Here is a 144,179-nt window from a genome sequence, read left to right as displayed (position 1 = left end):
ACTCTACTTTGTCAAGTAAAAACTAGGCTTCTCTACTAGTCGAAACTAGTACAAATGAGGCTTAACTGATCCATAGTGTTTTCTGCAGAACCTACTACTGGCAAGAGTTTCACTTTCAATCACTAAGAAAACAGATTTCATTGGTCTTAAAATTCCTTACAAGCATTTGTCAAAAGAATTATTTTTTTTTAAATTTCCTAAATTACTCAGGATAATACTCTACTCTGAGTAAATAATTTGTAATTCCAAAGTAGCATCTTCTAATTTGACTTTAAAAGATGCATTAAGTGCAAGGAGGTTTTTTGCCAAAATGAGTTTTATCTACATAAGTGCAAGAAACCCCTGTTAACTCTGTACCCTTGAGAACAACGTCCTTCTCCAGACTGAGATCTACACAGCAATTAAGCAAAAAACTGTCTGCAGATTCTGCCTTACATAGATTCTGATAATGTAATAATTTTTAAACCATCCCCTGCCTTATCAGTTGTATATTCAGAAATAAACTCATACATATCAACAAAAGTCAAATGGAACTAGACTGTGCCAGAGCAATGCCAACACCCTCCACAGTTCCTACAAATAATACTCCCCCAAAACAAAACCATTAAAATCTATAGGTCCCACACATGTTCAGCCCAATCTGTGGTGTACTTCATTTGATGGACCAAATGCCCTTGTGAACTCAACATGGGTGCAATTAAATGAGTGCTGTGTGCTAGAATGAGCTAGCTCAAGCAATTTGTAAAGGATAGAAACAGCCACTTAACAGTAGGAGTACATTTTTCACTCTGTTTCTGACTGCTCAGTCCTTATCCACTAAGGAGTCCTATAGAGCACCTTCAAAAGGTGAGCCTGCAGACTAGAATTCATAACTCTACTTGCTACTAAAAATAAAGGGCTCAATAAAGACACTGGTTTAATGGCCTATACAGTTTTCCAGCTAACCTGTTCCTCTAATACCGATGCTAAAACCCCTTTTCTGCCTCTATTCCTCATGAGCTAACAGCTTCTCACCTGTTTTTGTTCACTGGATGCTAACTAATGTTTTCTCTCAAGTGATCTAATCAATTAACGTAATTTCATTTTACTCAGAGCAATTATATCTATCTTCTAGTTACCCTGTTTTTGTCACTTTTCACATCTCTGAGGCACTCGAGTCCAAAAGCTTGTTTTTCTGCTTCCCTCTATGTTCATTGTCCCAACAGAAGATACTTATTTTTCCCACAAATCCTTTCATGCTAAAGAGTAAGTATTTGTTAATGAAATAGGCAAGTACCAGCCAAAAATAACTGAGGGGCCCTATTATTCAGGGCTCAGACTGAACGTTTGGCTACAGCTTGTCTGAAAAAAAAAAAAAAAAAAAAGAAAAAGAAGCTCGTTCTTGAGAGTAGGTTTATTTTGCTGTGATTTCTTGCTTACTTGACCTAATCAGAATGCCTAGTGGCAAACAGTGTCTGCTGAAGCAGTAAGTTAAACAGCTGAAACCTTCACTGTCTGACAGTATTGTATCCTCGGTCAGGGCTTCTAGTTTTACAGGCCTGGAGGGTAAGTTCCAGCACTTCAAAAACAGTTCAATAGAATCTCTGGAGCCAACAAGTTAATGACCAAAGATCTTAATTGTCTACAACAATTGATGAGTGTAAATTTGAGCTGCAAGGGGCTTATCTGAAAGAAGCTGATGAAAAGGTACTATGTGAAGGTAGCTCTTCCAAAGATAAAGTCCATTAGGCATAGCACTATTTTTGAACTTGAAGAGGAGAGCAAGACTGTAAAATCAGAGACAGTGTTCCTCAGGATGCAGCCAAGAATAAGCAATATTTATAGACTGCTTAGGTAGCTTTAGATCAGATGAAGCTGAAGTGCATTTTTCAAACGGTTGCTGGAGATGAGTTTGTCCCAGTGGAAATTCCAGATGAGCAATGTTAATCATTTTTGTGGGTCCCAGCTGCAGCGTTCTTTCTGATAAGGTACTGAAAGATGGTGATGAATCTATGAGTTACAATGTCTGGACTTTATTACATTACTGTCAATAGAATAAAAAGAGAATCTTAAGTTTGTTAGTATGTGTCTCTTGCTAAAACTGTCATCAAACAGTTAACCCAGGTTGTGGTAACTAGCCTAACTCAGCAGGTCCAGCTTCCTCTACATATTCCTTTTGCAAATTATGTTTAGTCCCATATTTAAATCTCCTGCTTTGAACTGTAGAGTGTAAAATAAGGCCGTCCTTTCAACAGCATTCCTAATTTTCATTGGTTTAGCTGTACCGGCTCTTTATATGGCAATATTGTTTACCAGGGAAAATTATGACAGTCTTTGAGATGTTATTGTACAGAGGGCCTTTTTTTCCCTTTCTGTGAAAAAGTTGCAGTGGACTGAATGTGTTACTGTTGGTGTTCATGTTGGACACTTTTTTTTTCTTAAAGACACCAGCATGAAGGTACACAAAAGAGAGAGGGGAAAAAGTAAAGGCAGAAAATTATGCTTCTTTCTTCCTGTTGTTGAACAATACTTGCAGCCTTCCTGCTGCAGATTTACAATCTCACGTCCTGTTCTTTGCCATGATGGCAAGATCAAACCCAGCATGAACCTGTTAAAGACGTTATTTTCAGCTGCCTCTCTCATCACAATCTCACAAGAGTGCTGGAAAATACAGTTTTGGATGTCTAAACCAGATAATTGTTGAAAAAGGAGAAATGTCAAGGAGGAGATGTAAGAGAATGAAATGACTTTCATTGCACTTGGCACTTGTAGATAGGTAAAGTTACCTGGATAATTTTCTCTTGTTGGCTTTTTTTTTATTTTTAAAATTTTTTTTTAGTTCATCTCTGAGAATTAGAACAATAATAAGCTAATGTCACAATGGATTTGAAGAGATAGCAGTCATAGTTGTCATGAAAATAAAGCTTCTTTAGGGCCAGTTATCCTCTGGTATAACTATAAATGAAGGTCTCCAGGAAAGTGTTTGAAGGGAATATTCCCATTCTGTTTATTTTTCCCTAGGATTATTTTGTTTTCATTTTAAACAGGACTTTAAAAGGGACTAAAGCGGTTTGGTAATCTCTGTGCCCATTTATTTCACTTTTTAGGTGTGATTAAAACATGGTTGTTGGAAAAAATAAGGAAACATTTTGGACTAGTCCAGCATCTCTGTCTATAATTGCCACTGTCTTTCATAAACAACTTCCATGGCAGCTTAAACTGATCAGCTTTGCATATTTGTAAATAAAATTTTTTTGAGCATGAGTGATCCCAATTCACTGTCATCCATTCGTTTTTTTCCAGGTGAAACTATTTGCAAATTCAAATTTCTTCCCTGGTAACATTGTAGCATCCATAGAACAGAAGAGAGTAATGGCAGTCTACTGGAAACAGTTGCTCAGCACAGCTTCTGGAAAGGGAAATCCCACCACACTGACCTGCTGGAGTCCTGTAAAGGTGTCTCTAAGCACAGGGAGAAAGGACATCTAGTAGGGATAATATGTTTTTATTTTCCTGAAAATTATGAAGAATGGATAAAGTGAATGAAGAACTGTTATTCATGAAATCCCTCAATAACAGATCTGTTGGGAGCCAGAGACACTTTTTGAAACAATGAGAGATCAGTCTTGACTAAATAAAATGAATGCCATGTTACATAAAAACATACAGTAGAATCAGGCTTGCTTATTTCCTTAATTGTTAGTAGTGCTGGGTTTGTGGGTTTTTTCCTCTCCTCCCTGTAAAAAGAATTTGCAGGTCTAGGCAAGTCTACTTGGCAGCAAGTGTTCAATCATGCTTGTAATGATAGCTCTAATCAAAATTCATAACATATCATGTATTCAGGTATCGTTCATGCAACAAGGAAATAGATTGAAAAGAAGTAAAAATAAGTTAAACCGAGTCTGATATGTTAAAGGCTGAAGAAAAGGATAGACTTGGGGTCATTTCCCTTGTGTTCACAACGGAGTTATTAGAGGACACCCATGTGCAGATTTGGGAGAAACCCCATCTAGGAGGAACAGAGGAACAGAAACAGCTGAAGCAGGGACCTTTGTTGTTATAGAACAGATTTTTCTGTATTCTTACTGTCTGTTTATGCCAACTCTAATTCTTCCTCCTGCAGATGGACACTTTCTTAGGTATTAATAAGCAAGGAGTTAACTTAATGGTTGTGGACATTGCACTGCTTGTGTACCATACTTCTTTCACCTTTCTGTCAAGTGTTTTCTAGACTATAGAATCATAGAATCTTTGGGTTGGAAGGGACCTTTAAAGGCCATCCCTGCAGTGAGCAGGGACATCTTCAACTAGATCAGGTTGCTCAGAGCCCCGTCCAACCTGACCTGGAATGTTTCCAGGGATGGGGCATCTACCACCTCTCTGGGCAACCTGTGCCAGTGTTTCACCACCCTCATTGGGAAAAAATTTCTTCCTTATATCTAGTCTAAATCTGCCCTCTTTTAGTTTAAAACCATTACCTCTTGTCCTGTTACAACAGGCCCTGCTAAAAAGTCTGTCCCCATCTCTCTTAGAAGCCCTTTAAAGTACTGAGAAGCTGCAATAAGGTCTCCCTGGAGCCTTCTCTTCTCCAGGCTGAACAATCCAAACTCTCTCAGCCTGTCCTCACAGGAGACGTGTTCCATCCCTCTGAGCATTTTGATGGCCCTCCTCTGGATCCGGTCCAACAGGTCCCTGTCTTTCCTGTGCTGAGGGCTCCAGAGCTGGACTCAGGACTCCAGGTTAGTTATTGACAACTATTTGAAGTCAGAAGTGTTAACTGTGTTTAGTGTTCAGTAGGTGTGCTCTTATTCCTGTCTGGTCTATAGGTAATAAGTATGGTGGATTGTTAAAAATTCATAGGCTTCTTCAATAGTTCCTAAAAATTATACACTTTGAAAGACTACAGTAGTGGTCACTGAACATCAGATACATAATGCAAATTCCTGAGCTTACTAAACGCACAAGCATACGTGTTCTTGAGGAACATATGATTGACTTCCTCTCTGTCTGAGACAATAACTTCGTGTATTGTGCTGGAGCTATTTCTATTTCCCATTGCTAGTACTGTAGCAAGGTACAGATGGGAAGCTCAAAAGTGACATATACACAGGGGTGGAAATACATTTTAATGCCTGCAGAATCTTCCTTCTGTTCCTCATTCTGTACTGACGAGAGGGGCAATTTTGGTTTAGTTCCAGTCTTGCAGAGCCTCCCTTGTGCTATATACTTTTCCTGATGGAGTTCCTTTAGGCCTTTTAAATAGTGTTCTTACAAGCACACAGAAGAAATTTTAAGAGTGACTTGAGGATTAGAGTATTCCAAACCTGGCAAAAATTTTAGCTTTTTAGTTAGTTTAGTTAGTACAATGCTGTTAGAAAGATCTGTGCCTTCTCAAGTTTGATATGTTTAATAATTTTCTTATCTTGAATAATATATTTCACTGACTTTCTAAATCATGAAATGACAATTGTTTTAGGACTTATTTTCTTTCTTCCAAGAAGAGGACGGTGCTGTTAATTTTTCGTCAGGGTACTTGGCATTTCCTTTTTTCTTTTTTCTTTAATAAAAACCTATATATTAATAATAATAATAATCTTTAAAATGTTTGAGAGGGTCACATGTACTAATGTAATTATTTTTCTAAATTACAACAAAGCAAGATACTTCTATACAATAATGTGTTTTGGTTGGAGAATACAATCCTTGTGATGATAGTACTTAGATTTCCAGAAATATATCAAAGTCATTTAAAAGTAATACATCTGTACTTGCTTGATATAAAATGTTATCTTCTAAATAACATGAAATTAGTCAGGGAAATATTTCCCTAATCACTATAAAACCAGTGAATTAGATAATATTTTCTTGACTATAATAAGATTATGAAAGTGAAATGTGAAACAATAAATTTATTTCACAAAATACAGAAAGGTCAGGGATGTGCACAATTATTGAGCTGTTAATTAAAGGACATTTCAAAAATAAAGCAAAGTCCCGCCAGCTTCCCTCTTCACTTGTCTAATTTACTTCACCAAAAACAGCAAAAATAGACAAACTTATTGCTGGTACATTTATACTAAATCTTAATACATTAGAAGTACAATGTGTTCTTTCTAAATCTTCAAACACAAAAAGGTATCTTGGGATGTCTAAAAATTTTTAAGTGTTTTTCTCTTGCTGTATTTATGTGTAACTGTTTATCACTAAAACTTTTTCAGAGCGAAAACCTTTCCAACACTTCAGAGCATTCCAAAGTATTGTTTTTAACTAACAGGTTTGGGGTACTCTATAAAGAACAGTTTAACACCTACTTTCCTGGATTTCTATATGGACTAGTATTCATCATCTGGGTAAGCTCTGTTAGACCATAGACTGTTCTCTGAAAAAGAATTGTAGAAATTTCCATGTTTGAATTCAGAGTGGATATATATAGGTACTGTGGTATGATAGAGAAACCTTATGAGTAAAATGACTTAATTTAAAAAAAAATAAATAGAGATGGCATGTATGACTGGAGGATTTTTCCTGGCACAGGACAAAAAGCTAAAACAATTATGATTTTTATGAGAAAAAATATTTATTTGCTGTAGAACTGAAATTCTCTAAGAAGAATCACCAGAAATGTCCTTTGAGGCTTATAAGCAAACTATACTTTGTCAAGAGATTGACAAGCTATTCTGTGGCAGCCTACTTAGCTTTCATTGAACTATGAAGATGAGAAGGCTGTCTCAAAACTAGACAGGTGTCTGTCAGAAACTTAGTCTCCATCAAATTATGCTAGCAGGCACCTCAAAAATAAAATTCTAGTGGTCTTGGGGGTTAGAAATAAGTGAACATAATTGCCCTGTAATATCTTTTACTGTCTTCTAGCCAGAAGGGCTAAATTTATCCCATTATCCTAAATTTATCCTGTTGCCTGTTCCGAACGCAATGAATGAAGACCCAAATCTGCCAAAACTCCCTTGGGGTCTCTGAAGAAAGATAGCCATCTTTTACAGACTGAATCACATCTTAACTGCACTGAGCTTTGGCGGTGTTTTTTGGGGTTTTCTTTTGGAAGTGCCTGTCACTTCCAGATGAATTACAGAGGGACCCACGGTTTATCTGGATTCAAAAGTAGGGTGAGGGTCTTTCTCCCCACATATCCAGCACTGCTTTCAATAGAGCACCACTTCCCTCCAAGTTTCCCTTCAGTATCGCTTTAGCACGGTGGAGGAGGACCCCTGGCTTCCTGGGAGAAGTGCTGCGACCCCGCTGATGGCAATCTGCTTCAGGAGAATTTCTTTATGTCCCAGGATGTGAACCTGGCAAGTGGTGGTCTGACCTCAGCTGAAACAGGGGAGTACTAACTGTGGTTTGGCCTTTTAACTATCCACCAGTGACTATGAAGGAAGCAAGACTAGATCATGCATATTCAACAGATTTTAAGATTCACTGGAGGGAGTTATAGTTCTGAAGTATTGTATCAATTGATCCAATGTATGCCGACTTAATAAATAGTACCTGGAGAGCAATCTATCCCTCTGGCCTGAAGATGCGAGGGGCATTGCCTAATCGGCGTTGTCTGGTGACAGTGGAGATACATACCTTACAGTATCCTGGCTGCCGCTAGTCCAGACCTGGGGGCCCAGGTGTCCCTTTGGTCCTGTGTCTTATCTGCTGATTCCTATGTCTTGTATACCATAAAGCGCCTCAGATATGACGACACGCCATTGCTTACAATTAAGTAATGCAATTCTGCCCAAGTGGCTGGTCTGCTGAATCACTCACCATTGATTATATTGACTAGATCGCTTTTTACTACAATGAAAGCTTAGACACCTATCTCACCTGTGGTCACCTATATCTCTAGCTGAATGCTGAGTCCAATCCTTTTTACTAGATAACAGGAAAAATAATTCAGTGTAAGCTAATTAAGAGCAATGTTAGTGTGTTGGTAAACAATTTGTTGCCAGACAGCTAGTGCAAACTGAATCTTCAGTCCACCTGGCCTGCTTGAATAGATGCAAAGGCATACCCTTTTCTGATTAAAAGTTTGGAAGGAAAGGATGGGACTGATACTACAGCAAGATTTTAAAAAGATCTGGAAGACTCAATACGCTTATGCATTTATATTGTAAAAAACTTTATATTAGATAAAGTCAACAGGAATGATAAGATTTTTTTCTTTTTTTTTTAATTGCTAAAAATAAGAAAAAGGGTCTTCATGAAAGTACAGTTGGACTATAATGTTGAAATCTATATTTAAGGCACTTGCATACAGCATATTTTATTTAAAAGACTTCATGGACAATATTAGCTGTATTTTAACAATGAGGTAACAACTGTATTTTACCAATATTTGTAAAGACATTAATACTGCAGCTTTTCTTTTCTTCCTCAGTATACTTGCAGAAATGTTTAAGTGACTTTCACTCCTCAGTTTCATTCTAGGAGGGGAGGAGGGGGAACAACAAACCCCAAAATCTCACTTTTTCTGGTCTAATTTATTTTTTCATTAATTCAAATGATGTGTGAAATAGAATACAGTCTGTCTTGAAACAGTGAAGTTGCACCCAAATTTGTGAACTATGAACATGCAAACAGAAAAAGCAACCAGCTTCCAAAGAATTTTCAGGGAACTATCTGAAATGTCAGTTTGGTTACCTGTATATCTTTGCAAATTCAGGACTGGACTTTGAATAGGTTGAGATTTGTAGATTCCTAGAAATGATGGGAATAAGGAAAAATTAATGACCTTAACGGCCTTAACTTCAGTTTACATCATAACTATTCAAAACTTCTCTGCTGTTAGTCATCCTTAGTCCTTTAAACTGCTTTTCATAGAAGCGTCCCTCTATAAATGAACTGGAATCCATGTAGATGATGGGATCTGCCTTCATGGAAGAGTTCACAAGCCAGGGTCACTGATGTTTATGAAAGTTTACTGGAACACTGCTATTAACAAAATCAATATTCACTCTTCATTAATACAATGTGCACCTCTACAGCAATTGTTTGCCTGTGGGAGTATTGATTTGTGCCTAATCTACCCGTCATCTTTTCAGCTTTTCCCTATGATAGGAATAATTATGCTTCTCATTTAGTCCATTGCTTTGTAGTTAGAAAAGCATAAATACAGTGAGAGATGGTTTGGTGAGTACAAGACACATGCTATCACCTTCTTCCATTCAGTCAGGAGTACCCTGTAATACCGCTGGTTATAAACATGAATCTCAGTCCTTCTGAAAATCACTGCTGAAAACACTTCAACGATTTTTTAATTCAAATATATTACATCAGAGGATAAAACAATTAGCATTTTATATTGTTGATGAAACTGTCATACTTGGATTGTTGCAAACATCCATTACTGAGGAGAATGGGCAAGTTATATGTGTTCTGTTTAGTTACAGGTATCATGTGCTCTCTCCTCCACTTACCTTTTTTTTTCCTCAATGCATTAAGTTAATTCAAACCAGGCTCTATGTCTGTGTATGTATTTGTGCAAGAGAGAGAGAACAGTGAAAGAAAGAATGAATGGACCATAATGGTGGTGTCAAAGATTTATCAAGGGTTTCATGGGAAGAAAAGAAAAAACCACCCATGCTTCCATAGGAGTGTAATCTTTGTGCGGTCTCAATATCCTGTCAAGATTTATACTTCCAAAGCTAGCTGTAAAAAGAAAGAAAAATATTTTTTTTTTTTTTAAGCTATACTACCTTCTGCCAATATATATATGCTAACAAATGCTAGCTATGGAGGAATGGTTGGGGGTGAATGGATTATGGGCTCTCTATTAGGCAGAGAGATCCACTTATAGAAAGCAACACAGAACAGCCTGTCTCTTCCAGCCAAAACAGGTTCAACTGAGCTGGATGTAACTGCCAAAAACTGTCAAAGAGTAAGTTGTAAGGAAGGGAAATGTGCCTGTTGGGCCTCAGTTGCAGCTTCCTTTAGCTCTGTGTGATATATCATTTTTGACAAGTCTCTTTGGAAAGGGCTGGGTTTGGACATGTTCTCAGGGAGAAGGCAGATTTACAGGTGCCCCTCAGAGGGAGCACAACATGGGCCCACTTGGAAAAAAGTGAAGGCAGGCAGCTAGGCCTCTTACCTGAGGGATGCATTCAGGATGGATGTACAGAGCCTAAAGTGGAGCTCGCTCTGAGGCTCGCTTTTGCAAGCACAAATATTTAGTGCAGACATAAACAATGTCATGTGAAAAATAGGACAGCCAGTGATTATGAATATTTGTGGTTTGCTTGTTGTCTTTACCATTGCATTATTTAGTCTTTGGGTGTTTTTTTGGTTTTGGGTTGGTTTTTTTTGGCTGCTTACTTTTGAACTGTCCTAGGATGTATATTGCCTCCCTCTCTCTTTTTTATCTGAACAATATGGTTGACATGCCCTGGGAGACAAGTTTTGAGTCAGTTTATTGAAAGAGGATGAGAAGGATGACCTTAATGTGCAACAATAGAAACTGATGACGTTCCTCTTATTTTCAAAGTGGCATATACTGCTGAAGAATGGGGACTTTATGAAGTTGCTTGCCTTACACCTCTGTGCTTTAAATATTGAAAATGTATTGGAAACATATAATCCTATTTCTTCTAAGCTTGGAGAGTTCTGGTATGCTTTTGCTTTCTCTGAAATGAATTTGACTCCTCCTGTGGCTTTTTATATATCATGGCAGATATATTTATTATATTTATTATATCATGACAGATGTAATCTTTCCTGATGGTAAAGGTCTTAAGAATGTTTTAAAGGGGAACAAAGCATTTTACAGCTAAAGTGGTTTTATACTGAAGAATAAATCAGTCTGGGAGCTGTGTGTCTATGGGAGAAATATTCTGGGTTTTTGCATTAAAAACACTTCTCATAACAGTTTTGTTATCACTGCAGACATGCTGAAGATTCTTTTGGAAGTTCCAATCTTCTAAAGTTCTTTCCTTAAGTAACACAAGATATGTTTATAAAAAAGGTTATTCACTTTTTAACATTTTTGGTAAAGCTAGAAGTGCAATAGAAAAAGAAATGTTTATTACCCAAAAAAGTTAAAGCGGACTTTCCCTTTGATTGAAGCTAAGAAACAACACTTGGAGAAATAAACCAGCAGTCTCTATCACATGCAATTGTTTGCCAAAGGTAGGTTGTCCTCCTTAAACTGGAGTATAATCGCTCTAAAGAGAAGGTCTAAGCACCTTTAAAAACTCTCTCAGAGGTAAATAACTTCAGCATATTGGTGAAAAGAGATCAGTTATACGGCTCCCATCGCAAGTTACTTGGAAAACTTACTCTGTAAAACTGAAATATTTTGGGTTGTCTAACAATAAGAACTACTCACCAAGGAATTCTGCAAACATAGTAATTGGAACACTAATTTACTTCTCTCCTTGAACAGATAAATTGTTTCCTATTTGCACATACTATGATTTGCTATACGCTCATTCTTTCACTGAATCCTATTCTCTGAATTATTAAGCATTTATCTTCCAACATTCAAATCCCCAATTATAACATTAAACTGATTTAAAGAACTTTTATACTTCTATTTATTTCTGTTTAAAGCTCCCTGTTGGAAACCAAAACAAACATTTTACTGTAGTCCCAGAAAAAGGTTAATGGCAAAAAGCCCTAAGGTTTATTTCTACAAAGTGCTGAGTTTCCAAGAAAGCTTCCTGCTGACCTTCCTTTGCAGATTTTTTTGCTTACACTTTGCTAAGCAGTTGCCAAATAGAAATGAATGTATAATGTTCACTGTTCGGAAGAATGCTAAATGCTCATCATCTCACTACTTTACACCCATGAAGTCAAGATTTTTCAGTGGATACCTGGTTATCTCTCTATTTGTTTACAACTCACCAGAAGCTGAAGTACTGTATTGGAAAACTATTCCAAGTCCAGTAAAAGGACTATTACACTTTAAATTCCAAAAATACCAGTAAATTAAACATTTTTGTTTTGGTTTTTAGTGTCTTGCATGTAAAATCTCTCATTTTGCAGTTTATCAAACCTTCAATCGGTTGAAGAGTTTGTATTAATCTGCTTATCTTTGTATTCACAGATTTAATACTATGTGGTTTTCTTTGTTAACTCATTGAATAATACAAATTCTAACAGTTAATTTACTATGTATTTTTGTGAATATGGAGCAAAGTATTTTATTATCTATTTTGTCAGAGGCAGACTGATGACATCAATACAGTTTAGTTTCGACTAAATTATGCTGCCAGGTGAATTCAGTTAGTTTGAGCCCGGAGCTTCTAATGGACAAAAATGTCCTGATAAGAGTGGTTTAAGGTCCAGCTGTAACCATGTAGTTTGATACCTGCTCTAACACAGCCAGGTAATCAAATATTGTCAGCTGCTTGCTGTAGAATAAGACTCTTCAAGAAGTTGTTTAAGGAATTCCATGCACAAATAGATCCTTATTTTAATAACAGACTTTTTTTTTTTTCCAAATGATGTCAGGCCCCTCCTCCTGGTGAACCAGCGGGACATCTCCAAGCATCTTTGAGAATCTGGGTCCAGTTTAGCTGATCAAATAGAGAGTTTGCAAACCAACTAGAGTTCCATTAATTCTCTGTCTGCAACATTTGTCTTATTTTGATTTTCAAGCAAAAACTCACCCCAAAATTGTTTCTGAGGCTTGTAGAAAAAAATTTTACGGCTTTTCTGTTGATACCATTTTTTCTTGGGCGAGTATGCCTGTTCAGGAAGCAAATAACAATTGCTAGTGTGATGATGCCAGGAACTTGCTGTCTTAGCTGAGATCTATTTGTTAAAATAACCCCAAAAACTTCTGTTGCAGTTGTGCCTGCTGGCCTAGTTTCATCACAAAGGGTAAATTAACGGCTTTAACAGTCTTTAATTGAAAATATATTCCTTAGCAAAAATGAAAGAACCTGGAGACCAGCAGCGCAACGTTGTTTGGAAAAGAAAGGATTTTACTTAAGTAGAACCGGAATAATTACACTTTCTATTAATTTTTTTTTTTTAATCAAGTCAGCATGCTGTTTCAGCCATTAATGAATGACACTTCAATTTAAAAATATGTAACAGAATGAAGTCTCCTAAGCTATGATTATGTGAATAGTACTGTGTCTGATAAACTGAACCTACTGTTTGATTAACTTTAGTTTCCACATTGACAGACCTTTTCAGGGTTTATTAATCATAAACTTTTTCCAAAATATTAATGGACTTCATTATAGCTTAGCTTCTTATTATAGCCTGTCGAAAGGGGCCTTTCAGTGATGAAAAATAATGAAAATGTTTCACCGATGAAGAGAGAATGTTGACAGAAAACAAGTATATAATCCTTTAAATTTTGTTTTAACTTCATGAAAATATAGTTGATATGCACTTTTATAGTAACAGATGGGTTTTAATTTCCATCTTCTTTAAACAGATTTGTATACCTTTTAAACATACAATTTTTATATTAATTTTGTTCCTTATTACTGAAATTGTGGTTCTTCTTTTACACAGTAATGAAAATTACTTTCAAATTAACAGAAATACTGAGCCACTGAAACCTGGGAGTTTTCTAAAGACAAAAATGAATTTAGCAGTGAATTACCTAACTGAATAATTTGAATGTATGAAGAAACAGTATCTATGGCATTCACTGTGCAGGGATGTAGCTTTGAAGTAAAAAAAAAAAGATGGTGCATTTTGAGGTTTTTTTAAAGGTTTTTATGAGCTTTGGAAAATTGAGACAGGATCCTTTGAATAAATTAAAACAAACTTCAGAAACCATTGCATCCTTTATTACTGTAACACCATATGTTGTGCGTATGATGCACAAATAGAATAACGAAAAGAGAAACTCTACATGCCAGTTAAGCCCCTGCAAGCTGCAACTTCATCCAGGAAAGACTGGTTGATGGGGAAGAGGGGAGAAAAATGTAGCTTTAAACAATCTTTTTGCATTTCTTCAGTCTTTTAAACTGCTGAAGATTAGCTTATTTCTCATCATAACATGTAATATGATCAAATCTGTATTAGATAGCTTATGGGGACTTTTTGTGGTCCTGCACTCGATACACTAACATTACATGATACACTGTAGCATTTGAGATTTCCTCCTGATAGGAGGTCCTCTCCAGTAATTTGGAACATTTGCCAAGTTTAAAATTTTAAGCTAGATGGACTTAGAGCTTTTCAAATATGCAAACCAGGGTTATGCTGTGGCTTGAGCAATGTCCTTTTGTTCTATGTACTCATTGTTGGCATGTCCCTGACAGAGTGCTGACCAGCTCTAGCTACAGCTTTCTCCAGAAACACATGGTTAGGAGGTCTTGAGGGCCAACGACCTTTGTGTGTACAGAGACCTTGTTTGGGTAAGTCAGAGAATTTAGCTGTACAAATACTTGCTGATCACATGCCATTTGCCTCAGAGCCTGCAAATTAGGTGTCTAACTCATTTTATTTACTAGGACAGAGACAGATAGAAGGTCAGAGAGAAATAAGGTGATCTACAGTTTCGGAATATTACCATTTTTGTACAATATTTTCCCTGAAAGAAAAATATTGCCAAGAACTCGGCTTGTGAAACAGTGTTAAATTTGCATGTGGTAATTGTACTATCAAAAAACATAGAAACAGGGATCACAAGGGCTTCAAGAGGTTATCTACTTTGGGCAAGATCAGCTATACCATACCTTACAGCTGTCTACTTGACTGTCTGTGAAATCTTTCTAATGACTTTACAAGCTCTCGAGGCTACACATTCTAGTATTCTACCGTTGTAACACTTAAAACTGTTTCCTAACATCTAAAGTGAATTTCTGCAGCTTAGGTTCATTATCTATCTATCTATCTGCCATCTATCTAGCTATCTAATATAATCACATATTCCTTCAGTCTTTCCTTCTCTAAATTAAACAACACTCTTTTGGCCATTCCTAACAGGTAAATTTTTCAAGATCATTCTTGTTGTTACATGCTGGTTTTGCCCAGCTATTTTACATCTTTCCTTTAAATACTGTGTAAACTTGTCCAGTTTTCTAGCTCAGGGATTACATGTGTTGAAGGCTGCTGTCAAGTCTCATAGATGATGTTGCAACCATAATACAGTGTTTGCTAATGATCAGGTTGCCGTTTACTGTAACCCTAAATCATTCATGTTACAGTCTAGACAGTTGTTCCTTGTCTTACATTTGTGTATTTGACTGATGCTGGGCTCCATTCATGTAGTATTAGCCATCTAAACATATAAATTCTTAGCTTTTTCTTTTGTCAACCACAGAACCATTTTTACTGTTTCCCTGTAGTGATGTGTTAAGAAGCTGCTATTATCCAGAACCCACCAATGCATACTCAGAAGGCAAATATCTGTTTATCTGCATTTTTTTTTCTTTTGACTTAAACATCAAAACTGCCTTTTGCCTTGTGCTTTATTTCCTGACGATACCATTTCAGAGAATTCTGTGAATATTTTATTAATGCAGTATACTGCACAAGATATATGTTGTGATTGTTACCCTGTTACTGGAGAAATTACAAGTAAATATTCTTACTGTGTGTCCATATCATACCTCGAGTATTGTGCCCTACATTGCCGTTGCAGTCATGGTTTTCAGATAGATTTAGGAACACAAAATGCATATACAAGTTGCTTACTCTCAGCTCAATGAATAAGATAAATACTTTTAACATCTTTACTGTTTTCATAACGATAACCTGTGAATGTTGCTAAATGCGTGGATTGCTGCTGTCCTCATATAAGGAATGTTTGGTGCTCGTAGCATTTATTGGCAAGGACAAAGTGTTTTGGCTGCTTTTTTGCTGAATATAACCTAAACTATAAGCATTAATGGCTCTTTTAATCATATACCTCTATTTCTAGTTGGCCTGCAACTCAGTGCTCAAGTACGCAGTGCAAGTACTGTAACTATGGAATTCAAGCAAAATTATATGTTTTGGCTTAAATATTATGTACATTTAGGTATGAAGATTGAATTCCAAAGAGAATTGTTACAGTCTGTTGCTTCAAACATATATAATTACTATACAAAGAGATTACTTTGCATCTTTTTACACAGTTTCAGTATTCTTCCTGCTGTGAATGAGACATTAACTCCACTTACATTTGAGGACATGCTACATAGACTGAAACAGTAGGTCTGCTTATTGTTAACAAGACCATGACAAGTGGTTTATAAATTGGTCTACAGATCTGTATCACTTTTTTAGTTGTCACTTGAAAAGTTTAACCGTAAAGGTACATGGTGATTCACAAAAAAACCCTTTGAAAAACTACTGTGGTCCAGAAGTAATATGCATGTAATCCACCCATCTACCTTGGTTCATGTTTTCATCTCTTGTCCCGACAAAGGCAATGGTAAAACTCTTGGCATACTTTATAAAGTTCAGATCCTAGTAATTGTACTTCATATATGCTGGAGAATTTTGTTAAATTAGTATTAATAGGTATGTTAAGTCAATACCTAGAGACTCCACCTAAGGTCTGAACTTGTTTATGTTAACTATGTAACAATGAATTTAAATACATGGGCTCTGCCCCTCCAGAATCTTGGTAAAATGCTTCATTCTCATCATTTCAAGAGCCGCTGATAATTAAATTTACACAATTAATGCAGTTTACTTTTAATAGTGCTTATACTGAACACTGAGTGCCAAAGACTGAATGACGGTACACTAAATGACATAAGAAAATTAATATATTTCTGATTCATTCATCTAATGGGGAAAAATTGTGTAGAGGGCTGCTGAATGTCCTCCCAGCACATACTAGTCAAAACATATGTGAATTGTCATATGCAGTTGCTAGCTGAAGTATACTTCATAAGGAAGTGTTTGACATTTGCATCTTGGAAACATGTTATTTAAATGTGATTAGGCTCTGTTTGCTTCTTAATTTTTCAACATGAGCTGAACAATTATGGTTTTGAAAACAATCTGAAAAGTTGCTTCCTTGCTTTGTATTGTTTAGTAAGAAGAATAGTTGGTGTTTATACCAGCTGTTCACTGTACGCTTTTAATTTGACTGTGCCAAAACCAGACAGAATGGGAGCATTACAAAATGGCTTTGATTCCCATGTCATCTTTGAGACCAGCTAGATTCATGGGTAAGTTACAAGTCTAGCTCTTTGACTGCATAAACACTGTGATAATTTTTCATCTGAAATAGTTTTAGATATGCTTTGTGTGGGATACTGTAACATAATCTTTTTCTTGTTTTACAAACTAAGATGATAAAATTTTATATTCAGCTTTGGCATAGTGAACTATGACACACAACTTTTTAAAAATCTTATGCATTTCTGGATCTAACTTAAGACTCTGAACCCCCCCCCCAAAAAACACTAGTAGTGACAAAATCAAGCAAATAATTTGTTTATGCCTGAAATGGGATTTCCTTTAAGTGGTGCAATGATCTCAGCTGACTTCTGACTTTAGCACAGCAGATATCTCCATTTGATCTAGACTCCCTTATACAGCTAACAGAGAAATAAACACTTTTAATATGTTCAAATTCCTGAAGCACCACAACTGACTGTGAAGGGATGCTGGCTGAGTCCTGTGTGAGATCAAGTAATTGCCTACATTAGCCCCATAGATGAAGGTAATTCCACTCTGGGTGGCTCTCAGGAAAAAAACAATCATGACTTTGGGGAACTTTTCTTAATTTAATCCATTGCCAATTAAAACAAAGTTTTGATTAGTGATTTGGGTATTGAGAGAGAAAAAAGAACACACAAAAACCACCAAGAAGAAAGAAAAGATTTATGGAAACACCATTCCTTCCCTTCCTCATGCTCAGCTTAGGCCACAAGTTCCTTTTGCAGTGGCTCATCACTGCCTGAGCAGAAGATCCACAGGCTCCCCCATCTGCAGTAGTTTTGTGGCGTGGCCCACAGTTTGCTTTGCTGTCATCTTTGGCTGGAACCAGCTGTGCCTGGCACAGGCAGGTCATGGACACCTCCCACACAGGGCACCCCAGAGGCCCCCCCTCCTCAAACCCGACAGTTGTGCCTGATGTAGTGCCTACTTTCTTTTGATCTTTAGAAAACATTGCAAAAGTTTCACCTCGTGCTTCATAAGAATTTGGACAACCTAAATTCCTCTGCTTTTGGTGGCTATGGGCATACCTTCGCGTTATGTAGTTGTATTGGTTTTGCGTGGCAAAGTTTTGGTAGCGGTGGGGGTTGCAGGGGTGGCTTCTGTGTGAAGTTACTAGAAGTTTTCCTGTATCCGGTAGAGCCAGTGCCAGTCCATTCCAAGACGGACCCGTCGCTGGCCAAGGCCGAGCCAGTCAATGACAGTGGAAGCACCTCTGGGATGACATAGTTAAGAAGGGGGAAAAAACCCAGCACATGGCATTTGCAGCCAGAGAGAGGAGTGAGAACATGTGAGAGCAACAACTCTGCAGACCCCAAGGTCTGTGCAGAAGGAGGGGCAGGAGGTGCTCCAGGCACTGCAGCAGAGCTTCCCCTGCAGCACACAGGGAAGACCATGGTGGGGCCGGCTGTGCCGCTGCAGCCCATGGAGCTCCGCACTGGAGCAGATCTCCACCTGCAGCCCATTGAGGACCCCACGCGGGAGCAGATGGATTTGCCCAAAGGACACTGTGACCCTGTGGGAAGCCCACGCTGGAGCAGGCTGCTGGCAGGACCTGTAGCCCCATGGGGAGCGGAGCCCAGGCTGGAGCAGAGTTGCTGGCGGGACTGGTGACCCCATGGGGAACCCAGGCTGGAGCAGTCTGTTCCTGAAGGACAGCACCCTGTGGAGAGGACACACGCTGGAACAGTTCATGAAGAACTGCAGCCTATGGGAAGGACTCATGTTGGAGAAGTTCGTGGAGGACTGTCTCCTGTGGGAGGGACCCCACGTTGGAACAGAAGAAGGGTGTGAGTCCTCCCCATGAGGAGGAAGGAGCAGAAGAAACAACGTGTGATGGTTTGACCACAACCCCCATTCCCCGTTCCCCTGAGCTGCTTGGGGGGTAAGAGGTAGAGAAATCAGGAGAAAAGTTGAGCCTGGGAAGAGGGGAAGAGTGTGAGGGAGGTGTTTCAAGATTTGGTTTTATTCCTCATTATCCTACTCTGATTTTGATTGGCAATTAATTAAACTAATTTCCTGAAGTCGAGTCTGTTTTACCCGTGACAGTAATTGCTGACTGATCTCTCCCTGTCCTTGTCTCGACCCTACAACCTTCTCATTATATTTTCTGTCCTCTGTCCAGCTGAGGAGGGGGAGTGATAGAGCGGCGTTGGTGGACACCTAGTGTTCAGCCAAGGTTATCCCACCATAGTAAGTTATGTTTATAAACGGGAATGAAGCAGCCTGGAGACCATTATTTAGGAGGAGAGGAGATTTTTACCATGTTGGTGTGCTTTCTCCCATGCTAACTGGTAGTAGGCCCAGAGAATGACTTGGAGGACCTCAAGTGCCCCTACAGTTCACTATGGTCCAGGCTATCACCTTGGCTCTGAATAGATTTAGAAGGGGCAGATAGGCAGAAATTTTGGCTCAGCATGGAGCAAAGTTTACTCAAGCTAATCCTTGGGATAGACTTTCCATGGTGGTACACAGCATATTCTTGGTGGAGAAAAAGGAGGGGAACTCTACGTGTCAACATTTTCCTAAACAAAATCAATTATAGGTTTACCAGCATGTTCCGTCTCTTAATTTTCACTGTATCAGGCAAACTGGCCCTGCTGCCTGGGAGGAGAAATCTTTGGTATTATCTAGCCTCAGAAACATGGTCTTTATTTTTCAGGGAATGGTTGTTTCCTACTCTAACCCATGAACAGTGTGTTCACTGCTTCTGGGACTTGACCCTAAATTTCTTACTGCCTGTCCAGAGGAAACCTGAATACATGATTTTCTAAATAGGCATGGAGGGTTGTGGGATGAACGGACTTCATTGCAGTGTCAAAAAAGATGTGCAAAGTAGAATCACAGAATCGTAGAATAGTTTGGGTTGGAAGGGACCTTTAAAGGTCATTTAGTCCAACCCCCTTGCAATGAGCAGGGACTTCTTTAACTAGACCAGGTTGCTCAGAGCACTGTCCAATCTGACCTTGTAAGTAGTAAGAACCCTTTAAATTTTAAGTGTTTGCTATTCATGTTTGTTAAAGTTCAGTGAAGTAAAGGCTTGCCTCTGCTATGCTACTGATGTTTTGTATTTATTTCATTTCCTAAGCAGGTGCTTTGCCTGAAGAAAGCCAACTGGTGAAATTATAAGCACAGCATCTAGTCAAGAAATTAAATAAACATGCTATCACCATCTGAACATGTGAGTCAAGATCTTTCACTTACTTTTGACTTCCATCAGCAACCTGCAGCCTTTAAAATGGAATGTTAATTTGCAAAGCCAGTTCTTTTAATGGATTGCTTATCCTGGCAAGCACTGCACTCCAAACATTATATCCAATATTAAATTGTAATGACTTTAAACTGGATGTGAGGTATGTTTTTATCATACATAAAACCCCTTTCATAAGTTTTTATTGCCTGTGGCTGAATACTCTTCTATCTTACATTTTCTGACAGGATACAGTAAAACAGTAGTGGCTAAACTTTCTGGATGGTGGGCCTGAATTCTGCAATGAAAGGCAAAATTATTTCTTTATTTACAGTTGCAAACCAACTCCAGTGCATTGCAAACCTTTCAGAAAGGAGGTTTAACTGTACAGAAATAGGTGAACATCTAAATGAGAACTTTAAATGTCTATGAAATATCCTCCACATGTATTTTGCTGTGCAATTTCCTTGCTGCTCTGAAGGTGATGACAAGTGTTAACAAGGAAAGGCAACTGTGGGAACCTGTGTGATGGTTTTCACCCACAGTTAAGTTTCTGTGAGGATGTTGTGAGACAGTGTATGTTATATGCAGCTGAAGCAGACATATAGGTGCCGGGATTGGTGCAGCCTGGTGTTTTGAAGTGCAGCTTGTACTTGCTTTGATCATATACATTTGTCAGTGCTGCCAGGTACCACTTTACAATGAAGCATTGCAATGCCCAACGGAAGTCCAAAATCAAACCATCAATGGGTCATATTTTCACCTGCTTTAAGTTACCTAAAATTGAATAAACTTGATCCTAGATAGCTAGATTTCCTTTACAATTGAAGAGAATAGGTATCTTCACAAAGTAATTTGTCTCATCTGTTTTTGATCCTGTCTTTGAACAAGGTGAAGTGTCCACAGCTGGTAACTATTTCTTCCTATTTACTATAAATAGTGTTACTACAAAGTAAAAAACTTGCTATGGTCTCCTATTAACTGAAATTATGTTAATTTCTATTGATGAAAAGAGAATTGAAATCACTTTAGCTTGAGAGTTACTTTCCTGCATACAGGTTCTATGTTGGAGAGGACAAATGTAGAATCTACAATCTCAAAGTGAGCTGAGCATGTAAGGATTTAGGCACTCTTTTCTTAAAGTTGGCTAGAAACCTGGACTTGAAAACAACTTTTCCAGTAAAGCACAGCAGGCATCAGGGTTATATCTTCTGCTCAAGTCTGGCAGAAGAATTGAATAAGTTTGATCACCTGTAATACACAATGGGACAGCCACCTGGGATATGAGTGTTATCCCCCTCCACTATGGGTTTTGTGCAGCCCTCATTTTGTAGTGTGTGAACTGAAAGTGGTTTTGCAGGGAAGATAAGGAAAGAAATGCTTCACATAATTAACTATGAGTTAGGGAATGAAAAGCCTAGCCTTGTCAGGACTCATGTAGTTGTCATTGATTATAACTATTGCAGTTTAAGTAATTTTTTTTTGTTGTTTGTTTTTTTTTTTTACTGGTAGGTACACAGATGCCTGAGGAATCTTTATGCATTGTAGGTTTAAAAGCTGCTGTATTTTAGCTCTGAAAGTTATCATTATGCATTCAGTTATCCTAATTTCGACTTAGGAAATTGTGGGTCTATGTTTCTTTGTGATTGTGACCAATGCTGGTGACTAATATTGCTACCTAGATTTAGTACTGTAAAAAAAGAAACCTAAAAAAGCCAACCATTTCTGAAATGGCTATCAACATTTCTTGCCTTGCAGTGGTGTTAACAAAAGCTTAGTTTCAGAAAAAATAATTATGCTTATTTCTCTACGGTATGTGAATTCTTTGCATGTTTTTGGGGCCCATTTGCAGAAATGAAGAAAATACTGGATGTTTCTCTGTACTGCTTTAGTCCCAATTTATAAAGCTTAAGGTATGTCTATATTTCAAACGAGATTCTTAGCCATATTATAGATGTTTAAATGAGTTCTACTTCAAATAAAAGTGAAGAATGAGCATAGGTAGTGTGGTAGATTGACCCTGGCTGGATTCCAGGTGCCCACCAAAGCTGCTCTATCACTCCCTACCTCAGCAAAACAGTGGAGAGAAAAAAAATGAGGAAAGGCCCGTGGGTCAAGATAGGGACAGGGGTTCATTCACTAATTACTGTCACAGGCAAAATGGACTCAACTTGGGGAAATTAGTTTAATTTATTGCAAATCAAATCAGAGTAGGACAATGAGAAATAAAACCAAATCTTAAAAACACCTTCCCCTTACCCCTCCCTTCTTCCTGGCCTTAATTTTACTCCTGATTTCTCACTACCTCCTACCCGTCTGAGCAGCACTGGGCAATGGGGGCTGTGCATCACACGTCGTTTCTTCTGCTCCTTCCTCCTCCGGGGGAGGACTCACACTCTTCCCCTGTTCCAACGTGGGGTCCCTCCCACAGGAGACAGTTTTCCGTGAACTTCTCCAACGTGAGTCCTTCCCATGGGCTGCAGTTCTTCACGAACTGCTCCAGCCTGGGTCCCTTCCCTGGGGTGCCGTCCTTCAGGAACAGACTGCTCCAGCCTGGGTCCCCCGTGGGGTCACAAGTCCTGCCAGCAACCCTGCTCCAGCCGGGGCTCCTCTCCCCATGGGGCTACAGGTCCTGCCAGCAGCCAGGGCAGCTCCCGTGTGGGGTCCTCAATGGGCTGCAGGTGGAGATTGCTCCAGTGCGGAGCTCCATGGGCTGCAGCGGCACAGCCAGCCCCACCATGGTCTTCCCCATGGGCTGCAGGGGAACCTCTGCTCCGGCGCCTGGAGCCCCTCCTGCCCCTCCTTCTGCACGGACCTTGGGGTTTGCAGCGTTGTTGGTCTCACATAGTCTCACTCCTCTCTCCGGCTGCAAATTCCACGTGCCTGGTTTTTTCCCCTTCTTAAGTATGTCATCCCAGAGGTGCTTCCAGTGTCGCTGATGGGCTTGGCCTTGGCCAGGAGTGGGCTGGCACTGGTTTTATCAGACACAGGGGAAGCTTCTAGCAACTTCTCACAGAAACCACCCCTGCAGCCCACTCACTACCAAAACCTTGCCATGCAAACCCAATATGGGTGGTTATGAATTAGAAATCAACACATACAAATAATGTTTAGTGTGAAATAAGATTGTAGAGACACACTGTATTTAACAGTCCTATAATTTATAATAATGGTATAGATTAATGAAGAGTAATAATGGTTGGATTTATTTTTCTTCCTTTGCAGTGGAACTGCTTGTCTAATCTCTCTTGTTCCTGTTAGATACTGGAAGGTAGGATAGACTTCATGAAACCTGAGGTAGTAAAATTGAACAGTATTTCACAAACACATTATTTTAAAATAAAGTGCCTTTGAGGGACTTCCATTTGGCATTGTAGAGGTTGAGGACAGGGTCAGCAGTAACTCCTAAAAATGCCCAGGTGTGTAGCCATAACACTGTTTCTCAGGAAAGTGGAATTTTTTTCCTGTGTTCACCTCTCATGTTTAGGTGAACATGGTTTAGTGGCATAAGCTTAGTGCAATTCCAGCATCCATTTGGGTGCAGGACAGCAGTGTTTCTCAGCTCTTCCTGGTAATGACAGCAAGAGAGTCTTGTCTTCTCCCAAAGTGACACTAATGAACAGAAAAGTCTGCTCTCTGCATAGAATAATGAAGACTGGTACCATGTTAGGCTGTGAATTGTTGTCTCTGCTTATTATCACAAATAATAGTTATTGAGGAGCAAAGGAGACAGAGAGTCTTACGATAAGAACATCTCTCCTCTTCAAAGTAGCCCGAGACCACAACTCCACTGGCCAATTGGCATTGCAAGGGAAAACAACCAAAACAGTTCTCACTGCCAGCTCTGCACTTTAGTTACAACTCATACACTGAATGAGATCATGGTATGTATTTGGAGGGAGGAAGGACCTTTTATTGTTTTTAATTTTATATCTTCCCCCCGCCCCCTTTGGTTTTGTTTGCAAAAAACACAGAAGGCACAAAGACACTTTAAACAAATAAATGCAATGTCATTCAACTGGGTTAATTATGATAGATGTTAGATTCTATTATTTTTTCTTCATCTTGTACTTCTATTTAAAGACTTAAGAATTAATAGAGTTGCAGAAATTATTCCTTTCTCATTGTGTTAGAACAGGAACACCAAAATAATTTTGTATGAACAAGGATATCAAATATAAATTTTCTTTTCCTGTTGACAGTATGATAAGATGCTGTGGTTTAAAGCTCGTATTAAAAATCAGATGTATTTTCTCCCGGTGGAGTGTGATACATGACTGTGCTACTTCTGAGTGTGATAGGAATGTACTGAAGTTTTAAGTTTTCTCAGAAAATCCTTTATTCCAGCTATTTTAAAATTATTTTTATTAATGAATGTGGGCTGGAATTTCCAAAGGAAAATCCAGAACATCAAAACTGAACTACTGTAGAAAATGTATATAATTTATATGTTTTGATGCCATTTGTTTATAATAACATACTTTAACTTTTAATATTTTTAAACTTCTTACTGCAAACCACTCAAAATAATACAAGAAATATGGAATGAAACCACTGGTTTGAATTTGAAAACCTTGTTTCAAAAAACTGAAATATTATTTTCCAACTGCCTGTAGAAGAATGTTCTTCAAACAGACATTATTTCCAAAATATCTACTTTGATGAAACACTATCTTTGTAACAGGCAAATACTCCACCTTCAATACTTACGTCTAAGTGTAGTGTCAGCAAGAATGTAGCAGAGCTAGGAGTGAGTCAGATGGCTGTTCTTGTGCTGTCTGTGGAAAAAAAGTGCTAGAAATGGAATTAAAATGTGAGAAAAGTGTAGAGATTAATTTGGGTTTCTCATTCTTTGTGCTGAACAAGTATAAACCCTCTTCACATTTTAAAATTGAGAAAACAAATAGATTTTCATCAGTCACAGAAAGTCTGAACAACCCCTAAAGTTTCAGGCAGCATTCTAAGAGATGAACAAAAGCAAAGCATACATGTGTTATAAAGTTATATTTACCTTTGCACATATGAGATATTTTTATAAGAGACAGCCCATTTATAACAATTAAATTCCTCATCCGGACTGCTGACACAACAGGGACAATGTGATTTTTACATACTTTACCCCTTCCAGTTTAATGAAGAGGAATTGCAAGATGGCTGCATCCCTGAAGTAATTCTTCAGCAGGGGTAAGGCTGAAATAGCCAGCAACCCTAATGAGGAAAAATGAAAGGGCATCACCACTTAATTCATCTCATTATTGGCTCTTAAAATAGAGATAAATGAGAAGGGAGGTGAAAAAAGGAGCGAGAGACACAGGCATGCATTTAATTTCTGAGTGGTTATCATGTGGAAGCAGGAAGCATGTCTGAGTTGGGCTGTGAGCGTGAATTCTGGAGCACCATTACCAGCTGGCAGAGACACCGGCACAGCAGTCGCGCTGACTGCAGACGGGCACTGCCAGGAATGCGATTGCTTTAATTGTACCCTGCCTGGTCTCACTTAAAATAATTTCAGATATTCTACCAAAAATTAAAGTTCAGTTGCAAGATCTGCTGTTCCAAGTTGCATGCCAAGGGCCTCTCCTTAAATAGCAGCAACATGTGGGCAAGTTCTGCGTGAACCATTTTGTGCAGAACTGAAATCTCTGTGCCCAAACCAGGCAAAACTACCCCACTCCTACACACACACACACAGACCTCGTCTACTGTGTTTTACTGAAAGAGGGAACCTTCACAGCATTGCCCAAGTGACAGTGGTCATCCTCTCTTTGTGTATTCCTCTAACTATAAACTAGTCAGAACAAATCTATTGACCAATAAATTTTACACTAAAAAAATATAGTAATTGCATTGCATTCTTGGAGTATAGATATGGGGGTGGTTTTCAGGAGGAGATGCAGAGACATTGACTCCCATGTTTATTGGTCATTTGCACTTGTATCCTATGAAATGATGTGGAACGCCTTCCTTTCTCAGCTCACCTACTATGTTCCACCCGCAGGTGATAAAAGGCATGAGGTGTCATTTCTGACCTTAAGGATACACTTGTGCTTTGACAGGTATTGGCCCTTAGTTAAATTAATTTAGAAAACAAACCCCAAAATGTTCTGTGCCGAAAAAAGCATTTAAATGCCGAATTGAGTTTTGAGTTGCTTTTATTCAAGTAACGTTAACAATGCCCTTAATCAGGTCAGGAGTTTCTCATAGCCATAGATTGCCGAAGCCCCTTGCAGAGATAGCTGTTCCTATTTTCAACATTACTGAAGTCAGGTGCAAGTCCATGGTGGTCCAGCACCAGAAATAGAGTAATTTTTGGAAGAATAATGTATGAAAGAAATGTAATATAAAAAGAACAATGTAAGCAGGCAGAACCCTTGATCATCAATCAGTATTTCATTTTAATGTCACTTCTGCAAAGGAATAATGTAATTACATATAGTAGACAGTGATTTCACATGTGCACGTCTAAATTTAGTAAAAAAAAAAGAGTAGAAATTCCAAAATAAATCTGTATGATGTACCTCAAACCTCCTCCTTTCTTATTCATCACTTGGAAGAGCAAGTGGCCACATAGCAGCATAAAAAGTCCTTTACTGAGAATGTATTTTCCTCATTCCTTTGCCCATGGTCACTCTTTCTTGAGCTTAGTTTCTTTTTTCTCTTTGATCAACTACCACCAGTAAAATTTCTCATTGAAGAGTCATGTTTTCTGGGTACTCCAAGTAAACTTTTGGTATTTTGAAGACCTGCCTGTACGATCTTTTCATTTTGATTTTGCCAAATGAACTCTTAAGTATGCTTGTACTGATTCATTTCACCACATCTTTACAAAATCCCCTTATTTCTGAATGGGGGTTTTGAACTGATCATTAGTCATCACATGAATCAGCAGCAACTGAAAAATCTTATCGCTTAAAAAAAATTGAGTCTTCCTGGAAAAAAAAATTGACATTGTGGTGACTTTTCCGAGTTGAAACATAGTAGATGTGAGGAGGAAGAAAAAGTTCTTTTGAGCCATATGTAAATTTTTTCCCTCTGTCCCTCCACTTTTCTTCTCTCTTTGCACTCCCTTTCTCAGTGCAAGAGAATAAACATTTGCCGTTTGCTTTCATTTCCATTGTTATTTCTGCCTCAATCTTATTTTGCACAGTCTCAGTTTATTTCTACACTTCTTGAACCAAAAGAGTGTGGAAATTCCTCTGATGATCAGTTAGGATTCTGTTTGATTTTCTTGTTGGTCGCCTGTATGTATCTCATATCTTTCTTTAAGAGTCTATTTAGTCACTCTACTGTGGAGCTCTTCTCCATCTGATTTTTCTTCTTGAAGATATTTTTATTCTAGAATTTCTAAATCATCAGCCTTGAAGAAAATTGAGACTTCCTACTCCTGAAGTCTTTTGTTTCTCTCTTGAAATCAAGAATTTCAGTTACAGAATTTAATCAGGTCATTAGTCATAAGCGGTTGCTTGCTGAGTGTTATCCCTGGGAATACATGTGAAGGAGCAGAAACCAAGACAATAGTTGAATGCTTTTTAGATTTAATAAACTTTAAGAATGCTCAGATCCTAGATGAGGTCTAAGCAAATATGTTGATTGTAAAAAGCTATTTCAGTTTCTTCCACTATCATAGTTCTTCTCATACAAATTGCTTTTGTTTATCAGTGGTGCAACTGAAAATGGACTCATTGGAAATAATGATTTATGGAATTGTATCTTCCAGGAAATCAGTAAATATTCATGACAGGTGAAAAATTATTATGTCATTCCTTAAGGATAGACTTTGGTGTTATGAAGACATAAGACAAAATTCTGCACTTATAAGAATAAATATGTTCCCTTTATGCCAATAGAGACATGCCCATTTACTTCAAGACTGATTTCTGGACCACTGTGTATGGTTGCTGCCCCAGATGTTCCTGTAGATTTATGGATTCTGCCACCAGTACTTTTTAAGATTAAAAAAGTGAAAAGACTTGAGATATTAATTTATTGAACAGCACATTTTTCATATTCTTTCATCAAGTAATATGACAAGAAGCTTCTTATCCTTGAGAAGTTGCCATTTAGTGAGGGTACTGTCAGAATTTTACTATTTGGATGCTTTCAGTACCTGACATTTATTTTATTTTGTATTGTAACACTGCACAAAATTTTATATTTCTTAAAGAAAAATGGTCTTGATAATAAACATCTTTCAGATGGAAACCAAGTGTCAATTTTTAAACAACTGTAAAAGATCATATCATAGTCATTATGAACTTAAGAGGTCTTATGTTGAATTCTATTGAAGGTATCTTTCTTTACTGTGAAGTAATAGAATTAGCATTCTTATGATAATCACATTCAATTTCCAAAATATATGAGCTCAAATAATTCAGTTCCATATACTCTTCATAGTTTTCTGTTTGTAAAATCAACACTCTAAATCTGAAGGATGCAAGAGCACATCGTACAGATTTCGTGGTTTAACCCCAGCCAGCAACTAAGCACCATGCAGCCGCTTGCTTACTGCTCCCCAGTGAGATGGGGGAGAGAATGTGTGTGATATTAAGTTACAGTATTTCCATGTACGTTTTTATGCAGATTTAAGGCAAAAGTGAAAACAGAGTAACACTGCATGGAACAAAAATGTTTGAAGACCTATATATTTGGAAATTGTCTGCATTTGCCAGAGCTGTTGTTATGCCTGATGAGAATTTTAATTCTGGGTCCTTAATGTCTCATACTACAGACTAAATTGTATTTCCCATGGTGCATTTTTTTATTACGCTTAAAATTCTGAGACACTATATATTCAGTAGGAAATGGTGATAACAAGTCTATGAAACATAATCTTCCTCAAAAATTCTACAACAACAAAGTAAAGTGATAGATATTGCAGCAACTGTTTTCAGTTTGAAAATAATTATTTTGATTCAGGTTGAAGTGAAAGATTTCTTTTCCATTTTCTTCATGTACAATTTTTTCAAAAAATTAAACCTATTAACTGTAGACATGAGTAAGTAAAATGGGAGATGATTATTTGGGCCAGTCAGAACTCATTGGAGAGTGAAAAAAAAATCACATATTTTATGGGAACTTTGGAAAATTCGCATAGAAGGGATACTTGAATTTTTAAAAATCTAATTTAAAAAAAAATATGTACGACATGTATATCTCTTTGAAAAAGCTTTATTGGACTGCAAAGGTTGCAAAAGTTTTTTTGATTACCTCTTGGTCATCAACATGTCCTCTTCACCTATGACATTTACTTGTAAACATGAGCTGGACATGAGTTGGCAATGTACGCTTGCAGCCCAGAAAGCCAACTGTATTCTGAGCCGCATCAAAAGCAGTGTGGCCAGCAGGCTGAGGGAGGTGATTCTGCCCCTCTACTCTGCTCTGATGGGACACCACCTCGAGTACTGCAACCAGCTCTGGGGTCCCCAGTACAAGAAAGACATGGACCTGTTGGAGCGGGTCCAGAAGAGGGCCACAAAAATGCTCAGAGGGATGGAACACCTCTCCTCCACCTGTGAGGACAGGCTGAGAGAGTTGAGGTTGTTCAGCCTTGCAGAAAAGAAGGCTCCAGGGAGAACTTCTTGCAGCCTTCCAGTACTTCAAGGGAAGATGGGGACAGACTTTTTAGCAGGGCCTGCAGTGATAGCGCAAGGGGTAATGGTTTTAAACTAAAAGAGGGCAGATTTAGACTAGATATAAGGAAGAAATGTTTCACAATGAGGGTGGTGAACCACTGGCACAGGTTGTCCAGAGAGGCAGTAGCTGCCCCAACCCTGGAAACATTCCAGGTCAGGTTGGATGGGGCTCTGAGCAACCTGATCTAGTTGAAGATGTCCCTGCTCATTGCCAGGGGCTTGGACTAGATGACCTTTAAAGGTCCCTTCCAACCCAAACCACTCTATGAAACCATGATTCTACTGGTATCTTTAACCCCAAATAACATTTACTAATTCACTGATGTCTTCACACGCTAACAGGGCTTTGTCTTCTCAGATCATAATCCTACTGACTTTTTAGTACTTTCAGAATACCTTTAAATAATGTAAATTTCAGAGCACCCTTACATTTTATCATTGAAGGTACCATTTAGATGAAAATACAAGCCAAATACAGTTTATTCCAAGATGTTCGAGACAATCCCAGCCTAAAAAAATTATTTAAAGCTATGTTCTCCCACATTTTTTCTAACTTTACCATAGAAAAAATTTTAAGTATCTATCTGACTACTTGTTATTTCTAATGCTTTGAAATAAAACCATGAAAAGAACTGCCAAATATGTCTAGCATGGAATATTTGTAAAGCTATTTATCGACTGCAAAACAACAAACAGGCAACTTAAACAGAAATTGGTAAAATACATCAACACATTAAGGATATATTAATAATTTTCAAAAAAGAGTATATAAAACAATTGTTGAAGGGCACTCATTTTTGTCACAGTGAATTTTGATTTTTTTGGAAGCACTTCTTTTCCTAATGCCGGCTAAGAGGAGATTCTTAAGCAACACCAGAAAATGAACTGAAAATAACTCCTCATTTTGAAGAGAGAGATGCATTTCTGCTCTGATGTGATTTTTTTATTGCTGAAAATATTTGGTTGCCATAAAACCTGCTTTTTGTGGTGTTACTGTTTGCTTGCTTTATTGAACACTAAAAAAGTCTAATGTGTAAGTTAAGTCAAAACACGATTTTTAAATGGTTTAATTTAATCTTCATAGCCACATATTATAACCATGCTTGCAAAATATTTCACAAATATTTCTGTAACTTTCATGAAGCTAATTTTCTGTCACCATGCACAAATATCTATTTTTCACTTACGTGTGTTTATTTTTCATCGACCACTCCTTTCTGTGACTAAAATTTTGCATGCAAGGTGTTTAATTATTTCATATTAGCAACTATGCATTTCAACTGTATGAAATACAGTTGCTGTTTTACAGGAAGGCTGACAAACTCCTGCTTCTGTTTTAACTTTTAATCTACTTACATTGGGTTTTGTGTATAGTCAGCATCTCTGAATGTACTTAAAACTACTATAGAGAACTTGGTTGCGCTTGTTGTTGCAAAACCTAACTTGTGGACTCCTTGTTGTGTTACAGAGGCTGCTTCCCAGAGTGAGGTGCACCTACTCTTACATCGTTCGTAAGAGAAGACACTACCTGAGAACTGGGGTTCACAGAAAGTGACAACCTCAAAATGGGAGATAGCTAATAGTTGATATACAGTGCTGGATCCAAACAGATATGAATGCTCTGAGTGAGCTGGGTTCATACCAGGTGATCCTGGTACACTGAGCCTAAGATACTTTTGTTTGTACTTCTCTGTGTAGATACAGCTAAAATATACCAGTATGAAATATCCGGGACAGGAATAACTAACAGCCTAATGATAGCATTCACTATAGTTTACACTCCAAAACCTTAACCTGCCTGGCTCTGCAGGGAAGATATAATCCCATTTTTTTTCCACATGCCTAAAACATCAGATTAGTGGATTCTCACATTGCATTTTTCTCCTGTTGAGTTTCTATACTAGCTACATAATTAATCAGGTTAAAAGGAAGTCAAAAGAGAACTTCGGATGTAGTTTGCCTGGCATTTGTAATATCCAGCTGCTTAAGTATTTCTCCTGGAATTAAGGAGAATAAAGTGCAATTCCTGGCCCATATGACTACATTCATACTAAGAAATCAAATGTGCTTATGACTGTTCTGTCTCTGCATGTAGTTCTCACCTGTTAGGATTACAGCCTGGGCATCAGCCTTTGGGAAAAATTTGCTAAAGGCCATTCTAAAAAATGCAAGTGCTGTCAAATGACTTGCAGTGCTCAGGAATGTTCCCTGGAACTTGTTTACAAGTACAGGTGCAGCCAGATCATCTTCCGACTGGTGGGATGCAGATGGCCAATCCATCCAGAACAGACTTTTCTGCAGCAGTTTGTTGAGCATGCTGAGAATAACTCTGAACAGAGTTAAGCAGACAAGGGAAATGATCTGAGAACTGAGAGCTTGGGATATTTTGTACATACCTGCTAGGAGAAATGTGAACGTTTACAGGGCTGAGGAGAGGCCAGGCTGACAGTAATAATGAGAGTGGAAGTAAGTTTGTAAAGATATATTGTGATCTTGTTGTGGTTTCAACTTGTGCATGCCCAAATTAGGAATTTGGATATCATACTTAGTGTATTATGCTGGTTTTGGCTGGGATAGAGTTAATTTTCTTCATAGTAGATAGTATGGGGTTATGTTTTCGATTTGTGCTGAAAACATTATTGATAATATAGAGACGTGTTTTGTTACTGCTGAGCAGCACTTACACAGAGTTGAGGTCTTTTCTGCTTCTCACACTAGCCCACCAGTGAGTAGGCTGGGGGTGCACAAGAAGTTGAGAGGGGACACAGCCAGGACAGCTGACCCCAACTGACCAAAGGGATATTCCATATCATATGATGTCATGCTCAGAATGTAAAGCTGGGACGAAAAAGAAGGAAAGAGGGGGGACACCTTTGGAGTGATGACGTTTGTCTTCCCAAGTAACCGTTACACGTGATGGAGCCCTGCTTTGCTTGAGATGGCTGAAAACCTGTCTGCCCATGGGGAGTGGTGAGTGAAATCCTTATTTTGCTTCACTTGCGTGCGCAGCTCTTCCTTTATCTATTGAACTGCCTTTATCTCAACCCATGTTTTTTTTTACTTTTACCCTTCCAATTCTCTCACCCATCCTACTAGGGGGGAGTGAGAGAGCAGCTGCGTGGGGCTTAGTTGCTGGCTGGGGTTAAACCACAACGTGTCTATTTTACTTATCTGTTTCCTGGTTTACCCAAGCTGAGAGGCCTTTTGAGTATCTTCTAAGCTGTTGCATGAAAAAGACATAAATCTGTGCCAGCTTCTCTGCCAACAGAGAAGTTGTAGAAAACATCGTACTGAGGCAGTGCTTATCAGTTGCAAACTGGACACTGTTGTATAAATTACGATTCCAGTTATTAAAATATGAAAACAATTACATAATTGTATTGATAATTGCTGTTTTAATATATTGTCGAGGTAGATCATTATTAAACAAACAGAACCTCATAAATGTTTAACTCTGATGTTATCTAGAACTGCTTTTTGCCAGTTTTAATTCAAAGGCAGAAATTTGGGTTCCAATTGTCCTTTACTACAGATTTTCTGCTGGTTCTTTTTCTGGTTTTGAATGTTAATGAATAGAAGTTCCAGTTATTCATTAATATTCAAGAGGTGAAAATCTACTTGTTATCTCTTTGATTAATCTCTCTGGCCTATTGTGCCTTATAGCATCAATCACAAAACATTCCAGAGGGTAATGAATTACTCTGTGACTGTAGGAAACCATAAGGGATGTTAAACTAAACTTAATCTTTTTAAGTAATTATATTCTAAAATGAATTGAGAAGATAGAATTTCTCAATAACTGGCAGAGTGGAAGGCTTTCTTTGGAGTTCCTGACAGATATTCTTGTCGCACATTTTCTCTACAAAAGACAAAATCATTCAAAATAAAGAAAACAATATATCTTTTATTTCCTGGGAAAAAATACTAGGCTGTGGCAAAACAGTTTTGAAAAAAGCTAATGTTCAGGAGTTTCACTCAAAATCTTTAAAGTTTAGTTATTGACTCCTTATGTATATTTTAAAAAAAATTGTATTTAAAGAATTCATTTTTAGTGTAACAAAAAACTTAATTAATAGTAGGATAGGTTCACTTAGGTTCATCTCTCTATAGGAAAGCTTTCCCTAGGCAGCACCCATAGGGAAGTTTGTCTCTTGCCCTTTGATTCTAGCAGGTGTACAGGAGTGAGCTTCCTAAGACCAACTACAAGTTTCACCCCATAAATGTGACTGAAGGGTGTAAAATCTATTAATTTTTGAAGAAGGTTATAGAAATTCTAGGCAAAGAAACAGACCAAAGAAAATCCCTTAAAATGAATTGTCCTTTCCAGTCAATGTTTAAACAGATGTGATTTGTATGGAGAGTCAGGTCCTTTACCATCCGTTGCCTGAATTATGCCTCCTACTTCCATAAACAAACATACACAGTGGAAAATGGAGCATGGAAAATTTGTTCTGTGAACACATCTGTTCTTTTTCAATGCATCTGCTTAAGAGTTTTTCTCTGCACAAAAAAGTACATGACTTTCAGTAGGTGTAGAATGGTGTAACAAAGAGCATAATAGGCTGGTGTGTAATAGCTTTCCACAGTTGTAGCAGAAGTAAGGTAATTACTAGGTTCCCAGAGTTCATTTTGGTTTAAAATCATACTTCTGCCTCAATAAATATTGAATAATGAGCCCCAAACCCCCAAGTCTAAATCTAATTCTACCTTCAGTTTTTAAAAGCTTATTTTTGTATAGGTGCAGAATTTAACAGAAACCCTGTATGTCTTGATTTTTGCTTGGATGAAGGCTACCCTGCTGTGCATGCTGAAGGAGGATTAGAGAAAAGCGGTATTAATAAGTTATGAAGCAGTTAAAATAAAACTGTGGACTAGCAGAACAACAGAGTACAAAATCAGCAAGACAAAGCCTATACATTTTACATCTGTTCAGCTCAGAATATGAAATAGGCGTGCAGTGTTTGGGATCCACACCTATGAAAGTGAACATTGCTGATTAGCTGTGATCATTGCCAATGCATTTGCTAACAACTCAGGCAAAGGCAGAAAGATGAGTGCTTTTAGCCCTTAATGAATTCAAAAGGCACTAAAGACCATTTTTGGAAAGCTCATCTCATGGGACTGGTGCTAGCATAGGCAAGTCTAGTGGTATGCCCACAGTATCCCTACCCTTTTAAGTTCTAAAGTAACAGAGGGGAAAAAGAAGATTGAGCAACACAAAAGGGACATGTCTGAAGTTCAAAGTGTGTTTGGGTCTATTTCTTGGAAAGAAGTGTTTCCAAAACAGCGTTTCAACATTGGATCTAACTCTAACATATCCACATCTTAGCCTGTAACTCCATATATTTGCTAACTGAAAAGTGCGAAAATTAAAAATATTTGAAATGTTCCACTTAGGCAATAAGAGCATACATTTTGTCATAGCACTGAGCACTAGAGTAGCAAATCAGACTCCTATACATGGAAATACAACAGGGGAAAAATATGAGGTGTTTCACAAGCTTTCATATGGTATAGATGCATTACTCCATAGGTAGATTTATGTGATGAAGAGAAAACATCTAGGGATAAAGTGGCATGGAGCCGTGCTCTTTTGTGTTAACCTCTTCTCTGTTTCTGTCAATAAAGAAGGTAAGAGGCAGTGGCTACACCAGATTACTCGCTTCTGCCAGAGAAAATATAATGGAATAAAAAGAGGGGTTTTGGTGTAAACCAGAAAAAAAAACAAAACAGGCAGGCTTTACAATGTTCATGCTCTTGTGGACATGGATCTGGTTGCCATGTTGCCTTCAACTGCCTTGAAAAGCAGAACAGCATACCCAAAAGAGCATGAACTTTGACCATACCGGTCCTCTGCATCAGCTGAATTACAAAATTGAGCTTGATGCATAGAATTACTTTTCACCTTTCAGCTCCCCAGCATGTGGCTTTTGAACAGGAGTCAATATGTTTTAGAGATCCAGAGGGGAACAAAAGAGGTCAGTTGGGGGCCTTCATTTAATGTTAATGGCAGCACTTAGCTGTTACTAAAATTGTAAAATCACTTTAAGTAAGTGTATTGGGTTTACATGCTTTCTCTACTAGATGATGATACAGGGCCCAGCTGTGTGAATTCTCTACTTGATATCAACTGTAAAACTATAGTAAGTAATAAGTAACATAAGTATACTAATTAAACAAGTAATACAGCATACAATTAAAGAATTATCAAATTAAATGTAAAAAAAAGATTTTTTTTAAGCATTAGTGCATAATTAATATGTGCATTTCCCTGTCTTGGGTTATCAGCAGAGTTCTGTCATGGTGAAGCAGAAGGCAGAGGCAGGGACAGAGGCTGTGCTATAGAACCAACACAATGTGTCGCAATGGGATACTGGATGCTGGTCTAATTTAGGAAAGTAAAACAATTATAGCGCTTTTCTACTGAGGTTTAGTATTCTTTCCAGAGAAGCTCTTGTGGTTTAATCCCAGCCAGCAGCTAAGCACCATGCAGACGTTCACTCACTCCTCCATGGTGGTACGGGAGAGAGAATCCAAAAAGTGAAAGTGAGAAAACTCATGGGTTGAGATAAAGACAGTTTAATAGGTAAAGCAAAAGCCACACAAGCAAGCAAAACAAAACAAGAAATTAATTCACTACTTCCCACCAGAAGGTGTTCAGCCATCTCCAGAAAAGCAGGCCTCCATCACATGTAATGATTTCTTGGGATGCAGCCCAGGATATGGTTGGCTTTCTGAGCTGCAAGTGCACACTGATGGGTCATGTTGAGCTTCTCATCAACCAACACCCTGGAGTCCTTCTCCTCAGGGCTGCTCTCAACCCATTCTCCGTCCAGCCTGTATTTGTGCTTGGGATCAAAAGAAGCATGGACAGCAGGCTGAGGGAGGTGATTCTGCCCCTCAATTCCGCTCTGGTGGGACCCCACCTCGAGTACTGCAACCAGCTCTGGGGTCCCCAGTACAAGAAAGACATGGACCTGTTGGAGCGGGTCCAGAGGAGGGCCACAAAAATGCTCAGAGGGATGGAACACCTCTCCTGTGAGGACAGGCTGAGAGTTGGGGTTGTTCAGCCTGCAGAAGAGAAGGGGAGACCTTCTTGCAACCTTCCGGTACTTCAAGGGAAGATGGGGACAGACTTTTTAGCAGGGCCTGCAACGATAGGGCAAGGGGTAATGGTTTTAAATTAAAAGCGGGCAGATTCAGACTAGATAGAAGGAAGAAATTTTTCACAGTATGGGTGGTGAAACTCTGGCACAGGTTGCCTAGAGAGGTGGTAGCTGCCCCACCCCTAGAAACATTCCAGGTCAGGTTGCATGGGGCTCTGAGCAACCTGATCTAGTTGAAGATGTACCTGCTCATTGCTGGGGGCTTGGACTAGATGACTTTTAAAGGTCCCTTTCAACCCAAACCGTTCTATGATTGTATGATTCTATGATTCTATTATTGCTCCAATTCATGTGAAGAATGGCCTTCTTGAACATCATGAGGTTTGCACAGGCCCACCTCTGAAGCCTGTCAAAGTCCCTCTTGATGGCATCTCTTCCCCCAGTGTGTTGACTGCACCACACAGCTTGGTGTCAGCAAACTTGCTGAGGATGCACGCAATCCCACTTCCATGTCGCCAGCACATATGTTAAACTGTGCCAGTCCCAATACGAACCCCTAGAGTAATGCTGCTCATCACTGGTCTCCAGTTGGACATCAAGCCATTCACTTCAACTCGTTGAATGTGACCATCCAGCCAATTCCTCATCCAGCGAGTGGTCCATCCATCAGATCCATGTCTTTCCAATTTAGGTACAAGGACATTGTGTGAGACAGTGTCAAATGCTTTGCACAAGTCCAGAATTATATTTTACCTTTAAATATTACATGAATTTAAACGGCTTCTAGAGATTCAGTAACTGTGTTTATGAAACAGTTGGTATGGGTCTCTGGGCACCAGAAATCTGCTTTAATCTGCAGATTAAATCTGTTATAACTTTTCTAAAGATTCATCAGAAACAGTTTATAATTTGTGGCTGATGATGCAAGGTCAACACTAGAATATTTTAGACAAAAATTGAGTCAGAACCTTTTCTGCAAAACAGTGCAATTTTGTCCAGATCAAAACACTTTATAAAATTGATTTTTAATTTGTCAGTATGTCCTTTGAAGGCAGGGGGAATAAAAGGAAGGGAGTCCTGAAAATGTTGAAATACACTACTTTTATGTTTTATAAATGAAATGCATTAATAGTTTCTTTTGAATTTATCTGTTTTTTATGTATTTCTTTTGCATTATCTATTATAGTGTAAAGCACTGTCAAGATGGAGAAGAAATACTTAGATGTAAAACTATATTTTTCATAGATATTAATTTTGTGAAGAGCTAGGTTACGTTTTAAAAGAAAAATGCATTTAAAAATCTGGAAATCCACCAAGAATTTATTTCCTGCCGTTCCCTCTTAGGTCTAACTAGTATCTATAGTTGTATCTATGTTACGAATGTACATTTGAGTGACAGAAATTGTATTTTAATTTACGTTTATTTTCAAGATTAAACTTCTAATAGAACAACAACAAACTGCCATTATGGAACATTAAGTGGTGAAAGACACTGATATCCATCACTTTCTACAAAATATGTTTCAACTTTGAAACACCACAAGACTTTGTATATCTTCTATTACTGATTTCTGCCAAATGAGTTAATAGACTGATCCTTGTATCATCCCATGTTACATGTGAACACACATGCTAAAACATCTTCAGTGCTATAGAAGTATTTTTTAATAAAAGTAATTATAAACATCTATATGCAACTTCCATCTCAAAATTTAGTGGATTCTGGTTTTGCTACCAGATGGGTACATCTACATTAGCTTTTCAGTTTGGACTGCAAAGTGTTTTTCAAGCAATTTTCCCAAATGTGTCCATGCTCAGATTTGGTTTTCATCATGAAGGGGCATCAGAGACTACAAATTGAATTACTTTCAGATTAAATTAAGCTGGAAAATATATTCCAAGAGTACATTTCATGCAATGGCTAATGGATATTCAGTCCTGGGGACCAGGATAGAGAGAGTCACACCCCCGCCCCGGCAATGCATATATCATGGATGTTGACTACTCAGCATCAACTCCATTGATCCACATATCTACTCCTACTCATAATTAATACTAGGTTAGTTGTTAATGTAGGTGTACCCATAGGCATCATGACACTGAACTCCTTTCATAAATCAGTTCTATGCGATTTTAGAAGTACTATAGCTAGGTTTTTAATTTTCCGTGAACTATTTTTGTTTCTCTTCCAGAACATTTTTGCTCTGATTGTTAGAAAATTTTCTACCCACAATTTTATGACTGGATGCTGTCATGATCAGTTGATGTCCATTTGTTTATGTACTAATATAGCTTAAACAGGTCTTCTCCTTCCCTGAGATATAACCTTTAATGTACAGATGAAGACAGTCATGTTCTCTTTCAGTCATCTTTTTTTTAGACTGTTCTATAAATATGTATATGTTTTTATTTAAATTGAAGCAAATGTTAGTGGAATCTGAACAATTACTAGATTTTTAAACATTTCATTAAATAAACCATTATATCTTCCATTATAACTCTGTAATCATGACAACATAGAGATGAAAAGTACCTTTAATTTTGTAATTCTTTGTTGCCATGGTAATAGTTTTAACCACCACTCTAAATTACTGCAGTACTTCATTAGCTTGTTCACTTTTTATTAGATCTTATTAAAATTTTCAGAATAATTTGTCTTCAAAGCCAAGTGGAAAAATGATTTTGTGTTTTAAGACTTAAGTTTTTGCAAAAGAAAATATACTTTCAAATAGAATTAGGAATCTAAGATCTATAATTTATCATAAAATTGTCATAATCTGAGGAGGGAGGGTTGGACAACTCCAAGGTTATGAGTGTACTGAGATCTGGTGCTAAGCAACACTAGGAAAAACAACTGTTGAACTTGCTTGCATTTCATAACAGTTGTTTTCAGAATGTATTTTCTCTTTAAGATTTCTGAGAAATTAAAAACAAAAATTTAAACTGTTCTTAAACAGGGATTGGAAGATTAAGCAATCCTATTGAAGAAGAAAATTTAAAAAAGGCCTCTTGTTCTTCTAAAATTCTTTTTACTTCATAGAAGTGCTTTGTTGTTGTGCTATGAATGGTGTTGCTAAATGCTGTGTTTGACTTTTGCACTTTAAGAAAATCCTGAGGCCATTTCAGAGTCTCCAAAGCACTTGAAACGGCTTTTGGATTTTGTGAACAGGAGTTGGAGGCTGTTGGTATCACAGTATGAACTGATTATTTACATGTTTTATTCTGAGATTCAGATTAGTATGGGACAAACTGAGCTTAAAAATTTTATTCTTTCACTTCAAAAGAATATAAGGCCCAGAGACACCAGACTTGTCTTTGGTAAGTGCCTCGGGAACATGCAGCTCTGCCCCTGTGTGTGCCCAGAATGACCTCCTCTGTGACATGACTGAGTATTTTATCACTTGCCTCCTTGTTATTCCCTACTGGGTTTTCATCATTTCCCACTTTGCTCTCCTGCAGAGCTACAGCTGGGAGCTCCTCAAAAGATGCGGGATGTTGGTTTTTTCTTGAACGTGACATTCAGGGTTCTGACTCAGGAGAGCACAATGTTAGCTCTGGTCCCCCTTACAAAAGAAATAACATACCTTCCCACTACAAACAAAATAAGTATGATTTAGAGCAGGACTGGAACGCTGGTCTCCCGACTGCTACATCAATACCCATGTCACGGAGCTATATGTATGTTCCTTCCTGCTTGCTCTCCTTCAGGCTCAAGGAATCCTGGATTCATTGCGATACAGTGCTAATTTATTTGGTAAAGATATCATTCCTATTTCAGAATAGCCTGTAACTTCAAGGCGAAAGCTAAAGTAGTATTCTAGAAAAAAAGATAGGTTTGCCTACTTTACTCCTTATGATCTAAACCCGGAATTCTAAGAGAGTAACACTAAATATGTTATTTCTACAATACTTCAACATCTTAGAAGACTTCATTCATGGTATTGGAATGTTTTGAACACCTAGTATTGATAATATTGACAAGAGTATGCAGAAGAGAAAAAACACAAAGTATATTTGATTCTACACTGCTATGAAAACGACCTGCATTTATCCAACCGATGTATGTTTCAATAAGACATAAGAAGGGAGTCAAATTGGTTTATCTGAATGTCTCAGAAGTGTTTAATATTCTAGCCTATGCATCATACCCTAATCTACTTTGGGAGTGGCTGTATGCAACCCTGGTTCCTAGCCTTCCTAACACTTTCATACATGGTAACATCTAAGTGTGTAGTGGGCCATGACAGCATTTATAAGTTCAGGAGTTCAACGAAGGAAAAATATTTTGTTATTCTGCCTTACTATCTGTGGTCCACTTATAGCATGACCCCACTGCCAAACAGACTGACAATAGCATGTACAGTTCAAATTAATGATACGAGGAACTTTTTAATTTGTAAATAGTTGTGATGTTTTTTCTTTAGAATTTTTTAATAAAGGAATAAGTGCATGCAGCTCACTCATGACTTTGCCCATCATAATCCTGTTCAACTGTACTCATTTTGATATCAAAAACCACTCCCCAAATCAATAAGCTTATTAACTGTCCATATATTAAACCAGATTCGCACATGTGGGAGGGAAAGTGCCTCCAGCTATGGCATTTATATGCCACTGCCAGAATTTACCATCCACCTGTCCTCTCAAATGCTGCAGAAGGTGCCCAGACCACAGGAGAGAGGCTGCAAAGTTTTTGAAGTAAATTTTATCTGTGCAGACAATTGCAGGCAGTAGTTTCCTGACACTGGAGCTGACAGCTGCCCCTCCACTTGAATTACCAGTTCTAGATAAATTCTGAAAGAGCTTTGTGGCCTCAGGCGACTTTTCTGCTACCCTGAAAGATTACTGTGGTCCCACCAGGTAACACTCTGAAGAGGAGAAGGCTGGTTTAAAGCTGTCCTTTCTACTTTCCTTAGGGTTTGCAATCAGAAGTAGTTACTACTTTTTAAAATGGGAAACTGGAAGTCTTTCACAGGAAACACATGGGAAAGTCTTAGATATTATGGCTAGCAGTAAAAACCTTCTCAGCATCTGTTTAGTGTTCATTTTCTCAGAAGTCTGTCTATCTGCTTTTAACAACTACCTCATCATAGTGAACCACAGCTTGACCTGCAATGCCTGTATTTGTTATGCTATTTTGTGCATTAAATGTATATAGGCTACAAGTCTTTACCCCAGAGTACATCTTGAGTAATTTACTTAATGTGATTTGCTTCTAATATGCACTCTTATGTTGCTTGTAGCCTTTTACTTTCACATTTAAAAATGATCACAGCCTAAACCAGGGGAGCTGAAAACCACATGATTATTCTCTTTCAAATGCACAGCCATCAGAGTCCTCTCCTGCAGAAAGCTGATAAGTGCTTTAAATTTTTCAAATATGGTAGAAATTGTGGCCTTTCCCCTTTAGCCTTGATTAGGGTTGGGATTTAACACATGCTGCCTCCGTATTTTCTGTGATTAGATTGTCCTTGGGCAAGTGCATCCAGCATGTGCTAGGCAGGTCAGTGATCAGTCTCCGCAGGGAAAAGAACAAAACTGGGAAATATTCATAATTCGTTGTGATCAGACATTTAAGAGTACTCTAGAGATATCTGCTGTTGTGGGCATTTATTCTACAGTCTTATTATTATTATTTTACAATTTGCTCTTCACGTTGGTCATTACCATATGCTTTGGTTATTTTAAGGCATTAGTATTTCCTGCATTTGTATACACAAGCCAGAATTCAATTTTCACCATATTTACCTGTAGAAATATTTTGTTCTTTCAAGCAATGTTCTCAGGCCTGAGAAAATATTCTCTACTTAAAAATAAATAAACCAAGCCAAGACATGATCTTGCACTTAATAAGAATTGCTGAATATCAACAGCGTAAGACACTTTCCTGCAAGATTTTAACTGCGTTTTCTGCATTGCAGTAAAGTAAATATACATCGGTATCTTGCTATATAAATATTTATAATGTACCATTCTCCGTTATAGAAGAATGGTCACTTATTTTTCCTAACTCTTCTACCCCTAAAATGTGTTTAAAGATCTTAAATTATATTCTCAACCTACAGGCTCATGTGCGTAGCTGAACACCGAGGAGAGAAATTTGCCTTTCTGCAGGGAGCCAATGTGATTCCTATGCAACACAAATTCTACTTAAACTTGGTTTCAGAAAGCTTAACTTTTCACAGAATCAGAGAATACTTGAGGCTGGAAGGAACATCTAGGGACTATCTAATCCAATCCCCTTCTACAAAATGGACTTAAATAAAGCAGGTTGGTTCAGGTCATGTCCAGTTGGGTTTTTAATATCTCCAAGGATGGAGAGTCCACAACCTTTCTGTGCAATCTGTTTCAGTGTTCAGCCACCCTCACAATAAATAGGCTTTTTCTTATGTTTTAACAGAATTTCCTGTATTTCAGTTTGTGCTTATTGCCTCTTGTTCTTGCACTAGGTACCACTGAGAAGAGTCTGACTCCATCTCTTTTACTCCCTGCTGTGGTCAGTTGCCCTTGTCTGGCTGACAGGTGCCCACCAAGCCACTCTATCTGTCCCCCTCCTCAGCAGGATAGGAGGAGAAAATAAGATGAAAAAACTCACAGGTTGAGATAAGGACAGGGAGATCACTCACCAATTACCATCACAGGCAATACAGACTTGGGGAAATGAATTTAATTTATTATCAATCAAATCAGAGTAGGATAATGAGAAGAGCAAATCTAAAAAAAGCTTCACCTACCCCATCCCTTCTTCCTGGACTCATCTTCACTCCTGACTTCTCTACCTCCTCTGAGTGGCACAGGGGGATAGGAAATGGGTGTTGTGGTAAGTCTGTAACACTTTGTCTTTGCCATTTCTTCCTCCTCACTCTCTTTGCATGTTGCAGTGTGGGACACCTTACATGGGATACAGTCCTTCATGAACTTCTCTAATGTGAGACCTTCCCACAGGCTGTAGTTCTTCACAAACTGCTTCAGCATGGATCCTTTCCACAGGATACAGTCCTTCAGGAACGAACTGCTCCAGTGTGGGTCCCCTACAGAGTCACAGATCCTGCCAGAAAACCTGTTCCTGCAGATGTTCTCTCCACAGGCCACAGGTCCTGCCAGGAGCCCCCCCTCCAGCATGGGCTTTCCAAAGGGTCATAGCTTTCTTCAAGGTATATCCACCTACTCTGTTGTGGGGTCTTCCATGGGCTGCAGGGTGGATATCTGCTCCACCATGGACCTCCACAGGCTGCTGGTGGACAAACTGCATAACCATGGTCTTCCCAAAGGCTGCAGGAGAATCTCTGCTCCAGTGCTTGGAGTACCTCCTCCCTCTCAGTTTTCACTGACCTTGGTGTCTGCATAGTTGTTTCTTTCACATATTCTCACCACTCTCTCCCATCTGCTATTGCACAGCATTTTTTTACCTTTTCTTAAATATGTTATCAAAAAGGTGCTACCAACATCACTGATTGGCTCAACTTTAGCTAGCAGTGGGCCCACCTTGGAGCCAGTTCAAACTGGCTCTGTTCAACATGGGGCAGCTTCTGGCATTTTCTCAGAAAAACTACCCCTGCAGCCCCCATTCCCAAAACCATGCAACATAAACCAAATACACCTTCTTCATGTATGAACATAAACATTGATCAAATCCTCCTGAACCCTTTCTGCTTTAGGTTGATCAACCCCAACTCTCTCAGTGTCCCTTGTAATGTCAGATTCCCCAATCCCTTAATCATCTTCATGGCCCTTTGCTAGATTCACCCCAGTATGTCCCTGTCTTTCTTGGACTGGGAAGCCCAGTACTGGACACAAAACTGCAGGTGGGTCTCACCAGGGCTGAGCAAAGGGGAAGGATCACCTCCTTTGACTTTCTGATTATGCTTTTCCTGATACAGCCCAGGCAGCTGTTGGCCTTCTTAGCTGCAAGGGCACATTGGTGGCTCATGTTCAATTCGGTGTCCATCAGGACCCCCAGATTCTTCTCTGCCAAGCTGCTTTCAAGTCTTCAATCCCAGCATATACGGGTGCATGAGATTGTTCCTTCCCAGGTGCAGCATATTGCAATTCCCTTTGTAAAGCTGCCTGAGATCCTAGTCAATCCATTTCTGCAGTCTGTCTAGGTCTCTGAATGACAGCATAAGTAACTGATGTATCAACCACTCCTCCCAGTTTTGTATTATCTGCAAACTGGCTGAGAGTGCACTCTGTCCTATCATCCAGGTCATTAATGAAAATATTAAATAGTACTGACCTCTGTATTGACCTCCAGGGTTACACTTGCTTTTATTCTTAACATGTTCGGAAATTATTTCCAGGAAGATTTTCTCCATCGCCTTTGCAGGGTTCAAGATCAGGCAGACCAACATGTAGTTCCCTGGCTCCTTCTTCTTGTCCTTCTTGTCCTTCTTGTAGACATAAGTGACATTTGTTTTCTTCCAGCCCTCAGCAACCTCCCTTGATCACCATGACCTTTCAAAGGTAATAGAGTTTTCACAGTGACACTGGTGAGGTCCCTCAGCTCTTGTGGGTATATGCTATCAGGTCGCATGGACTTTAGTATGTCCAGTTTGTTTACGTGTTCCCTAATCTGATCCTCCTCTACTGAGGAGAAGCCTTCCTTGCTCCAAAATTTCCCACTGGTCTCAGGGACCTGGCATTTTAATGAGGGCAATTCTTACCAGTAAAGACCAAGGTGGAGAATGTATTGAGGATCTCGACCTTCTTCATCATCTTTGTCACCAGATGTCCTGCCCCATTCAACAGTGGACCCAAAGTTTCCTTCATCTTCTTTTTGCTGCTAATATACCTGTACAAGCCCTTCTTGTTGCCCTTCACATCCTCAACAAATTAAACTCCAGATGGATTTGGATCTCCTAACATGAGGATATGGCTCCCTTTAGCTCTCTTGTGGATTATAAGGCCTGTCTCATCCACATCCCCCAGCACTCTTTGTTTTCCAACCTGGGTAACCTCTTCTTCACTTGTCTGGGGGTATTCATCTCCTTTCTTCACTGTTCTTAGTTAAAAAAATTCCATGGACCTCATATTGGCCAAACTAATCTTGGGATCCATGTGGCTCTGTCGGATTTAACAGTCATAATATTCATTCATTTCAACTTGAAGCACTGGGCAAGAGTGTAGTTTTTTTTGATTAAAGCTTTGAAGGCTATTTTCTAAATGTCTTGGTCCTCAAAACTTTTAAGATTGTTGTCTAATTAAAAATTTGAAGACCATTGCATTATGACATTTTTTTCTATTCAAAAAAGTACCATTCAGAATCTATTTAGCAAGATGGAAATTTTAATATGTTAAAGACTTTTAAAAATAAATGTTCAAAAACATCCATATTTCTTCAAACATTAAATATTAAAGTTGAAGGCTGCCTCAGTCCTTTTTCTGATCTGTGAAGTGGTGAGCCATCCAATAAAGAGGATGATCTTCTGATTACACAGAAATGGTTTTCTTCACAATTATAAAGAATAGTTCAGAGTATTTCTGGGAGTGCTTTTCATAAAGACTTGGGGTTTTCATGAAGTTTAGAATCCTCTCTGTTCATTCTGCTCTCCAGCCTGGGTTTCTGAACTGGGCTTTGAATCAGAGCCATTCAGTTTTCCAGTAGTCTGCTAATAGAGACTCCTCTTCATTCCTGAAGCATTTTTTCTTCCATGGACAACTTGCATTTTGTTTTCTACCCTGTAATGAATTTCAGTTTGTTCTTCAGCATATACACTGAACTAATCCTTAGAGTTTTTATTCTGTTCAGGTGTCCTTTCTTAGGTATTAAAATTAGATTTAGTGAAGGTGAATAACACAGCCATTGAAACCCAGTAATTTAACCTGAGACACACCTTTTATAATCATTCTACCACACCAAATCATAACATGTTTTTAGATGCTTTCACCTTCTTGTGTGTATGGGTGTTCCTTGCTGGGTTTACTGTTCTAGTAATAACTGTAGTCCATCATTTACATTATGTTTACTCTGTCTTTCCAAAGCACAGCGCAGAAATACTGATAAATGTAGATTTGCTCATAAAGTTTTTGAAGATAATTTTTCTTTTTTTTTAAATTATGTCTTCAATTCAACAGCTACATTACTCACCTCTGTGTTGCTTCCTTTTAAGGCACAGGGAATATTCCTATTTTATACAGAGGAATCAAGAGTACAACCAATAGAATCATAGAATTGTACAATGGTTTGGGTCAGAAAGGACCTTTAAAGATCATCTACTCCAACCCCCTGTCATGGGTGGGAATGTCTTTCACTAGATCAGGTTGCTCAAACTCCCATCCAACCTGATCTTGAACACTGAATATATTGTTTATGTGTCAGTAATAACAGCATATGTTATGTGAACTTGTTAATATTGAGCAAGTCTTTTTGCAAGGTATTTTGTAAATATTTCTAGAGTTGTGGGAAGGAAATTCTCGATATTAAATATACTCAAATAGTTTACTACTCAAAGTTGTTGTATATGGAAATTTATTTTTGTGTGTACAGACAATAGTCTTTCTCTTGCAATTACCATAATTTTCCCCAGTTTCTGATTATTTGCAAAACAATATATATTTGGGCAGAAGTTAATTGTTTCAGTTCAAATATTTGACACATTCTTCATTACTTTTAGAGCATGTGAGGTTTTCACCCAGCCACAGTTACAATTAAGACTGATGAAATCATTAGATGCATTGGAAACACTCAGTTTATCCACATAGAGTTTGGCAACATCTTAAAGGTCTTCTGTCAGGTTTGTCCACTGTTTAATTATTTGTTGTTGATACTGAATAGCAGTATGATTGTTGTCATTTGTCGTTACACTCTATTGCAGGCACAGATTATTCATCGTATGCCTGGCGGTTCCAAGAAGGTTTCAGTTAAGCGAACACAAGAGAGAGTAACATCTCATGAAAGTCTGCCGTTTCCTTGTGAAATAAAACCACTATTTTCTTATGATTCATGAAGAATAGCAACGAATATTGTAACTGATGAGCAAATACTGTACTTTCCTATACTCAAATTTAACTTTCTTTTCTTGATAATTATGGCTCTTAACCAAACAAATGAAGTTACATTTTGAGGACTAGAATTGTCACGTCTTGCTGCTGAAGTATTTCTAAACGAAAGCTCACAAGATACAAGATAGTTGTGTTGGTTAAAGAGGGTGTAGAAGTATTGTATACAAAAGTAACGTCAGTAGTTTGTATTCTGTGGTTCAGCTGCAAAGTCTTGTTATATTTTGTATTTTAACAAATTCTCTGAGAAAGTAGATGATGTGTGGTATCTTCTTTGATTAGCTCAATAGGGCTGAAGCAATGGAAAAATAATACTGCGTGATGGTAATTGTGCTGGCAATTTATAAGCTGTCTATATCCTCACCTTGCCTTTTATCTGTGGTGTGACTTCTCAAGGGGTAAAACCTAGTCCTCTTTGCTATTTTTAATTGCAAGCAGAATATACATTTTTGGACAATATCAGCAGTGAGGACCACACAAAACTTGTAGTTGAACATTTTAAACTAGATTTTTTAATGGAGGGATAACCCTTGTTTTAATCTATTTTTATCCTTTTATCACAGGAATAAGTGAAACAGATATAAATATAGCACACAAATGTGTAAGTACGGAGCATGTTAAGTAGGCAAAGGTTCTTCGTAGTGGCTGATGTGTATGCTTTCCTCTCATGTATACACTTTTCCTCACACATAGATGGTTGATTTAGTTATACCTGCCATCTATACCATACACTACTTTAAAACTTAGCCCCGTGGTAACTGGAATAAGAGAGAGGCATAAAAAGCTGGGGATTTGAGATCCTTATTTTCAACCCATGCCAGAATCCACCTTTGTACCTCTGATCCTCTTTGCTACAAAGAAGATGAGGTATAGATCTCCTTTCCATAGTTGATTCCTTGTTCCATTTCTATCTTTCCCTCTAAATTGAAAAATACCTTTTGATGAAAGGACCTTTCTCTAGAAATGAGGCTTGTTCATTCTTCAGGGAAGAAACATGTATAAAGCCATTCAGTTTGAATGTTAATAGAAAACAATTAAGCTGCCTTCTGGGTCAATTTCTGTACTTTTTGGCTTTCTACAAGTGTACCTGCAGTTCTTTTCAGCTGGGGTTTCTAATGTCTGGATCCCTGAGCAGGTTTTCATCACAACTATACAACTGTGTGACAGCAATGGAAATTTCCTTGATAATGCTCTTTACTTGGTCGTAAAAGTGTTGTGAGGCTTAAATAATTAATGCTTGCAAACCACTTCAAAATCTTTAGTTTAAATGATGAGGTGGCAGCTCTTAAAATCTGGGACATGCCTTGAAATCTTAGACAATATTACCTAATAAATAGAACATTGCCCATGTATTATTTGGGACTTCAGATAATTAGATGTTTTTACCTGGTTACAGAAATCCTATTAAATGCAAACTAGTAACAACAGGTCTGACTGGATGCAGGTGGTGAGAGAATTTTGCACATGAAGGACTCTGAAACATGTACTCAGTACATGTACTCAGCAAGCAGTTAGACTTAAATGGGCTACTTTGTTCCCTCAGAATGACTCATAACCTCATCTGAAACACATTTGCTGCAGTGATCTGGGGTTGCTTATTACTGGGAGAGCTCAGTGTGAAAAGATTAAATCACTGTGTGCCACAGTAGCCCTTTCATACAAGTTAAAACTGCCGTGACTCACGATAGGAAGTAGGGTGTATTAGTCTGGTCAGAACTATGTTAATGTACTGCTTCTGCTGTACTCGGAGAGGTAGGAAGATGTTTGGTAATAAGGGGAGTTGCACCTCCTTCTTTCTCCCCTCCCCTTCCTGAAATTCTTCTAGCTCTTTAGGCACTTTTCCTAGCTGCTGCCAGGGATTTGCTGTTTCTCTTGGTTATGTGTTGGTAGCAGCTGACAGCACTCAGGCTTTTTTGTACTCATCTTGATGATGTCCTTTTTTCCATACTCTACTGCAATGCTGACGATGTCATCAAAATCGGGAATAAACCTCGTAACACCAATGTGGTGTTAAAAGGCAGGCATTCTTTATTCACGGCGCCGGGAACACGGGGAATAGTTTTCCCAAATTGTGTTCGTTCAATCAGTCTAAGAAACATTCTTTTATAGATACACAAATACATATTCATTATCCTCTATACAATGATTGGTTAAAAATTCCTTGCCTAACATGTAAATGACTACGCATGCTCACTATAACTTTCTAAGAATTTAATTCCTTGATCTTTTGGGTCGAAGGGTTTCTTGAGTGGGTGGTCTCTGAGTCGATGGTCGCGATCTTCCCCTGCTGGAATTACCTTTCCCTCTAAGTTCATTTAAACTTGGCAATACCAAATGGTCCTTCACGGACCGTTAACACAAACACAATTATTCATTTCAAAGTCTTTGTTTCAAGACAGAAAAATTGCCTTCACTATGTTATACTGCACCCTTCAGACTAGTTACACTGTTCTCTATTTGCTATCAAAGAACGAGACATACTACTCTTAATTCTGATCTTATACAATTACAATGTTACATACTGATTAGATCCTTGATGTTTATATCAAGATGGAAAGGATTAGGTGGACTTCTGAGCAGCATTGCTGGTGCATAATGTTCTTATGGTTACATCTATATAACCTTATTATGATACCCACCACCTCGGTTACAACGATACAGTTTTCAAGAGCTAGGCTGGTTATCTTAACACTATGCATTGTAGGCACCAATGTAGACAGCAGCAGACAGAGGATTCACCTCACCCAGCTTCAAATGTGTGCATCTGAAATTGTTAACTCCCCTTACAGCCAGTGCAGAGAAAGGCATGGTTACAATTCTGATAATGAATATATTATCAGGCCTTCACTTAATGATGAGGTAAACCACTTAATTGTGGTTTAATTCTAGGCAAATAAATCCAGGATTTGTACTAGATGACCTTTAAAGGTCCCTTCCAACCCAAACTATTTTATGATTCTATGATTCCATCAACTTTTAGTCACATGCCTCCCACCCTAAATGATAAAAATTATTGTGTGGCTCTGTGATGTGTTGCCTGTTACGCAAGCTGGTGAGCCATGTCTTATATCTGCCTCAGTATTCTCATTTGTACGTTATCATGAAGATTGTGATTCTGAAACTGAAAGCATCAATAAAGGAAACACTGGCTGATGACAGGGAGCGGGAGTGTCTGATGTGTTTGTGCTGAAAGACCAATGTTCTCATGGTGAAGCTGGGCTCTTTTTTCCAATGTTATCCCCTCACATCCAAGACTGCATTACTTCAAGAGAAAAAAAAGAAGTAATTTTGAGTTTAGGAATTTGCTGGTATTTTTTCCAAATATGTAACAGCATTTAGCTGTTACTGTCTCTTTTGGCAGTATTTAACACTGGAATTTTCCATGACTCGACTCACAGCAGGGCTTGCTGGTACACTCATAGTCTGGTTTGACTCATTTGCCTCTCTCTGGAGTAAGCTGCATCTGCCTAATACAGTTTAAACTTTGGTACATCTCAAAGAGATCTTGTAGTTCTGTATTTTTAATACTTAGATTCTACCCTTAGGATGGATTTCTCCTCAGCGTGCCACCATTTCCTTGGGTAGGTAAATGACAGCCAAGTCTATTTTACACTTTCTTTTGATCTTCACACTGCAGTTTCTTATCCTAGGTAATGACCTTTATTATATATAATTTTGGATGTCACATATCTTAATAAAGTTAGAATGGTTTGCATCTCTAGGTTAGCTATGGTATATTAGCATTTGCAATGTCTTCCAATGAATGTTGCCTACATTTTTCTGGCAGATGAAGTTGATTTTTTTCATACTCTGCTTGTATGACCTGTAGCCTTGTCACAGGCACCTTTGAAGTCTCATATTGATTTTAAGTTGCTTAATAAATTACAAACTCCAACACCTGAAATGTCTCTTAACATTTCTTCCTGACCTTCTATTGTCTTATACTTCCAGGCATTTAGGCAGAGCTGTAGCTCATGATTACATGTCACAGTAACAGTCCTTTTGAAAAGTTCTCTTTTTTTACCTTATCTGGTGGCAGAAACGGCAGCTTTAAAGGGATTTATGTTTCATTGCAATTCAATCATGTTTTGAGTGACAATGGCAGCCAAAACTCTGGCATATTATTTCCAATTTGGTGCCTTCTTTCTTGTTTCTTATTGTAACTCTAAGTACGCTGATTCTCAGAGCTGCCCTGGATATTTCAATATCCTGCCGTATAGACCTTAGAAATAGAATTCATCCCACCTAACAGTAGATGTGCATGCATAATGTAATGTTTATACCAATTCAATACGAAATTGTTTTACACTAATGATAATTAATGCTTGGTGTTTGTAGATATAATTCCATGATGAAATTTTAAAGTCAAAGCTTTTGAAATGGAGTAAAGACAGCTGCTGTAATACTGTGTTTAGTTAATTGATTAGTATGCTTGTAGTAAGGCATCTTATTTAAAATTGCTACGATTTTCCTTCTTGCTGCATTGTGCGGAAAATTCAGTGTTAATAAATAGGCAAAGATCTGCATAAGGGGCTAGGAACAGATCAGGATGCACAAACAACCCAGAAAGTAGTCTAAACACTATACTACACAGGGACATTCACTAGCTTTTCCTCTCTACCTCTGTGAAGCTTGAATCTGCTGCACAGTGAATTATCTTTGCAGCATAGGGAGGTTGAGCATGCGTGCATGCACATGTGCATGTCAGCCCTATAGCCTAAAACAGTGACTGGGATACTCAGGGGAGTGCAAAGGAGTTGGAAAATCTTTTGTATCTCTTCAGAATAAGGAGTCACCCTAGCATAAGTATTATTTTAAAAAACAAGGGATACAAGATTTAAAAAAACCCCACAAAGTCTGTGTGTAACCAGAACCCATAGTTGTGAGGTAGCCTTATTAAAAGCCCCAACATCTATTATAAACCCAAGGGTGTTGGTAGGTGAGACTCCCAACACTGGGAAGCCTGAGTCATGTCTGAGTTTTTGCACAGGTGCAGAAATTTAACTGCCTGATAAAATTTAACTTAATCTTTTAAAGTGTTTTCAGAACTAAATGGTTGTACTAACCATTCATGAAACTGTGAAACTGTATGCAGATGCAGTCATTCTGCCCATAGTCCTCCTCTAGCTTTGTTTCTTAAAGAGAATTTTCTTTCTATAGTACAGGAGAGACTTCCTATACTACAGATTATGTTTTTCTTTCTCATTTTTTCAATTATGATATAAAACATTGCAATGAGAAAATTTCTCTTTAACAGATGTTTAATTCTAGGCATTTCTTAGTCTGAGATGTGTGTCGTGGTTTAACCCCAGCCAGCAACTAAGCCCCACGCAGCCACTCGCTTACAGTCCCCCCACAGTGGGACGAGGGAGAGAATCATAAAAGAGAGGAAACTCATGGTTTGAGATAAAGACAGTTTAATAGGTAAAGCAAGAGCCACACACGGAAGCAAAGAAGAACAGGGAATTCATTCACTACTCTTCATCAGCAGGCAGGCGTTCAGCCATCTCCAGGGAAGCAGGGCTCCATCTCACATAAAAAAAAAAAAAAACAAACCCCACATAATCACACACAAAAGTTTCTTGGGAAGACAGATGCCACAACTCTGAACGTCCCTCCACCTCTTCCTTCTTCATCCCAGTTTTATATACTGAGCATGATGTCATATGGTATGGAATATCCCTTTGGCCAGCCTGGGTCAGCTGTCCCGGCTGTGTCCCCTCCCAGCTCCCCGTGCACCCCCAGCCTGCTCGCTGGCAGGCCAGCACGAGAAGCTGGACAGTTCTTTACTTAGCAACAGCTCAAAACATCAGCATGTTATCAACATTTTCTCATCCCAAATCCAAAACACAGCCTCACACTGGCTTCTGGGAAGAAAATTAACTCTATCCAGGCTGAAACCAGGACTGTGTCATTTATGAATCAGAGAAAATTACTTCTGTTTGTCACCTCAGGTGTTCCGTCCAGCTATCCATATTTTTCACTGGTTGTGATCACTCTAAAACAGAGTACCTCTATTAATATACTCTTTCTTTTATAATACCTATGTGTAGTCAGATAGTGTCAACACATGGAAAGCTAAAAAAAAGGAAAGAATGAAATTAAAGTTTCCCAAAATACTTGGAAAACTTTTTCATTTTCAGAAGGAAAGTAGGTAACAGAGATTTACGTTTCACTGCAGGGCAACAGTATTTAGAGTCTTAAGGCAAACCTTTGAAAATGTTACTTCTAGTGACCTGAGTAGAAGATATGCAGAGAACTGAAACCAGCCCTCTTTCCTTGAGGTGATTTAAACTTAAATGAGAATTTTTTGCTGAGTGTATAATGTTGCAGTCTGACACTATATCTTGGTTTCCTCATTATTTATGTATCACATATATTTGCTGGGTCACATTGCCTTCCACTTCTACACAGAAGTGAAAGACTATTTTAAACATTCTTCCTGCCATTTCTATATTTTTATATTTTACATTAAAATTCAGATGCTCTTTTTTACTAATATTTTAGGGTCCATATTTTGCCTTTCTAGAGTCATGCTTCTTTTAGATTAAGTTATTTATGATGAATTCCCTCAACCATTACCCCATTTCTAAGTAAAATTCAATCCCTGCTACGCAGGTCAACAGTTTTCCTGAGAGACAGAGACTGCTGATTATCTTTCCCACATTAATCTCAATCATATACTGCTTGCACTCTTACCTCTCTGATTGCTCTGGTCCATCCTGCATTTCTGCCTGAAAACTCAAATGACCCTTGGACCTCATCTGCCAGTTAAAAGCATTAGTGGTAGCAGAAGATCTCTAGATCTTAAGTTCATTATTATGCTTTCTAGAAACAGTGTCAGAACCTTTATATGAATAACATGTGGGCAAACTTCCTGTTACTCAGGGTTAATTGCTGCTGGAAAAGCAATGTCTGGTTTCCTTTTAAAGCTACTGATAGCAATCTTCACCCATTTGCTAATAAAATCTCTGCCTTATGTCTCAGAGGAGTGCAGTGACCAATCAACACTTGTATTATTCAGGCTAGTTAATTACAAGACTGATTTCTCAATAAAAAATTTCAAACACCTTTTGCTTACTTTTTTTGCCTTTGTTGCTTAATTATGCAAATGTAAATCCACCTTCAATAACCACAATCGTCCATCATCCAAAGCTCACAATGTTTTTGGTGACCTCAACTTCTACAATAAAATTTCTGCAGGCAGTTTGAGAAGTAGGACTTTACATAGTAAACTCACATTGTTAATTTCCATCCTCACAGAAAAGTCATTGTTTCTCCTTGCAAAATGAAGCTTTAGTAGTCTGGACAATACAAAACTACATAAGACATTCCAGACCCACTCTTGAGAGAATTTTTAAACCAAGTCATTGGTTTAAACTGTGTCTACCGACACAGTTTACATATCCTCCTCTATGAGGGATGCATTTATTTTCCTGTCCTCCAAGAGAACATGTGAATGAAGTAATTCAGAGTCCGTTCCAAATTTCCTGCTGCACATCTGATTTGAAGTTAAGTAGTATGCAAAGGAGCATAGAGTCTATGTAATATTTTGGACATTAACTAAATCAAAAATAGGAACAGTTATATGGTACAGGTTCCTGTTCTTAGGAGTATCTGTTCTTTCTGTCTGAGCTGTATGCACGCCACTATGGCTGTAAGGGCAAGCAGGAGAAGGTGTAGTCTTAGAGGTTGAACATTTGTTATTTCCACACACCATTCCAGGATGCAGGAGCAGGGCAGTTTCCAAATAGTGTGTATTAGACAAAAGAGAAGTATGAATGGCTTTTTGTTGCTGCAGCCCTTCTCATTTTTTCTACAATATGATATGTTGCCACATGCCACCAACTGCACCTTCAGCTTCTTCAGTGTGAGCCCATCAGCTGTGTGTAGCATATCAGGACATGCTGCATGGATTTATAATATGCAGAGTGAAAAATGCAGTGTTTTCTTTCCCCTCTTTTTTTTTTTTTTTAATTTTCCTGTCAGGACACTTTACCATACAAATTACAGAAAAGATCCTAGAGGCATTTTTTGAGAAATATTCCATTTCCCATATTAAGACTATCACATCTTCTTGATGTTTCAGTACAGCTATCCATCATGAAAAAGGAGAAAGATGAGCAGTTCTTATTATTCCTAGGCAAGAGTGAGTCAAAAGAAGTGAATTTGGAAGCAATGCAATTTTTGGCTTGTTCCTGTAGAATCTGAAAAATTGTGCATGTATCATTTGATTTCCTATAAGGACTCCTTTAAGCATTGCTTTTGGGTACAAGACAACAATCTTCCCTTTGTGTTCTTGTTTCATGTTACTAATTAACACAGTAACCGTCATTAAAAGGCCAGTAGGCATTGATCTGTTGATCTCCCAAAGTGATTAGCAACATGAAATTTGCTAATAGGATTTGCCTGGGACATCACTGAAAAGCAGAAAGGCCAGCTCCCTCTGTAACAATTTCATGTGGAAGGTTTGTCACATCCAAAGCGTGACTGCTTAGTTCTCAAGGTGAATAGTACTGATATTGCTACTTTACATGAACGTTACTTATAGCTATTCTTGTAGTGAACCAAGATCGTCCTTCATTAGCCTAGCACAAGCTGGCAATGCTAAATCCCTTCCATATGAAAAATTTAATGACAATATTTAGATGAACTGCTCTCAATGGGCTTATGAAAACCTGTTAATTTTGTAATGAAAATGTTTGAAGAGACATTGTGACTAGGTGAACTGGTTTTCAATAAAATAAAGAGAACCTATTAAAACAGCTGCTCCATTATTAGTATTCCTCTCTCTCATTCAAGTGGAAATGTGAAAAAGAGACCATGTGTACTTCTTTCCATGTGTGTGGGAGAGAGTGAGAGAGAAAGAGTGATCATAAGGATTTGACTGAAGGAGGATTTACTGGAAAGAAAGTGACAAAGTTTGCCTTTTTGCACAGATTCATTTCATAGGACATTGTCCATAATGAATGAAGCTAAAAGAAATGTGACTGTCTTGTACAGCTTTTCCACTCATCTCTTGTAACACCATTTAGGTTGTGATTGACTCTGTTGGTAAGGTGGTTGTAGGACAGAATGTAATAAAGAAATAATATTTTCCCAACATTTCATATGTTGTCAAGACATTCCTTCTTAAAATCTATGATACTTAAGACAGCTGTAATTTTTAACTGGAACTGTTGAAATGGTTCTCTACCAAACAGAATATTGAAAGTGAGCAATTTACATAATAATAGTCTGATTTGCATATTTATTAGTTTCATTTAATTTGCTACAAACAAAATGTTCTAATCTCGTTTCAGGATAATCTCTAACCTCCTATTGTTCTTCAGTTAGTGCACACACATACACACACACAGACACACACATACTGGCCTTTGTCTACTTTTCATAGAATGTGTTTGCTTTTTTCTGAGAACAAATTTCTTCATTCCAAGAAGGAGATTTATTGTGGGAAATCCCAAGAAAGAAAAAGAAAATAGTGATATTTTCCAGGTTTTTGTTTGATTGTTCTACTTTTGTTGTTGCTGTTGCTGATTTCTGAGGTCTTTTCTGGGGTATTTATATTGCTCTTACGGTGCCTGAGCTAACAATTGCAATTACAAATACCAGGACAGAAAGTTAGCAATTGCAGTTTTTTAAGACATTTTTTTACTGATGATTAGATTTCTCTACATTTAATGGTTTGTTACTATTTGAGCTATAAAAACCCCTACCTTTCATAAGTAATTTAATTGATTTTTTTTTTTTCTATACTCTATTATTATTAGTGTTAAAAATTATATTTAAATCTTTAACATTTGGGGGCAATGCCCTCTCAGCGTAAGAATTCCTTGTAAAATCTTGCAATGTCACTGTATGTAATACTAATGTAAACACTAGGATGGAATCAGGAAGTAAAGACCATCTCTTATTAACATTTCTATGTGTTATATCTCTATTACTCTTGCCATCAGATAGGGGAAGAGTAATATAGTAGTAGCAGGCAATAGCTATGGTGTAATAAGAAAATACAGATGGAAAGTCTCATATTAACACACAGGGAATGCAAGAGATCTGAATGACTTTTCCCATGAAGCACTAGAACAGTAACTCCAAATGGAAAAATATTTCAGTTTTGGAATATCTCTATTTAAAAATAGAGTCTGTTTTGTTGGGGGGGTTGTAGGAAGGGAGAACTATTTTTTTTTTTTTCAATCTAGAAACTAGTCAGGGAATTTCTTTATAGTCATAAATGCATGGATTTTGAAAGTAAACTCCCCATTTGCCTTTACAGAAGGCTAAGCTTATTATCTTGGGCACAGCAATTTGCTAGTACAGCAGCCGTCCTTTCTGTTCTGTGTTCATCTTGGACCCCTTTGCACTGTTGTTCTGCGTTGTGACATGAGGTGTCCTAGCCTTCTTTGTGCAGTGTGAAATGGTAGGAGAAATCAACTTGGAATGAGGTCAGCATGTCAAGGGAGGAGCTCCTTAAGCACCACCATCGCTGACAGGAACTGTCCCTGTGGTCAGGCACATCTTCCCCCAGGATGGCACTTTGAACTGCTTGCTATGTACAAGAGGGCTGAGGAACACTTATGCTTCCCCAGGAAAAGGTGTCTTTATCCTTTAACATCTAAAAATACATTTGTATGGTCTTTAGTAGGCAGGTGTGAGCAGATCTAATTACCTCATGCAAAGTGTCATGATAACTGTAGCTACAAAGCCTGTAGGGAGAAGCTGGTTTGCATATAACAATCTTGGAGAAAGGGTGGACCAGTATCAGCAGTCAAAAAACTTTATTGCTAATTGGACTCAGCCCCCACTACATCTGTATTACTTCTCCACTTGCACAAAAGTTCTGGTCTCACGCAAAAACTGTGAGTATAAAGGAATCTTCATAAAGTACATAAATTAATCAAATATAAAGGATGTAACTTTATGGTAAAGTCCAATTGTCCTACTTAACACTGAAGGATTCCTCAGACACTTTAAGTGGAAAAATATCCCCCACAGAAATAATCCTGCTAGGGAAGAACTGGCCCATTAATGGAAGGGTAGAACCTTGGAAACAAAAAGACAGACAGATGTCTGACTGTTTGAATGACCTTATTACCTTGGGAGAGTTAGATACCAATCAAGAGGAGCTGAAATATGAAAAAAAAAAAATTAAGACGGAAAGGTTAGATAAAGCCCTTAAGGAACAAGTTACAAAGTAATACATTTCATCAGAAATATGTAAATGTATTCTGAATATTCTTCTAGGAAAAAAAAATACACTTTTTTGAAAAGAAAATTCTTCTCCTATAAATTAATCATAAGAGTTCAGTAACTAAATTAATGTCATGACAAGGGCTTCAGGTGTCAGGATTTCTTGCAAAGGAAATTATTTTATCCTCAACCCAGAAATCAGAGGTTATGATGGGAGACTGTGCCAGCTTGGTGATTAAAAGAGGATTCAGATGAAACTGTTTCTGAACCCTAATGCAAATTTTCTAATGAAATGACAAAGCTATCTTTCCTTTAGAAAGCATTTCTGACAAAGTTCCATATTTGAGGTTAATGACGTGTCTACCTGGTTGGTGTCTTTGAGAAAATGAAAAGTTGGCTGAGGAGATTATGTATGAAAAAAGGAAACAAAAAGTAAAACAATTATAAATACCTACTACCATGTTGGTAGAACTGCTAAATAATAACATTTTAATGAAATAAACCCTCTGTACATAGTTATATCCCGTCCATGTCAAGCTCCACTGTAGTCAGTGGAAGCATTACCTCCAATTTCAGAACATACTGGAAAACTCAAGAGAAATTTTGATTTAGTGTCGTTATAAGATAGAGTATTCAAATATAGCAAAGAACCACCCTAGGAACTTCAATCTGCCATTTAGATGGCAAGTAGCATGTGTTTCTACTTACATTTTTAGAATACCTTCATGTTGATACTACAGAGCAAAACAGTTTCTAAACTTCAGAGAAATAATTCACATGTTCATTACAATCTCTTTCCCTGCAAGCAAGTGCCCTAATACCTGTAAGGAAGCAATGTGATAAAGTGTGCTTTTAATGGTGCTTTAAGAATTGGTTCCTACCAGCTAATAAAACTGCAACTGGTACCAATGCCAATAACAACCGCTGCCTGCTTTCACGAAGATACTTAAGAAAGGAAGGGGAGCCTTATGGGACATCACCATAACTTTTTTCCACCCAGTGCTTATTGGGTGGAACAGAATACACAATTAACGTTTTTAGGAAACTCTTGTCTCTTGATCTGTAGAGAAGTTTCACAGAAACAAGAGCTTTTAATGTTACTTGCAGCAAAAGATGACTTTTTGTAAATATGCTAAGGAATAGTTAGTGAACAAAAGATTTTCCTAGACAGTTTGAGACTGTTTCTCCAAAGACTGAGAGGAACATAGATTTGAACTTAGCGACTCATAGCACAGAGCATGGGGAAAATGGAAAGAAGGGAAAAGAGTTTTTGTGAGTGGCCTCTGAAAGATTAGTCTCCATGTTATAAATGTTATTCTGCTGTTCTGTCATACACACTGTTGAAGATATTAATCCTAAAACATGGTTTGGGTATAAGAGTGTCAGGCAGTATTGTTCTTTCCTCTGTTCTTACCTAGTAAATCTGGGTCTGCTAAATGTCAAAACCTATTGACTCCAGCAAGTATTTCTACGTGAATATCCAAATCACTGGAATAATTTATTTTTTCCTTGCCTGTCAAAGATATTTGGATAGTGGAAATACATAATCTGAAACTTTTTTCATGGTATTTTTATGTCATACTCTCTAAAATCCTGCAAAAGAGCCATCTCCACCTGTGGCTCAGTTTCCCCATTCTCAATGTTTGTCATACTACATCAGCTGTCCTAGTTATGCTATTGCCTCTGCCTACAAACATTGGTTCATGTATCCTCAAACCATCCTGATTTCCATGCTACTCCTGCCATTCTTCTGCTATATATATTTAGTAGCTTTAAACAAAATGTCAGTCTCTTCTTTCTCCACTTCCTCTCCTAAATGAGCAGAAAAAAATGTAATGAAACCCTTATGATACAATTGCTACCTTGGATAGAATGAGGTCTGTCTGATATGTTAATATGCCCTATATTTTCAAGTTTATTTTAAAATCTAGCTCATTCTTGCTTATTTTAGGAATATTCTACATGTCAGTCTTCCCTTACACATCCAGGTTCTGCCAGTTTCTCAGACTTGCTTTATCTGCAGGTTGTCTGTTATGTCAGCCTATAAAATATATGTATACAATACTGTTTTATATATAGTAATGCAGTAACGCATTTTAAAAGTATACTGGCTGTGCAATAAAATAATTGTATGTGGCCAAGATAGCTTTCAACCGGTATTGAAAATGGAAAATGCCAATGTTTTTATTATATCTCTGTTGAAGATGTGATGTGTGCATATAAGCCACTTTCTATTTCTTAAATCTCTTTTCCAAAAGTCAGTTGTTCTTGCCTTTTATGAGTGTATGGGAATTGTAATCAGGCAGAGTGAAATTGCTGCGCTGTGAAGTTGTAGCCTGAGCAGCCCTCCAGTTCCTGCCCAATCCCCACAACAAGAGGGGCCATACGGGCTCCTGGGGACTTCATTGCAGGCATGTCTTTTTGCAGGAAGCTTCAAATCATTATCAGAATAACAGACTTCTGTTGGCTAGTTTGCAGACATAACATGATGGAAGGTTGCAACTACATTGAACATTTCAGTGTAGAATACTGCAAGAATTATTCTAAATGGTAAAAAACTTCCATTTTTGTAAATTTAGAAAATTACAGGCAAAATATAAGCACAAATGTTGCAATTCTCTTTGCATTCCTAGTGCAGGGAACAATAAAATTCTGTACTTAGGAAACACAGTATTACTGCAAATACATGGTATTTAGCTAATTGTAGATGTTTTCTGAGGTAGTGTAATATCCCAAATCAATATCCAATTATATATTTTTACTCATAGTAATGGCACGTTCAAGAGAACTGGAAGATTTTTTTCAGTAAAAAGTGAAGTGGGAGAGTGAGTATAAAATATGGTCCTTTGCCAGTGGGTAGCTTACTTTCAATCCCAGCTGGAGGGAACAGTGAAATAATGCAATTCCAAACATCCTTCTCCTGAGTTTTCTATTTCTTTTTTCTGACTATCCTTAGCTGGGTGTCTGGTAATGAAAATTCAGCTATTCCTATACTTGCATCATTAAAAAGAGGATGTTCAGTGATTAAAAATATTTGAAGAAGACAGTGGATGAGGGGTGAAAAGTAGTTGGACTAGGGTATTGGTTAATGTAATCTCTTATATTATTGTGGAAAACAGCATTTGGTTTTGATCACCCCCAGAAAAAACTTTCAGCTTATTTCCTCTCTCCCTATATTTCTTACTGCTTGTGTATCTTAGATGTTTTATGGTTTGTTGAAAAACACAGTTTTTTTAATTACTTTGATGTGAGTATTCATGAGGCAAAGAATGTGCTAAGATAATTGTTATCTTGTTTTAGATAAAGGTGGATTTGCAACTATTAATTCTCTGTAAGGAAGATAATAGACGTTGCAGCTTGTTGCTTATGATGCTTCTGAAAAAAAAATTATTAAGGGTATTGAAATTTTGTGAGAAAACATGCTGCAGTATGGTGTGGTTATGCTTTAGGGTTTTGTTTATAAGGATTACAATTGATATACTTTGTTTTGCATACATTCCTTATCAAATCCTGTGGAATCTGGAATGCACAGATAAAGGTGCAACCACTCTTCGGAAGAAAAACCTAAACAATGACTTAGCAATGGAACCTATAGTTAGTTATATATATTTGAAAATTTTCAGTATTCTAACCCCCTAAATGCCATAAACCTGATGCCATTTAAAGTGTGATGATTTCTGAACAGTTTGAGAACCTGAAGTTTTGGCAAAGGTAATATAAATTACTTCAGCTTAGTTGCCCTTGGCATTCATAAGCATACTTTTTATACATGGTTTTATCACTTAATCCTTTTCAATTATTAAGTATTAAAAAACCAAATAGGATTAATGTGAAACCTTACATTCAGTAAACAGTATGTCAGATTATTTTTCACTGCACACTAGTGAAGATTCACATGCTTATAGTTAGAGCAGATGGGCATCTGGTATGGGCAAAAGAGAAGGGTTTTTTTTAAAACAATAACAATAGTATATAAATATTATAAAAACAGGCCACACAATAAATTGATGTTAATTTCCATGAATGTATCACATAGTCGCTTTAGAAAACCAAATGACTAGTCATTATTTTGGTAGAGAGAGACACTAATTATTTAGTTTCTTTCTGTTTCCTGTGCAATCACATAAGCATTGTGACAATAACAATGAAATCTGCAGACAATGGATGCAGAATTTGCTAGATAATGAGCTTATCAGTAGACATTCTGCAGGTGACATCAAGGTCTGCTTTAGCAGAGTTGCATGCAGTGATTCTGAACTTAGCCAAACCCAACACTTTCAAAGAATGGTATTTACTAACTAGTAAGCTGGAGGGCCAGAACATGTACATGAGTGTTAGTCTGTTGTCACCTACAGTGTCAAATCTGTAGTCTGGTCTCTTGCAATGACACCAGGCAGTGCATAGATGTTAGCATGGGACCAGGACCACTTCCAGTGAACAAACTGAGTGGGGCCACATTAGTTTAGAGCTAAGGACGTTTAACTTTATGGGAACAAGCTATGCTGTGGCTGCTGTCTGCTGTGACAGAGAATGGTCCCTCAACTATTTTACACACAAGCATAGATATAACTTTAGAGTCCAGCCTCTGATAATTATTGTGAAATCATGTCATCTGGAAGAATTTGAAAGGAAAAAAATCTGTCATTTGGCAGAGGTAATAAAGCTACTCTCAAATAGAGGAACCACCAAAGGGCTTACCCTGATTTTCGATTTTCACTATCTGCAGTGGACTAAACTTTATAAGCAAATTTCAGAAGTGTGATGAACGAGAGACATAGACCAAAAAACTTCTGTACTGGCTAGCTCTGGTAGTTAAGTTTTCAACAGTAATCTTCTTGTCCCAAATATGAGTTCTTCCACCCGGTGTGCAGAGAGCCAAAAAACACAGACTCGAGATACTTGCTTTTATTCCAAATCTGCGCAGAGTTGAGTGGTAGGTGGTAGGTCCACAAAGCTGGCACGCCTCAGTTAACACACAGAAAATATTTATACATTTTGAGCAACAGCTATCAGTATTTTTTAAAAGGTGGCTCCTTTACCCTTGTTCCTACTGTATCTCACCAGCCTCGTCTCCACTTAAGGTCACAGCATCCTTCTTTTTCTCTAGGCATGCTCAGTGAGGAAGGGGCTTTTGTGAGGAGGGGCCTTCCCCGCCCAGGGACAGGTTCCTATTATGCCAGTTATATGTTAATTATATGTTAATTAGGATAGTTCACTCAAGGTTCAGTAGTTGTGCTGCTTTTGTGATTATCTTGTTCTTTTCCTCAAGGTTGCACCTTGTTAACTGCTCATGGAGAATAACAATGGCCCCAGCTTAACTCCTTGCATGCCTTCAACAATCTGATCTTCAAAAGAATGCCTTCAGAAGAGGCACCTAAGGAAATTATATCACAGGAGCACTAATTTTTCAAACCCTTTGAATTTGTGAAGTAAGAAGACACTGGCTGCTTTGTGCTTATCTACACTGGATTTTGCCAGAAGACATGAGTTTATCCTGTCCCTCCCTGAAGTTTTCACTGAGAAACCTGAATGCAAACCACCTTAAAGTCCCAAATTTTAGTATCTGCATCAAGCTAAACCACATTGGTTTTCAGAAGGACTTTAATAGTGCAGTCAGTGTAACTTTAGCCATAGCTATGCAGCTTCCAGCTTAAAGCTGGTTCTGATTCAACTGTGCTGGTGGGCAGGCAGTTCTCCCTTGCATCTGTTTGCAAAATATAGTCTGCTGACGTATCCATATAATAGCATTTAAAATGGCAGTCGAAAACAAAGTTTTGAATAGTTAAGGACATCATCCATCTTATGCTGTCTACAAATAAAAACATTATTCTTAACAAGGAAAAAGAAGTACAAATCTCATCACAAGAATATAAATTAAAAGGATTTTTAATGAGTGAAGAAGGTCTTTTAATGCAAGTTGAACTCCACAGATATTTGTTCCAAGATCTTCTAAGAGATGACTTTATGAATTTGTTATTTTTTTTCCTGAATAGAATTTTGGGCATGTAATCAATACTCCATCACTTTGAAGCATCATTCTTTCTGGAAAGTTTTGCTTTTGGTTTAATCCTCCGCTAAGTGTAAAAGTAATGTAATTTCTAGACTCAGTAGCAAATATCAGGGATCTTACTCAGGCCCAGCGTAAAACATGATGATTGTAAGACTGTTCCTATATGTCAAAAACCTTTAAAACTGCTTTTATTTTTTTGTCTGTGGGTTTGGACAATGAGTCCATTTTCCTTGCCTTCTCTTGCTTTGCCTTGACTTTCAGGCAGAGTTGGAAAATAAATTAGTGTGGTAAAAATTTTTTCTTTGTTGTTGCAATTGTTTTTAGAAGACAATAAATAAATACTTTCTGTTTGTTACTATAGATTAAAAAAAAGAGAAAGAATAAAGCGGGGGAAAAATCAAAACAGTTAATTATAAAGCTTCCTGACTTGAAGAATACGGCTTTCTAATATTTCTATTTGAAGAGCCCTGACAAAAATACAAGAATAATTTAGATAAAGTTTGGCAACTCCCCAGAGTACTGGTACTTAAAATGTATAGATTCTATCATGATCACTAATGGAGACACCATAAAAGTTGCTGTTATAGTTTGTCTTAAAGGAAGATGTCAGTATTAAGATTACGTAAATGTTTCAATAATCCTAGGCACTAGGCTTTGTTTTCACACTTCCACATCACTAATGTGTGATACTGTGTGTATCACTGCAGTGTTTTTAATTTTCTCTCTTTTAGGTTTTGTTGACTGCATGGCACAGTTTATTTTACTCTCACTTTTGCAGAATTCTATCTGAGCTGGACACACATCACCATACTCTGTCTCCCTTTCATACACTTTCTGAGGATTTCTCTCTTGTAATCATAAACAGATTTTCTACATTGTCTGCATGCCCTTTTAGGTTTTAATTATAAGTATGCACCTTTTGCACACTTATGTTGTTACTATAATCTTTAGTAAATGTTCCCATTTAGTGAAGAAAACTAGTAGAAAATGTATTGTGAGGGTTTTTACCACTGTGGAACATTTTAGAGGTTTTCAAAAAAGAGCTATTAAATTTCCAGCTTTTAGAGCAAGCAAACAAGCAAGCAAGAACAATAAATGTGAACTCTTGTTTCAATAATGTTGCATACTGGCCATTGGGAGTTTCAACTTATTGAATAACTTTATGGAATTGATATGTCTCCTCTCTTCAGCAGAGCTGTAAAAATGTATTGTCTCTCATTACAATTCCATTGCAACTTTCCCTCAGTTGAACACCATTGCTTTTCAGGCTTTTGGACTGGATTCTTTGTGTTGTTAGACACAGCTCGAAAACATTGGCTCGTGTTTGTTTGACAGACTATCACTTACAGTGCAATGAAAGAAAGTGTCTTTCTGCCAGCATAATCTGCCCATGGTTCTTCACTTTCATTACATTCTGCTGCATGCTGATTGTCACCATGGAGTTGCCTTAAACAAGGAATGAACTGTAGGGATGAACAGGGGAAAAAAAGCTTGCTATCTCTCTACTCCCATACCTCTGTTTTATTACCAATATGTTGTAAATCACCAAATGCCTGATGACATTAAGTCAGGTACAGCAATCAATGAAGAAAAAGCCAGAGCTCTTAGAATACCTCTGCCGGCTTTGCCTGCTCAGCTTGTTCTGCCTTGTTCACAACATGCAGCAAATCTGAGCTTGGAGTGTAGCACAAAGTAATTCTACTCCCCCCCAATATAAATGTTCAGTACTCTATATTTAATGCTATGATTAACACTGTGATGATTCGTGTCACATTTTTTGACTTTTCCCTTTCATCCTGAAGGACCCCAAAATGTTTTCCATACCTCTGATTATACCAAGGCTACAGAAAGGTTTCTTAATCCAACAAGGGGGGAAAAAATGACTGCTTTAACGGCATAGCACATCTCATTGTTATTAATGATAAAAATCATTCCTGGCACTAGCTGTAAGTTCAACTCTTTTTATGAGGCTCTCAGAAAGCAATTTATAATCAGGTTTTGGAAGTCTTCACACACAGCAGTTTCACAATACAGAGAAGCTTATAACTTATATCTCCGGTAAAGGAAAGTGGAGGCACATACCTTAACTGAGTTACCCAAGTCAACAATGCATTTATAATTGGAGATCTGAGGAGCTTTAAAAGAATTCACATATTCTCACCTCAATGTCCTATTCTAGCTGTTATGACATATTGCTGAACTAAATGACAAGATAAGATGTGAAAGAATGTAAGGAAGAAAATCCAAGTCCACCCTATTTGGATAATTAGTTTTTTCTAGAATGAAAAAACTCTGCCTTGGTTCTGAGACATGAATATTTAAAAAAAAAAAAAAAGGAACTGAAGCACGATATGAAATTTCCAGAAGTTCTGGAAAGATAACAGTTAATTTTCAGGCTTCCAGAAGTAGAGAATTGCTATGTTTGCAGTAAAACAGTTTAGTCATTAGGACAAATCAGATGCATGTGGCACACGCTAGGGTCCTCACAGGAGGCAAACATCAACCCAGGAATAATGAGAAGTTTAGTTGCCTGAGATATGGATTTCAGAGCAGTTAGCTGACACTCTCTGCATGGAGGTGAAAATACCCATATGCTATATAACAGCCAATATCAGACCATCTGCCAATGACATAGAAAGTCTTAGTTTTAGCTTCTGTGTAGCCTGCAAAGGTTCTTATCTACCCCCTTCACCCCTCCACCCTATCAGCTCCTTAACCCTTAGACTACAGACTGCTTTTGATGTCCCAGGATGGGAATAACAAGGGAGAGACACATTTCATTCCCTGCCCTCTCCCTGTCAGAAGACCATAAAGGCAAAAGAATACATGAGTCTTGGGACTGGTGAGACAGGGACCGTGGGGAGCCTGGTGTTACAGCCTGAGTGAATAAGGGAAAAGAAATGCTGGGATCTGTCTCCTGTGTGCTTTCCTGTCCAGCAACTTACTTTCCTCCAGCTGCTCTGCATCTTTTCAGTTCTCCTTGCAATCTGGTAATTGTATTCTTGGCTTCGTAGTGGCTGAGTTTCTACCAGCCAGACAGGGAGAAGAGACTGCTTCCTCCAGGCAGGACATGGAACATCATGGATGTCAGCTCTTACACTTGCTTCAGTTTGCATGTTGGGCATCTACTACTTCCTGTTTTGTCTCCTGCTCCTTGGGCTGGCTGTCACCATGCTGGGATATCAAAATCTGTCTCTGACAGAAGAAATCTTATAACTTGGGGGAGCATGTTTCCATATGTCATAAATAATTCAGATCCATTTGTCTCTCCTGCTAGGTAAATATTTAAACTGTACCTCTTCCTCCCACCTTTTTTGATCACCTTTGCTGATCGTGTAGTTTCAAATGCAACAAGCATTCTCCACGAGAGCTGGATTTAGCAAACAGAAATAGTTGCATCCAGTAAACAGCTACCTTCTCTTGTGCCATACATCATAATAATTCCAAAGAAGATATTAATCTCACAAGACTTTAGTTATAAAATTGCTTTAGTTGCTTCTGCAGATGGACTTTTTTCACTCCACTACAGTCTTTGTACAACCCCGTTTATTTATCCATCAATTCTGAAGACAAGATCTTGTCTTCAGATTCTTCTGAAAGATCAATCATGTAATTAACATAGATATATAATTGAAGAATCAGCATGTCCTTTTCCCTTCTCAGACTTTTGTGATTTTAAAACAAACTTTGTGTATATTTTCCTGTAACTATTTTTAATATTTATCCTAATTTTAGAAGCCACCAATCTTTCCATGTGGATTGTGTCATATTTTGTTATAAGTGCTAGACACAAAGAGCCTATTACTCTGACAGCAGTAGAGATATTTTTAAGTTCTTTAGAATCCTTCCCATTCCGGAGACTGTGATCAGACACAGAATGTGAGCCTTTCTGAAACAGGCATAAAGTAAACAGCTTGTTAAATAGGTCATCTTTATTTAATATTCATTAATGCTTTATTGTTCATGGCTTTGTAACTTAATTATATTTATTTATAGAAATCTCCCATTGCAAGGCAATTTGGCTACAGATAATTCCTACAAAAAAGTATGTTTAAATTTTAACACACTTAATATACAAAAATTATATGAAAAATCCCTGGAGACAGTTTTTATGTAACTGGTCATAACTGAAAAACAGCAAAGTCCTTATCTTTTGTTCCCTTCTGGTTAAGAAAAAATAGTCACGATAAACTACACATTAAGCATTGTGACTGATGTGTATGGCCAAAGAATCAGATATGTGAATTAAGGTTGAATGTAATAATTGTCAGTGCATTCATCGGGTTGTGTCGGGCTTATGAGAGATTTTCAGCGAGGTCATTTTTTGTGCAGCTTGCCATGAAGACACACCTTAGCCAGCTATCTTTGTGGGTTATTGATTACCAAATTACTTTGTGGCTATTGATTACCAAAGGACCTTACAACACCAAAAATCCTTCACTATTAGTACCTGATCTCAGGATACACAAAGCAAATGGAAGTTTGAAAAATAAATTTGGGGTTGAGTAGAACAGCCTTGTAGTTCTTTACCTGTTAAATTGGTTTCTATCAAGCACAACCAGGCAACTATATTTTATACAACATCAAAAGCATTGAAGCATCATGTGGGAATAGGGTAACCTTTTCTTTTTTTTTTTGTCTAAATGGAATAATAATTCATACATTATATTTCATGAATACATTAACAATATTTTAACAACTGCCCAAATCCTTTTTGTAATGACATGTTTAAATCAGCTGGGTATAAAACGCTCATTCTCTTAGTGAAAGGTCACAGGTCATCCCCAGGGTACTGTCTGCCTTTATAAATGCATTAGTAGCTATAAGTTATACTGCTGTCCTCATGTTCTGCCATGAAGTTGCTTATGAATATTTAGTAGTAATAGTACAGTCCTATTGTGAAAGGAGAAAAGTAAGATATGATAAGATAAATCCGAGGTGAATCAGACTTAAAACAACTATATGCATTTCTTTTCTCAGTTATGAAGAAATTCCTTTAATTGCATAGTGGGACATTCTGGGCAGAAGAGCACATATTAGAGTGCAGCCCGCAGTGATCACTATTCCACTGCAAATATACTTGACTTTCAAGAATGTAAAACTATGTGGGCTTGATCATCACTTAAATCCTGCCTTCTTTACAGTGGCTCTGTAAGACAAAAAGTGGAACGCAGACTTGGCTGATGCTTTGCCCATCCTGCCTCTGGCACCTGAGTTGAGATGCTGCCTGACCGCTCAGGGACTGACTAGGAGAAGAGGACTTTAAGTGTCTGGTCAAAAATATTTCCTTTAAAACCACAGAAAAATAGTCAGGTCTGATGCATAGGAAGAGCATCAAAAGCTGTGTGGCTAGATGCTGCTTAGCACTTAAAGATTTTTTTATTGAGACTAGAATAGTTGACATCTCTGACAACACCTTCTTCTACATCTGAGAGCTAGTAGGAAAAAATCACCCAGTTGTTAATAGTAAAGTTTTTTGTTACTTATTTAACAACAATTTTCTTCTTTTGTGAAAAAGAATAATTTTTAGATTTTTTTTTTTATGTGAGCACTCACCTTTTTGAAAAGTCCACATTAGGGTACATTGACGTTCTATGCAAGCTATAGTGTTAGAAATTATTAAGTATTTTCTGTGTGCGATATTGGTTTATCTAAGTACATCCACAAGAGCAGTCCACTGCAGGGGAGGGAAAGTGAAGTCTGTATTTGCACAGAGTCATTAGTAGATTAGCAAAGAAGAAAAAAGTTCATGGGATAGGAGAAGGAAAGAGCGAGGAGAGAATATTTATCATAAGAAATGGAGAAGATGCTTGAGGAGGTTATGAAAGAACAGTACCTGTGCATATTGCAGGCCCACATGCTTGCCTATGGACTTGCTGCAGTGTGGTGTCATAAAGCATGAACATACATTGTCTCATGGATTGTCCTTTCTTATGAGAAGTGGCCTTACTGCCTGTGTTGATTTTAATTACATAGGGAAAAGATGAGCCAGTGTCTAAATGCAGTCTAGAAGAAGGTGCATAGTCTGCAAATCACAATAAAGCACACAGTTCTGCATGCAGATGTCTTCGTGAGCCTTCGGAGTTCGCTATCTTGAGGTTAAGCCTTTAAACTCTTTTTATATGGAGACACTCCGACAGGTTATAACGAAACTGAGGAGCTAGTGATGGTCTGTATTGCCTGGCCAGGAATATAAAATGCCCATGTGTGGCATGGATTATAATGCAGATCAGTGTGTACTTGTCACTGACTTTCCTATTTGGTAGTGGTCTTGCCCAAGACTGAAAAAATATTCTTGTTGCAGCCAGTCTCAGCCTCCATGAAGTGATCTGCTAATCCTAGGAGCCTGCATTATAGCACTGTAGCAGTTTTTCCTGTGCAGATAATCACAGACTACTAGGAAAAATGTTTTATAGAGATATGGACAGCCTTTCAGCTCCACAGAGTTCTGTTCAGATGATGTATGTAGACTCTTTCTCCTAATGTCTCAGATACTCTCTATTTTCTGGCAGAATATACAATTAGTGATTAAACAATCACTTCTCAGATTAGTGTTCTGATCAGCCAACACTGTAGTTTTTAGTCTGTAAATGACAGTTCACTTGCAGGAAGGATGGTGTGGCTCCAGAAGCAATGCCAGTCTCATAAATAGTGGACTGAGAAAGTCATCTGCTGTTGTTGAAGAACCAATACAGTTACTGGTACAGAGAACTGGATGTTATCTTCCTTAAATGAAATTTCTGTATCTTTGTATAATTCTGTTAGAGAAAACTGAGGAAGGTGAGCATTCTTCTCTGAAGGACTGTAATGCACACAACTTAACGTGAGCCAGGGCAAAGGTCTACAGCATGGCTGTACCTGGCTCACACTGTTTGCCTTGAGGAAATCCAACGCTAACTCAAGCACGGCTGCCAAGAGCAGCCTGGGCATAACAGCAGTATAAACTGGTTTCAGCTTTAGCATTGCACAGCTGTGTAGCTTATTGTTAAAATGGGTTATATCACAGAATCATTAAGGTTGGAAAAGACCTTCAAGATCATCAAGTCCAACCATCAATTCAACAGCACCGTGCCCGCTAAACCACATCCCGAAATGCCACATCTACATGTTTTTTGAATACTTCCAGTGATGGTGACTCCACTACCTCCCTGGGCAGCCTGTTCCAATGCTTGACCACTCTCTCACTAAAGACATTTTTCCTAGTATGTAGTCTAAACCTCTCCTGGTGCAACTTGAGGCCATTTCCTCTCATCCTATCACTAGTTATTTGGGAGAAGAGACCAACACCCACCTCACTATAACCCCCTTTCAAGTAGTTGTAGAGAGTGATGAGGTCTCCCCTCAGCCTCCTCTTCTCCAGACTAAACGACCCCAGTTCCCTCAGCCGCTCCTCATAAGACTTTTGCTCCAGACCCCTCACCAGCTTTGTTGCCCTTCTCTGGACACGCTCCAGCAACTCAATGTCCTTGTAGTGAGGGGCCCAAAACTGAACGCAGGATTCAAGCTGCGGCCTCACCAGTGCTGAGTACAGGGGCACAATCACTTCCCTACTCCTGCTGGCCACACTATTTCTGGTACAGGCCAGGATGCTGTTGGCCTTCTTGGACACCTGGGCACACTGGTGGCTCATATTCAGCCGGCTGTCAACCAGCACCCCCAGGTCCTTTTCTGCTGGGCAACTTCTCAGCCACTCCTCCCCAAGCCTGTAGCGTTGCATGGGGTTGTTGTGACCAAAGTGCAGGACCCAGCACTTGGCCTTGTTAAACCTCATACAACTGACCTCAGCCTGTCCAGATCCCTCCTACCCTCCAGCAGATCAACACTCCCACCCAACTTGGTGTCATCTGCGTACTTACTGAGGGAGCACTTGATCCCCTCATCCAGATAATAAATAAAGGTATTAAACAAGACCAGCCCCAAAACTGAGCCCTGGGGAACACTGCTTGTAACTGGTTGACAATGGGATTTAACTCCGTTCACCACAATTCTCTGCGCTCAGCTGTCCAGATAGTTCTTTACCCAGTGAAGTGAGCTGCCAGTTTCTCCAGGAGAATGCTGTGGGAGACTGTGTCAAACTCTTTACTCAAGTCCAGGTAGACAACATCCACAGCCTTTTGCTCAACCCCTAGGCGAGTCATAGAAAAGGAGATCAAGCAGGACCTGCCTTTCATGAACTTGTGCTGTCTGGGCCTGATCCCTTGGTTGTCCTGCACCTGCCATGTGACTGCGCTCATGATGAACCTCTCCATAATCTTCCCCAGAACAAAGGTCAGGCTGACAGGCCTGTAGCTCCTGGAATCCTCCCTCAGCCCTTCTTTTAGATGGGCGTCACATTGGCAAGCCTCCAGTCTTCTGGGACCTCCCCTGTTAACCAGGACTGCTGATAAATGATGGAAAGTGGCTTGGCAAGCTCCTCTGCCAGCTCCCTCAGTACTCTCGGGTGGATCCCATCAGTCCCCATAGACTTGTGGGTGTCCATGTGTCATAGCAGGTCATTAACTGCTTCCTCCTCGATTATGGGGAGTTTATTCAGCTCTCAGTCCCTGTCTTCCAGCTCAGGGAGCTGAATAGCTGGAGGATACTGAGTCTGGCTATTAAAGACTGAGGCAAAGAAGGCATTAAGTACCTCAGCCTTTTCCTCATCCTTGGTGACAATGTTTCCCCGCACATCCAATAAGGGATGGAAATTCTCCTTGTCTCTCTTTTTGTTGTTAATATATTTGTAAAAGCATTTTTTTTTCCTTTACAACTGTGGTCAGATTGAGTTCTGTATCTTTTGAGTGTGTCATTAATCTGCTGTATGTGTGTGGTAACCTGCTATAGGTAACTCTGCTTGAGCATGGGGGTTGGATCAGAAGCCCTCCAGAGGTCCCTTCCAACGTCAGCCATTCTTTGATTCTGTGATTAACATATATTAACAGCAAGTCATTATTCTGTATTGAATGAATTTTCTATGACCTTAGAAGAAAAAGGCAGCACACGGGAGTACAGAGAGGGAATGTTAGTAGAGGACTTGACAGTTGATACCCAAGGCCCAGAGTCTTTAAACAAACTCATTAGTGGTCAGTTACTAGTGCTTAAAGGCATGCAACCTTGGGAGTTGGGTAAAATTAATTTATGCAAAACCAAAGACAGCAAAGCAGGGCAGGCTGGATGCACTGCTGGCTCAGGGTGGCTAGGAAGGAAAGAGATTGTCTGGGCCAGCCCATGAGGTGATTCTTATAATCTGGGGTAGAAAACCTACAATTATTTTAATTCAGAGCATTGTGGGAACTTGCTGCTGAAACTGGTTGCTAAGTTTGTGTATGCAAGTGTTGTTGTTATTACCTGTATACATGTTATGTCATTTCTTCTACTTTGAGTAAGTTATTAGGTAAGGGTATGGCACTAAATGTACATGCATAAATGTGTGTATGTATTTTTTTTTAATTTTTTGGGAGTAAATTTAAAAAAGTTATTAATTTGTGAAAGAACATGGTGTATATTCTGATTTCCTTTCTCTCCTCCCTCTCCATTTCTGCTCAACCAGTTGTTTTGGCAACAATAATCAGTAAATACATAAAACATGCAAGAAAAAAAAAAAGAAAAAAAAGGGTACAGCTGCTAAGTGGAAATCCCCTAAAACCCTATTTTGAGAGAAGATTTGGCAGAAATGAAAGATGGTTTTACTTTTGTGCTTGTAGAAAAAAACACTGTTTTCTTTTATACTCTTTTCCAACTCCTCCAGTTTTAGTTGGGCCCATGGAAATAGCTCTAACTGACAGATGTTCCTACTGAAGTTGTACATGACTAAAACAGCAGCAGCACCATCCTCTGTCCTTTGATGTATTTGTTAGTCACCCCCATAGAAATTTAAATCGAATACAGCCTCTACCACCAAACCAGTAAGTTGTGAAAGAAACTTTCATTCTTTTCCAGAACCAGAAGCAATTATCCACAGCTCAAAGCATTTCAGAAAGCATAATGAGGGCACGATATTAACCAGTCAATTGGACTAATCTGAATGACCGTCAGTACTCCAAGCAAAAGAGGCCTTATTATAGTTACAGTTATTACACTGCTGCAGTTACAAGGTTACTTAGAAAGCTGAACTCAATCTATCAGCATATTAGAGACTGAAATGCCAAATCATCAAACTGGAAGCCTTAATATACCATTTAGAAATGGTGAGATGAGGAAGAGACCTATGTGAAAACTTAGAGGGTATAGGATCTCCTTGACATAAGTCTCCATATTCTGAACTCTTAATTTGTCTGAATGATGTATGGGAAGTTCCCCTGCTTTTTCATCTTCCTGGAAGCTTTCTTCAGCTTGCAACTTCCAAGAGACATTTCTTGCATTGTAGGTTCTCATTTAAATTAACTCACTAAAAAAATTATATTTCATTATTATAGTTGGGTTTTTTTTAATTTAAAAATAGGAAAAGTGAAAGAGCCAACATAAGTGTTGAGACTGCATTAAGGGATCTGCAGCTGTTAGTAATCAAGGAACAGAACAGGTTATTTCATGACTGGTGAAGATGATCAGGTTTTTTTCTCTGAAAAGATGCCAGAGGGTGTCCGTTTCATGTAAGAAGAAGCTTCAACTGTGCTTTATAGCAAGGCCACAAATGGACAAGCCTACTGCATGCTACAGTATGCATCTGGAGGTTAAAACTAAGGTGGACCAGGACCATAAAAGAAATATATTTTGTCCTTAAGACTGAGAGTTGGAATGAGGGAGCACCTGGAGTGTGACTTTGGGTCAAATGAGCTCAATAAATGAACTACCAAGGTCAGTAACAAAAAGTCCACATGAAAAGGCAAGGAACACAGTGAAGGACAACTTTTCCTGATCTGAACATAACGGACTGTAAGAAGCACTAGACAGAAATCTAGTAGTGAGAGGAAAATGCTGGAATGAAATGCTCTTTTCATTGTCTGGAATGAACTGACATTTCTCATTGCCATACCCTTGGAAATGGAGGAAGCCACACTTCAAGTATAACAGAACCAAAGTTCTTGGCTAGAAAGGGCTATTTTCCTTCCAATTTAACAAAAACAGACTGAAAAAAATCCTGGAAGAATAGTTTTGCATCAAGATACAACAGGACAAAAATGAGTATGTGACCTAGCAGAGAAAGGTTTTTTTTTGTTCGTATTCTTATACAAGCAGATGTCTGCTTTCACCAGAGAACAAAGTCTATCAGCTAAATAAGACAAATTGAAACCTGATGCAGGCATTGACCTGATTTTAACTTTGCAACATAGGCTTAGAGGTTGGTTGGCTTTGGGAGCTGCTATTGGATGAGCTTCCTTGCCTTCCTTCTAGAAATCATTGACTTTAATCTCAAGGAAGTTGTTAGAAACACTAACACAGAAAACAGATGATACTAGAGAGCAAATGTATAACCAATAAATCTAGCGTCTAGTGGATATTCAGGTATAGCATCCTAGGAGTATTTCTGTACAATATTTTGCAGGCAGACGTGAACATACTCTGGCTGTACTCCAAGCCAACTGGTTGCAAACCAACTCCAACAACAAAGTTATATTGCAACAGTTATGTGACATGCTATTCAAGGTGATAAGTCCAGATCAGATTACTAAAAGTACCATTTGGCTCATGAACAATGTACTATACATCAGCTTATTGTGCCACTTTGATTAGAAGGATACCTCAGTCTCTCTTATGAGAGTTCATTAGTAGAAGACAATTAAACAAGAGGGTATTCTGATTGTGAGGTTTACTTTGATTATCTCCATAAATAATTAAGAATTTATTTAAAAACCTGACTTCTCTGTTCAGTGTTCACCTCTTCTAACTGTTCAGTGTTCACCTCTTCTAACTCTGTTTTAAAACCATGAGTCTCTCTGCACCCGTGAGTGCTGAAGGAGCTGGCTGATGTTTTTGCAACACCTCTCTCTGTCATTTTTGAAAAATCATGGAGAATGGGAGAGGTGCCTGAGGACTGGAGGAAAGCCAATGTCACCCCAGTCTTCAAAGAGGGCAAGAAGGAAGACCCGGGAAATTATAGACTGGTCAGACTCACCTCCATCCCTGGGAAGATGATAGAACAGCTCCTTCTGGAGGCCGTCTCTAGGCACATGGATGAAAAAGAAAGTTATCAGGAGTAGTCATCATGGATTCACCAAGGGGAGATCATGCTTAACCAATCTGATAGCCTTCTATGATGGAGTGACTAGCTGGGTAGATGAAGGGAGAGCAGTGGATGTGGTTTACCTTGACTTCAGTAAGGCTTTTGACGCTGTCTCCCATAACATCCTCATAGTGAAGCTCAGGAAGACTGGACTGTGAGATGGATTGAGAACTGGCTAAGCAACAGAGCCTCCAACCCCTACCATTCTGTGATTCTGTGACTCTCCTGTTTCGTCATCATCATTCCTGCTCTCTCTTCTGCTCCAACAGCCCAGTTGCCTCTGGGCTTCACAGTTCCTCCTCTTACTTTAAGATATAAGCTCTAGCTCAGACTGGTTTCACAGAATATGCAAGTTGAACATCCATCAGTCCAGCACAAAGAGGGAAAAACTGGAGTAATCTGTGTAACTGTGGAAGTCTTTGTACAGTCAGTACAAATACATGCAGTATACATTTTACATACTTATATTTAATTTTATATATTTATAGTAAAAATGATTTATTTATATATATTTAAATATTGATAGAATTTTAGTATTTTTTTGTTGAATGGCAATAGATATTCTCAGTATTGTTAATGGGCTACCTTCTGCTAATAGATGGCTCAGGTGCATCAAATTCTGTCCAAGAAGGGCACTTTTTATGAACTACAACAGTAATACAAACATGAAAAGAATTCTCCAGCTTCATTAATGCTTTATTTGAGCACAATAATTCCAATTTGCATATTTAAACAGGTCTACAGCATTCTAAAATACTATTTCTACCTCTAATAATCATTTAAAAGCATGTTTTTAGTTACCCAGTGTCAGGAGCAAAGAGAATTCTTTGTCCTCACTGGAGGAAAGGTACCCCTTTAATTCCTGATTCATTTGTGAAGAATTCAGATAATTTTATAGCCCTATAGTTCACAGAAAGTTTTCTTTTTTAAAAGTTTCATCTCCTTGTTCTTTGTCATTTAGCTGATCTATAATGAAGTGTTTCTTACTAGAATGTTTACAGTTGGTGTATAGATAAATCATAAATAGGAATTCTAATTCTTTGCTAGCTATTCATATAAGTTCCATTACAGCCACACTGCAGGCAGTGATGCACTTCAAGGATTGTGCTGATGCTGATGTTATAAAGCAGAAGAACAAAGTTTAAATGGTCTGTAAATGTCAGCAGAATCCTGATAGTAAATTATGACCTTGCTATTGACTCCTGAGTACCTTTAGCTACATTTTATGCATTTCACATAATGAAAGTGTAATGTTCTTCAGATGACTTGAACAAAAGGGTAGCACAACTGACCAAATTCATGAACCAAAAGAGAACATCAGATACTTATCAGGAGTTCTGTGAAGTTATTTATAGAAGTTAAATTTGTCTTTAAGAAAGTAATAATATCCAGAGAGTAGTGTTGCAAGAAATACTGATGTCTGTATTCTTAGGGGAATGATTTTTTTTTTTTTTTGGAGTTCAATAGACAGAGCTCTGAGATTCAGCACATTAAACTATCTTTATTCTTAAGCATAAAATTGGAATTCTTGGCTCACTTGTAATTTATATATTGAAGCTTTGTAGCTCTGAGGGGATACATTAATGTCCACTGCATTGTCTGTCAGTGGCACATTCCATGACTGAGGTGCCAAGGCAAGCTGAATTCAATAATACAGAGTTGATTATGGATAACAGAACCACAAGTTTGTGCCTGACATATAAGTGACCTTGTAATCCTCTCCTTAGAATTCTTGCCGGCGTTCCTCCCTCCTGCCACTCTCTTTTATTGTGTTTTAAAATTAGATTAGAACGACTTCAGGGCAGAGACCATGCTGTCTCTTACATCCCAAGAAAGAGCTTATTTTTTTACTACACTGAAAATGTATCTATTGTGCAGGTAATTTTTTGAGTTCCCACTCTGAAATGTTAAAAGTTAGTATCATCCTCATTCACATTCCTTTCATAATCCTAAGTGGGATTCAAGAAAGAAAGTTATATGTTGCTTATATTGTTTCATAGTAACTAAAATGCACTCCACTGGCTTTCTTTTCCCAGAATTACCCAATAATGCATGCCTTAGCTTTTTCTTTCATACCGTTTTACTTACTGTTGTAAATGTGGGTGTAGTCCCAGCAATATTAATAGTTCTTTTTTGTGCCTAACCAAGCCCAAATTTAATTTGTTCCTTTGTACAAAAAACACTTCTGTACAAGTGAGCCCATTAAGGCAAGTGCTGCACTTATCAGGTTTACGATAAACATTTTCTTATGCTGCTGGTCTTTTGTTTGGAACATAAAGGTAGTTATATGATTCCTATTCCTCTTGCCTGTTGGGAGAGGAAATGAATTCTTTTTTTTTTTTTTTTTTTTTGAAGATAGGAGGAAGAAAATGGGTAGAAGACAGCTACAAAGTAAAGTGTTTTGAATATAGCACTAGTTAAGTCTGTACGCAGTCAGGATAGTACCGAAGCTTTGAAATTCCTATCAAAAGCTTTGAAGCATTTGGAGTCTCTCTTTGGCCAAAGTCGATAACCTAGAACAGGAGTTCTCCTGCTTTAAGAATAGTAGAATCATCAGCCACCTTTAGTGTCCTTATCAGAAATAGCTACAGGCTTCTACTGCTAAAAATGGCTTCTGATGAGTACACAATGCTGTACTGCAGATATATTTGGTGATATTTTAGAGGACACATGAATTCTGTACATTAGAAATAAATATCTCCTTATAATAATGGGTAGGAATTAGGGATTGAGGCAACAAAGGGAAGTGGCTGGTGTCTACTACAGGCCACCTGACCAAGGAGAGTCCATTGATGAAGCTTTCTCACTCCAGCTATAGGAGGCATCATGCCTGCATGCTCTTGTCCTGCTGGGGCACTTCAACCACCCCATCATCTATTGGAAAAGTAGAACAGAGTGCTGTAGGCAAATCCAGGAGACTCCTGGAATGCATGAAAGAGAACTTCCTATGCCAGGTAATAGACAAAACTACCAGAGGGATGTGATACTGTACCTGTTGGTCACCAATGCAAGTGAGATAACTGGTGATGTCAAGACTGCAGGCAGCCTGGGCTTCAGTGATCATGTACTGTTGGAGTTCACAGTCCTGAGGCATTTGGGGCAGGCAATGAATAAAGCCAGGACCCTGAATTTTAGAAAAGCAAAATTCCACATCTTCAAGGTGTGAGTCAATAGGATCCCCTGGGAAACTGCCCTCAGGGACAAGGGAGCAGAACAGAGCTGGCAGATCTTTAAGGATGCTTTCCGTAGAGTGCAAGAGCTCTTGATCCCCAGGTGTAAGAAATCTGGAAAGGAAGGCAAGAAACTGGCATGGCTGTCAAGACCTGCTGATCAAATTAAAGGGCAAGAAGAAAATATACAGGCAGTGGAAGCAGGGACAGGTATCCTGGGAAGAGTACAGGAACACTGCCTGATTGTGTAAGGATGGGGTCCGGATGGCCAAGGTGCACCTGGAGCTGAACTTGGCAAAGGATGCAAAGAATAATAAGAAGGGCTTCTACAGGTATGTCAGCCAACAAAGGAAGGCCAAAGAAAGTGTACCCCCCTTGATGAGCAAAACTGGCAAACTGGTAACAACAGATGAGGAGAATACTGAGATACTCAGCAACTTCTTTGCCTCAGTCTTCACTGTCAATCTTGCTTCCCACACTTCTCGACAGCATAGATCACAAGGGAAGGACTGGAGGAGCAAAGTCCTTCCCTCTGTAATAGAAGATCAGGTTTGTGACCACTGGAGGAACTTGATCATACACAAGTCTATGAGATCTGATGAGATGCATCCCAGAGTCCTGAAGGAACTGGCTGATGTGGTTGTCAAGCCACTCTCATATTTGAAAAGTCCTGGTAGTCAGGTGAAGTCCTTGGAGACTGGAAAGAGGGTAACATTGCACTCTTTAATATCTTCATCAGTGACACAGGGAGTGGGATAGAGTGCACCCTCAGCAAGTTTGCAGATGACACCAAGTTGAGTGGTGCAGTTGACATGCCTGAGGAATGGGATGCCATCAAGAGGGACCCAGACAAGCTCAAGGAATGGGCCCATGTGAACCTCGTGACGTTCAGCAAGTCCAAGTGCGGGGTCCTGCATCTGGGTCTGGGCAAGCCCCGGTATCAGTACAGGCTAAGGGACAGAGGGAATAAGAGCAGCCCTGACAAAGAGGACTTGGGGGTTCTGGTGGATAAAAAGCTGGACATGAGCCAGCAATGTGCGCTCACAGCCCAGAAGGCCAACCATATCCTGGACTGCATAAAAAGAAGCATGGCCAGCAGGCTGAGGAAGGTGATTCTGCCCCTCTGCTCTGGTGGGACCCCATCTGGCGTACTGCAACAAGCTCTGGGGTCCCCAGTACAAGAAAGACATGGACCTGTTGGAGAGGGTCCAGAGAAGGGCCACAGAAATGATCAGAGGAATGGAACACGTCTCCTGTGAAGACAGGCTGAGAGAGTTGGGGTTGTTTAGCCTGCAGAAGAGAAGGCTCCAGGGACACCTTCTTGCAGCCTTCCAGTACTTAAAAGAGGCTTTATAAGAAAGATGGGGATAGACTTTTTAGCAAGGCCTGTAGTGATAGGACAAGGGCTAATGGTTTTAAACTAAAAGAGTGTCGATTAATCTAAAAGAGGATAGGATTAATCCTTCCAATAAAGGAAGAATTTTTTTCCCAATGAGGGTGGTGAAACACTGGCACAGTTTGCCCAGAGAGGTGGTAGATGCCCCATCCCTCAAAACATTCAAGATCAGGTTGGATGGGACCCTGAGCAACTTGGTCTAATTGAAGTTGTCCCTGCTCACTGCATGGGGCTTGGACTAGATGACCTTTAAAGGTCCCTTTCAACCCAAAGATTCTATGATACCATGAATATCATGGAAATCCAAACAATGCCTGAAATGTCTTATGTTTTTTGCATCGGAAGCCAGCCAAGAAAAAATCATAAATCAGTATTTATTATTAATTGAGGCACTCAGGAAGGTCAGAGAACAAAAGTGTTGAGAATTTGACAGATGTGGTCAATAATAGAGGCAGTTCCCATTTAACCACATAAAGGAACCACAGACTTTGAAATATTCACCGGAAACTTCATCAGATTCTTAAAAATGCCTCACAGCTACTTTTCAGATGGTGATTATCTATTGGCTTTCATCACCAAGAGCCAGTGAAGATGCTGATGTACTTTGGTTACAGAAACCTTGCCTATTAATGAAGCAAGGTGGAAGCAGATAACTAGTGAACTCTTCTCAAGGGGTCTTCTGTATTCTTCCAGTTCAGGCATCATGCAGCTGAGAATAAGTCTTATATCATCTGAATGGGGAACCAATATGTTAGAGTCTTCTGCACATGCTTAGGAAACCTGGTGCATCAGACCTGCTGTTTATATCCAGCTGCCCCGTTCAGTCTGTTTATAGTAGATCACAGCTCTTCCGAGCTGGGAGTCCATGGCCTGGACCCAGACACTCACTGCTTCTACATGTTTTCCTTCTCCAATGCTACATTCACCTTACAGACCATACAAGGCCATTATCCTTTATATATTTAAGTACCTGATGAAGACTCACTTTTACAGAGTTTTTCATCAGATATTGATCACTATAAATATAAAGATGCAAAAACATTATGTCATACAGGGTAATTGACATGGTTCCTATGTGCTTACATCAGAGGTAACATTTATCTAACTGTAGGTTCTACCAAAAGCACCAAATAAGTACTTATCAAGAGTGGAAACCATTCTTGTTCAAATAAGCGTAAGGAAACGTGAATTGATGGTGTTCGTGATCTCTGGTTTTAAATACCCCAGGAACACAAACAGGTTTGCACAGACCATCCCTTATGTTGCATATATATCCAGGAGTTTACATATAAATACATTTACTCAGACAAATACCCTGGAGCTTTCACACTGATTTCCGGTGGACTACTTAAAGACAAGTAATATGACTGAGCTCAAGACCATCTGCTGCAAAGGAAGACAATTATCTTCTGCTTTATCTCCACTGAAAGGAAAAGACATAAAATAGTCGTAGAATAATTTAGGTTGGAAGGGATCTCTGGAGGTCATCTAGTCCAACCCGCTGCTGAAAATAGGTCTAATCAAATGAGGTTCCTCAGGACCATGGCCAATCTTCTCACTGCTAAGCAGCACCTTCCACAGTGACTCTGGGCAAGTTGTTGCAGTATTTGATGAACCTCATGATCAATTTTTTTTCCTTATATTCAGTTTGAATTTCCCACAGTCTAGTCATATTCAAACAAAACTACATAAATTCTAATGTGTACCATTGTATTAGAAGATTTGTTTCCTAGTTTAGATACTATTATACCAGATTTTATACTAATTTCTGTAAAAAGACAAGAGTTTTCATATGACAAAGAGATTTTTTGCCTTTGAATATAAACTAAATTTTACATTAACGTTTTTAGTCAAAATGTTTAAATCACAGATTTTATGCCTAAAATAGAGCTTGCAACATGCTTGGCTTCAGTCCATGTACTAACAAGCATGAATTTGTTAATGGAAGAAAAGAAAATTTATGATATTTCTCTGCATCTTTCGAAAATGCACCATGTCCAAATGAAGTAGAAAAAAATACCAGCACCTGGCACCTGTTTGTTACAGTAATCCAGAGTACACTTTGTACTGGTATTTCTCCGTAAAACAGAAGAATACAATCTGCCCTGGCTACCTTAGTGCATGTTCTGTCAGGCAGTTTAAGGGGTCTGCTGCTGACAAGTCAATCAGAGGAAAATCCTTTTGTTTTATTTTATTTTATTTTATTTTATTTTATTTTATTTTATTTTATTTTATTTTATTTTATTTTATTTTATTTTATTTTAATTGAGATGAAATGGAAAGGAACTGCAAAAGCTATATGCCCTTGAGACAAAAAAAGAGTTTTGTGAAGTAATATCTTTGGAATAGTGTACTGAATGTTAGTAATTCTGGGATACACTGAGACATTCACCACACTGGTCAGAAAGAAGATTAAAACCTCCTGTGTGCTGTATGGTTAACTAGTGGCAAGTCCTCCTGCAGGGAAGATGCATGTCTAGGAGACAGTAGGAATCTTTTGTCAGTCACAGCAGACGAGAGCAGAGCAGTGAGTGTATGAGATGTGAGCTGCTGGACTGAAACACTGGAATGGTAAAACATTTTTGCTTGTTATCAAGGGCAAGATAATTTTTTTTAAGGTTGTGTAATCAGTGCATCAGATTTAACAATCCCTAATGCATAGCTATATGTAGTAACTGCAACAATAAAGAGGAACCTGATTGCCTGTCTTCTGGCATAAGGGTCTAGAGTGCGTTGTTCTGTAATTGCAGAGTTCTGAAGTGGTCTGTCTCATTCAATATGAGCTTTTTAACTATAGGCACTATGGGCCTCTGCTTAATGCAACCACCTACTCATGCCAACCTTCAAAGGTGTGTGTTGCTTTTGTCTTCTCACAGCCAGATGATAGTTAAAGTTAACAAACACTGTCAATATCATATAAAGTATTGAATGCTGATTGTCACTCTGTTGACTAAATCAAACTGACGATAGTCAGTCTCTGAGAGTGCTGCCAAGCTCTCCCAAGACCTCAGCACCACGGTGACTTTTTTGTTATGCTATAAGACTCAACAGTACCACTTTACTGACGTCACTTTCCATCCCACCCATCAGACTGGAAATAGTAAAAAGTAGTGGTTACAAGGTCTGAATTCATTTTTGGTACTACACTTATATCCTTAGCTGCAAGCTATTACTGGACATTACTGTGTCCAATTTAAAATGGTTTTGATATTCCTGGTCATCTGTTCAGCAACACCAAAGCTAAGATTTCTTTTGACTGCGATCTCCTGAACCTATAAAGTTAATCTCTGTGCAGTGAATTTACCCTTGCTGACAATATGCTTATCTAGGTTCTGTTCTTGAGACTTAAAAACTACTCATGGATCACCCTTCCCTGAGTTTGCAAGCCACAAGTTGAAAACCATTAGCCAACAAATAAGCCAAAATTCCCTTCCCTTCCCTTCCCTTCCCTTCCCTTCCCTTCCCTTCCCTTCCCTTCCCTTCCCTTCCCTTCCCTTCCCTTCCCTTCCCTTCCCTTCCCTTCCCTTCCCTTCCCTTCCCTTCCCTTCCCTTCCCTTCCCTTCCCTTCCCTTCCCTTCCCTTCCCTTCCCTTCCCTTCCCTTCCCTTCCCTTCCCTTCCCTTCCCTTCCCTTCCCTTCCCTTCCCTTCCCTTCCCTTCCCTTCCCTTCCCTTCCCTTCCCTTCCCTTCCCTTCCCTTCCCTTCCCTTCCCTTCCCTCCCCTCCCCTCCCCTCCCCTCCCCTCCCCTCCCCTCCCCTCCCCTCCCCTCCCCTCCCCTCCCCTCCCCTCCCCTCCCCTCCCCTTCCCTTCCCTTCCCTTCCCTTCCCTTCCCTTCCCTTCCCTTCCCTTCCCTTCCCTTCCCTTCCCTTCCCTTCCCTTCCCTTCCCTTCCCTCCCCTCCCCTCCCCTCCCCTCCCCTCCCCTCCCTTCCCTTCCCTTCCCTTCCCTTCCCTTCCCTTCCCTTCCCTTCCCTTCCCTTCCCTCCCCTCCCCTCCCCTCCCCTCCCCTCCCCTCCCCTCCCCTCCCCTCCCCTCCCCTCCCCTCCCCTTCCCTTCCCTTCCCTTCCCTTCCCTTCCCTTCCCTCCCCTCCCCTCCCCTCCCCTCCCCTCCCCTCCCCTCCCCTCCCCTCCCCTCCCCTCCCCTCCCCTCCCCTCCCCTTCCCTTCCCTTCCCTTCCCTTCCCTTCCCTTCCCTTCCCTTCCCTTCCCTTCCCTTCCCTTCCCTTCCCTTCCCTTCCCTTCCCTTCCCTTCCCTTCCCTTCCCTTCCCTTCCCTTCCCTTCCCTTTCCTTCCCTCCCCTTCCCTCCCCTCCCCTCCCCTCCCCTCCCCTCCCCTCCCCTCCCCTCCCCTCCCCTCCCCTCCCCTTCCCTTCCCTTCCCTTCCCTTCCCTTCCCTTCCCTTCCCTTCCCTTCCCTTCCCTTCCCTTCCCTTCCCTTCTTCAACCAAATTAATAGGATCAATACATTTTTTCTTTCAGTCACCACAGACTCTTTTGCCTTGAATTTGCTTGTATTTTGGCATACATGAAAACCTCAATTTCACTATTCTTTTGAAGTTATTAGAAAATCTTCTTTTTTTCTCATCCTTTTTAAAAAATTCTGTGAAAGTATAGGGTATTCTGCCTGTGTGCCTTTTGATAAAATCCTATCTGTTAATGAAAGCTCCACTTTAAATAGATGATGGTGACTATAAACATGATATCCTAGACAACTTGTGCTAACAGTCTTAATTCCTTTCTTATTCTCAGCAGTAGTTCTGGCATTCATGGTCTACTTAACATCTGATGCAAATTCCATTAAAAAAGAATCCAACTGCAATGTACAAAACTTAGTTTCAGACTTTACGGCACAGCATTTTTGGTCAAATGTGACCACTATTTCTAGTGCATGTTACCAATTTTCAAATAAAATATTTGTGCCTAAAAAATAATTTCCAGCTTGCAAAAGGGGAAGTGTGAAGACAAGTAGCTGTTTCAACAATGGGGTTTATGATCAGTTTCAGTTCCTGCTGATCTCCCTTTACTACCCACAGGCTAACTATGGGATTTCTTCTTCAAGGCACATCAGCATTTTTTGTTATATCACAATAGAAAAACTTGTGATACTCAATTTTGATTATATGCAAGAGAATTAGTAATACTGTCATTGTAGGCATCTGTGGACATACATGTGTGCACCATGGTGTTTGATGTTTTTGAAAATAATTGTCTGATCTTTTCAGACTGCACAGATTCTTTTTTTAAGAGACAATCTACACAGGCAAGTAGATAAAATATAGAGTACTGTCCAAAAGTCAAAAGGGTATGAAGAAATTGTACGGTTTAGAGATACACTGTGGGAACTAGAGTAAAACTGTTATGAAAAAAACAGGATAGGATAAAATACGAGCAGATAAGTAATGCCAGAACAGAATTATGAGAAGCAAAGAGCAAACACAAGTCTTGAGTAGGAAGATAAACAGATGAGTAGATTAAAATAATTGATTGTCTTGGTGTTATGACAGAAACATTATTTCACAAGGACTAGATAACACAGAATAAAGTTGACTAGAAAGAAACATGTTCCAGCATTCTGTTCATGATGTGCACTTGGAATTTAGCTGTTAAGATTCAAAACACCTTCTGTGATTTTGTAAGTAGTCTGATTCTGAGGTCTGTTACAGTTCTCCAGCTCATGTCCACTAAATAAAAATCAAGACAGAAGTCGTGGATAAAGTTACACCATTCATATGCAGCACAGAAGAAACAGGACATGTTAGATCCACCAAATCCATTGCAAAACTCCTGAATTTCACTGTTTTTTACTGTGGTTACTTTTATATTAACGTATGCTCTGGTACCAAATTTTCATTAAGTGGACATGAAATATTCTCTCAAAATATTGCCTAGATTCTGCTTGCCATAAAGATAGGATGCAGAAATTTTTGTATTTTGAGAAGAACAACTTTTTCTGAATAATCTGTTTTGAAATGTCATGTGCTATCTTGAAAATGTACTTGTTAGTTAAACACCCTGGAATAAAAACTTTTGACCATGATCCCTCCCCTCCCCTCCCCTCGCCTCCCCTCCCCTCGCCTCCCCTCCCCTCGCCTCCCCTCCCCTCCCCTCCCCTCCCCTCCCTTCCCCTCCCCTCCCCTCCCCTCCCCTCCCCTCCCCTCCCCTCCCCTCCCCTCCCCTCCCCTCCCCTTCCCTTCCCTTCCCTTCCCTTCCCTTCCCTTCCCTTCCCTTCCCTTCCCTTCCCTTCCCTTCCCTTCCCTTCCCTTCCCTTCCCTTCCCTTCCCTTCCCTTCCCTTCCCTTCCCTTCCCTTCCCTTCCCTTCCCTTCCCTTCCCTTCCCTTCCCTTCCCTTCCCTCCCCTCCCCTCCCCTCCCCTCCCCTTCCCTTCCCTTCCCTTCCCTTCCCTTCCCTTCCCTTCCCTTCTTCAACCAAATTAATAGGATCAATACATTTTTTCTTTCAGTCACCACAGACTCTTTTGCCTTGAATTTGCTTGTATTTTCCCCTCCTCTCCCCTCCCCTCCCCTCTCTTTTCAGAATTGGATCTAAGCCTTTCTACAGACTGATGAATGTCTGTCTTTCCAAACATGCACACACCTAACCTTTTTGCATGAGAAAAGAGCCAGGTCACTGGAACAGAGATTTAAGTGATTCATCGGTTAAATTTTTATGTTAGCATCTTAAGTATGGTACTCTAATATTTGAAAAAAAAATTACTTTGTCTTTAATATGGTATACACTTATACAAGTTACATAGAAACTGCATTTGCAACCCAAGTTTCAAAATTCTACTTTTGGCATTGATTCTATATACGTATCGAAAATTTCTTCTAAGAATTGGGCAATCTGCCTTACTGAACAACAGACCTTCTGTAAACCATCATTTCTTCAAAAAAAGGACTAGACTTTACAGTTTAGAAGTACTTAGTGAACTACAAGGCTGTCTGGACTCCACTGTGCAGAGGAGCAGAATAAGAATCTCAGTGGAACAAATGAAAAAAAAATCAAGGTAGCTACAAAAAGTGCCACTTTGAGGCAACTGCCCTTGAAAACTCTGCTGTCCTACCTCTTTGGACTAGTGAGGCTTCTTAGTTTTCTTAATCTGTCTGAGATAACATCTTTCTGCAACTATTTCCCACTCTATTCTTCCTTGTACAGTAGTGTAGCCAGAGGAAAATTAAAGACTGAAAACTCTCAGCTTATGGCAAAAGGTACAGCTGCTGAAGTTGTGCAAATGCCGTCTTAGAACTTTTCATTAAATGCATGAAACTGTGCTTCTTGCTTCCTTGCTTGATGAAAATTAAAACATTGAGAAGACCGTAGCTTAATGCCAGCTGTACTTTGTGCATTTCTTGTTCACAATGCGTGATCCCAAATTTTATAAGAAGCAAATGAACACAGAATCCAAAATCCTATGGAAAACTAGGAGGAACTGAATGTCTTCTTGGGCACTTCTGAATAGTTTGCTCCACTCTTCTAACACTTCAAAACTGATGTATATGTAAGTGTATTGGACAACTTACAAGGTTGGTTTGTCCAATTCTTTTTCCTTATCCTCTTTTGGATGAAAGCTGTCACCCTACAGAGTAGCAGATGAGTATCTTAATGTGTTCTGAAAAATCCTGGTGGGAGAGTCCCCATTTGGCATATGGTGTGTGGCAAAGTCACTCACTGGCATTTTTCCATCTGAACTATGAGGAAAATTAGATCAACTGTGTGGTATAGATCTCTGCAGGGTAGTGCCCTAAGCAATACTAGAACAAGCAGCACTATTTAGGATTTTCTTGATGTTTAATGAAACATCAAGAAAATTAATGAAAAAAAAGCCTTATTATTTGAATTATTTTTATCAACAAATATCTTAAAAAAGATAGTTAATCTGAAGTTTTCTGCTGAGTTTTCAAATTATGTTAATGGCAATTTAGACAGTGTTTTCAGGCAAGCTAATATATTCTAATAAGCTGAACAGGTAGGACCTACCTGCAGCAGTTAAAAGTCTGTATGCAAAATCAGATCATCACAGTTTCCAAGTGCTCTGTTGTGGTGTCTGTAATTGGTTGTTGTCTGGGGAGAACCAAGTAGAAGAATACACTTGTGATTTTACCCTGGGAAATTGCCTAATTTTCTTCTGTTAATAGTTAGGGCATAATGTTGTTTTTGACACTTCTACTGCTAATTCAAATGAGATTTTTTACTTTCATCTATGCATTGTTATGTTTTACACACAGACCTTCTTGGTTTATAATAGCTCCCTTTTTTTTCTTTCAAAAGTATTTCTTTCATTATGCAGTTTATCTTATATTTTCATTTGACTCGTAGTCTAGTTCAGAAACCTGTCTACAAATTGTATGACTAAGATTAAAATGACTGGTACATCTTTTTCTTTAGGGGATTTGATAAGAATAATTTCTATACAGAACAGAATCGGCTGTATTTGCAAATACCCCTAAACGCTGAAAATTTGATATGTAAAGAAATATTGAAAAATTGGCAGAAAACTTTAATGCAAAGCTGATTCATTTTTCTTTAATACAGTTTTGGCTATCATACAATGTAACAGACAGACCAAATGTATTTATCTGTTTATGAGAGCTGACTAGATTTGCTTCTGAACATTCTAGTAGGAAAGCAAACAAGACCTACACTTAGAAAAGCAATTATTTGTGTTTGTACAAATAAATTATGTAGTACCGTATCTCAAACTGAGAAACTTAAGAAACATACTTTGAAGTTTTGAGCACATTTCACTTTCACTTTTAGAATCATCAGTGTAGCATGTAGTTTATTGTCTCTGGCTGATGAAATTTTTTTCTTTGGAAATGGGTATATAACGTGGAAAGAATACAAATAATTAAAGTGTGGAAATCAGTAGATTGGTAATTGTTTAAGATGAGAAAGAATATAAATATAAATTTCATAAGTCCAAAACCTGCTTTTTAAAAATTGGAAGTTTATGGGAGTGATTCTAGTAAATGTAAAATTAATGGAAAACCTGTGAAAAAATACAGAAAATTTAAGTGTGCTAATATGGATCACCGTGATTCTGACTTTCATGTTTTTTACACTCTGGGGAGATGCCCTGTCATATTTTGTGGTGACAATTTCTTGATTTTTGGAGTACCTATCATGCTTTTGCTTTACACATTCTGTCCTAGTGAGTTGCTATGATGCACCTTTAATGACTCACCTCACCATTTTGACCTTTTTGGCTTTTTAGATAATGATCATGTCTTGAGTAATCTTTAGTATGTTTTTGGCTTTTTAAATCCCACTGGAGAAAATAATTCTTCTTTATAAATATACTGGATCTTTTAACTCACATTAATAAGTGATCTATCATGCCAGGGTATCTGATAATATATAATTTGGATCCATAAGTTGTTTAGGGGAAGTTTTCAGGATTATTTGGAGAGTTATGCTAAAAAAGAGAAGAGTCAAACTTTTATCCAACCATGTAATTTATTTAATCTTCTTCATTGTGACAGATTAGAATTAAAGTGTCAATTCCTGATATAAGCTAGAATTAAAGTTAAGAACATTATAAGAAATGTAAACCCATTTATTTCAAACGTGGCTGGAAGGTAGAAGATGAACTAGATTCAGGTTAACTCTTAGAATTAACATGTAGAATTATAGCTTCTAATGAGATCAACAAGAATAAAATATACTTGTAGCAGTAAATGATAATTTTACAGTAAGAGTTCAGGGTGGGCTGGGAAATAGGCGTTGTGTGCAAAGACTCCTTCAAATAAATTTATTAGTTATTTATACATAACCATGGAATTTTGGGGAACAGAACAGGACACATTGGAATCGAACAGGGCAGGAGACAAGATAGTAAGAGATAATAGAAGGGGACACTCCAGAACTGCTACAATAAAAGCCAAATAAGAAACACAGGTGAAATGGAGCTGGGACAATAAACAGCAGGAATTTCTGAAGGCCGTCAATCATCCATCACTGCAGATGTCTCCATGGCTGGTAGTATAAGACCTAACAAATTAAAAATGATGGCTGAGAGAGACACAATACAATGTAATTAAATTTTGGCCATCTAACATTGTTTTTACCAAAAGAATCAAAGGAAGGAAAAGTCCATAACAAAACAGAACAACCCAAATCACAATTTATTTACTTCAATGCAACAACACAGAAGAGGAAAAGGAGTCTTTACTATATAAAATGACCTACTTATCAACACTTGCAAAACCGCCTCTGTATTGTATCTTTGAAACTCCCTGTAATACTCTCTCTAATAGTAACCATTGAGAAAGTCCAAAATACGAGTGGAAATGATTAAGCAGGTATTGTGCTGGAGATGGAACTTAGGATACTTTAAAGAATTCTCTTGTCTTCTTCCTGTATTCACTTCATCATTACTTACACCTAAGCATCAAGCATTTTGAAGGCGGCGATTTTTCCGTCCCATTTCTCTGCAGTCTCTAACACAGCAGGATCCTTGCCTGTGGTTGTTACTGTGATAATTATGAATGAGTACAAATGATCTTAACTAGTGTTTGCTTTGCTTAGGATTAGGTATGGTATTTCCATGATCTGTTTTGAGAATCTGATATTCTGTGTTTCATTCTGCTCCTTCAAATATACATGCACTTCCCTTTTTAGGGAAGTTAGGCTTTCTTTCATAATTCCCAATTTCCAGAACAGTGGCAACAGGAGTTAAACAAAGTCTCACTGGAGTCTATTCTAAAGGCATGGAGCAAAATCTTTTGCAAGCGTTTACAAGTAGCACCTACAGTGAAAACAATGAGCAAGTAATGTCTGATGAGAAACGTCTGATTACCACAAATCAGAACCAGATACACAGCTGGTGAATGACAGACTGTATATCTTAAGTAGTGAGAGTTTTCATGCCTTGTACACTCTCAAGCCAGATTTTACATGAACTGAAATTAAAGTTATTTTATGTTTAAATGTTTTCCAGCTGAGGGAACTAGTGCTTAGTGAAGGTTCATGGTTCTCTGAACTTTTGGATGGTGGCACTTTTTTGGTTTTTGTTTGATTGGGTTTATGGTTTGGGTTTTTGTGTGTTTTGTTTTTGTTTTGGTAGGAGAAAGAGGATTACAAAGCAAAGCATGGGGTGTGTGAAGTCATGACACACAAGCAAGTTTCTTTGCATCTTACTCATTCACATCAAAAAAGCAAACTCCTAAAACTAGAATGATCAGCTCCTACAGTCCCTAATAATTAAAACAGTGTAATTATTTTTTAAGAGCTGATGGTGAAATTGCGTATCTTTTCCCTTGCAGATCATCTCATCAACCATAAACTCTAGCACAGAGGCAGGTAAAGAAGAAACTTATTTAGAGTAGGTACTGGCTCTGTATGCCATGTGAGCACAATCAATTTCCAGTGTCATAAGGTCCTACAGATAACATCTGTTTTTGCAATTCAGTTGAAAACTCATTAGTAAAACTTTTCCCTCTGACAATTCATGGACTCCCAACAGTCCTTTTATTCCTTTGGGCTCTAGACTCCATCTCATTCACCACATCTGATCTTGAGATACATTGAGATGTCCCTGATTTTCATTTCCCAGGTGGTAACTTTCTACATAAAACCTTCACTTTAAAAAGTAATCCCCTGCAACAGACACCCATCAAAACACAGCAGCCATTTTTGTTTTGGGGGAAATGCATTTCTTTCTATGTATACCTTGTCCAGATAAACCATAAAGTTATATCTATGTTGGTATAGTAATTATGACTAACCTTTCCATAAGGAATGGCATCAGTAAGGAGTCACAGTGGTCATATAGTGTAATACAGGATAATTAATTTAGTGAATCACAGAATAGACTATACTACATAGGAATACCATATTCTTCAGCGATTATACAGACAGGACCTTAAAATCGCAGAATATTTTGGGTTGGAAGGGATCTTTGAAGGCCATCTAGTCTAACCCCTCTGCAGTGAGCAGGGAACCTTGTTTTAATCACCTAAAAATCAAAAGACCATTCTGGATCTTACATCTGTTAGAATAATATTTTAATTTATTTCTAAAGTCAGTATTAATATAAAAATACAAATAAAAAATCTGAAAAGAAAATGTATTAATGTTTGTCATGAATAAGAATAAATCAGTGGGGTATTGTGCATTCTTAAAACAGAGTTAACATCTATTAACATTGAAAGAGGAACAGAAAGAGGATGATGGAAATGAGGTTGCATCTTGGGCCTTTCTTGGATTTGGTAAATGATGTCTCTAAGTGAATTTAAGCCTAAGCCCCCAAATTTATATTCCTTCTTCTTGAAAATACCAAAAGAATAAGATTAAATGCTTACAATTTCCCCCCCTAAGTTTCATTGCTAAAAATGATTTCTTATTATTTTCCCTAATTCTCACTTTTTCCCTGGAATCTGGTTTATTATTTGTGGAACCCCATGAATGCTGCCCAGAACACTTACATGTCCATGGATGGGCCACATAGCAGAAACAGGACCAGACAGGAGGCTTTGTCAGGTAAGTCAATGGAAACTTCAGAGACAGAAGGCTTTTTGTTGCCATCCTCATTTCTTTGATGGAGAGGAAGCAGTGTTTAGTAAATATCTCTTTTGTGAGCTAGATGGCAATGTATAATATTTTCTTTGCCAGCATTAATTAGCTGGAAGTGTTATAAGTATTCTCTTGAGTTAAACATTTTTTCCAACTACTTGAATACAGTTTTGTTCAAGAGTTTTAAAAATATTGAGCGGTTTTCTGACTCACTGGTATATATAAAAATATACAAATATAAACACTCAACAACATTTAGTTTAGACTAGATATTAGGAAAAATTTCATTACGGAGCGAGTGGTCAAGCATTGGAACAGGCTGCCCAGGGAGGTGGTGGAGTCGCCATCACTGGAAGTGTTCAAAAAATGTGTAGATGTGGCACTTCGGGACATGTTTTAGTGGGCATAGTAGTGTTGGGTCGGTGGTTGGACTTGATGATCTTAAAGGTCTTTCCCAAGCTTAACTATTCTGTGATTCTTATTTTTAAGAGTGAGAACTATAAAAGAAAATTATACTTTATACTGATATTTTAGGAGTCTAAATGGGATGAACTGAGCAACCGTCTATCTTCTAATCTGATTTTGGAGACCAGGAAAAGACTCAGTTTTAGCATTTGGTTAGCGAAGCATTGTAGGCAGCAGTAGCAATAATTAATGCCTTTCCAATGCAGTGTTATGGAAAATTTTTTTACGGAATTATTTTAATTGAAAGACCCCTCCTAGGATTGGTCCCCACCATGGACAGAAGCTTCTCATAATGTGAATAACTGCTTACATTTTCCTATGTAAAACTACTTATACACAAAGGTGTAACAGAATCTTAAGCAGAATGTGATGCTACCAATTCTAGAACATAAATAAAGTACTTTCTAAAGGTAATTTTAATGATTCACTTTGGGGTACAATAAATATTCTATGCTTTAGAGTCATTAAATCAGAGTGAATGTCTTTCTAAATTACACCACATGCATTAGAATCAGTCACAAAATTAAATAAAGTAAGGAATGGTTTCATTCTGTTATTTCATACAGGTTCTAATTCTTATTCCCTTGAACATTCAATACAATGTTGATTGTCTTTTATTAAATAAAATTTAAATAAACATTCAAAATATACTGTAATAATTTATGAAGTATAAAGTATACACATCAATTGAAGGGATTTTTTTTACTTTTTGAAAGTAAAAAATGTTTCTTATAACTTGTTCTAGTTTCCATGTAGGAGTAATTGACATTGGGAAGTCTGAACATACATATAACCTTATTTAATTATATTCTACCATTTGAAATTTTGTTCTTTTTTTTCACATGAACCTAGATTTGTCTAAATGTGAAAGTATAGATCCCCAATCAGCAATCCATATTCTGTTTTCTTTCCCACTTTTTTCTCGTTCTTTTACAACAATTTGATAATTAACTTAAAGAGGTGTTTTCAATGTCACTTTCTATAGAAAATTGTAAAGCACCACAAAGAAAACCACAACAGTTCACTGACCATCCACTTCCTTGAAATCAGTGTATAATAAATATATAAATCCATTGCTAATTAAATTATGGAAGTAGAATAAGGTTGTTCTTTGTCAGAGAAAATCATAAGCAAATACTTCTGCAAGAAAAACTGGATGTGCATCTAAGATACTCTCCTAAGAAGAATATCTGATGGTGGCTCTTCATATATCTGAAGATTATCATTTGGGACATGAAGCCATGTCTCTTCTTACATGTCAATATATAAATGCACCCACACTTTGTAGTTTTTTAAGCTACTGAAATGAATATTCTTGCTACTTTTGTCTGTTGTTTTAGTAAATGAATTACACAACATTATATGTGTATATATGTATGCATATATTTTATATCTATTGAATGTATATGTATAAAGAATTATAATAGTCATTGAGTCATGCAGCACTTCTGAGAGACCAGGGAAGCAGCACGTGAACATGAGAAGAGAAGGCTCAGGGGGACCGCATCACAATATTCCAGGAGTTAAAGGGTAGCTACAACGAAGATGGAGGCTCTCTTTTCACAAGAAGCCACAAAGAGAAGGGGCAACAGGTACCAGTTTTTAAGATCTTATCTAGGCTCCCATGAAAGGTTGGACCAGGGGATCTTTTGAGGTTCCTTCCAACCTGGGCTGTTCTATGATCCTATGATTCTATGAAGCTTGATAAACTGTAACTGGATATGAAAGAACTGTTTTTAATAGATAGGGTCAAATAGAGAATCTATTTAAGAAACTACACTTTGCATTTCACTAAAATTTTCTACTTGCTACTGATTCATTTCATTCTGTATTTTCTTAAAGTGCCTTTCCTCACACCTTATGAAAACTGAAAACTGGAGCCATTGCTGGCTCCACTCACACTCACCAGTTCCATGGCAAACTGGCCAAGATCCCATCAGTCCTCCTACAGCCCAGCGAGGCAGCTACGCCATGCAAATGCTGGGCAGAAGAGAGTTGCCCAGTCTGCCTGCTTGGTTTCCTTGGAAATTCTTGCTGCTGGAAGCTTTCCTTCCATTGAAACAATCTTTGCCTGATGAGAGGTTTTCCTGTTGAAAGTATTTGATTGATGTAGTAGTTAGTGCCTAAAACAGCTTCCCATTGTCACTGTGAGACAATTTCTCGCCCCAAAAGTCGTATCTGCCAATACCAGGCTGTGCAAAATGGCAGGAAAATTCCTTTCAGCCCTTCTCTGTAACCAGATGCACTTTTAATCAGAGAAGTCTTAGTACAGCTTTTCTCATTTTAATCTTTCAAACTATAGCTCTCCTGAACTGTTTTGATTTGGTTAAAAACTGGCTCCCTCTTCCTATTGGTCCTTTGTCTGTAAAACTTACGTTCACTGCCCACCTGCTGAAAACTGTAAGCGGATGTCCCTGTCACTCCCTGCCAATTTCTCCTTTCTCCAGCTACCTAGTCATTACTAGTTTGGCAGCACATCTGTGTGTAAAAGCCATTCATCTGGGATTTAGAGGGTTCTTTCTTGAAAAAAGCCAGAGCAAAAGAAGTGTAAGAACTTGTTCTGAGAAGAGAGGATGGGCAAGGGACAGGGTATAAATACCAGTGGGGGGGAAATAATTTTCTAGTGAAAAAGTAGCTCCTAAGGTGGAGCTATGAATGAAAGTTTAAAAGGCTGTGAGCTGACTCCTGCAAGTTAGTTTCCCTGGGGTAAATCCCAGGTCAACCACAGCTCAGAAGAGAAACCAAAGTGGCAAACTGGGAGAAGGTTGGACTTGACAGGCTCCATTCTCTGTTGGTTTTTCAGTGCCTGTGGCTGAAGAATGAATTCAGGAAAGGCTAAAGTATATTAAATGGGCTATATGTTATCTGATAGTCACAGTGAAAATTATCCAGGATTTGGAGAATTTGTTGAAGTTAAGTTACTAAAAGAATCCCAAAGGCAGGTATCTGATGCAGGCAGCTTCTTGAAGAACATCAGTGTTTGTTCAAGGACTACCAGCTCCTCTGATTTTCCATTTTTTCTCTCCCCACCAACATTTAAAATACCGGTTTTGCTGTTTCTTGGCCTTTCTTTATTTCACCATAAATACATAGGATTGACATCTACTAAGTACAAATAGTGTTTCAGGTGATCACTTCCTCTTGGATTTTAATCACTTGCCAAAGTCATCTGAGCCTCATATTCTTCTGTCAAGACAATTTACACTGCTTTGTTCTGGATGAAAATATAATGAGAGATCTGTAGCTTTCATACTTTATACCGTGAAAATTGGAGGAGGCTCTCACTTACTTTCAATGTTTTTTAATAAAAAAAAATTATGCATCTTTTTTTCTGATTAAAATAATAGACCCATGTACAACTCAAGTTGTTGATGAGGGAGATAAATTATCAAGATAGAAACTTCTTTATTTTACTGAATACATTAGTGGAATTGTTTCCTTGATTGTTTTTCCACACAAAACAAGAATGTTTGTTCATTATATGTCTATTACAAAGAGTAAATTCCTCCAACTTAACCTTCTCCTGTTTTACTTGTTTTGCTGTCTCTGTGACAGGCAGACGTAATTTCTGTTCTATTTTCTTTGCCAGATGAGACAGGGACAGGCATTTAGACAAACTCATACATCAAGTAAAGGGCTGGATTCAAGCTTTTCCAAGTTTGAACGTGATACTTTTAAAGCGTCGTGTAGTGTGAACAGTATTTTGATCAACTTATAGCAGCATGAACCAGATTTTGATACCAAGATTGCTACAGTCTGAAAAATGCAGAACCCAAGGAGCTTCTTTTAAATCATGCTAACTCCAAAAGTTGAACCAATGACCATCTGCTTTTCCCTATTACAAATGTTTTTCCTCAGAAAAAAAGGAGAAGGAACAGGAGTTGAAACCACCTCACCGACTATAATTTTATTTGCATGATTGCATCTGACGGCCCCAGATGTAAACTTGAATGGGGTATTAGCAAGCACTGTGAAGAAGGAGCAATACCAATGGCCCATCTAAAAGTTAAGTATAAAATGGGATGGGTAGAACACAGTTGCCAAAACATAGGCATAATTTTAGATGCCAATTTAGATCCTGTCTGTCTCCAGGTGCTGACTGGAAAGAGTATGAGCCTTTCGTAAGTACTGTAAAGAATTTCAAATGAACACAGACATTATTTAGGCACCAAAATCCTGTGGTTAGAAGAAAGCAAGTATGAGAAAAGCATGATACATCATTTATTAGAATGGTAGGAACTGATGACTGATTTGAAGAATGATTGTACAACAATTATCTCAATGTACATTGATCACACAGGTTGAGGCTGGGCAATGGGATGTAATGCTCATCAGGACAGGAGATAAAAAAAGCTTGTGTGAAAACATGTGCTTTTGGAATAAATGATGCAAAAATCTTACGAATGATATGCAGACATAGGATCCTGGGGAGAAATCTGAGAAAAAGAAAATACTCTGAAGGTGTGCTGTGATGGGGCAGTAATGAGGTGAAATTCACGATAATTGAGTTGGGTGGTTTTGGGAAGGAAAATAGAAAGCTCTAAGTTGATGGCAGGACATCGCATATGAAATGTCAGGCAGTAAGACAGAAGAAAGCAGACCTGAATGAGAGAGAAGGAAGGAGATTCACAGAATCATCAGAGTGACTTTATTATAAAGATGACAGATGAGTTTATGCTTATGGCTGATGTTGCCAAAGATAACCTAAAAAGGAAAAAGATCTGATGCCCTTGCAAAAAGTTCTATACAAACACTGTAAAGAGGATGGGAATCACCTGCATTAATCTCCCTGGTTAGCCAGGACTGCTGACAAATGATGGAAAGTGTCTTGTCAGCACTTCTGCCAGCTCCTTCAGTACCCTTGGGCGGATGTCATCTGGCCCCATAGACTTCTGTGTGTCTAAGCAGGGTAGCAGGTTGATAACTATTTCCTGTTACTTTAAGGGGGCTTCATTCTGCTCCCCATCCCTGTCTTCCAGCTCAGGGAGCTGAATACCCTGAGGATAACTGGTCTTTCTATTAAAGACTGAGGCAAAGAAGGCATTAAGTACTTCAGCCTTTTCCTTATCCTTTGTCACTATGTCTCCCCCCCGCATTCAATAAAGGATGGAGATTCTCCTCGGCTCTCTTGTTGTTGTTAATATATTTGTAAAAACATTTTTTTTTTGTCCCTTATGATCGTGGCCAGATTGAGTTCTAGCTGGGCTTTTGCCTTTCTAATTTTGTCTCTGCATGTCCTAACGAGATCCTTATACTGTTCTTGAGTTGCCTGCTCCTTCTTCCAAAGCTAATAAACTCTCCTTTTTTCCCTGAGTCCCAGCAAAAGCTTCCTGTTCAGCCAGGTCAGTTGTCTTTCCCGCCAGCTCATCCTACAGCACATGGGTTAGCGATTGTGAGACTTCTTCCAGTCACCTGTAGAATGCTTTGCCTGTCTCTTTGTGCTGGTTGGGTGGTCTCTAACAGACTCCCAGCAGGATATCTACCTTGTTTGCCTTTGCCCTCATCCTTACCCATGAACCCTTTAACTTGTCGTCACAACCGTTGAGCTCTATACAATCAAAACACTCCCTAACATACAGAGCCACCCCACCAACTCTCCTTACATGCCTATTCATTCTGAAGAGCTTATAGCCATCTATTGCAGCACTCCAGTTGTAAAAGTCATCCCACCATATTTCTGTGACAGCGATTTAGTCATAGCTATCCTGCTGCACAATGGCTTCCAGCTCTTCCTGTCTGCTGCCCGTGCTGCATCCATTGGTGTAGATGCACTTGAGCTGGGCTATTGATTTCACCCCCAACATTGGCATGTCATCCCTAGGCTCATCTCTAATGAGCCTGGTTTTAATCCCCTTCCCCCTTCAAATCTAGTTTAAAGCCCATTTGATGAGGCCTGCCAGCTCATAAGCAAGAATCCTTTTCCCCCTTGGAGACAGTTGAACTCCATCTGCTGCCAGCAGTCCTGGTGCCGTGTAAACAGCCCCATGCTCAAAAAAACCAAAATTCTACCAATGGCACCAGCCTCTGAACCATGTGTTGGCCAGGTGTGCTTTCCTGTTCCTTTCAGTGTTCTTCCCTGCCACTGAAGGGATTGATGAAAACACTATCTGTGCTCCCGCTCTATCGACCAGTCGCCTCAGTGCTCTGAAGTCCCTATTTGTGCTTTTAGACTTCTTTGTTCAACCTCATCATTGCCAACCTGCATGACCAACAGTGGGCAGTAATCAGTGGGCTGTACCAGACCAGGGAGTTTCCTGGTGACATCTCTCACCTGGGCCCCAGGGAGGCAGCAGACTTCCCTGTGGGTTGTGTCTGGTCAGCATACTGCGCCCTCTGTACCACTCAGGAGGGAGTCACCTACGTCAATTATCCTCCTTTTTTTCTTAACAGAGGACGTCTTGATGCGTGGGGCTGGCTGACTCACCCTAGGCACCCCCTGGCTGGACTTCCATCATGATCCTCATGTTCCTGGCTCTCAAGTTCCAGAGCCCCATATCTGTTGTGTGAGGACATCTGGGACGGTGAGGGAGGCCGGGAGGGGATTCGCCTGCCGCCCTGAGCAGGGACCTGTTTCCATTCCCCCTCGTCTCTTAGGCCCCCTCCTTCTGCCCGGCAGCAAGAGGGCAGAGGATTCCCTCCTGCTTGTGGAGCCTCCACCAGCTGCCTCTGCCCCTGGGATGGCCGGGTGTGGCTCCACCGATCCGTCTCCCTCTCACACTCCCTGATGCTCCTCAGGTTCTCCACTCCCTGTCAGCCCTGCCCCAGGCTGAGCAGATCACTCACCTGGCCGCACCGCACGCAGGTGGTGTCTCCGCTGCCCTCCGGCACGAGCGACAGGCTCAGGCCCTCCCTGCGGCCGGACACCTGCACAGCCGCGTGCTTGAGCGGGAGCTCCGTCTGGGTCACCTCATTTCTTCTGGCCACGGCTTTCAGCCCAGCGGAGACCGCGGCCGGGCCTCTTCCGGGAGGGCGATGACCACGAGCCCAGAGAGCCTCCAGTCTCTAGCGGGGGTTGCGGACCGCGCCCCGCCCGCACGCCTACCCTGCGCGAACTGCCGCGCCACGCCCTTCTCATGCGCCAGCCCTGTTCGCCGCGCCCCGGCTCGCTCGCGCCCCGCAGGGCTGCTCTTGTACGTGAGGGGCTTTGGCCGCCGCCGCCGCTCGTGACCCGCCCGCTCTGCGTCAGAGCTGCCGCTCGTCAGGAGCGCCTTCTGCCGGCTGGGGCACCCTTGCTCTCCCTCCGCTGTCGCCTTCGTGCTTTTGCCCCTTTAGGAAGGGTTCCCCGGCGCGGTCTTCCGCTCTGGAGCCCTTCGCCTGGGTGGCTTCTAACGCAAGCAGTATGAAGAGGCAGACAAAATATTCTATGAGCCTCTGGGAGAAGTCTCACAATCGCTAGCCCTTGTTCTCGTGGGGGACCTCACCTTACAAGATGTCTGCTGGAAATACAATACAGCAGAGAGGACACAGTCTAGGACGTTCCTGTAGCGTGTGGAAGACAACTTCCTTGCACAGGTAATGAAGAAGCCAACTAGGGAAGGTGCCCCACTGGACCTGTTGTTTGTGAACAGACAAGGACTTGTGGGTGATGTGATGGTTGGAGGCCGCCTTGGGCATAGCGATGACAAAATGATAGAGTTTTCAATTCTTGGAGAAGTAAGGAGCGGGGGTCAGCAGAACGGCTACCTTGGACGTCCGGAGGGCTGACTTTGGCCTGTTTAGGAGACTGGTTGACAGAGTCCCTTGGGAAGCGGTCCGGAAGGGCAAAGGAATCCAGCAAGGCTGGACGTTCTTCAAGAAGGAAATCTTAAAGGTACAGGAGCAGGCTGTTGCTATGTGCCGACGGAGGAGCCAGCAGGGAAGAAGACTGGGCTGGCTGAACAGAAAGCTTTGGCTGGAACTCAAGATGAAAAAGAGAGTTTGTGACTTTTGGAAGAAGGGGCAGGCCACTCAGGAGGACTATAAGGATGTTGTGAGGTTATGGAGGGAGAAAGTTAGAAGGGCTAAAGACCAGCTAGAGCTTAATCTGGCTACTGCTGTAACAGACAATGAAAAATGTTTCTATAAGTACGTTAGCAAGAAAAGGAGGGCTAAGGAGAATCTCCATCCTTTATTGAATGCAGGGGGAAACATAGTGACAAAGGATGAGGAAAAGGCTGAGGTACTTAATACCTTCTTTGCCTCAGTCTTTAATAGAAAGACCAGTGATCCTCAGGGTATTCAGCCCCCTGAGCTGGAAGACAGGGATGGGGAGCAGAATGAAGCCCCCTTAAAGTAACAGGAAATAGTTATCAACCTGCTACCCTGCTTAGACACACAGAAGTCTATGGGGCCAGATGACATCCGCCCAAGCGTACTGAAGGAGCTGGCAGAAGTGCTGACAAGACACTTTCCATCATTTGTCAGCAGTCCTGGCTAACCAGGGAGGTCCCAATTGACTGAAAGTTAGCAAATGTGACACCCATCTAAAAGAAGGGCTGGAAGGAGGATCCAGGGAACTACAGGCCTGTCAGCCTGACCTCGGCATCGGGGAAGATTATGGAGAGGGTCATCTTGAGTATGCTCACAGGGCATGTGAAGGACAACTAAGAGATCAGGCTATGACCAGGTGACCCACCTAGGGGATGAGGAAAAGGCTGTGGATGGTGTCTACCTGGACTTTAGTAAAGCGTTTGACACTCTCTCCCACAGCATTCTCCTGGAGAAACTGGCACCTCATGGCTTAGGCAGGTTTACTCTTCGCTGGGTAAAGAACTGGCTGGTTGGCCGAGCCCAGAGACTTGTGGTGAACAGAGTTAGATACAGTTGGTGGATGGTCACAAGCAGTGTTCCCCAGGGCTCAGCTTTGGGGCCAGTCTTGTATAATATCTTTATTGAAGATCTGGATGAGGGGATCGAGTGCTCCCTCAGTAAGTTTGCAGACAATACCAAGTTGGGCAGGAGTGTTGATCTGCTGGAGGGGAGGAGAGCTCTGCAGAGGGATCTGGACAGGCTGGATCGATGGGCCGAGATCAGCTGTATGAGGTTTAACAAGGCCAAGTGCCAGGTCACTTTGGTCACAAAAACCCCTTGCAATGCTACAGGCTTGGGGAGGAGTGGCTGGAAAACTGCCTGGTGGAAAAAGACCTGGTGGTGCTGCTGGTTGACAGCTGGCTGAATATGAGCCAGCATTGTGCCCAGGTGGCCAAGAAGCTCAACAGCGTCCTGGTCTGTATCAAAACTAGTGTGGCCAGCAGGACTAGGGAAGTGATCATGGCCCTGTACTTGGCACTGGTGAGGCCTTACCTCGCATACTGTGTTCAGTTTTGTGCCTCTCACTACAAGAAGGATATTGAGTTGCTGGAGCATGTCCTAAGAATGGCAAAGAAGCTGGTGAGGGGTCTGGAGAACATGTCTTACAAGGTGCGGCTGAGGGAACTGGGGTTGTTTAGCCTGGAGAAGAGGAAGCTGAGGGGAGACCTCATTGCTCTCTACAACTACCTGAAAGGAGGTTGTGGTGAGGTGGGTGTTGGTCTCTTCTCCCAAGTGACTAGTGATAGAACGAGAGGAAATGGCCTCAAGTTGCACCAGAGGAGGTTCAGACTAGATATTAGGAAAAATTTCTTCACTGAAAGGGTTATCAAACATCGGAGCAGGCTGCCCAGGGAGGTGGTGGAGTCACTATCACTGGAAGTATTCAAAAAATGGGTAGATGTGGCACTTCAGGACGTGGTTTAGTGGGCATGGTGGTGTTGGGTTGATGGTTGGACTTGATGATCTTAAAGGTCTTTTCCAACCTTAATGATTCTGTGATTTTGTGATTCTCTGAGTGGACTGTAACAGTATTCCACCATGTTACCTACCTTGTTGGCCTTTCCCCTGATTCTTACCCATAAACTCCCAACCTTATCATCATCATTAAGCTCTAGACAATCAAAGCTCTCACTAATATATAGGGTTACCCCACCACCTCTCCTTCCTTGCCTATCCCTTTTGAAGACTTTATAACCATCCATTGCAGCACTCCAGTTGTGTGAGTCATCCCACCATGTTTCTGTAATGGTGACTATATCATAGTTTTCCTCCTGCACAAAGGCTTCCAGCTCCTCCTGTTTGTTGCTCATGCTGCATGCATTGGCATAGATGCACTTCAGTTGAGTTTTTGATCCCGCCATCTTTTTTGGTGGAGAAGCCCTAATTCCTATGGCCCTGAAGGCCCTGACCTTTGCCTCGACTGCCCTCAGACTTCTTGTTTCAACTTCATCACTGCTTACCTGAAAAATCAATAATCAATAATAATCTGAGAGACGTACAAGGGTAGCAAGCTTTTTGTTCACATCTTTAACCTAGGCCCCAGGGAGGCAGCAGACTTCCCTAAGAAGTGGGTTTGGTCTGCATATTGGGCCCCCTTTCCCTTCAGAATGGAGTCTTGTATGACAATGACCCATCTTTTTTTCTTTATGGAAGCAGTTTTGATGCAGGGTTTTGGCTGACTTAACCTTGGTGACACCTCCAAGATAGGTGAACCATCGTCATTATCGTTCATTTACAGCTTATCAATAAAAGTATTTTGCAAAGGTTGTAAAGGACAGAATCTAGACTGAGGATGGAAGGTAAAATTCACCTTTAGACATGTTTAGACATTTAATTATCTAAATCTAAGCTAATTCTTGAGTTTTATTTTTAAATCAGTGAAAAGAAAGCGCAGAAGACAATTTAATTTGATTATCTTATAAAAGTGTTTTAAGATTGAATCCCCTTCCCATTGATCAAATAGATGACCAGTTGAGGCTTAGATAGTTGCCAACTATGTCTCCGATGTGTAATATCAAGGAAAAACTCAAATGGGACGTACTCCAAACAAGTGAGAATAGTGTTTTTATTGTGTCATCACAAAAAACCAAAACCATGTGTTGCAGAAGTTGGAGTCACAAATAGAATGAGCTGTCCCTGAGAAAGTACATTCTATAAAAGGATTTGTTTCTTTTAGAGTAAGACTTTTCTGGACCTGGAAGGCCAGGACATACTTTATGCTCAGTATGTGCTACTGTGAAAGTGAATAGCAGCTGAGAGTCTTGCTTAGAGAAACGATTTCTATCTGGTAAAACTAAACTTCCTACAGAAGACTGGAAAAAATTGTTGCAGTGTTTACACTCTCACTGAAACTAAATTACATTATGTCAGTCTTATAATATTCTTCCATATAGCTGCAAGTTTAGACTGGTATGAATATTCTAGAGGGAGGAAAAAAGTTTTATCTGGCACTAGATGAGTACTAAAAAAAGGCTTAAAGTGTGTTCAGCATCAGCTTTTTTTTTTTAAATAGCAGACAGCAGTAATAAGAAACCTTGAAGATTATCCAGGGATATTATTCTCTTAAAATACTTTTTTTTACCAATTTAATATTCCATGGTCATTACAAATAGTACTAGTGCAAATAGCTGTCATTGTGAATATAAAATAAACTCTTTCACAATGCATACAGAAATATATTCTTTGTTTCCAACACTTTTAAAATCCTTTGGTTTGACTGTTTGTATGCTGGTCTTGCACATTTGTGCAGCTGATAAATCAGTTCCTCCAAACTTTGGAATTCTTTAGGCACCCTCTCAGGTATAGCTTGCATTTAATTTATAGCAACCTGCCACTTCTTATCTAGAAGCAGTGCAATCAACATCCTATTTAATAGACTCATTTAACTCAGAATCCCTCCCTTCTTGTTTTCTTTTTCCAGTGAGGAAGTCATTCTTGACAAAAATAAAAAGGAATGAACAGACTGTACGTGCAAAGTGTGAATAACACTCTTTCAATGATTAGTTTGATCACTCAGTTAATAAAACCAATATGGCTAGTATTGTCCTAAGTCTGGAGGTGACCTTTACAATGCTTGAAAAAATAGAGAAATGATTTATGGTGATGCATCCCATGCTATTACACTTTGACATGTACAAATGATGTACTGTAATTCTATAATGCGTCAATTTGCCCATGTTATCTGTAGATACTTTTACAGAATAGGGAACCACATTTATATACTTCTCTAATAGAATTATTTATAAATCACTTTAATTAAAAGTAGCATAAACATTAAATAAATAAATTATTTAATAAATTAAATATATGAAAAATAACATTAATATGTATAATTAAGGTATTTTACATCTGATTGAAAGCTATTATTTCAGTTTTATATGTCATTGTGATGGAATTTTAATGTTTACATCAAATGTTGGATCTTAAATTACTCACAGGTATTTACAAATACCATAAACAAAAGCACATTTAATATAACCGTAACATGAGTGTTCAGTTTTGAATGCTTTTTATGTCATCTCTTTTTTTTAAGTGAGGTAACATTCCCTCCCTTCCTCCCTTCCCTTCCCTTCCCTTCCCTTCCCTTCCCTTCCCTTCCCTTCCCTTCCCTTCCCTTCCCTTCCCTTCCCTTCCCTTCCCTTCCCTTCCCTTCCCTTCCCTTCCCTTCCCTTCCCTTCCCTTCCCTTCCCTTCCCTTCCCTTCCCTTCCCTTCCCTTCCCTTCCCTTCCCTTCCCTTCCCTTCCCTTCCCTTCCCTTCCCTTCCCTTCCCTTCCCTTCCCTTCCCTTCCCTTCCCTTCCCTTCCCTTCCCTTCCCTTCCCTTCCCTTCCCTTCCCTTCCCTTCCCTTCCCTTCCCTTCCCTTCCCTTCCCTTCCCTTCCCTTCCCTTCCCTTCCCTTCCCTTCCCTTCCCTTCCCTTCCCTTCCCTTCCCTTCCCTTCCCTTCCCTTCCCTTCCCTTCCCTTCCCTTCCCTTCCCTTCCCTTCCCTTCCCTTCCCTTCCTTCCTTCCTTCCTTCCTTCCTTCCTTCCTTCCTTCCTTCCTTCCTTCCTTCCTTCCTTCCTTCCTTCCTTCCTTCCTTCCTTCCTTCCTTCCTTCCTTCCTTCCTTCCTTCCTTCCTTCCTTCCTTCCTTCCTTCCTTCCTTCCTTCCTTCCTTCCTTCCTTCCTTCCTCTATTTTCTGAACTATGAAATACAAGATCTGCTGCATAATCACAGAACCATAGAATGGTTGAAGTTGGAAGGGTCCTCTTTTCCAACCCCCTGCTCAAGCAGGACCACCTAGAGCTGGTTGTCCAAGACCATATCCAGATGGTTTTTCAATATCCTCAAGGATGGAGACTCCACAACTCCCTGGTCAGCCTGTGCCAGTACTCCATCACCCTCACAGTAAAAAAGTGTTTCCTGAAGTTTCACTTTGTGCCCATTGCCTCTTGTCCTGTCACTGGCCACCGTATGAGTGCTTTTTCAGAAGTTTATATTGCCATTAGTCAGTTTGTGTTATGAACAACCTTTACATTATTTTGTGTAACTTCATTTCTCTACATAATGTCTCTGTAAAATGTTTCAGTAGTTGATTCAGTGATGTGAAGTAAAATCTGGTGATCTTTGGAAGAATTTTCTGGCCAGACTTCCATAAATTCAAATCTTGATTTTCATCTCTATGCTGAAATTACTTTATGGTGTTAGACGAATATTACAACTTAACCTCTATGTCAGTGTAAATGGTGGAACTGTTATGTGCTATACCCTGCTTAAAATCTCACTGACTTTTTGTGCCATCCAACTTTTTTTTGCTAGTATGTGTCTGTACTATCCTGACTGTGTTGCTGCAGCTTCATGTCATGGCACTTGTCAATTTATAAATTGAGAGCGAGACTCATGCAATTTTCTACAGCTATAGCTCATCAAAAGTTTCCCTCCACTACTGGTTGTTGCCTTTATCATTTGTTTCAGGAAATCAGCACAGCCTAGAAAACCCCATAGTGTTTGTGTAGTTCCATGATGATCTTCCAGAAGACGTTGCAGCTTCCAGAAAGGCCTATGAGTGAAAAACTTCACTAGTTATCTATCGTAAGCGTCATATACTGCCTCCTTTTGGCTAACTGGTCTGTAAGAGGTCTTCCACAATATCCCCAGCATTATGTTCCCTTCTGATGTCCCTTCAGCCAGATACTCTCAACAAGCATTTCTCAGATATTATATCTCTGGGCAATCAAAAAGCAACTTACCATAGGGCTCTTCCTTCCCTTCATCCCCACAGAGACAACTTACACAGCCTGTAACAGTCTGTGACCATGACCCGGTCCTTCATGCTATCCTATCTAGTTCCTGTGATTCCTGCCATGTCATAGCCCCATGACTGTGCACAAACTTCACATGTTTCTTGTTTACTATCTCAGCTATGCATATTAGTATTTAACCACCTGAGGAAAACCTTTGGATACCCTCACTTCTGAGTAAGAATGTGAAATCCCCCAGTGTCTTTATTCTCTGCATACCTCCTGTACTTGCAGCTCTCCCTCTCTCATCTTTGGACTTTGTTCCTCATGAACCAGTGAAATTAGTTTAAAACTCCTTTTCACCATGTTAGGAAGTCTGATCAAACACATGTTTTTTCTTTTAGTCAGGTGGGTCACATCTCATTCTCAGAGTCTTTTATCCTCAGATGAAAGACCATGATAAAGGAAGCTGTTGCTGGCAGTACCATCTGTAAAGCCAGACATTGATCTACCAGAATCATTCACTGAATATCTCCTTTTCTAGCTGGGAGAACTGATGAGAGCATCACCTACAGTCTTATGCCCTTCACCTTTGTCCCTAGAGCTTTATTGTTACCCTTTGGTATGCTCAAAGTTTTACCTTGGCATGGTGCCCATACTGATCAGTAGCAGGGGCTAATAACCAGAAGATCAGATGATCCATGCCAGTGTCTGTGCACCATCAAATAATTACCATCTGAGACACTAGAAAAGCACTTGGGAAAAATAGGTCTATCAGCAGAGGAATTCTTTTGCCACATATGGGCAGGAGTTGCCAACCACTAACACTTATCACTTCCTTTCCATAGTTCTGTTCCCCATCTGAAGATGTGAGTTGTCCAGCCCAAAATCTCCCTGAGAACTTATTCCTCCACCTCTGTTGCCAGGCCCTGGACCAATATATTCTAGAGGAAGAGCTGCTTGTGGAGATCAAACCTTAGCCCTGTGGCCAGAAATCACAAGCTTCCAAGCTTCTAACCTCTCTTCACTCTTGGGAGTTTATGCTGTCTTGTTGTTCCTTTCTTGCCTTGGCCATACCACCCCTCTCATCCTCAAGGATTTTAAAGGTCTTGCTGCTGCAGAGTCTCTGCAGAGACCCTGCTTCTATTTTGATCATTTTCCCTGATGCAGATAAGCTTTCTTGATGCTTCTTGCAACTCCTGCACCTGACACTAAGTTGACTCTATTAGAGCATGCCCTCTCACATGGGCAGAGGCAGCCACATTACCAGAGAGCATGGGAGAGATGCATTCAAGAAGAGTCCCTCTCTTCATGTAGATTTTACAACTGTGGGGATCTGCTAGTGAGCAAATACCTGTCCTTAAGTAGCAGGACCCAGAACTAGAGCCAGTTGGCTGCTACTCAGTCTAATTCCAGTTGCTTGAAGGGTAAAAAGGTAATCAGATTGTGTGTGTGACCAACATGACTGCTTTCTGTGATGAATTCACTTTCTAAGTGGATAAGGAGTGTTTGGTGGCTATAATGTACCTTGACTTTAGTAAGGCTTTTGATGCTGTCTCCTACACCATCCATTTTGGAGGCTAAGGAAATATGGGCTAGAAGAATGGACTTAGAAGTAGATTGAAAACTGCCTGGTCTGCCAGGCTTGAAGGGTATATATGAGAGTCCCTATTTTCCAAGATCTTCATCAGCAACCTGGATGGTGACCTACAGGTCATGATTAGCAAATCTGCAGATGAATAGGGATAGTGGCTTCAAACAGAGGGATTGTGAGAAACTTGTATACTGGTCAACAGAAACCCTGTGAAATTGCACAGAAAGGCTCTGCCTGGAGATTATCAGTCAGATAAAGCTGTGTCTGACCTGATCCAATCCTCATAAAATCCCACTGCAGCATACCATTGATCCAGATGTTCAGCACTCCTGCAAAACTGTAGGGTCTTACTTACTTGCTGTCACGACAAAATCCTCTCATGACAGGCATTCTAAGCATTGGCACAGGACCTTTAAGCAGGCTTTGTATGTTATCTTCTTGTTTGAGAAATTAGAAGTTGTCCCTATGTTAGAAAAGTGCCCTGAAAATATTAATTTATTTTTTGTTTTATATTTAATTAAGAGACTGCAGTGTTTTTTCATCACTTTTCTAAACAACCTGATATGCAACAGTTAAGAGAGTGGACACTGTTAAACAAAAGAACTTCTCATTTGGCTGTATATGTTAATTAATAATCTTTGATGAATAGAGGTCCAATAATGTGTAAATTTTCACTTGCTTCTCCATTAATGATAGTATATTCAGTAAAGCATGTGATAATTATGAGTGTTTTAGAATACTAAACTCTGAAAATAGACAGGTCTGTTCTTCTTATGTTCCACTAATTTTTTAACTGTTGTAGTTTTCCTAGGTGAATTGTAATTTACTGTAAAGTGTGCATGATGTGTTGATGTGCAAAGTAAAATGCACTGCATAATAAGATGCAGAAGTACTCAGTAGATTCTTGATTATACTATTATTAAATCAAGAAAATAGTAATAGATCTAAATAATTTGTGTCTCATATTAATTGCATCTCTTTGAAAACATCCATACGTGAAAGTTAGCCCATAGATAACTTTCATCCTCATAAAATCCAGACCTTTAAAACAATATCAGAGACATGAGAGTGCAAGTTAGATGAGATTTGAGGTAGAAGCTAGGGGTATGGAAATTAACCTGGGCAATTTATAAAAAGACTGAAAGAGTAAATTTCCCTTTATGCATCTGTTCATTGATATGAACAGTACTGCTGAATCCGAGTTTTTATCATTTTAAAAAAAATATTATTTTTAAACAATCTGGGGTCTATTGATGTACAGTTACCATATATATTGCCATGAGAAATTTGCAAGAACAGCATAGTTGGGTTTCATTCAGGAATTTAAAAAAAAAAACTTGTTGTAAAAAACGTTCATATGTCTTTTAGCAGAAAAAATGTCCATGTTCTTTCCTCCAAGTTGTGCATTTTCTGTGAATCACAAAATTTTACTCTGATTTTGCTGTGGAAAAAATCACTAAACATGACCACCATCCTCATCGTGCTTCTTACCATCTTCCCATGTGTTTGTTAACCTGGTGTTACCTTATAGCGTTGGATTTTATGAATCCATAAGCTGTCTGCCTGTCTGCTTCTTTAATGAGCAGAGGGGGTGACAAGATGGCCTGGGATGCCTTCAGCAGGCTCAGAACAGTTGCAACTGTAGGAAGACAATGATTAAAATTACAAAGGCCTTCAGTGACTTGCTTCAGAGAATGAGGAAAGACTTCTTCCCTGATACAAGATTATTTTGACACATCATTTACTTTTTTGTTATTTTCTTTCGGCTGTTGCTGTTATTGCTGTATCCTCCATTTTTGGTGCCTGGTGATGTGGTCAGGACAAAACAATCATTATATGTGGGTTCAGGAAAGAATTTCCTCCCACTTTAGCATGGCAGGGGCCTGCACACATTTTGCCTTCTTTGCCAGATGGGGTATGTGTTGCCTGCTAGGATCATCTAGGCATAGCTGAATTCATCAGTCCCCTACTAATGTAACTAATGCTGTATTTCAAGTGTCAGTCTGTGCTGAAAGTCTTCACATAACACAGTTTGAAGAATTCCTTTCTACCTTATCATTTAGCAGTTAACTTATATATCACATAACATCTTAATTTTTATACACACATAACTTTTGTAATTTTTATCCACTCTCATATGACAGTATGTGGAAGTTCACCAAAAAAAATTGAAGTTTCAATATCTTGAAGAAAGAGTTCTACATTATAGAACTCTATATATAGACTTTTAAACTTTTAAAATGGGTTCATTTTCCCCATCAGAGATGCTGTTTTATCTCTGAAATACTGAATTAGTTGTATTATGCCTACTATTAATCATAGAATCATAGAATCATAGAATGGTTTGTGTTGGAAAGGACCTTAAAGATCATGTCATTGCAATTCTCCTGCCATGGGCAGGGACACCTTCTACTAGACCAGGTTGCTCAAAGCCCCAGCCAACCTGGCCTTGAACAGTTCCAGGGATGGGACATCCACAACTTCTCTGGGCAACCTGTTCCAGAGCCTAACCACCCTCATAGTGAAGAAATTACTCTACTTGATTTTGATTTCTGCTCCTCAGAGGAAGGGAGCTTTTAAAGGGATGTAAATACAAAAAAAAAAAAAAAAAAGAAAAGGCTTTCTTCAGAATCTGTTTGACAATCACACAAGTGTCTGTTTACACAGCTCTGCCAGTACAATAATTTGTTGTAAATGTAGAAGACCATTCATACAAATATTCCAGTATACATGATCAAATCACTGTCATTTTAAACTACATTTAGCAATGGAGATGCTACAGATTGAATAGGGATTCCAGAAGTGTTTTCTTTTTTTTAAATATCCCCCCACAATTATTAACATTTAGTAACTGTGTGAATCTCTTCTGTATTATCTAAAGAAAGAACACATTTTTGATAAAATCTATATTTCTGAAAATGTCATAGAAACTAGTTCATCAGCATTGTGAGTGACAAAATGTGTTACTGACTTATCTTCAAGATGGTTATACATGCATTGCTGATCTCCAATGTGTTATTTTCCTTTTCTATGTGAAAGACTTTACAAAACTGAAACACTATAAAAGTGACTTGGAATGGGACTAAGGAAAATTTCACTCTAGCTCTATCATTAGCTTAATAAGCAACTTTTATTAAATATCTTCCTTTCTTTGCACTTCAGTTTATGTCTTTGTATAATTAAAATCATGAGAGTTCTTTTGCTTATAACATGCTTTGAGATCTCTGGAAAACAAAAACTTCAGCAGAGAAGGAGAACAATAAATACAGCTTTGCTGTTTACTGTGTTCTAGGATGTGCTCCTCCATCAAAGCTGGATCAGTTGAATCCCTTCATGTAGTAGTCAACACATTATTGAATAGTAATGGTAAGTTCAATTCTTTCTTTTGCTTGTCTTCTGTAGTGTATGCCTCTCTACTATTTTCTTCCTTGAATGGTATCCTAGGATGACTACAGGGACACTGCCTGATAGTGTAGGGATGAGGTCATGAAGGCCAAGGCTCAGCTAGAGCTGAACTTGGCAAGGGATGCAAAGAATAGTAAGAAGGGCTTCTACAGGTGTGTCAGTCAGAAAAGGAAGGTCAAAGAAAGCGTACCGCCCTTGATGAGCAAGACTGGCAGACTGGTAACAACAGATGAGCAGAAGGCTGAGGTACTCAATGATTTCTTTGCCTCAGTCTTCACTGTCAGTGTCTCTTCCCACACCTCTTGAGGGGATGGACTGCAAGATGGGGACTGGAGGAGCAAAGGCCCTCCAACTGTAAGAGAAAATCAGGTTCGAAACCACCTGAGGAACCTGAACATATACAAGTCTATGGGACCTTATGAGATGCATCACAGAGTCCTGAGGGAATTGGCTAAGGTACTTACCAAGGGCAAGTCCTGCCTGACCAACCTAGTGGTTTTGTACGATGGAGGGACTGCATCAGTGGGCACGGGAAGAGCTACCAATGTCATCTCTCTGGACTGCTGTAAGACGTTTGACACAGTCCCCCACAACATCCTTCCCTCTACATTGGAAAGCTATGGATTTGATGAGTGGACTGTTGGGTGGATGAGGAACTGGTTGCAGGGTCACACCCAGAGGGTAGTGGTCAACAGCCCAATGTCCAGATGGAGGATTGGTGTGCCTCAGGGGTCTGTTACTGGGACCAGTACTCTTTAAGATCATCATCAATGGCATAGACAGTGGGATTGAATACATCCTCAGCAATCTTGCAGATGACACCAAGCTGAGTGATGTGGTTGACACACCTTAGGGATGGGATTGCATCCAGAGGGACCTGGACAAGCTTGAGGAATGGGCCATGTGAACCTCATGAGGTTCAACAAGGCCAAGTGCAGGGTCAAGGCAACCCCTGGTATCAATATGGGCTCGGGGATGAAACGATTGAGAGCAACCTTGCTGAGAAGGACTTGGGGGTCCTGGTGGATGAAAAGCTGGACATGAACTGGCAATGTGCACTGGTAGCCCAGAAGACACACGGTATCCTGGGCTGCATCCAAAGAAATGTGGCCAGCGGTTGAGGGAGGTGATTCTGCCCCTCTAGTTCACTCTGGTGAGACCCCACCTGGAGTACTGTGTCCAGCCCTGGAGCCCTCAGCACAGGAAAGACATAGACCAGTTGGAACAGGTCCAGAGGAGGGCCACCAAAATGATCAGAGGGATGGAACACCTCTCCTGCGAGGACAGTCTGAGAGAGTTGGGGTTGTTCAGCCTGCAGAAGAGAAGGCTCTGGGGAGACCTCATTGCAGCCTTTCAGCACTTCAAGGGGGCTTATAAGAAAGATGGGGACAGACTTTTGAGCTGGGCCTGTTGCAATAGGACAAGGGCTAATGGTTTAAAACTAAAAGACAGTATATTTAGAATAAATAATAAAGAAATTTTTCATAATGAGTGTGATGAAACACTAGCACAGGTTGCCCTGAGAGGTGTTAGATGCCCCATCCCTGGAAACATTCAAGGTCAGGTTGGATGTGGCTCTGAGCAAGCTGACTGAGTTGAAGATGTCCCTACTCATTGCATGGGGGTTGGACTAGATGACCTTAAAAGATCTCTTCCAACACAAACTATTCTATGATTCTATGATTCTACAACTGTAGTCTCTCTGTCTATAGCCTTTTCCCTTGGGAACTCATTGCCTGTTTTCCTTAATATCTTTATCAATGATCTGGAGGAGAGGGTTGAGTACACCCGCAGCAAGTTTGCCGATGGCACCAAGTTGGGTGGGAGTGTTGATCTGCTCGAGGGTAGGAACACTCTGCAGACGGATCTGGACAGGCTGGATTGATGATGTTCAACAAAGTTAAGTGCTGTGTCCTAGATTTGGGTCACTACCACCCCATGCAATGCTACAGGCTTGGGGAGGAGTGGCTGGAGAGCTGCCCAGTGGAAAAGAGCCTGTTGACAGCTGGCTGAACATGAGCCAGCAGTGTGCCCAGGTGGCCAAGAAGGCCAACAACATCCTGGCCTGTATCAGCAATAATGTGGCCAGCAGGACTAGGGGAGTGATTGTCCCCTTGTACTTGGCACTGATGATGCTGCACCTCAAATACTGTGTTCAGTTTTGAGCCCCTCACTGCAAGAGGGGTACTGAATTGCTGGAGCGTGTCCAGAGAAGGGCAATGAAGCTGGTGAGGGGCCTAGAGCAAAAGTCTTATGAAAAGCAGCTGAGGGAACTGGGATTGTTTAGTCTGTAGAAAAGGAGGTTGAGGGGAGCCCTTATTGCTCTCTACAGCTACCTGAAAGGAGATAGCAACGTGGGTGTCGGTCTCTTCTCCCAAGTAAGAAGTGCTGGGACAAGAGGAAATGGCCTCAAGTTGTTCCAGAGGAGGTTTAGATTGGGTATTAGGAAAAATTTCTTCACTGAGAGGGTTGTCAAGCATTGGAAGAGGCTGCCCAGGGCAGTGGTTGAGTCTCCATCCCTGGAGGTGTTTAAAAGACGTGTAGATACGGTGCTTTGGGACATGGTTTAGTGGTGGACTTGGCAGTGCTAGGTTAACGGTTGGACCTGATGATCTTAAAGGTTTTTTCCAACCTCAAAGATTCTATGATTCTAGTCTGTAGCTGGAGGTATATGCAGGTTCTCTTCTTGTCATTTTTCCTTGAAATGAGTGAGTCACCCAAGTTTTACAGACAAATAGAGCCAAGTGGAAGGGCTTGTTTCCATTGACTACTACAGAAGCAGTAGAATGGATTTGTTTGCAAATTTAACAAGAGCCCTTTTTCCTTATTAATAGTTAACACTGAAGAAAACATAAAATTCAGATCTCCAAGTTCTTTTCTGTACAGAGCATTCACGTTAAAATCCCACAGTAATTATTCCTCTGTATGTGTATGAAAAAGGCTTGTGTGGGGACTTACAGACTTCTACCTGTTGGCTTCATCTAAAGTAAGGATAGATAGCTGTTTTTGATAGAAGCAGATTTCAGATGACAGGAAATAATGTCTAGGGAAGGAAACAAAAGAATGTTTTTCCATCAGTTGTTAAAGTCAGAAGAAAATTGGAAAAAAATATTGTTGACAGGTTAATGGAATTTTGCCTATGATAAAACCCTTTATGGCTTAGTTGCATTTTCAGTTTAATGTAGCTGATATATACATGGAAATCCATATGTACAGTGCTGTAATCTGTTCCTTGTCACATGGATTATGTGCTGTACAAGGGAGAGCTTAATCCTTCCTCTTTCTTCCTTCCTCTGTATAAATGAAGCTCACATTTCCCATTGTCTCTAAGAATGAAATTCAGGTCCTGCTATCTTTGCTTGTATATTATTGAGTATAGGGTTGTCTATATTTTTGTTAACATATTTATGAATTGTTGATTTTTATGCTCATTTCATTGATTAATGATTTGGTGATTTAAACAAACACACTCCTTGTCTATAAGAGCAAGTTTTCTGAGAGCCTCAAAAAAAAAAAAAACCTCACAGAAAAATATTGCTTGTGTTTTCAAAACGAATCTGAAATACAGGAAGCCTTCAACACAGTGATTAGGAAAAGAGGTTACTTTGTAAGGGGAAAAAAAAATAAATCACTGAATCTGATCACTCCATGCAGAGTATCCTTCAGAAACACAAATAGAATCTGAGTCAGTACCAGCAGAAAGAAAGAATTCTTAAGCTGAAGATTATACTGTTATCATATCAGGCACTTGGGAGTCCTCTGGTAGAAAACTTTCTGAACAATTACTCACTGATCTATAGAGAGCATATTAATGTCTTTCAGAAGATGCAGCAAAAGTGTTATTGAGTCTCAAGAGTCTAAGTGTCAATGAAAAATGAAGGAGGTTCCAATTATCCCTGTTTAAATGGAGAAGATTTTTACGTAACAAAATGAAAAACTTCAGAACTATGACTTGGGATGATAACACTAATAGGGAAAGTTTTTCTTACTTTTGTGAAGTTAAATTTCCCACAAAACTAGAGGATGTAATCTAGAAGATAGGAAATTTGAAGTGAAGAGGTGGTTCTGGGAGAAGTAGTTCATACTAAAGATAGTACATGTTTTTAAGATAGTAGTGAATAACAGTAGAAGCTGAGTATCTGCCAGAATGGAACTAAGAGTGTTCAGGGAAAACATACTACCTTGGCAGTGTTTTCTCTATGTAGGCAATCATTAACATTAAAAACTAAAAACCAAACAAAAAAATGCACAAATACACCCGGAACCTACAACAGCAGCATAAAAAAGGAAGAATATAGCACTCCTATGTAGTTTTTTTTCACACTTGTGTTTAAATTGTATTTTTCTAAGGCTTTTCTGAGCCCACAGAAGTAATTCTCAGGCTTCAACCTTCTCCCATTGTGGGTATGGCTTCCACATAGAAACATGCATCAGCAAGTGAAGTTTGACCTTTTGTTCCATGTTCCTCTCAGACCCCTGACCCATGGGAATTTGTTCCTAACCAAACTTGAAAACATGACTCTAACTGGAAAATAAAACAAAACAACAGTGAAAAACCACATTTCCTTGCTTTTTACTTCTTAGAAAAACCACCAAGCAACAGAATAGTATTAGCAAAGCCTAATGTTATAATTAAAATTTCTATAAAACCTACAAAAAGGAAAAAAGATCAAGATTTGTTTTACATATATAACTTTCAACAGTGACCTTTAAAGAACAGAGCTGACTATGGTGAGCATTTTCTTTTGATACAGCAGATTTTATTCTTTGAATGTTTTGCTGTTAAAGATACAGATACTTCAAATCCCTTCTAAAGTGCTGGGTGCTGATTTTGTGAACATGGAAGATAAGATTAAATCATGCCAAAAGGTAGATTTTTAATAAGGTGAACATTGGTAATTCCTAACCTGCTTAATTGTGGCTATAGCATGAATTCAGAAGTCTAGATGGGAAAGGAATGCTTCTTTCCTTTTTGGACTTATACCCATGGGCATGTCCAATGAAGTCTGAAGGAACTTTTTTCAGCAATGTAAGTGAATTATTCCAGAAGCCATTTGATTTCCCTAGAAATCTTTGGGATAAAACTATTTCACAGGACTTGGATATGGGTATATCCAAGCCATCCTATGTTTGTTTGGTTTTTGTTTGTTTGTTTGTTTGGTTGGTTGGTTGGTTTTATGACCTTGGATGTAATTTTTGTTCATCAGAATTCATAGGAGTGGCCTCAGCCTACTTCATTAGTATCTTCAAAATAAACTGTAGCTTGGAACCAGTAATTTTGTGCAGTTAATCAGGACCCTCAGAGGAAGGAAAGTATAAGTTTGATTAGAATTGTGGATTGAATTTGAGACATGTTATCTTAATTTCCTCCCTCTGTCCCTTCTGGTATTTCTGTCATAACCTTCTGCAAAAATCTTGAGTATACGATCTATTGCCCAGTCCTCTGTGTTTTAAAAGGACGGATATTACTTCATGTAATTAGATTGCAATTCTTTGGGGCAATAATTTCTTCTTTCTTCCTTTGTATTTAGAATCTAACACAATGGCATCTATGTGTGGTTGTTTTTTTATTTTGATTTGTTTTGTTTTAATGTTATTTGTTTTGTTTTTAAGTACAAAACCATATCATCATTTTACAGTATAAAATAAATCCTGGGATTAACTGTATTCCACACTTGCACAGATATCATTGACCAACTCTTGACTCAGCAATCTCTGGGAGTACACAATTTATTTGTATTTTTCATAACTGAACTCAAATCTGCACCTGATTCCATCCCCCAGCTGGAGATTATTACTATTCTCTCTGTTGTAGAAAGGCTGATATAGACCCAAAGATATCCCATGAGGAAAATTGTACTAGAATAGAAGAAAATCATAATTCCCCCAATAAAACAAGCCTTAGGGCATTGCTAAGCTATGCAGGTATTGATGGTGAATGTCAATAAACTTATCTCCAGGTCTGACGATGGACAAGACACTTCCATACTCCACTTGTTACCGGAACTAGGAAGGGATGCTTTGTGAGTTAGAGTAATTAGAGAAATATAAGCTATTAGATTTAGTATTTGAGGGAAGGCAATTGAATTTTGGAACCATCTCTCAGTTGGAGATAACTGTTTGGAGTAGGGAGCTCAGCTGCAGGAAAGAGGTTTGATACTGGATTGTGGCATACCCATTAAACTGAGCTTTTTTGTTTGCACTGACTGTGGTACAGGGAATGTGGCAGCTACTTCCATAACAGCACAGCTTACTCCTGGCGGATATTAAACAAACGGTGACTTCTGCCAGAGCTTGTGTCTGTGGAATTCAATTTAGTCACCCATCATGAGTGTGAGCAGGTGATTTGGCTGACTCTTCCTGTGGAGACTAACTGGTAGCATTATAGTGCCTGGATACTTCCAGTGGGATCAATCAGGATATGTTAATTGCACCAAGATAATTTTAAAGTGGTGTAATGGAAAATTTGTTAACTTGGGAGAAATGCTATATTTTTAACAGTAAGGGGTATTGTTATTATTATTCTTTTGAACAGGTGGTCTAACAGCATGGAAGGAACCATGCTGCTGACAACAAGAGAAAAGAGAAGGATGCAGAGAAATGAATCAGCAGGAAGTTCAGAGTTTGTTTGGATAATTTGAAAAACTTATTAGTGGATGGCTCATCTGCACCAAGAAATACAGTATGCTCAAAATGAAGGGATTGCAGCAGGACTTTGTATTACTTTCTCAATTGCTTTTTTTCTTTAGCTGCAGAAAACTTTAACAGAGGGGAAAACCCTGGATGGCCATCTTTTAGACGGTATTAAAAGTAGTAAAAACTGTTCTTTTGGGAGAAAAAGAGAGAAAAGTCAGTGAAGATACTCTGCAACTGCTGTTGTAGCTCTTGTTAAAAGTCTGATCTGTCTTCCTAAAACTGAACACTCACAAAAGAAGAGAAAACACAATATCAAAAGTAATTTGGTCACATGTTTCTGGCTGATTGTTATGAATAATTGCTTATCAAGAGAAAGGCAACCTTCATCCAGGGCCAATGCAGCAACTCCCATTGCTAGCTGAAGGCAAAATATGATTCAGGAAGAATAAGACATTGTTGAATGGAGCCTCTGCTAGTAGGGCCAAACTGCTTCTGGTAAGCAGTGGAGGAGAATAGATGAGAAAAGGAGTTTAGGGAGCGGAAGATTGGAGGCTTCAGTAGATGAAATAGAGAGGAATTGGAAAATTAATTCAGTATTAGAAAATATTAGATAGTCCACAATAAATTGTGGCTTAGCAATGTGTTTGCTTCTAGTGGCACTAGCTGTGGGTTAGACCTGGAGGGAACTGAAATTCCTTCCAAGGACAGACAGAAGTGAGTATGTATTAGTACTAACTTCTGGGCTAGCATTTTGACTGCTAGGGGAAGAACAATGGGGAATCTCCCCACCTCAGGCACTACTTCTTCTTGCCATGTCATTAAGGATAGGCTGTTCCTCTCTGCTGTCTTGTAGATAACTTATTCTCCAAGTTCCGGGGGTGTTTCTGTCTGTAAATCCTGGTTGCAGGCACCAGCTGCTTCCACTCAGCCTTGAATTAAGTGCTTCTGCTGTGGATTAGGACAGAGCTTAAGACATACTCTCCCCATTACATTTTTTAATTAGTCAGCTCAGACAGTTCTTCTTTCAGCATGCTTACCATTGCAAATCCAGTGTTGAAATGTTCATATCTTTCCATATGTGGTATACTGACCTTGAGTACCTGTCCTGGGAACACTGATTCCACTTAAGAGAGCAATGCACCTAGCAGCTAGCTGACACAAGGCAGGGTGATGTGATGCCAAGTACTTGCAGAAGCTTTCTTACAAGAAAGTTATGTACGTGGAAGGTGGGAGTTGAAGAGAGGAAACTAGTAGTTTTGAGACATGAAAGGACTTGGGTTTCTACTGCTGTTCAGAGCCCTGCTTCATGCCATGGTTGTGGGGCTGGGACACTGCTGTGTGGCATATCTTTATAATTGTTCAGCCACTGAATAAGAAATAAAGCAAAAAAGCATGTGACATGGTAACAGACAGTTGAGTGTATGGTGTGTGTAATAAAATAAATAGCACGAACTTTAGAATAAATTTGGTAAATTCAGAAAGTAAGTTAAGTAACAGGAAAAAAATTATTACTCTCTGACATATTCTGTTCATTTTCCACACTATCAAAATAAAAGCTAATTGCATGGTAGATATTATCAACATAAATCATAATTTCACATAATGCTTAAGTCCACGCCGGATCATGAGCAGTTCCAGTAACTTACTATAAGTGTAGGATAATAGTTACCATTTTAAAAGTAGTTTATTTACATGTTTATCATTCGTATAGTCTAAGTTGGCTATTTTACTTGTGGCGATGCAGCACAATATGATGCAGAAACGTGACAGTATGCAAAGAGACTTGAAAGAATAAGGCTGGTTTTTTCTTCACATACACTATTTGCCTCTAGAGGGGCAAGTGTGCAGTCAAGGAGGAGGTATATGGTGGGCTGGGGCAGAGCCATTGCCAAGTATGTCCTGCAGTATGAATGTGGTATGAATGGCAGAGGTGGTCATTCATCACTGGAAATAGGGAGGCAGGCTTCTAATAGAGAATTTTTATTTATCATGTTTATCCAAATTTTAGAATATTTATCTTACCAGGAGGTAGCCACAGTTGACTAACAAGTCTCACCTATTAAAGTGTACGGTGAAATGGTTATTGACAAGGTTATAGAACTGTCCTATAAAGCATCATTTAATAATAAAAACGATTAGAAGAGATTGTTATGACAAATTTTAAAACATGCAGAGATTAAATAGGGTAGTACACAAAGTGAAAACAGATCAAAATTTATTAATATATCAATGTTCTCATCTGTGATGTTATCTTTATTTATTGGTGTTAATGTATGTTTGGGATGTTTACTGTAACACAATATATTTCTCACTCTGTGGAGACTGTGAAAACTATCACTTTTCCAGTTAATTCCAAAGAATTACAAATTCAAGGAGAAGTCAGATTCAGGACTGTATCAGAATGAAGGCTCTGTTTTCAAAACAGTTTGATGCCACTGAGATATATTTTGGGCACTTAGAACTATCTAGGTTAATGATCCTCTAGGGACCCTGGTCCTACCTCTACTGTAAATCCTAACATTGACCTCACTCAGGTGAGTGATGTAACTCCTCCTGACTTCAGCATTGCATGGCAGAACCTTACAAGCTGAGGGACACTGTTCCCCCTTTTTTTTATTTGAGACAACTTAATTCTATTAAGCATCGTGCCAGAATTTTGAATAATATGAAAAATTTAGCTGTGGCAATGGTTCTGTCTCACTGACAGTCCATAAAGTATTACTAAGAAATTGATATATAACTTTCTTATGTAAGGTTGTTGATATTAAAAAAAAATCTTTATGATTGTAAATAACAAGATTTTCTTTGTTTATCACAAATGTAATGAAGAAATATCCTAGGTTTTCTCCTTGGTAGGTATTAGTCTGATGAAATGTGAAATGGTACTTAACAACAAAAAATATGTATCTAGAAGTGGACAGCCGAGAATGACCTTATCAAATATGTGGAAATTTAACTTATCAAACATGTTAAGTGTTCTGCCATTATGCTGGGAGGCTCTTCTCCATCACCTGTCATAGTCATTCAACATTTCATTTTGCTGTGGTGTTGCAGTGGTCATGGTCACAACCTATGAACGTTCCCCAATGAGCAGGTGTGCAAAGGTGACGGTGGGGTTTTCAGGGTTCCACAATACACAAGGACAGAGATCTGGGTTTCTAAGAATTTCTTTGTTACAAATTACTACAAAGCTACTATTAGTAAAAACAAATATATTATATATATGTACAAGTCACTACAAAATTACCCCTAGGAGAGCAAGTATATATGTATTACAAGAGTAAGTATATATATATTACAAGAGTAAAGCAAATATATGTGTAAGTTATTACTGAATTCCAACTACTGAAGCAAATATATACTTATGAATCTTTACCTGTGCGTGGACCTATAAATATATTATATGAGGTGTTACTGTTACAAACACTCACCAACGTGCTCCAATTGATGAAGGAAAAAGTCTCACTTCAAAGATGATCCATGTCATGGAGTGCAGTCAGCCAGATATCCCAAGCAAGGGTCTGGTCTGTCCAGGAAATCTTGTGCAGGCCAAGCACTGGAAAAATGTTCAGTGAAGCTTTCTTTGGGTAGGTAGTGAGTTACTTTTTGTACCTTTTTAGTGTGGATACATAAGTGGACATAGGACATAATTTCCCAGAATAGTTGTTGCTGACTCCTGTTTTCCTGGAAGGTCAGTTTGTTACCACAGTTTCTTTGTCCTGCACCCATCAAGGTTTCTTTGTCCTGACAGCTATCACAGAGGTTTCCATTGAGCTTATCAGGGATATCTTGGGACTCCAGCTAAGCAGATATCCTTCTTAGTCAGTATGTTTACTGGGTGACCTTTGTAGCAGCTCCCATCAGGTGTACAAGTGAAATAATCATTTAAATTCTCTAGCATCAATTCTATTTTTCTTTAGTGAGAAATTTAATTGGTTGTAATGTTCAACAAACCTGTAAGTGGTAAAATAGTGACCCTGGCAACTCAGAAATGCAGCTATGTTCTCAGAGTTTTATGACATTTGCTTTTCTATGCCTCACACATTAGGCTGCAAAAGACCTCTGTCTGTAGAAAAGCAGACCAAGTGAACTGAATATTTCGGGGGAAAAAATCAATCATTTTTTTTTTTACAAAAGGATATAAAACATGCAGTAGATTTTTAGCATGAATTATGAAAGTACTTGATATTTTTTCAGTGTGGCATAAAATTAAATGCTTTCATACCATTTTCAGAGAGTGGAAAACAGAGACGTGAAGTCAATGTCTAAGGGCACTGAAATTGACCTATAAGCTCTTATTTTCTGGTTATTTGATCATCTTCCTCTTTTTATTCTCCTTTCCTCCCCTATTACACTTGCTTTCTCTTCCACAAAAAGCCATCTTGCAGGTTCATACCTTTTCACTCTTCTTGTAGTCCAGCAAACTAGCCATGAAATACTCTGAAGAGCAAGATGGGGGGAAAGCTCTTCAGTGCGGGGGAATCTATCTGTGTGCAGTTATGAAGGAATTGTTGTGAGACAGAAAGGAAAGCAAGATGGCTAACATAAAGATTTGTCCAACTGACAGTTAGTGCAACTGATTACTACCTAATTCTTCTTCATTTTGAGTGTTTGTGGTCCTACTCTCTTTAAAGGGGAGTTTTATGCAGGGAATCACCTTTCAATCAGAAAATATACTTATCTCCTTAAAACTCCATGAAATACTGGACTGGAAAAATGTGTAGAAAGGGACTAGAGACATTCTTATTTCAGTGCAGGTGAGGAAAACCCTTCAGTATAAAGAAATAATAAAATGTTAAATATATATATATAGTCTCCATGTTTTCTTATGGTGGGATTTTGTTTTCATCAAAAGGAGAAGGAATTTCAGCAAAGAGACAAAAGTAAGTCAGTAACAGGCATTAATCACATTTACTCCCCCTTGTATTCAGTCTCTCTTGCCTTTCTAATTCTAATTTAATCAAGGAGATACTGAGCTTTCTGTGGTACTTAAATGACAGGGTCTAAGCCTTTCTTCGGCTCTGCATTGTGACTTGTAAGCTTGAACATCAGCCAACCAAAAGATGTAAGTTTTCCTGAAAATGACAAGGAATGAACATCAATTAACAGGACAAAATCACATTGGAAATGCTTTTTGCTGTATCATGTACATTTTGTTTCTTACTTCCTGCTAAGAACAAGACGTATTGCAACCACAATGCAATTTTATCTTTGTCTTCAGAATGTCCTGATCAATATCTCTTTGTTGGTACGTATGGAGCAATCAGTATCATCTCTAATATAGAAAGGTAAAAAAACACAGCAGCAAATTTTCTGCAGTGTAAAAGTAAAAGGTATTGATTGAAGCTGCTTGGGTTTTTGCCCCAAATAGTGTCTACAAAGTATTGAATTACCATTTTTCTTGTGCTTTTTTTCAGCTCTGCTACACCTGCCTGCATGCATCCAAACATCCACAAGTAGGAAAAGCAATAGACCAGAAAAGGTTTCCAGACAGAACAACAGAAAGAGTGAGAAAGTTCAGCCCTTTTCCAGTCTACATTATTTAGCAATTAACTTGTAAACTCCCTTTTCTTTTTAAGGGGAGTTAAGTATTTTATCAGGGTTTGGACTACTGAAAAAAAAATACAAACACAAAACACAGGGGAAAACAATTTAATTGCTGGATGGAAGTTCTGAATTGATCAAACTCCTTCTCTTCGCCCTGTCCTGCCATTAGAGGCCTCAGGTGTGGGCAGATTGTATTGGCATTTTCAAATTTTTAGCATTTCAAATGGGGGGTGCTAGGGGATTCATGTAGGAATGGGCTAGTAACAGAAGCTTCAAACTCATTCTTATGGATTTATTTGGAAAAAAAAGAACTCCAGGTTCACAAATGTCTGCTTTACAAGTCCTGCTATATTTGTGTTATAACTACTAATATTAAGATGATATCAGAATTGCTGTTCACCAACCGACTGACGTGACTACAAGTGCTATAGTACTCCGTTCATGTAGGCTTCTAAAGAAATATTAAAAGTGTCCGGAGGAAGGACTCAAGCTGCAGATTTATACAGTGCTTGCACTGAGATATGTGTATTTTGTAAAATAATGCAACACTATTAGCCAGATTGCAAAGCAAAGTCAGATACACCATGGCACACTACAGCAACCAAGATCTCTCAGTTGCTACAGGTTTTTCAGCTGAATATATTTATTAATATAAGATTTTCTACATTTTCCTTCTGTCATCTTATAGCTCAGAGTCCTTGTAAAGCTGTGAATCTTACAACATTATGAAAAATACAAATGGGAGAAACATAATTGTAGGGAATACATTTCTATGAGTAAACATTTACAGAAAACATAACATATCCTAGAATATACATAATGAATTTCTGAATCGCTACAGATACTTGGAATTTCATATTAAATTCTTAAATATTGTTTAAAAATGTGAAAAGGATTTTGGGGTAAATTCTTGATCTAAATTTCTGTAAAATCTCTTACTTCTGACATCATCACAGTTACTAACACCGTAGAGGGGATGAATATATGGTCAACACAGAGGAGAAATGAAAACTTTCATGAAACACCATTTTCATCTGCATGCAAAACTTCGCCATATAAAAGGGATCATTATAATAATGTTCTTCTATATACTAATAACGGATGGTGCCCACAGAGATTTTTATATCCAGCAATTTCCAAAGGAAACAAACAAGAAAATTTTGGTTTCTAAAGCACTTAATCACTTTATCTGGTTTCTTTGGTGCATGATTAATTTAATGGAATCTATACTTTAAAATGACAGCAGTGAGAAATCAGTTTAGAGCCCAGGGAAAAATGACGTTGTCACTATGTCAGCAAAGTAGATATATTTTTCATATCCTATGCTTCAATTCAAACTAGCTATTTTGCGTGCACAAAGGATAATTTATCAAGACTGGATCCCTCTGTAAGGAAAATTCTGTGCAGGCAGATTCTCTATCTCATTTATATCACTTCCACTATCAGACAACTTTCAGAATCTAAGCAAATTTATTATATCCTTAGTATAAGCATTTATAATAATATCATTTCATTCTATTGGTGGTAAATGGCTGTTATTCCATGCAAAGTTCAGTACATAATATTGCTCTCATCTATCCAAGTTAAAATAAAAAAAAAATTGTATAAGTGTTATAGTTTTTATATAATTCTAAATAATTTTTTAGTATAACAAGATGCAAGAATCACTTTGGATTTCTACGACATGACAGACATTCAAAGGTGATGAAAAGTTTTTCCCTGGATACTCCTATCTCCCCAAACTCCTGTGCATGTAATTTTATTGTTAGATTGTGTCCTGCATTTCTGAGTATAAAATAAATGAATAAAAAATAAAATAATTAATAAAAAATTAAAAAAACTGGATATTTTGTTGCCTACTTTCATAAATAATCAAAACCTCAGCTCAAGTTTTTCACTTGTTTTATTCCTTTTCTTTACAATTTTGCACATAGGATATGCTTGTTCATATTTCAGTAATTTGTATTTCTTACTGTTTCTTTTTATGATTGTATCTTACTTGTCTCCTAAAAATTACTGTTATAAAACCCACCAAATAAATGAATACTATATGATAACTTTTCTGTAGAAACTTTACTGGCATTGATATGGTCTTCTATTGCATTGTATAACCTTTTTCTGTCAGTCATTTGGTGGATCCAATATTTACAGTACACCTTTCATTCAACAGCACATTTCTATAAAGGTACATTGATAACTTTGGCCATGAACTGTTTTACCTCTGCTTTGCCCAGAGGTTCTCTCTGAATTCATTAGACTGTGGATCAGAAATTGGCTTGCAAAAGTTCATTAGTAACTCAGGAAACGACTCATATTCGGATAACTGTAATGAAGTCATTAGGAAACAAATACATAATTATGCTTGAGTGCTTTCCTGAAATGGCAGTTGAAGGCTTACCTTATTTTTCAAGTTTTAGGGCCATTTTTTGGGTCAGGACTTGAATGCAAATATCTTGTCACAGCTAGAACTATCAGGAAAAATTGAACATCACATGAACAAAGTATTGTGGATCAATCTTAACAGTAGGTAAAAGAAAGACTGTTTCAGAATTATCAGTCTTGTATTTTTCAAAACCACTAAATGCACAATAAAGAGATGATGGACTAATGGCCTTTACTACTGGCCATCTCAGTGGAGGTAGTGGATGGGGATCCATGCAGCAGCAAAGTTAGAAGTGTTATTGATGTGTTAGAAAACATGGAAGCCCTTGAGAGTGGTCATGTAGGAAACAAGGCTTCTCCCCCAAAAAAGGCAGCGGCATCAATAGCCCAACTGAAGTGCATCTATGCCAATGCATGCATAATGAGCAACAAATGTGCAACAGGAAAACTATGATAAAGTTGCCATTATGGAAACATGGTGGGACGGCTATAAACTCTTCAGAAGGGATAGGCAAGGAAGGACAGATTGTGGGGTAACCCTGTCTATTAGTGAGTTTTGATTGTCTAGAGCTTAATGATGATGACGATAGGGTTGAGTGTTTATGGGTAAGCCACTCAACTAGGATGAAAAGGTAGACAAAATATTCTATGAGCCTCTGGGAGAAGTCTCACAATCGCTAGCCCTTGTTCTCGTGGGGGACCTCACCTTACAAGATGTCTGCTGGAAATACAATACAGCAGAGAGGACACAGTCTAGGACGTTCCTGTAGCGTGTGGAAGACAACTTCCTTGCACAGGTAATGAAGAAGCCAACTAGGGAAGGTGCCCCACTGGACCTGTTGTTTGTGAACAGACAAGGACTTGTGGGTGATGTGATGGTTGGAGGCCGCCTTGGGCATAGCGATGACAAAATGATAGAGTTTTCAATTCTTGGAGAAGTAAGGAGCGGGGGTCAGCAGAACGGCTACCTTGGACGTCCGGAGGGCTGACTTTGGCCTGTTTAGGAGACTGGTTGACAGAGTCCCTTGGGAAGCGGTCCGGAAGGGCAAAGGAATCCAGCAAGGCTGGACGTTCTTCAAGAAGGAAATCTTAAAGGTACAGGAGCAGGCTGTTGCTATGTGCCGACGGAGGAGCCAGCAGGGAAGAAGACTGGGCTGGCTGAACAGAAAGCTTTGGCTGGAACTCAAGATGAAAAAGAGAGTTTGTGACTTTTGGAAGAAGGGGCAGGCCACTCAGGAGGACTATAAGGATGTTGTGAGGTTATGGAGGGAGAAAGTTAGAAGGGCTAAAGACCAGCTAGAGCTTAATCTGGCTACTGCTGTAACAGACAATGAAAAATGTTTCTATAAGTACGTTAGCAAGAAAAGGAGGGCTAAGGAGAATCTCCATCCTTTATTGAATGCAGGGGGAAACATAGTGACAAAGGATAAGGAAAAGGCTGAGGTACTTAATACCTTCTTTGCCTCAGTCTTTAATAGAAAGACCAGTGATCCTCAGGGTATTCAGCCCCCTGAGCTGGAAGACAGGGATGGGGAGCAGAATGAAGCCCCCTTAAAGTAACAGAAAATAGTTATCAACCTGCTACCTTGCTTAGACACACAGAAGTCTATGGGGCCAGATGACATCCGCCCAAGGGTACTGAAGGAGCTGGCAGAGGTGCTGACAAGACACTTTCCATCATTTGTCAGCAGTCCTGGCTAACTAGGGAGGTCCCAGTTGACTGAAAGTTAGCAAATGTGACGCCCATCTAAAAGAAGGGCTGGAAGGAGGATCCAGGGAACTACAGGCCTGTCAGCCTGACCTCAGTACCGGGGAAGATTATGGCGAGGTTTGTCCTGCGGTTGGTCACAAGGTATGTGCAGGACAACCAAAGGATCAGGCCCAGCCAGCACAGGTTCATGAAAGGCAGGTTCTGCTTGACCAACCTGATCTCCTTCTATGACCAGTGCCGGGTCCTGCACTTGGGTCACAACAACCCCATGCAACGCTACAGGCTTGGGGAGGAGTGGCTGGAGAGCTGCCCAGTGGAAAGGGACCTGGGAGTGCTGGCTGACAGCCGGCTGAACATGAGCCAGCAGTGTGCCCAGGTGGCCAAGAAGGCCAACAGCATCCTGGCCTGTATCAGCAATAATGTGGCCAGCAGGACTAGGGGAGTGATTGTCCCCTTGTACTTGGCACTGATGATGCTGCACCTCAAATACTGTGTTCAGTTTTGAGCCCCTCACTACAAGAGGGGTACTGAATTGCTGGAGCGTGTCCAGAGAAGGGCAATGAAGCTGGTGAGGGGTCTAGAGCAAAAGTCTTATGAAAAGCAGCTGAGGGAACTGGGGTTGTTTAGTCTGGGGAAAAGGAGGTTGAGGGGAGACCTCATCGCTCTCTACAACTACCTGAAAGGAGGTAGCGACGTGGGTGTTGGTCTCTTCTCCCAAGTAAGAAGTGCTGGGACAAGAGGAAATGGCCTCAAGTTGTTCCAGAGGAGGTTTAGATTGGATATTAGGAAAAATTTCTTCACTGAGAGGGTTGTCAAGCATTGGAAGAGGCTGCCCAGGGCAGTGGTTGAGTCCCCATCCCTGGAGGTATTTAAAAGACATGTAGATATGGGGCTGAGGGACATGGTTTAGTGGTAGACTTGGCAGTGCTAGGTTAACAGGTGGACCTGATGATCTTAAGAGTCTTTTCCAATCTAAATGATTCTATGATTCTATTAATACATCCTGCTCTGCAAAAATTTCACATTATGATAGAGCGAGGGGTAATGTTTTTAAACTAAAAGAGGGGAGACTTAGACTAGACATAAGGAAGAAATTTTGTACAATGAGGGAAGTAAAACACTGGGAAAGGTTTCCCAAATAGGTAGATGCCCCATCCCTGGAAGCATTCCAGGTCGGGTTGGATGGGGCCCTGAGCAACCTGCTCTAGCTGATGATGTCCCTGCTCATTGCAGGGGGATTGGAGTAGATGACCTTAAAACGTCCCTTCCAATGCAAAGATTTTATGATGCAGTGAGTTGAATTGTTGAATTCCGCTCCTTTCATTAATACTTATTTTATAAATTATTGGTACTAGCTTTTGCTATTTATTTTGCAGTCTGGCTATTTGTGAATGGTTTCATTCAGTAAAAAATAATAGCATACATTTGATGGCTGAAGTAGTTTTTGATCATCAAATTATTATAATGGATCTATTTTTAAAATAAATTTGAAAGTATTCTGGTGTGCTGTTTACCTATGTTGCCTCTCCTTAGAGAGAACATGTATTTATGATTGTGTTTTGTTCGCTAATTCAAGGTTAAAGACAATGGTGATTACCATAGAACGCTTGATTTTACAAATAGGATCTGTATTATGTATATTGTTCTCTTTAAACATATTTCTAAAGCAGTTGGTTATAAACAGTGATGGGCATTAGTACTTGTGACAAATCAGTATGTTTCTGTCTCTTTTGTAATATGCAGTAGCCCAATGGTCACTTTTTTTGGTGAAATGCCAGATGTCCATGAAAATCTTTTGGAATGAATCAATATTCTACTTAACCTCCTTTGTTAGTTTTTTTTGAGTGAATTTTCAATACAACCCATGGAGAATTAGATAAACATATCCCACACACTGTTTATAGGAATTTTGTTTGCATGGAATTTTCTACTAACTGTCTAAAACTTTCCTTTTCCTCTCCTGGGTTACTTGAATATCAAAATACATGGAGTATGAAAGTGAATCAAATCACTTCTAAAACAAGCATGAAAGAATGTTGGAAGAGCATGAAGTATGCAAACATTGTCGTCATTTGGCTATCGTACTTTACAGGAAATAGGCAATGTTAATCCTCATAAATATGAATGTATTTTGTCTCCTTAATATCTAGGTTTTTCTAGAGCAAGAGCAAATGTATGGCTTTCATAATGTGACAACTAATAGTGTTTTGTAATACATACTAGAACAACTTTTTGTTACACTTGATGTTACACCCTTCTCTGCAGCTTTGCCTGTTTCCTTTATAATCCATCAGCCACACTTTTTCTATAACCTTTCGAAGTAAAACACAGAACATTAGCTAAAGAAATTACATTATATAAAAAGATACTATCAGATGAAACACCCCCATTTTTAATTTACTTTGTGTTGACACAGATTTCTATCTGCTATCACTTTTCCTTATCAGGGCGATGAAATAGAATTTGTGCACTGGATATATAGAAAATTCACTGAATGGCTATCTGTCATAGTCAGAAAAGTGCTATCTGTCATCAATGGAGACTTTATTTACTTTTAAAAGTGTTTGTCCATACACAGAGTATCAGCCATAGTGTCCTTGTGCTTTGCTTTGAAGATTGTAGTTGTTAGAAATGAGAGAACGAGTACTAAATAACATAACCTGCCTTTCTGCTCACAGATACTCTTTCAAATACCCAATCTGTACACTGAAGTAAATCTCAAGAGTGCAAACAGCCCCAGGAAATATGAAGAAGTATTTATTCAACAAGATAATTAGGTGTGTATCTACTTTTAAGCACATTTGTAGCATTGTTCGGCTTATACCGTTTCCAAAGAAAAGAGGGACCATGCACTTCATAAACTTCACCCATTGCTGTCAAGTATTTTATCTCAGTATCCTGAATCCTTCTGTTATATGATATGTTACCTGTACAACTTTGCACAAAAATATTTAAGAATTTTTCCACACTTAAATTAGGAACTTTAAATTAAGGTTAAAATACTTCCTGGGTGGTTTTTCTGCTGATGAATCTTAGTCGTTAAGAAGCCTTGTGCTGAAGTGAAAGAGTTCAGAATGCCTCAATAAAATTTCTTGTCACTGTTTTATAACTGTGTTCCCTTTGAAAGAAGAAAATGAAAGAGTAGATGTAATATGTATTACTGTAGAAAACATTCACAGTATAGTGAGGCACTGGATTCCCTTAAAATTAAAGTTAGAGAATGTAGAGAAATAGTGTTTAAAAATATATTTATTAAGCCTGCTTTGAGATGCCACTTTCAGTCCAAGATACAATGCACAGTTTAGGGTTTTTTTTTCCTATGGCACATTTAGACTTTGATCAGAGGCCTGTACAAATAAAAACGTGCTCATATGAAGAAATCTAGTCCAAAGGAAAACAATTCCATGCTGGGTGTTCTCTGGCTATATATTTCCCTTACATTTTGAGTCTGTTAGACACGTGTTTTTTTGAAAATTCTACTCCAAAATTATAGAGATTTGAAACTCTTCTATTCTTATTATAGCCTGCAGTGCAAGAGAAAAATATATTTTAGATTTTGAGAAGTATTAGAGTTTCATCTTCAGTCTCAGACCTGGAGTGATTTGTTGTTTTAAATATTAAGAACATCCTAAGCACGAGCAGAGCTATTAAAAAGAAGTAAACAAATCAAGAGCCTCAGAAATTGAAGATTACCTTCGTAACATCTTACGTTTAAAACTGTCCAATGATGATGAAGAATAACTGTTATTTCAGAGAGACCATTAACATGGAGGCAGTAAACCTTGATGAAGAAATCACTGTGCTAAGAATACAGAAGAGAAAAATTAATTAGATGAAGGAGGAAAAACAACCTCTCTACCTCAAATACTCTAATGGCACAAACATTTGATTTCCAAAAAGTGCTGGGGAATTTTAAATCAGCTAATATTTTAAGTAGTCATGCCCAGCATGAGATTAAATGTGTACAGATGACAAACATAAAATACTGTGAAAAACATGCTTTCACCCCTTTATGACTGTGCTACACATTAATCACTATGCAGCCAGAAGCACAAGCTGTGCCAAACTAATGTCTGAATGACATGGATACTTTCTTGGTACTTGGTGTTTCTAGTTCCTGGAAGAATCCCTTTAATGTATCCTTGAGGAAAATGCTGCTCTTTGGGGCACATTGTTCCCTGCCACCCAAGCAGTTACTGCATTGGTCACAGCAATGACAATTCTGGTGCAGTAAGAGCAGTTCTGCATGGGAACTACTGTCTAAACCTTTTGTCAGGACAGGGCAATTCCCTTGGTTACATGAAACAGCACAAGTGGCAGCTGCTTTTAAAAGGAAAAACTGCTGTATATAAATTAAGATCCACTGTTTGCTCTCAGCAAGGGCAAATCTGGAAGGTAGATTGCAAAGATCCAAAATACCATCATGGTGTTAAGCAGACTAATGGACTACTGCCATTGGGGTCAAGATTTCATTCTGCATGTGCATGGCAAGAAACATGCACAAATCTTTTGGATTAAAAACTTTGTGAAGGAAAGTTACGTGTGAGTCTGAAAAAACACAGACATATAAGGTAACTTAGGGTAAAGTCCACCATACCCTGGAGTCTCTTGCGTAGTGAAGGAAAGATTATCCTGTACAAATATGTCCCCCATAGTGTGCTTATTTGTTCATCAGGATTTAACAAAGGGTTTTTTTTGTCCCCAAACATAGCTGAACAAAAGTCAGTACAGAAACGGTAAGGGAGAATGTGCACTGAAAATAAAAAAACCCCTACCATCCTACTTAGCAAATGAAAAGGAAGATAATTAGAAGTAACATCACTGTCAAATAATTGCAGAGATCAGCCAGCTTGGCATGATTGCTAACATTTTCTTTTTCCTAAAAAAAGAAAGAATTGCAAAACAAAATTCAGAAAAGAAGAGTACCACAGTGTACCCTTTAGGAGAGAGCCTATTGATCGAAGAGAATTTTCTTTAGAATAGATTTTCTAACAAAAGAATTTCAAATTAAACATAAATGGATGCTGTGATTCTGACAGCCAATGCAAAATTAAGGGAGCTGTGAAATTCTAGGAGCAGATTCTTAACAAGATTATGAACTAAAACATCAAGGGGCACTGTACTAGCCTGAAAAAATGAGAAGAGTGATCTTCGGATTTTTCTAATGCATGAATAATAACAGTAGTTAACCAAGACTGCTGATAAATGATGGAGTGGCTTGGAAAGCTCCTCCACCAGCTCCCTCAGCACTCTTGGGTGGATCCCATGAGGCCCCATAGACTTGTGGGTGTCCAGGTAGCTTAGCAGGTCCTTAACTGTTTCCTCCTGGATTGTGAGGGGTTTATTCTGCTCTCCATCCCTGTCTTTCAGCTCAGGGAGCTGAATACCCTGAGGATAAGTGGTCTGGCTATTAAAGACTGAGGCAAAGAAGGCATTAAGTACTTCAGCCTTTTCCTCATCCTTTGTCACTATGTTTCCCCCCGCATTCAATAAAGGATGGAGATTCTCCTTGGCTCTCTTGTTGTTGTTAATATATTTGTAAAAACATTTTTTGTTGTCCCTTATGACCATGGCCAGACTGAGTTCTAGCTGGGCTTTTGCCTTTCTAATTTTGTCTCTGCATGACCTAACGAGATCCTTGTACTATTCTTGAGTTGCCTGCTCCTTCTTCCAGAGATGGTAAACTGGCCTTTTTTTCTTGAGTCCCAGCAAACCTTCCTGTTCAGCCAGGCCAATCGTCTTCCCCACTAGCCCCATATCTGTTGTGTAAGGGTAGCTGGGAGGTGAGGGAGGCCAGGAGGGGATTTGCCTGCCGCCCTGAGCAGGGACCTCTCTTCCTCCTTGTCTCTTAGGTCCCCTCCTTCTGCCTGGTTGCAAGAGAGTAGGGGATCCTCTGCTGCCTGTGGAGCCTCCATCTGCTGCCTTTGTCTCAGGGATGGTATGGTATGACTCCACCAATCTATCTCCCTCAAAACTTGATGTTTTAAAGGATTATCTCCTAGTATAATTTAGTTGATTTCTAATGGTATGAAAACATAAACATGCCCTTTACAAAAATATAGGATGTCGTGGTGCTTTTATCCCTATGCCAAATGACTAACAGTCACTTGGCATGTAAAGTGGTTGGGTTCAATTCTCAACTCCCTCCGCTGAGAAGCTGAACCTACTTCTCTTTTTGACAAAATTAATGTACCAATCACCAACATGGATGTTTTTCTAGAGAGGAAGTGAGATACCATTTTCTCCTCCAATGAACATTTATGCTAAAAAATGTGAGATTCACTAGAAAGTGCCAACTAAAATAAAGGGATTGCTGTTGGATGTCCATGTAATATGTTAGAGAGTTATGTTCACTATCTTCATAAGAAATTGACCAACAAATGATATATAAAAATCAAGAAAATTCATAATTGAAAAAAATGTTTTATTTCTCATTAAAAGAAATAGATTGTATGGATAAATTGATGTTTAATTTTATAAAGGATTTGCCTTTGTTATATTTTTGTCATAACTGACGTACTTTAGACCCAGTTCACTTTGGTACAATGTTGTGGTTTAACCTGGCAGGTAGCCAAAACAATTACCCAACCTTTCACTCACCCTTCCCCCGCTCCCAGAGGGATAGGGGAGAGAATCAGAAAAGAAGTGGGTAGAACTCATAGGGTGAGATAAAGACAGTTTAATAGGGCAGGGAAAATAAAAAGAATAATAATAATGACAATAATAATGATGAAAGAATATACAAAACAAGTGATGCACAGCACAATTGCTCACCACCCTCTCACCAATGCCCAGTTAGTTCCTGAGCTGTGCAAAGCAAAACAAGGAATTCACTCACTACTTCCCATGGCTCCACCATGTGCAACGATTATTTGGGAAGACAGACACCATAACTCCGAACGTCCCTCCCACCCTTTCCTTCTTCTTTGTCCCTGCCTTATATACCGAGCATGACATTATATGGTATGCACTATGCCTTTGGCCAGCCTGGGTCAGCTGTCCTGGCTGTGTCCCCTCCCAGCTCCCCGTGCACCCCCAGCCTGCTCGCTGGCAGGCCAGCACGAGAAGCCGGACTGTCCTTGACTACTTAGCAACAACTCAAAACATCAGCATGTTATCAACACTTTCTCATCCCAAATTCGAAACACAGCCTCATACTGGCTTCTGTGAAGAAAATTAACTATATCCCAGCTGAAAGCAGGACAACACAAAGGGTGAAACTGGCATAAAAATCATGGAAAATTGGGTAATCATGCCCCTTGATTCGTCTAATTTTAACTTGTTAACTCAGTTCTCTAGTGTCTTTTGAACTTTGCATTTGCTCATTGACCAGTGGTACAGTGAATTTTGTCTCACAACAAAAAGATGCATCTGAAAATTAAATCATACTCATGTATCACTGTAGTAAAGTTGTATTAAGCAGGGAAATAGAACAATAGTCCATAATGTTTAAGTGTTCTAGCTGATTCTATAACAACATTTTCTACGGCTGTTAGGACTGATATCTCTTTACTATATCAGAACATTTTTATAGTATTGATTTTATTATTATTTTATGCTCGATAAAATTTTAGTATTTTTTTAACAATTACATGTAATTTTCCTCAACAATAGATAGTCTCCCAGGAAAAGGAAGCTTTAAACAACTCTGAATGTGCTGCATACCAGTGAGATATAGAGAGTCTATTATGTAGCTATTTCATTTCAGTGTGCACTAGGCAGAGACAAGAGCATTTTGTTTGATTAATACCATGCAAGATCTTCTATCAAAATGTTAATATCCTTTAAATAGGCGTATCCACTTAGTAAATGAGATATCATCAACTTTCTTTATCGCCAACATTGCAATATTTATCTGTTTCTCTTGTAATAATAGCTATAAACCTATGACCCTCAAGAAATAAAACATGCATATGACAGGACAAGGCACAAGGTTTGCACTGTATACATCCACAAAGATTTCTTTCTTTCATTTATTGTTTTAGGTACTTAGGAGGACTAAAATTGCAAAATAACACAAAACCCAGCAATAACTACAAGCAGACAATCTAGAAACTGTCCCCTGGAAGTCAATCTAAAGAGAAAAATAGTGCACTGTTCTCAAATCTCCCTACAGAAATGCTATTAATGTAATACTGTACATTGGGAACAGAACCTAATAATAAAAACATAATTACCCCTAAATTTACAATCCATGTATCTGCAGAATTCCCATTATAATCTTATTGCTTCAAATGATATATGCACTCAGAAGCTGGGATTTGACTGAATAGAATTAAAATTCAAGGCAGAGGGGCTCATAATTGTTCAGATCACATGCATCATATGACTAAACAGCAGGGAAAGAGGAGACTACTTCACCTAAAAGGATAGTCTTGTCACAGCAATAAAGAGCTACAAACTGGTCACTGAATTTTGGCTGGAAATCTGAAAGTCTATGTGCAGCTCAATAACGTGTAGTTGGTATTTAGATCCCAGAAATGAGAAGATGGCCTGAGACAGCCTTATAAGACAGGGACTCTTCCTGATGTATTTGGGACAGTAGTCCCAAATTTTCATCTAGAACACTGTTGTGGGTTTTTTTTTCTGGGTCTGCAACAGGACAACAAGAGTCTGGTGGCCCAGATCCATGTATTAGGTTTCATAAAGGTCAGTTGCTTGCTGATGCGCAGAGGTGTCAATGGTTGGTAGAGAACACCTAGAAATGCTTGGGATTAACCAAGTGAATGTCCCTGCACATAAAGCTGTGAGTGTTGCATTTTCTAGGTGTGTGACAAGATAATCTCTCAGATGACAGTTATGTCTCAAACATTGTTCTCAAGAAATATATGACCACAGAGAGTGCACAGGTGTTGCAAAACCAGCTATCCAAGGGATGGAGGTAGCACAGGTCCTATGTAGGCACGTTGGTGTGCCTCTCCCAACCCCCTCAAAAGCAACTGGTGCATTAAAAGTTCAATCGTCAATTAACTTCCAAATGGGAGGGTGTCATGGTTTAGCCCCATCCGGCAACTAAGCACCACACAGCCACTCACTCACTCCACCTCCCGCAGTGGGATGGGGGAGAGAATTAGAAAAAAAACCCTCATGAGTTGAGACAAACACAGTTTAATAGAACAGAAAGAGAGAAAGAAACAACAATAAAAATACCAACAAAGGAATGTACAAGAACAAGTGATGCCCCATACAACAATTGCTCACCACCCGGCGATCGACAGCCCGTCCCTGAGCAGCGATTCCCGCCCCCCGGCCAACTCCAGTTTATGTACTGGACATGACGTTGTATGGTAGGGAGTATCTCTTTGGCCAGCCTGGGTCAGCTGTCCTGGCTGTGTCCCCTCCCAGCTCCCCGTGCACCCCCAGCCTGCTCGCTGGCAGGCCAGCACAAGAAGCTGGACTGTCCTTGACTGCTCAGCAACAACCCAAAACATCAGCACATTATCAACGGTTTCTCATCCCAAATCCAAAACACAGTCTCACACTAGCTTCTGTGAAGAAAACCAGCTCTGTCCTGGCTGAAACAGGGACAGAGGGGCTTGACCACTAGAGACCCTCTACACGCTCCCTCACATTAAACGAAGGTTCTAGAAGGTTAGACTGTGCATGAACTAAGGGGCGTTACCTGACAGAAACAGACTATATAAAGCCACAGATTTGCCTCAGGCACTAGTGCGCATGTGCTCCACCACTCCGGCAATAAGACGACTACGATTATGCTGGATCCCGGAGTGGCAATACTCTCTCTCTCTCTGTTCCTCTCCTTCCCTCTCTATTCTTTTTCCCCCCTTTTTTTCCTCATTAAAGTTCAGGACCCTTTGGCCAGTTGTTACATTCTCTGTTACCTACCGTTAATAAAACATAAATAATTGCTGCAAAAGAGTAGTTGTCACTGCTCGTATTTATCACACAGAGGATCACTAAATTTACCTACCCAGGTCCCCATTAAGTGGAATGGGACAAAATGTGCTCTGAAGGTGCACATATCAACAGCCAAAAGCAGAGCACTTTCATTTAAAATAGCAATCCCTGAAGATAATGCATCAGTTCCAGGAAACTGGGTTCAGTTCCCAGGATAGCCTATCAAAATTCAGTGTCTCTTTCCCATTTCCAAGTTAAAGACCTTACGCTCAGGACAGAGAAAGCACATTTCTAGAGCTCATTTCTGGGAACATGCTGCTGCAGATTTGGATTTTGAACCCATGCTGACATGAATATGACTCTATTAAATCAGACTACAATACCTTTATATCAGACAATGTATATGAAAATGTAAAAACTTGATGACCATGCTGTGATATTTCCCCAAAACATTCTCCCACTTTTCAAGTACTTGTCTCATGGAATCTAATATCACTCCAACATGTTTCAAAGGATTTCTCCTCCATTACTTTGTCCCGTTGGACACCCATAATCTTACAGTTTCTGCAAAGCACAGAGATTATGAACTCTGGGTGAAAGGATATCTTGTTTTATTCAGCTGAATTGTCTGCCTTCTGGTTTCATTAAATGTTCCTTTGATTTTGCATTGGAAAAGACAGTGAAAAATCAATCAATCACTGTTTATCTTCTCATTGCCACTCATGGTTCTGTCGTCTTTCATCATATTCCACTTTTGTAAGTTTTTTCCAGGGTGATGAGTCCCAGTCAGGTTTGTTAGGTCAACAATCTTACGGAAGTTACTCTATACATTTGATCATCCTTTTTACTCTTTTCTGAATATTTTCCAGTACTACTGCAGTAATGCACCCTGTATTCAAGACTGTTGATTTATATAACATGGTGTACTGATGCTTTGCAGTTTTGTCCTCTATTCTGTTTCTAATAATTTATAAGGTTCTTTTTGCTTTTCTGTCTACCACTCAGCACAGAGCTTACATTTTTATAAAGTTATCTTTATAGTCTCGATATTACATTCTCCTGGTTCTAATAATCAGTTCAGGAGTCCAATACTTTATAGGTAAAATCAGAGCTTTGTTTTCCCATGTCTTTAATTTTATATTAAAATTCTACTGAAATTCATTTATACTTTTATTGTCCAGTCACTATCAGAGTTCTTTTTCAGAACTTCCTGATCATAATTCAAATTTATCTTAACTGCTAAGCTCTACATTACTTTGAATACCTCTCAATTCAACTACTTTTTCAGATCACTTATAGATGTAGGGGAGAAATTAATTTCAGTCCTCTGTCCTCCAGTTCAGAACTTAATTCTGCATCCTATCTTTTAATTTTGAATTCTATATATTTACTTTTTTTTACTACACTTTAAAATGATATTTACATGCATTAATGTAGAGCCTGATCTATGAAACAGTGAATAAAACACTAGATAACTCCTTTTCTGGGGCATACCCCACTGATCCACAAACATAACATCCCGAATGTTCATTCTCTCACTGATGCTATGAATCTTACAGTCACTACTGGAGGCACTTTAACTTGAAAGGACACATTCACTCCTGCTGTTTAGTTTTATCTGTTGCATAACATAGATCCCAATCTTATCTCCAAAAGTTTTCAGGCCAGGAAAACTGGTGTCCGTATTGTGTTCATCTCAGAGGTGCAATCAGATACACTATCCAGGAAAGTTAGAAGAGTTTCTCCTTCGGATTTTTTAATCACTCCCAGCTTCCGTGAATTAACTCTGGTGAACCCCATTCCTGGTCTCCATAACTCTCTCCGTGCTTGTGCAGGGAGTATATGCACACCACTCAAGCTTATGAAGTCTACCAGGTGTTGCAGTCCTCAGTAACACCCTAGTTCAGTTCTGAATCTGACCTTCACAAATAAAAGAAGTATAAACTCCCATCTTTTGCTCATCAGTAATTTGCTCATAGCTTTTTTTTTGTAAAAGCATGGGAGCTCTTGTTTCATGAAAGCTCCACTGTCATTCAAATTCAATTTTCTTCATTCCTAAACTAATTTAATGGCTCACCAAGTACAACCACTTAAATAAGCCAAAAAATTAAACAGAGAAAGCTTATGAAAAGAAAGCTGGAAACACAAACCACATATAACACTAAGAAAATTTAACTTTTTTGTGATTTCTTTTTACAGGCCATATTTGAATAACCATTTCTCTCTCCTGAGACTAAGAGACAGCATTAACTTAAGCTGGTGGAAGTTTCTCATCTCACTGTATGTCTTTCCTAGGCAGCTGTGTAGACAAAGCTGTCATTAAACGAGAACTTTATACATAAAACAATGACACTTAAAGATGAATGAAACAATAAGAAAAATACACATGGCCATCTTAGAACAATATGACAGTTGGCTAACTAATGAATAGAGCATTCTCTGATAGAAGAATGTAATTCTGGTGTTTGTTACTTACCTTTGTTTCCCCCCTACCAGACCATGCCATTCATTACATCCTTTCTCTTTTTGCCAAGTGTCACTCCTGGTATTTGTTACCATTTAACACAATGAAATAGTACCTGAGTGTCCTCGGGCAAGCCTTCTTCCAGTCCCTCTAGAAGAAGTGCTTGACTGAAAAAATGTCTGTCTTTCTCAGTCAATTTCTTGCCTCTTCATGACTTCAGAAAGAGCTATTTTTCTATAATTTCCTTTCAGTCCACATAGGTTTCTCAGTAGAACAGGTCAGTAACAGAGCTCGTATGAATAAATCTCCTTCTACCCTATTCGTAGTCATATAAGCATTACAGTAGGAGCAGGATAGAGCTCTATGAGCTCTGAACTGGCAAGTTTTATGGTAAATTTCATATGACTTGAGGGCGGATTTGATGGAGAAAGTGCTCATTGCACTTTAGTTGTTCATGATTTTACAAGAGAAAAAGCTTGGTTTGCATTTTATTCTATCTAAATTCCACTTGGAATGAGGTTCATTCATCCTCCAGTGAAAAGGACCTGAGTGAGGATCAAAATCTGAAAAGTCATCTGGAAGCCTGCTGTAAAATATTAAGTCAGAGGTATTTTACATTACTTAAACCTTATCCCTTTCCCTGGTTAATTACTAATTTACTACATATTCTTATTATATAGAAATCTGTAATGCTTAAAATAACTCTTCCCAGATGTTCTGATTGTTCAAATTGTCTTACACATTTTTCATGGAGAGGATGAAAATCACAAAGCCTTAACATGATATGTTTTTAATCAGTGCCATGAAAAAAGCCTGTATTTTTTTACAAGTGATAGCAGATTGTTACTTTTACTGCATTTGAACTTACACCTAGTAATTTCACATTATTTACATTTTAAAAACCCATACTGCCATTTAGCGCAATTTTATATTGCAGTACTAACATTATGCTAGCACTAAACTCAACTCATTTCTGAAATGCAGCATGGAATTGCTCTCCTTTCTTTTAAGTGATCTTTCTTCTACCTCATTTTTAATAAATTCTAGTAGACATTAAGTATGCTAGTCCCACTTTCACAGAAGTACTTACACGACACTTTCATTCTGTTTTTAGACTAATAATCTGACTTAATTATAAATGATGCCAAGATTATAAATGATTGGGTTGTCTTCTGAAAATGTAAATTGATTTTACATGCTTTTTCTCCTGGCTCTCTCTAAAACAAACTTAATGTTCCAAGCTGGAACAGCTGCTTTCAATAAAATCCTTACATTTTTCCCCAGCAAATACACTTGTAATATGTAATTTCTATTTAGTTTGCAGTTATTTCCATACTTTTTCCAGATCTTTGTTTCAGACTTATAAAAAGGAGAGTTAAATCCCTTGTCCATCTGATCCATTTTGTCGTTTTCTTTGGGATGATGGACAGCAAAGCTTCGAATAATGTGAAATAGCCATTCACGACATGGGATGAGCCTCTCACTCAGGAAGAGTCAGGTCTGCCACTACAGCTCTGAGTGTGTTCCTGCCAGGAGAGTGGATGTAAGAGGTTACATACTAATTCTTTTGGCCTTTCTTGGTATGGGGAAACCAGTGTGTCACTCTGAAGCCTGCCTCTGCAGGAGTCACGCATTGTATCAACCCAACATCAGCTATTCAAGCCAGCTCTCTCCCTAACTTTCCCATTGCAAGGAGCAATCTTAACACAACACTCTTGGACTGGGT

The sequence above is a fragment of the Phaethon aethereus genome (genome assembly GCF_964289735.1).
Source record: "Phaethon aethereus genome assembly, chromosome: 3".
NCBI classification, from domain to species: Eukaryota; Metazoa; Chordata; class Aves; order Phaethontiformes; family Phaethontidae; genus Phaethon; species Phaethon aethereus.
The sequence above is the reverse complement of the archived record's forward strand: the minus strand, read 5'-3'. Positions refer to the sequence as shown.